We start from the raw sequence: 144,179 nt of genomic DNA on the forward strand, positions 1-144,179 counted from the left end.
TGCACAAGTGCACTGCCTTCGGACAATGTTGTTGATTGTTGATATTAGCAGGCACGGGTTACAGTATCAGCCAGTTGTAGTGTCTCATGATGACCCTGATTATCTTTGGCCACAGAGGATAATGCAAAAATGTTGCATTTGGCACTCACCTGCCCGTGAGTCAATTTCTACCTCTTTTTAACGCAATTGGCTGGTATCACGACGAGAAACTCACGACTGATGCTCCGCCAATAAAATCATTTTCCAACAAAAGCTGACATCGTAATCTGGAGACATACCTGTGTACTACCAAAGTACTGAAAACCTCCAGAGCCTAGCATCGTGTCTTACGTCGAAAGAGGCTTAAATATTACAACTACTACACTGCAGTTATTTGGATAGGTAATACAATTTACAATCATAAGCTAGTGAAACAGACGGGCAACGTATCTTTAATATGCATACAAGGCATACAAGAGTAATTACTGAACATAATAATTTCCGCGGAAAGTTTATTATGCAGAATAAGAGATTGCAGAAGACACTGAGAGGACATCAACTGTCTATTGGGACTTTTGGGACACGTGTCCAACTATGCGGTAATTCGGATATTTGCTTCATCAGCAACTCTGGCAGCATTTTTGCCATATTTGAGCATATTTTAGAAATCGGCGAACTTTCAATAAATCGTAGTGAGGTCACACTACCTTTTCTCGTCATTAGTTTCGCTAAATCTCATCATGGGTGACCGTACCTCATAGCAACCACAGCTAGTTTGCGGAACCAGTACCGCGAGCGAGAAATAACTCAAATATTTTGCAGCCATAGGGCTGGCTGGTCCACAGGCCTAAATGCTTAACAAAGTACTTGATCGGATGTCGTAAACACGTCTACGTAGACTCACTAAAAGTGAAAAATGTAGATCCGGTGGGATTAGCGTTGGTAATATTATCGTCCGTCCCTGCTTTCGCAACGTTGCCAATTTAGTGCTGGCGTGCGTGCTTTTACAGTGACGTATCTACTGTAGTATTAGAGGGTCGAAAACTCCTACTTTGGAAATCCAATGAACGGTGATTTAGCCCAAAAGGTTGTTACCATTCCATGGGAGTTCTGTATTAGACCAATCGCTCATAGGTTACTCTATCCAAATATACGTACTTGGTTAGGCTTAGGGAATAAAACGTGTTTTTGACTTGACAAATGAAGTGATTTTAGTGAGATATTTTGATCTTTACACCTTTATATTCCTTTCCGAGATTTTTCGTTTCATAAAATTGGAAAGAATGTTAGAAGAAGACAGTTCGGTAAGGACTAACCTAACCATAGCTACGCAGTTTCCTTTGCACAGTTAGTTCTACGCAGTGTTCACTCTCAATTACTTAAGGTTATTAGTTGATAAATTTTCCACTCCCGCAACAAGGACATGAAAATAGCTTGAAAGCATTCCCTGCAATCTGCAATCCACATCTTGATATCTCAGCTCCATGCGCCAAAAAAATACTGCCTGCAGTAAGATAAATGGTAGTAAAGTAAGCTTTTCGAGAAATAAGGTAGTTCGATTTAGTAGAGTCGAAGTTTCTTTAATATTTTCAAGTCCACATGGTCGGCAAGCCCTTCGCAACACGAAGAGGGAGCACGTGGCACGTAAGAGACACATTTAGCGGGCTATGATTCCCTCCAGTGGTTAGTTCTTGATAAGTTTTCGTGCCGCCTTAGCCCTCAGTGGTTCACAGCTCAACAACAGGCCACAGCAGTCCACCAGCCCTAACGCTGCCGCACACCGAACCCAGGGTTATTGTGCGGTTCGGCCACCAGTCAGAGATTGGCTGAAGTGGCATAAATAAAACAAAAAGCAAGAAAAAATATGCAAGATCTACGTGATTAGCTCGTGTTACAGCACGGTTGTTGTGGAGATTAATACGCACTGTGATGCACTGATGAGACTCATTGCCGCGTTTCTTTGTCGTGGACTCATTAGGCAGACTTCTTTGCCATTCCTCGCGGAGAATGGTGTCCACTTGTAGGTTCAGTTCGAGGCTGGAAGGAAGCTGGAAGTTGACTCATCTGCTGTACTGATGAAAGAATGTACTGTATGTAAACGAAATTGCTGAACTTCTTTTTCAGAAAACATTTTACTTCTAGCATAAAAAACAAAACACGTTATGTTTTGCATTTTCATGTTATTTCGCTGTACGGTTGTTCTCCACGATTTCAGGGAAACTGCCGGTTATTTCAAATTGTAAGCCCCATATCACAGCCTAATGATCAGGTGTTTACCTTTGGTCATATTTAATATGACATTGGTCATATTTAATATGACATTTCATATTGGTCATATTTAATATGACATTTCAAAGCTTAATACAGCACTGTCAGTTCTTCGAAGAATGTGCAGGGAATTAACGGTGAGAATTGCGATTGCTAAACTGATGGAACTGGAAATTGGCAGTCTGCTACTGCCGCCATATTTCCATATGCGTATCTCGACATCACTGGAAGGCGAATGCTAGGATAAAAAGCAGAGTGAAAAGAATTGGATCCTACAACAATCTGTTTTCCCGTCACAACCTCTACCGGTAGACCACCGCAGCACATGAGAGTTTGACTCCGCTTGCTCCGTTCTCGAGACACTTCTGTTCTCTCGGGCTATAATGGAAACCTTCCTCGTGAATCAGTGTATCCATTTGTCAATATTGGATCAAAGTTCCACCAGCAGTCATGGGATTAGAATGTGTATACAGATGGACACTAACAAGTGACTTCAATTTATATTGAAACACCCCACCCGTCACTTATCTGGTTTTGGCTAATTGAGTAACAGGTCAACAAAGAGTGCAAAATTGCCGCAATATCGGATAACGCAGAGAAAGTAATAAGGCCTTTTGACTCCTGATTGAACTGTGGTGGCAGTGTTGACATTAATTGATTCAGAATTGATCACTTTTAATTAAAACGGGGTGCACATTGATGTTATATTCACGTATTGAACACCAGATGCAAATGTTGAGCACAAAAATAATTAAGAAAGTGACTTGGGATTTCAAGTACTTGATTGAAAACAGATGCAGTCCATTAGCACAAATTTATTTTAACTCCCGACCTTCAATCATCACATTACATGACTCTCCTATCTGGCAGTGGTAATAAATTGCGTTTACATGGAGTAAAGCGCGATAAATCAAAATTAATTCCTATCGACTGACCAGTCGTAATGCGAAGTGCGAGAAGAATTCCCCAATACACGGCCCATGAAACCCTCGTGGAAACTTTGCCGACGTGGTCCAACAAATTAATCAGTGGCCTAATTCAAGCCGGAGCAGGTGGAATATCACCGAATTCAGCGTGACGGGGCGTCGTCGTTGTGAGGTCGTCTGCCGGCCTCGTGCTGCAAGGCTGCACTCATCTATTCATTCCTAGCTATCTTGCTCAGTACGTAGCTGAACCAAAACTTTCTTTCTCCAAGTTCAATCGTTCCATTTGCTAAGTCCTAAACTGCAGAGATGCTCACTCTTTCTTAGGCAAGTTGAGTAAAGAACGCCACGTCTGCGCTTTAGGCAAGCTGGGAATGGAAGACCTCTACGGAGACTTTTCCCAGTCCGCTCTCCGCCTCTGTTTCCCCTCCAGCAAAAGCACTTATGCCAATTGCAGCGCAAGTCGCGTTAATTATGCGTCGCTTTCCAGAGCAGACCAATGCCTGCTGTGGGAAGTGAACAAATTCCCACAAAATTTCCCTTCCTCTCAACTTCTGCTATTTAGCTCCTCCCAGGCCACCCATCAAGGTTAGCGTCTGCACAAAACACCAATTTTTCCGGAATTCTGATTCCCATGAGAGTATTTCAAATTCCTTGGTCCTACGTTCCCATCAGAGACCAGCGTATTTCATTCTGTCGCTCTTCACCTGATTTACTTCAGACTCTGCGGACCGTGAATTCAGCGTGAAGTTGCTGTAGTCAAGAACACACATATTTTGGCCTCTGTTGACTGCTCCACCATAGCTTTGTGAGGCTTTCTCGCATATTTCACTGAAAACAGGACAACGGACATTTATCAACAGGCATACAAGTCTTCTGTCCGCTCCCCGGTACACCAGCATGGGGTCAACCACCCACTCACTGTCACTCACCTTAAGGCGGCTGGAGGCCGGGCCCCGTTACCGCTTTCTCCGAGCTTGAGCCGCCCTAAGCTGCCTATAGTCGCTTCCCTTCGCCGCTCCCCAGCTGGCCACTGTCAACACTGAATACTTCCCTGCCATAAACTAGCCTCCAGTAAATCGACGCGTTTCCACAAAGTTTTCATGTTGTGTGACTTACTTTAAAACCATCACCTGACATTAATTATTCCAATACGTCCATACTATACCCTCTACAAGATGCATTGTGCCTTGTCAGTCATTTTTGTTCAGCCCTACCGTTCGCTCAACGTGAGTTAGGTGATCTTTAATGACTTCATGTAAGGGGCGCATTTCTTGCCATCCTACGATATGTTCAAAGAGGTATCGCTGAATATTAAATATGAAATGAATGTCGATGAGAGATAAACAGTGGAAATGGAAAGAAAGTGAGAGTGATTATGGAAACATTGAGGAAGGTGTACTTCAATGCCAAGTAGCTGAAGAGTTGAAGGTAAACAACTGCGAGCCAGTGGTAACAAACAGTAGTTACCCTGTAAGTAGGTTGTTTACATTTTCTTATTGGTAACGCCACGTAGCGCTCTGTATGAAAAATCACTGGCTGTGCTGTGCGCAGTCTGTGGCTAGTTTGCATTGTTGTCTGCCATTGTAGTGTCGGGCAGCGGCAGCTGGATGTTAACAGCGCGTAGCGTTGGGCAGTTGGAGGTGAGCCGCCAGCAGTGGTGGACGTGGGGAGAGAGATGGCGGAGTTTTGAAATTTGTAAGAATTGGTGTCATGAACTTATATATATATATTATGACTATTAAGGTAAATACATTGTTTGTTCTCTATTAAAATCTTTCATTCGCTAACTATGCCTATCAGTAGTTTGAATCTTTTATTTAGCTAGCAGTAGTGGTGCTCGCTGTATTGCAGTAGTTCGAGTAACGAAGATTTTTTGTGAGGTAAGTGATTTGTGAAAGGTATAGGTTAATGTTAGTCAGGGCCATTCTTTTGTAGGGATTATTGAAAGTCAGATTGCGTTGCGCTAAAAAATATTGTGTGTCAGTTTAAGCACAGTTATGTATAATTTTTCTAAGGGGACGTTTCATAACCCTAGACGATGTATCATTTCGGCTTTAATGATTTTCATGGAGAAAGTTTTCAGAATCACACTGACCACAATGAGAATAATATTGTTAAAGTAGGACTGAAGGTTGTTAATGTGCGAATTTTATTTTACAGTGACTATAAACACAAGTGTGATTCATGAGAATGATTGGATACATCATTATATATCAATATGCGACGAGTAATAATTAATCTCTATCAAATGTGAAGCGGGAACATGGCAGTGATGCTAGGAACACGGTACGTTCATCACTTTCCCTTGTTTACTTGTATATAAGTTCTTCACTCTCACATAATTACCGATTGTTTTTACTAACATTTTCGGTGGATAATAACTATTGAAAAAAAAAGAAGAGACTGGAATGTTAAGTAGGCAACGGCTGTGAAGGTAGGGATGGTTGTTATTGTGTTACCGGGCTGTTGAGATGTATGTGCCAAATAAGAGGCTTAAATATGAGAAGGACCCTCCATGGTTTAATAATAAAATTCGAAAAATGCTGAGGAAACAGAGATTGCTGTACACTCAGTTCAAAAAATAATGGTCAAATATTGACAGGCAAAAGTTAGTAGAAATTCGTGCGTCCATAAGAAGATCAACAAATTCCACCGTCATACCCCACCGGAAATCTTTCCGAAAAACCGAGAAAATTCAAGTTATACGCAAAATCACTAAGTGGGTCGAAGGCTTCTGTTTATTCACTCGTCGACCGGTTTGCGGTTGTAATAGAAGATAGAAAAAGGAAAGCTGAAATTTTAAATTTCACGTTTACTGTGGGAGCATCGTACGAACATACCATCGTTTGACTGTCGTACAGACTCCCGAATGGAAGACATAGAAATCGGCATCCGTGGTGTAGAAAAGCAACTGAAAGCGTTGAAAACAAATAAGCCCTCATGTCCAGGTGGAATCCGAACTCGGTTTTACAGAGAGCACTCTGCGGTTGGCTCCTTACTGTTCAAGCATTTGTTGCTTATCTCTCCCTCAGCGGAAAATCCAAGGCGTATGGAAAAGAACGCACTTGACTCTTTTTCCTAAGAAAGGTAAAAGAACTGACCCGCATAAATACACATCGATATCCTTAAAAACTGTTTACTGCATAAATCTTAAACACATGCTGAGCTCAAATATAGTAAATGTCCTTGAGATAGAGAATCTTCCGTCCACGAATCAGCACGGCGTTAGAAAGCATCGCTTGGGCGAAACTCAGTTTGCCCTTAACTAAGATGACAGCCCACAAACCATTAATGGAGAGCAACATATTCCTAAATTTACAGAAAGCGTTTCAGACAATGCCCCACTGTATATTATTTAGGTTCCTAGACATGTGAGTGGCTGGAATACTTTGAGCAATAGATCCCATGACGTTGTCCACGAAGACGAGTGTTCGTCGGATCACTGTTATTCTATGCGTACATAAATGATCTGACGAACAGAGCTAGCAGCAATCTGCTGCTGCTTGCCGGTGATGCTGTGGTGTACGGGCAGGTGTAGTCGTTGAGTGATTGTAGGAGTATACAAGATGACTTAGACAAGTTTTGTAGTTAGTGTGATGAATGACAGCTTGTTCTAGATGTTGATAGATGTAACTTAATGCGAATGAGCAGGAAAAACAATCTTGTAACATTTGAATACAGCATTAGTAGCGTGCAGCTTAACAGCGTCACACCGATTAACTATCCAGACGTAGCTTTCCAAAGTAATATGAAATGGAATCGGCACGTCAAGTTAGTAGTAAGGAAAGCGAATGCTCGATTTCATCTTAGTAGGAGATTTCTGTGAGCAGGCGCCCGTCTCACTCTTTAGTAAGCATTTCAGAGGCACGCTGCTAGATTTGTTACCGGAAGCTTCGATCAGCATGCAGATATTAGTGAGTTGTTTTGTGAACTCAAATGGGAATCCCTAAAGGGAAGGCGACGCTCTTTCCGCAAGATGATATTGCGGAAATGTAGCGAACCGGTATTTGAAGCCGACTACAGAAAGACTCTACTGCCGACGACGTACATTTCGCGTAAGGACCGTGAGGGTAAGATGCGAGGAATTAGGTCTCACTGTAACATCCACGAGATAAATTCTAACTACAGTGCGACGTGAGGAAATTATGCCTCTAACAGTTATAAAAATTATCTATTCCACATATGAAATAAAACAGTGAAAACGATGATAAATATAAATTATTTATTTAATATTTTATGATGTAATTGGACATATCGATGTGTATCATACAAAGAAATGATAATTGTAAAATCCTATTATGATCTGCGTTTGTCTTCTTTTGTTTTTAACTTTTGTTGGTTGGCTTTTGTAGGTTCAGGACGCAAGACGCTTATCAAACTGAGGTCTGTTAAGAAATTGTAATTATTTGTTAATTATTATTTGAGAATAGAGTTCATTATTATTACAAAATATAAGTGAATAATTATTTGTAACTTTAATTCCTCTCTCAATAAGCATTATCTGAGTTAATTATTTCTTTGCGCTGCACGGAGCGCAGTCATTGATGATAGAGATTTGTATCGCGTTTTTTGTCTGTGTTTTCCTTAGAAAAAAATCCAAATGTTTGCTTGATGAAGTCTAAATAGTGCACAATACGAAAGTAAAGTTTAATAAGCATTTCAAATACTTACCCTATCTGCTCTAACAATAGAAAGTCACTATCAATTGTCTGACGCCATCTTAACAATTATCTCAGCGGCAAATTCAAATTACTCTGCAGACATAAATGCCGAAGGTAATACAAATGTGTAAAAATAAATGTGCACCAGTAAGTCCCGAACTTATTTTAATGAAAACAATTAGAATCAGATTGGTGCTTTAAAAACAGTGTTCATAGCCCGATCCATATAACAAACTTTTCTAGCTGATGTATGGAGCCGAAAGTAATTAATCACGAGTTGCGAAGAATATTGTTTCAGGTAATATACGTCAGTGTTGTGCACGGCTGATATTCGGTGGTTTTAATGAACATTTTGCTGACGACATTTTTTGATGACTGTTTCTATCATAATCCGTAGTTGTATAGAATCTGTTGTATGAACTGTGATTTAGTGACACTTACACAACTACAGGCAACACTAACACGAAGTTAACGTGGAGTTCTTTAGCAACTTCACCAAATCTTTAGCCGGGAGAAAAATTATTTAGTAATTACTCAATGTAATAAAATAAGATTATCATTTTCATTTACAAATTAATAAAATACCAAGCCATTGAACAACACAGCGAACGCCACATCACACAGAGGCCTTTAGACTTATTTTCCCCTTTTCGCTCCTTTTGCGAGTGGGAAACTAAAGGAAACGACTAGTAATGACAGAATGTACCCTCCGCCATGCACCGAGCACCGTGTTTTGCGGAGTATGAACGTAGATGTAAATGTGCGAACTTGCATTGTCGTTGACAGTCAGTTTCCTGCGTCGTTCGGCAGACATGGAGCAGGGCTCGCCGGCACGCCTGCGGACGGAGCTGTGGCTGCAGCAGTGGCTGCTGAGGCTGGCGGGCCAGTGGACTCCGCGGGGCAGGCTGGGGGCGGGGCTGTACGCCGCCTACGCCGGCGCCGTCGTCGCCTCCCTGCTGTTCCTGGTGGCCAGCCAGCTGTCCGCCATGCTGCACTTCTGGGGCCACATCCTCAGCACCACCAACAACGCATGCGTCACCTCCAGCTACTCGATGGCCATCTTCAAGTTTTTCGCCTTCCGCGCGATGCGGCCCTCTGCCGAACGCCTCATTCACGACCTCGACAGATGCCTGCAAGTAAATTTCTCCGCACTTCTTGTCTGTGAAACTTTAGTGTGGATTTTAAAGGTTTCTGACATTCCTGTTTTCTACACGACTGGCCATTAAAATTGCTACACCATGAAGATGACGTGCTACAGTCGCGAAATTTGACCTACAGGAAGAAGATGCTGTGATATGCAAATGATTAGCTTTTCAGAGCATTCACACGAGGTAGCGGCACTTACAACTTGCTGACATGAGGAAAGTTTCCAACTGATTTCTCATGCACAAACAGCAATTGACCCGCTTTGCCTGGTGAAACGTTGTTCTGATGCCTCGTGTAAGGAGGGGGAATAATGCGTACGGTGACGTTTCCAACTTAGATAAAGGACGGATTGTAGCCCATCGCGATTGTGGTTTATCCCGACATTTATGCTCGCATTGGTCGTGATCCAATGACTGTTAGCGGAATATGGAATCGGTGGGTTCGGGAGGCTAATACGGAACGCCGTGCTGGATATCAACGGCCTCGTATCACTAGCAGTCGAGATGACAGGCATCTTACCCGCATGGCTATAACGGATCGTGCAGCCACGTCTCGATCCGTAAGTCAACAGGTGGGGACGTTTGCAAGACAACAACTATCTGCACGAGCAGTTCGACGACATTTGCAGCAGCATGGACTATCATCTCGGAGACCGTGGCTGCTGTTACCCTTGACGCTGCATCACAGACAGGAGCGCCTGCGATGGAGTACTCAATGACGAACCTGGGTGCACGAATGGCAAAACGTAATTTTTTCGGATGAATCCAGGTTCTGTTCACAGCATCATGATGGTCGCATTCGTGTTTGGCGACATCGCGGTGAACGCACTTTGGAAGCGTTCGTACGTCATCGCCATACTGGCGTATCAACCGCCGTGATGGTATGGTGTGCCATTGGTTACACGTCTCGGTCACCTCTTGTTCACATTGACGAAACTTTGAACAGTGGACGTTACATTTCAGATGTGTTACGACCCGTGGCGCTACCCTTCATTCGATCCCTGCGAAACCAAACATTACAGCAGGATAATGCACTACCGGCCAGCACTTACTCCAGATCTGTCACCAGCTGAAAACGTCTGGTCAATGCTGGCCGAGCAACTGTCTCCTGACAATGCGACAGTCATTACTCTTGATGAACTGTGGTATCGTGTTGAAGCTGCATGGGCAGCTGTACCTGTACATGCCATCCAAATTCTGTTTGACTCAATGCCCAGGCGTATCAAGGCCGATATTACAGCCAGAGGTAGTTGTTCTGGGTACTGATTTCTCAGGATCTATGCACCCAAACTGCGTGAAAATGTAATCAAATGCCAGTTCTAGTATAATATATTTGTCCAATGCATTTCCTCTTGGTGTAGCAATTTTAATGGTCATTAATGTACTTTGGACTTCATTCTCGAATTACATCTACATTTCTGGCGAATGTCATAGTCGTTTGTCAATAAGTAATACGTTCATCCTGTAATTGCAGCGGAGGTTTAAAGCAAAAATAATAGTGTGAGAACAGTCGTCAGATGAAATCAATGTTTTACTGCTTAACCATCGCAGGACGATACACAACTTTAAAGTCGTCAATGGCCTGTCTGCTATCACATGGTTTCATTTTTGCGCTGTTGCATTCTGCCGTTAAAGATGCATCGATTACGCATGCAGTCAACCTAATGAAAAATCAGTAAATAACTTGCAAGAGCAAACAAATAAATGAAAAATCAGTAAAAAAAGGACATAAGAAAGGACTGATCCCTGAGGTTAATGAAGCAGCTTAATCACAGGATTAAGAACATAAGTTACTTTGAATTGTGGCCTTACACTGGATAACATTTACAGGGTCGTCCATTGAAAGTGACCGGGCCACATATCTCACGAAATAAGCATCAAACGAAAAAAGTGCAAAGAACCAAACTCGTCTAGCTTGACTGAGGAAACCAAATGGCGCTACGGCTGGCCCGCTGAATGGCGCTGCCATACGTCAAACGGATATCAACTGCGTTTTTTTAAATAGGAACCCCAATTTTTATTACATATTAGTACATAAAGAAATATGAATGTTTTAGTTAGACCACTTTTTTCGCTTTTTGATAGATGGCGCTGTAATCGCTGTAATAATCACAAACGTCACATTCCGCCACTTCGCACGGTATTTGCTTCGTGGTACAATACCCGCGTTAAAATGGACCGTTTACCATTTGCGGAAAAGGTCGATATGGTATTGATGTATGGCTACTGTAACCAAAATGCCCAACGGGCATGTGCTATGTATGCTGCTCGGTATCCTGGATGACATAATCCAAGTGTCAGGGCCGTTTGTCGGATAGTTACGTTATTTGAGGAAACAGGAAGTGTCCAGTCACATGTGAAACGTCAACCACGACCTGCAACAAATGATGATGCCCAAGTAGGTGTTTTAGCTGCTGTCGCGGTTAATCCGCGCATCAGTAGAAGACCAATTGCGCGAGGAACCGGAATCTCAGAAACGTCGGTGTTGACAATGCTACATAAACATCGATTGCACCCGTACCATATTCCTACGTACCAGGAATTGCATGGCGACCACTCTGAACGTCGTGTATAGTTCTGCCACTTGGCACAAGAGAAATTACGGGACGATTACAGATTTTTTGCACGCCTTGAAGTTAGCAACGAAGCATCATTCACCAACAGCGGTAACGTAAACCGGCATAATATTCACTGTTGAGCAACAGAAAATCCACGATGGCTGTGACAAGTGGAACATCGCCAACCTTGGCGGGTTAATGTATGGTGCGGCATTATGGGAGGAAGGATAATTGGCCCCCATTTTATCGATGGCAATCTAAATGGTGCAATGTATGCTGATTTCCTACGTAATGTGCTACCGATGTTACAACAAGATGTTTCACTGCATGACAGAATGGCGACGTACTTCCAACATGATGGATATCCGGCACATAGCTCGCGTGCGGTTGAAGTGGCATTGAATAGCACATTTCATGACAGGTGGATTGGTCGCCGATGCACCATGCCATGGCCCGCACGTTTACCGGATCTGACGTCCCCGGATTTCTTTCTGTGGGGAAAGTTGAAGAATATTTGCTATCGTGATCCACCGGCAACGCCTGACAACATGCGTCAGCGTATTGTTAATGCATGTGGGAACATTACGGAAGGCGAACTACTCGCTGTTGAGAGGAATGTCGTTACACGTATTGCCAAATGCATTGAGGTTGACTGACATCATTTTGAGCATATATTACATTAATGTGGTATTTACAGGTAATCACGCTGTAACAGCATGCGTTTTCAGAAAGTCAACTTCACAAATGTACATATATCACATTGGAAGAACCGAAATAAAAGGTTCAAACGTACCTACGTTCTGTATTTTAATTTAAAAAGCCTACCCATTACCAGCTGTTCGTCTAAAATTGTGAGCCATATGTTTGTGACTATTACAGCGCCTCTATCACAATTCGAAGAAGTGGTCCAACTAAAACATTCATATTTCCTTACGTACTACACGAATATATAATTAAAATGGGTGTTCCTACTTAAAAAAAACGCAGTTGATATCAGTTTGACTTATAGCAGCGCCATGTAGAGGGCTAATCATAGCACCATCTGGTTTCCCCCTTCAAGCTAGACAAGTTTCGTTCTTTGTAATTTTTTTCCTTTGACGCTTATTTCGTGAAATATTTGGCCCGGTCACGATCAATGGACTGACCTGTATACACGATGAAACAAATAAGATATGAAATGACTGGGGGACCAGAGCTTTCGAAGGTTGATCTATGCTAAAGGCAGTATGCAATGCACCAAAACTAAATTCAACAAAATTCCTAATGTTCAACAACTTCATTCGAGTCTGTATGCATTGACCAATTCACCTTAGCAAACTTCAGTACTGAGAGCTACCCTAGCACTCACTGTTCAAATATTCAACACCTGTGGGTCGTTGGCAGTTCAATCTTGGCACGAACCTTACAAAAAAAATAGGAACATGAAAAGTATGTCTATTGCATGCATGTCCCCTCACGTTGATTGATATGGACCTGTATTGACTGACAATTTATATATACATATACATCACAAAAATCAAAACGACAAGCACTATTCAGATATGTACTTCTTCATGCAGCTTACCTCTTCACCACAAAGTTATTTGCACAATGTTTAACACAAAAACTGAGTCATAAAGTTTCTTGTGAAACGAACATAAACACAGTATAATAATGGTACAAATATTTCACGCCGAAGCTTAAAATGTGGCTACACTGAGTCACAGCGTCAGAGATTGCGCCCAATATTATTATTCCGCCGCCTCCACTGGCCCAGTTGTAGTTCAGAGGATGTCGAGAGCAGTCGTTCTGTTGGGCGAGAGAGTAGACGATCTGTGTGTTGATTGGAATGTTGTACTGATCGGTTGGTGTAATGTATAGATGGAAGAAGATGCAGTTGTCAGAATATATTTGAGAAAAGAGATGGGCTTTTGATTTATGATGCTGGTGTAATGGAATATTTTCGTCAATATATAATGGGGTAACCAAGCATTAGAGTTTTCTTTAATAACAATCCCTGTTACTCACAGGTACAGTCAACAAAGTATCTGGCTCGTGTTCATTTATTAGACTCGTTATTCTGGTTTCTACGTGCAATTATAGTATTTCCGGTTTTCCAATTAGTTCATTGCTTCGGACCGTCCCTTGGAATTCTTTCGATAATAAAAATAGTAGACAGTAGTATTGTTGTAATGATTTGTAGTTTAGTAATTGTAGTCGATATTGCATGTGTAGATTTTATAATTGAACATTTGTAGTTGTCTTGTCACTCTTCTAATGGTATTTATGTAGAATTTAATTTTTCATGTGTCATATACGGGTTTGACAATTTTGTGCAATTGTGAAGGTTTTAATTGTTCGTTAATAGTGTTTGTCGGGAACCATTTGGTGTGAATGGTATTGTTGGTGATAAAGTGTTATATTGCATGTAATTTTCGTATAGTGACGAGTTTTGTATGTTGTGTAAATGATTACGCGATCGATGAAAAAGGCAAGAATGATGGGTAGTCAGAATAACGAAATTGTTAACATGGCGAACTCACCAACACAGGAGAACAATATTGTGATAATGAAGTAGAAAATACTTTAAGAAGGGGGGATAATAGTCCGGAACCAGTTAAAATGTTTTCACAATCGGAAAATTTTCAGAATACGAGATTAACTATAGAAGATTCTGGAATAGTATCTCAACACAGATAGCTTTACGGCTGTGACGAAGGAAGTTAGTTTTACGGGAAATGTTAGGGATGAAAAGAATTTCGAACCAGTTAATATGGAGCAGTTGATGAGTGCAATATTAAACTTGGGATCACAAGTAGGAACAATTGAAACTGATATGGGAACAATGGAAACACGGCTGTTGAATATGGGATCACAGATGGGAACAATTGAAACACAGTTAAGATCTGAATTTAAAACAGAGATGGGAACAATGGCAACACGGTTAGACTCACGAATAGGGACATGTTTTGAAAACATGAAAGATGAATTAAAGAAAGAAATTAGAGAAGAAGTACAACCGATTTTGAAAGGTCACAATAATAGTTTAACTTCAGCAGAAAATAGACAAAAGGAATATGATAGAGAACAGGAAGAAAGAGATCGCGCGGGAGAACAAAAATTTTCAGACTTAAATTTACAACGTGCATGTGGACTTAATTAAAAAGAAAAGACTAATATTAATGAATAAATGCAATAGTTTTACTAGCTGTGTGACCGGTTACGAAGTCTCGTAACCAGTTGGCCCTGACTAGTATTAGCACGCAATCTGACTGCATATAATAAAAATAAAGAATGACAATGAATTTACATTAACACAATTGATTAATTAAGTCCCCTGCAACTATAAAAGCTACGAAACAGCAAAGCACAAGTGTAACTGTTCTGTATGTGGTAGTTGGACTCAATGTACATGTATCTGGCTCAGTTCTTTCTCAATATGCCAAAATATTTTAAACACCATTCACAATGAACTAATTGAAAAACCAGAAACACTATAATTGCCCATAGAAACCAGAATTACAAAGCTAATAAATGAACACGAGCCAGATGCTTTGTTGACTGTACCTGTGAGCAAGAGGGATTGTTATTAAAGAAAACTTTAATACGTTTTCACCTCATTATATATTGACAAAAATATTCCATTACACCAGCATCAAAAATCAAAAGCCCACCTCCTTTCTCAAATATATTCTGACAATTGCATCTTCTTCCATCCATACATTACACCAACCGAACAGTACAACACTTCTGTCAACACTCAGGTCATCTACTCTCTCGCCCAACAGAAAAACGACTGCTCTCGACATCCTCTGAACTACTACTGGGCCAGTGGAGGCGGCGGAATAATAATCTTTGGCGCAATCTCTGACGCTGTGACTCAGTGTAGTCACCTTTCAAGCTACTCTATTGTGTTACTACGGAGAATTCTGTTTTGGCACACAACTACTAACAGTAAAATTAGTCTGTTTAGCTTTAACATTAATATTTTACAGCCGATTTCAAGAAGTATCAAATGTATATGTTAAGTGAGTGTTGCTTTTGTTACTGAAGTCATCAAGAGTTTTACGCATAAATGTTAATAGCTTGTTTAATATTTGATTTAAAAACATTGGGATATTGAATTCGGAGAATCCATGGGATTTCAACGCTGTCATCAGATTTGCTGCAGCTTCTATGGAAGCTATTTTCATGTTTTTGGTGAATATTTGAAACAATAGTTTTATCACAGGATCCCGCCATACTGCCTAGCGTCCATAGGCATCCGATGAAACAGTTTACCCTTGCCGGAGCGAGAATTCCAGGCTGCTTCCTTCCAGTGGCTCGCTGGTCGTCAACCAACCTCCTCGCGCTCGTTGTAGCGACTTCGAGAACTTCCCAGCACTTACGTGCCTGCTTGTCCTAGATACCTTCCCATTCTTTTATGAATTTGTACATAACTGACGTACAGCTCCTAATGCTACTTCCCTCCTACACAGCAGTCCCTCAAGGCTACAGGGATAAGCGTGGGGTTAAGTGGGAGGGTGCTTTGTCAGCAGTAGCAGTTAAGGACTTTCCTGTGTACTGCTCCACTTTGAGAGCAGAATGCCACTCTTCTTCAGTTTCAACACGTTACTGATTATCGGAATAACTCTGTCACCATTGTTCAACATTGGTTTTTATTATGTTTCATTGAAGTGCAATAGACGACTGTAAGAAACGTTTTCTAAACTTCAGACAAGCTGATGGTGGCTGATGTTCATGAGGGAACTGCCCTGAGACAAGTTTTTGCGTCTCTGTATTAGAAGTCACTGTCCGCATGCTTAGCTGGGTGGTAACATGCTTTGCCCGCCCTGCACTGGACCCGGGTTCGATTCCTGGCCGGGTTGGAGATTTTCTCCACTCGTGGACTCTGTGTTGTTTTGTCCTCATCATCATTTCATCCTCTTAATCGGCTGCAAGTCGCCCGGTGTCGCGCCTACCGAAATAAGACTTGCATTTGGCGGCAGAACCTGAATGGGACCTCTCAGCCAACAATGCCATCCAATCATTTCATTTTAGCGGGCACTTCACGTATGCTTTCAACACGGCTGTGCTTGCTGGTGAATACTGTTTTTATTTAAGTGTTGGGTTCCAAGTAGCCCCTGTGATTAACCTGCGGCTATAATTCAGGGCAATATCGACCTTTTTTGGATAAAAAGATTTGTATCACTCGGAACTAGCATATTCAGCAGCAATGTAGCAGATTGACTAGTTATCTATTATCTGAGAATAGGAACCTCATCCAGATACAGACTCCTTCCGTTGCAGACAGTTACGATATGGAAACTTTGCTTTTATGTTGATAAAATCCGTTTTGAAGATTCGAAAGCGCTCTAAGGTAATACTGAGGTAAGCTGGGGCATTTATGTTTTCCAACTCTATTGCATGTTCCGTTATAATAGCGAAAGAGTATTAGAATTTGAGATTAGGGATGAGGAGCCCATTTTGGGAAATGTACGTGGCATGATGGAGACTGACACTTGTCATTCCTCTTACGACGACGGGAAAAAATCGCAGCACCAGGAAGGAGTTGTGCGTCATAAACGTAACTTGGTAGGGGTTTTTATACACTACTGGACATTAAAATTGCTATACCAAGAAGAAATGCAGATGATAAACAGGTATTCATTGGACAAATATATTACACTAGAAGTGACATGTGATTACATTTTCACGCAATGTGGGTGCATATATCCTGAGAAATTAGTACCCAGAACAACCACCGCTGGCCGTAATAACGGCCTTGATACGCCTGGGAATTGAGTCAAACAGAGCTTTGATGGCGTGTACAGTTATAGCTGCCCATGCAGCTTCAACACGATAACACAATTCATCAAGAGTAGTGACTGGCGTATTGTGACGAGCCAGTTGCTCGGCCACCATTGACCGGACGTTTTTAATTGGTGAGCGATCTGGAGACTGTGCTGGCCAGGTCAGCAGTCGAACATTTTCTGTGTCCAGAAAGGCCCGTACAGGAAAGGCAACATGCGGTCTTGCATTATCCTGCTGAAATGTAGGGTTTCGCAGGGATAGAATGAAGGGTAGAGCCACGGGTCGTAACACATCTGAAATGTGATGTCCACTATTCAAAGTGCCGTCAATGCGAACGAGAGGTGACCGAGACGTGTAACCAAAGGCATCCCATACCATAACGCCGGGTGATACGCCAGTATGGCGATGACGAATACACGGTTCCAATGTGCGTTCACAGTGATGTCGCAAAACACGGGTGCGACCATCATGATGCTGTAAACAGAACCTGGATTCATCTGAAAAAACGACGTTTTGCCATTCGTGCACCCAGGTTCGTCATTGAGTACCCCATCGCAGGCGCTCCTGTCTGTGATGCAGCGTCAAGGGTAACCGCAGCCATGGTCTCCGAGTTGACAGTCCATGCTGCTGCAAACGTCTTCAAAGTGTTCGTGCATATGGTTGTTGTCTTGCAATCGTTCCCATCTGTTGACTCAGGGATCGAGACGCGGCTGCACGATCCGTTACAGCCATGCGGATAAGATGCGTGTCATCTCGACTGCTAGTGATACGAGGCCGTTGGGATTCAGCACTGCGTTTCGTATTACCCTCCTGAACCCACCGATTCCATATTCTGACAACAGTCATTGGATCTCGACTAACGCGAGCAGCAATGTAGCGATACAATAAACCGCAATCGTGATAGGCTACAATCCGACCTTTATCAAAGTCGGAAACGTCATGGTACGCATTTCTGCTCCTGACACGAGGCATCACAACAACGTTTTAGCAGGCAACGCCGGTCAACTGCTGTTTGTGTATGAGAAATCGGTTGGAAACTTTCCTCATGTCAGTACGTTGTAGGTGTCGCCACCGGCGCCAACCTTGTGTGAATGCTCTGACAAGCTAATCTTGTGCATATAACAGCATCTTCTTCCTGTTGGTTAAATTTCGCGTCTGTAGCACGTCATCTTCATGGTGTAGCAATTTTAATGGCCAGTAGTGTACATCTATTAGATATTTATTGAAATTTTGCGCATACGAGTGGCGTTAGTGACGCCGCTATGAAGATACATATCATGTTTGCTATAAACACACGCTCGTGAGCGTTAGTTACCTTTGAGATTGCTCGTGGTGAGTTGGATGTTAGCCAAGAATGTCTTTCAGGTGACATAGACGTCATTATCACCACCTCACTAAGTCTGAACAAGGTTGTTTTGCGATGCTACAGAAAGTGGGAATGTTATGTAGAGTCACATGATGGCAACTTAGATTCACTTTTTCTAACTGCATGTCGCCACTAGTACCTGCATTGCACAGTAGCCAGACGACAGTTCATACCCTGTCACTAAGTTAGTTATTCTCTCTTCCAAGAGTGATAGTCCACCAAAGCATCAATAGATCATTCTATGGGAACAGTAGCAGGAAGATACATGCAGAACTGAAATGTGAGAGCAAGTCGTGGCTTTGAAAGGTGTCTGACTGCAAAAGTCTATTGCATGCAGTTCCCTTCACGCTAGTTGATGCGGACCTGTATTTACTGGCAATAACAACACATATGCAAGAGTTCGTATGATGTGTTAAATGTCGGCGAGTTATACAGTCGTTGTAGGTGTGTCGGACAATCCACACTGATATAAAAACAAATCGAGCAATCTCACTCACGGTCTGGTCGTGAGCACATGTCAACACTATGTCTGCTTTCTTCCATTCTGGCATGTCCGCACGTGATCGCATTTTACTGCAGCCAAGTTTGAACTCGTAGGTGCTTCTGGAATGCTGATGTTCAGTTTAGTTCCTATTTCAGATACCTATGCAGGGGCACCACGTGCAGGAATCAGCTTCACCCAAACAGATACGTCTAAATAAACGGTTCTTTTTAGAGCCTGTTCTGACAGTTATTTCAGTAAATACTGAAGGCATGTCACAACCTAAGCAACAGCTGCTTCAAGAACTGTGCCGTGAACAGATGTATGATGTACTGTGCATACGAGAAACTCACAGAGATACCCAGCAAAGGTGACCGAAAATGCCTGGTTTGCAGCTAGCTGCAGAAATACCTCATACTAAATATGGAAGTGTTATTTTCGTCAAGCCAGAAATCCAAGTCTTGAGTGCCTATTGTACACATGACAATACCATCGAGATCATCACCTTGGAACTCAGCAACTGTGTGATCACTTCAGTGTACAAGCCTACTTCCGCAAAATTCTCCTCTATTCCTCCTAAAAACTTTGATTCGCCGAAGATATCTGTGGTAATAGGCGATTCTAATAGCCACAGCCATGCCTGGGGATACACTCGAGAAAATTAAAATGGTGAAGCCATTATATCTTGGGCTGAAACTAGCTCCCTCTCCCTCATTTATGATAGCAAACTATCACCATCCTTTGACAGTGGAAGGTGGCAACGAGGCTACAACCCTGACCTCTTATTTGTGAATGAAAATGCATCGCAACAGTACCACAAATCAGTGTGTCATCCCACACCTAATACACAACATCGACCAATAATGTGCCGAATTCTTCCCATCATAATACCCCGAGAAATTGGTTTTAGACGAATTTGAAGAAGGCAGATTGGCGGAAACTTTCTAAAATGCTGGACAATAAAGTTCATACAATTAAGCCTGTGGCTGAAGAGTATGAACACCTTGTTGAGCTTGTTAAATTCTGCTCGCGAGCATGTATCCCAGGAGGCTGCAAGACAAACTACCAGCAGGGCATAGCTTCAGAACAGCTACATTGCTCGAGGAGTATTATACCCAATACAATGAAAACCCATTCAGTGAGGAAACCTCCCAAATAGCTAGATCTGGCCTCTCCTCAATCTCCGAGGCAAAGAGAACACAGTGAGAGAAACCGATGGAAGACTGTGATATAAGTACTCACGAGGCCTGGAGGCTTCTAAAACGCTTGAATATTGACTCTTCACAGGCGAATATGCATGCGAATGTCCAAGCTGACCAAATTGCGCATCAGCTCATACAAAATGGGAAACCACCTTATTCAACCAGGCCTGGTAAGAAGACACGTGAGAGACGACATCACCAGGAAACCAATACTCTGCTTCAACCATTTACCCAGACTGAGGTGGATTTCGCTCTGAGTAAGTGAAAAAATGGGAAAGCTGCAGGCATTGATGATATAAGAGTTGAGGAGATAAAGAACTTCGGGCCGATCAAGAAAGCATGGCTGTGAGACCTAATGAACAACTGTGTCCAATCCTGCAACATTCCTAAACTCTGGAGGAAAGCCAAAGTTATAGCTATCCGCAAGCCAGGCAAGGACCAAAATGAGCTTAAAAGCTACCGCCCTATATCTCTCCTACGTCATCTGTATAAACTTCTCCTATACCGACTAACGGATAAACTAGAGACAATATACATTCCAGAGCAGGCTGGATTCAGACAGGGAAAGAGCTGCACATGTGTTGAAACTAACATAGCACATCGAAGATGGTTTTGAAAGGAAAGAGATCACAGGGGCTGTATTTATAGATCTAACAGTAGCTTATGACACAGTTAATCATAGAAGACTTCTTATGAAGCTGAACAATGCCACTAGAGACTACCAGATAGCTTGTTTCATGAGGAAACTCCTTGAAAATAGAAGATTTTTTTGTTGAATTCCAGGACAAGAGAAGCAGATGGAGATCACAGAAAAACAGATTACCACAGGGAAGTGTGCTTACTCCAGCTTTGTTTAACATCTACCTGAAGGAATACAGAGCTTCATCTATGCAAATGAATGTTCATCACCACCCAACCCCACTACTTTGAAACTGTTGAAGAGAATCTTTTCAAAGTATTGGGAGAACTATCAGCTTACTACAGGGAAAACCAGTTGAGATCAAATCCCGGAAAAACACAGACTTGCGCTTTCCATCTTAAAAAAGGGCAGGCAGATAGAGCCCTCAAAATCACCTGGGAAGAAACATCACTAGAACACTGTACGTACTCCATATACCTAGGGGTCACACTTGACCGTGCAATAAGGCATAAGAGGCACGGCATAAATACCGAGCAAAAAGTGACAGCCAAGAAAAAATATCAGAAAGCTAAGAAACACAACGTGGGTAGCACACGCAAACACTGTGAGAACCTCTTCTTTGCATTGTGTTACTGTGCCGGACAATACGCAATCCCAGTGTGGTTCAATTCTTCCCTTGCCAAAACAGTTGATGTCGCTCTTAATGATACTTGTCGTATTATCACTGGGTGCCTGAAGCCTACTCCTCTGGATAAACTGTACAGCCTCGCGGGAATTGCACCCACCGACATCCGCAGAGAGGTAGCAGCAAAAAGGGAGAAGAAAAAATCAGAAACTTCTGAAGCTCACCCCCTACATGGCTATCAACCAAAAAGCCAAACTAAAATCGAGAAAGAGCTTCCACAGATCTACCGACGCTCTAGTTGGGGCACCACGATAATGCCAAATGACGAAGGCCTACCAGTACTGTGGGATGGATTACACCAAGCGAAAGACTACCACCTGGCTACATAGAGAATTGGAGTACATGAAGACCCCTCAGCAGACTGCGCTCTGGTGTCACGAAATGCAAGACCAATTTGACCAAATGGGGTTTCCTAGAGGAGCTGCCACTCTGTGAGTGTGGACTAATGCAGACGACCTTCCACCTGCTCCATTGTACACAAATCCAGCAACATGCACAACAGAATACCTGCTACATGCAACGCCAAATGCAATGGAGGACGCTAACTTTTGGGAGACAAAAGTGTAAATAATTTTCTTGTAAATAAACACTACTGGCCATTAAAATTGCTACACCACGAAATTGACGTGCCACAGAAGGGAAATTTAACCGACAGGAAGAAGATGCTGTGATATGCAAATGATTAGCTTTTCAGAGCATTCACACAAGGTTGGCGCCGGTGGCGACACCTACGACGTGTTGACATGAGGAAAGTTTCCAACCGATTTCTCATACCCAAACAGCAGTTGACCGGCGTCGCCTGGTGGAACGTTGTTGTGATGCCTTGTGTAAGGAGGAGAAATGTGTACCATCACGTTTCCGACTTTGATAAAGGTCGGATTGTAGTCTATCGCGATTGCGGTTTATCGTATCGCGACATTTCTGCTCGGGTTGATCGATATCCAATGACTGTTAGCAGAATACGGAATGGGTGGCTTCAGGAGGGTAATACGGAACGCCGTGCTGGATCTCAACGGCCTCGTATCAGTAGCAGTCGAGATGACAGGTATCTTATCCGCATGGCTGGAACGGATCGTACAGCCACGTCTCGATCCCTGAGTCGCCAGATGGGGACGTTTGCAAGACAACAAGCATCTGCACGAACAGTTCGACGACGTTTGCAGCAGCATGACTATCAGCTCGAAGACCATATCTGCGGTTACCCTTGACGCTGCATCACAGACAGGAGCGCCTGCGATGGTGTACTGAACGACGAACCTGGGTGCACGAATGGCAAAACGTAATTTTTTTTTTGATGAATCGACGATCTGTTCACAGCATCATGATGATCGCATCCGTGTTGGGCGACATCGCGGTGAACGCACATTGGAAGTGTGTATTCGTCATCGCCATACTGGCGTCACCTCTTGTTAGCATTGACGGCACTTTGAACAGTGGACGTTACATTTCAGTTGTGTTACGACCCGTGGCTGCAACCTTCATTCGATCCCAGCGAAACCCTACATTTCAGCAGGATAATGCACGACCGGATGTTTCAGGTCCTGTACGGGCCTTTTTGGATACAGAAAACGTTCGACTGCTTCCCTGGCCAGCACATTCTCCATATCTCCCGCCAATTTAAAACGTCTGGTCAATGGTGGAAGAGCAACTGGCTCGTCACAATACGCCAGTCACTACTCTTAATGAACTGTGTTATCGTGTTGAAGCTGCATGAGCACCTGTACCTGTACACGCCATCCAAGCTCTGTTTGACTCCATGCTCAGGCGTATCAAGGCCGTTATTACGGCCAGACACGATTGTTCTGGGTACTGATTTCTCAGGATCTATGCACCCAAATAGCGTGAAAATGGAATCACATGTCAGTTCTGATATAATATATTTGTCCAATGAATACCCGTTTATCATCTTCATTTCTTCTTGGTGCAGCAATTTCAATGGCCAGTAGTGTATATGCACGCGGCATGTAAATATTGTACATTATTTTATACATCGTAAAAGCTTCTGACACGTATAAATAACTGCAGCGATTCCATTTAACCGACTAAATTGTGGTTCGTACCCACTACTCCACTGCCATTACATTGGTCATTGGTGGAGCCTTAAGTGGTATCTTGTTTCCATTTCTACCCCATATGGAGCACTGAAAAGTGACCAGTGTGCACATTTATGTGGTTAGCTGGTTTTAATGCGATGAGCCCAGTATCTTCAGCATACAGAGGCAGTTTGAGAGCGGTGACGGCAGCGCGTGCCTCGGCAGGTGTACGGGCGCGAGTACGCCGCTCAGAAGGCGGCCGTGTTCGGCGCGTGCGCGCAAAAGGGCCGGCTGGTGGCGCGGCTGCAGGCGTCGCTGGGCGTGTCCGTCTACCTCAGCTGGGTGGTGTTGCCTGCCCTGCGCGCGCAGGCCTGCCACTCTGCCGAGTGCCGCGTCCACAGCGGCTTCCCCGCGTTGGTCTGGTACCCCTTCTCCTTCACAGAGCCGCCCGTCTACCAGGTGACGCTACAAACAGCTACGTCTAGTCACTTATTTCTATTGCACCAATCGTAATTAGAGGTGAAGGGCTAACGCCTTTAACTTTGGTAGGAAATGTCTGAATACACGCACTGTCACTGCCAATCCAGTCGCCTAGTGACAATGATTTTGAGCATGTGTATATAAGTCACTGAAATAAGTTGTCTGTTGAACAGTTTGTTGTTGTAGTAGTATTCAGTCCTGAGACTGGTTTGATGCAGCTCTAGATGCTACTCAATCCTGTGCAAGCTTCTTCATCTCCGAGTACCTACTGCACCCTACATCCTTCTGAATCTGCTTAGTATTTTCATTGTCCCAGGAAGGGGAAACTTTATTGACACATTCCTGGGGTCAGATACATCACATGATCACACTGACAGAACCACAGGCACATAGACACAGGCAATAGAGCATGCACAATGTCGGCACTAGTGCAGTGTATATCCACCTTTCGCAGCAATGCAGGCTGCTATTCTCCCATGGAGACGATCGTAGAGATGCTGGATATATTCCTGTGGAACGGCTTGCCATGCCATTTCCACCTGGCGCCTCAGTTGGACCAGCGTTCGTGCTGGACGTGCAGACCGCGTGAGACGACGCTTCATCCAGTCCCAAACATGCTCAATGGGGGACAGATCCGGAGATCTTGCTGGCCAGGGTAGTTGACTTACACCTTCTAGAGCACGTTGGGTGGCACGGGATACATGCGGACGTGCATTGTCTTGTTGGAACAGCAAGTTCCCTTGCCGGTCTAGGAATGGTAGAACGATGGGTTCGATGACGGTTTGGATGTACCGTGCACTATTCAGTGTCCCCTCGACGATCACCAGAGGTGTACGGCCAGTGTAGGAGATCGCTCACCACACCATGATGCCGGGTTTTGGCCCTGTGTGCCTTGGTCGTATGCAGTCCTGATTGTGGCGCTCACCTGCACGGCGCCAAACACGCATACGACCATCATTGGCACCAAGGCAGAAGCGACTCTCATCGCTGAAGACGACACGTCTCCATTCGTCCCTCCATTCATGCCTGTCGCGACACCACTGGAGGCGGGCTGCACGATGTTGGGGCGTGAGCGGAAGACGGCCTAACGGTGTGCGGGACCGTAGCCCAGCTTCATGGAGACGGTTGCGAATGGTCCTCGCCGATACCCCAGGAGCAACAGTGTCCCTAATTTGCTGGGAAGTGGCGGTGCGGTCCCCTACGGCACTGCGTAGGATCCTACGGTCTTGGCGTGCATTCGTGCGTCGCTGCGGTCCGGTCCCAGGTCGACGGGCACGTGCACCTTCCGCCGACCACTGGCGACAACATCGATGTACTGTGGAGACCTCAAGCCCCACGTGTTGAGAAATTCGGCGGTACGTCCACCCGGCCTACCGCATGCCCACTATACGCCCTCGCTCAAAGTCCGTCAACTGCACATACGGTTCGCGTCCACGCTGCCGCGGCATGCTACCAGTGTTAAAGACTACGATGGAGCTCCGTATGCCACGGCAAACTGGCTGACACTGATGGCGGCGGTGCATAAATGCTGCGCAGCTAGCACCATTTGACGGCCAACACCGCGGTTCCTGGTGTGTCCGCTGTGCCGTGCGTGTGATCATTGCTTGTACAGCCCTCTCGCAGTGTCCGGAGCAAGTATGGTGGGTCTGACACACCGGTGTCAATGTGTTCTTTTTTCCATTTCCAGGAGTGTATCTTAGAAGAAAGATTAAGGAAAGGCAAACCGACGTTTCTAGCATTTGTAGACTTACAAAAAGCTTATGACAATGTTGACTGAAATACTCTCTTTCAAATTCTGAAGGTGGCAGGGGTAAAATACAGCGAGTGAAAGGCTATTTACAATTTTTACAGAAAGCAGATGGCAGTTGTAAGTGTCGAGGGACATGAAAGGGAAGCAGTGGTTGGGAAGGGAGTGTAGCTTCTACCCGATGCTATTCAATCTGTATATTGAGCAAGCAGTAAAGGAAACGAAAGAAAAGTTTGGAGTAGGTATTAAAATCCATAGAGGAGAAATAAAAACGTTGAGGTTCGCCGATGACACTGTAATTCTGTCAGAGACAGCAAAGGACTTGGAAGAGCAGTTGAACGGAATGGACAGTGTCTTGAAAGGAGGGTATAAGATGAACATCAACAAAATCAAAACGAGGATAATGGAAAGTAGTCGAATTAAGCCGGATCATGCTGCGGGAATTAGATTAGGAAATGAGACACTTAAAGTAGTAAAGGAGTTTTGCTATTTGGGGAGCAAAATAACTGCTGATGGTCGAAGTAGAGAGGATATAAAATGTAGACTGGCAATGGCAAGGAAATCGTTTTTGAAGAAGAGAAATTTGTTAACATCGAGTATAGATTTAAGTGTCAGGAAGTCGTTTCTGAAAGTATTTGTATGGAGTTTAGCCATGTATGGAAGTGAAACATGGACAATAAATAGTTTGGACAAGAAGAGAATAGAAGCTTTCGAAATGTGGTGCTACAGAAGAATGCTGAAGATTAGATGGTTAGATCACATAAATAATGAGGAGGTATTGAATATAATTGGGGAGGAGTTTGTGGCACAACTTGGCTAGAAGAAGGGATCTGTTGGTAGGACATGTTCTGAGGCAGCAATGGATCAAAAAAATGGTTGAAATGGCCCTGAGCACTATGGGACTAAAATCAGAAGTCACCAGTCCCCTACAACTTAGAACTACTTAAACCTAACTAACCTAAGGACATCAAGGGATCACCAGTTTAATATTGGAGTGCAGCGTGTAGGGAAAAAATCGTAGAGGGAGACAAAGAGATGAATACACTAAGCAGATTCAGAAGGATGTAGTCTGCAGTTCGTAGTGGGAGATGAAGAAGCTTGCACAGGATAGAGTAGCATGGAGAGCTGCATCAAACCAGTCGCAGGACTGAAGACCACAACAACAACAAAGGTCGTGAGTGTTAGTTACATTCGAGATTGGACGCGATGAGTTGATGTTAGTCAAGAATGCCTTCAAGGCGATAAAGACGCATTGTCAACACCTCACTCAGTCTGAATAGAATGAACATCCAGAGTCTCGTAGCCGCGTTACATTAACACCCATGTAATGCGACTACGGGACTCTGGATGTTTATTCAATGATACTGCAGAAAAACTTGGCAGGAATGCGCCCACTGTACATGACTGCTGGCAACTGTCGTCCCGAAAATGTACTGTCGCAGGAAGACCGGTCTCCGGAAAGACCATCATGTATGGCGTACGGCTCTTGTGCATCCTACTGGATCACAAGCAGTAATTTGAGCAACAGTTGGGACCACAGTGATACAACCAACTGTTTCAAATAAAAGCTGGTTCTGCCTCGTTGTCAGTGATGACAGTGCGTTGCTAACGAAGAGGCCAGCTGAGGACCTGCAACCCGCCTGTCTCCATGCTATACACACTGGACCTAAACCTGGAGTTATCGTCTGGGGACCAATTTCATAGGACAGCAGGAGACTCTCTTAGTTATCCCACGCATCATGACTGCAAATTTGAAACTCAATCTGGTGATTCGACCTGTTGTGGTAAAATGCCGTGTGGCTAGGTCCTCCCGTCGGGTTGACCTTTCCCATGGTGCAAGTCTTTCGAGTTGATGCCACTTCGGCGTAGATGGGAATGAAATGATGATGCTAAGAACGACACAGCACCCAGTCCTTGAGCGGAGAAAATCTCCAACCCAGCCGGGAACGGAACCCGGGCCGTGAGGTGTGTCATTCCTTCGCGCTGACCACTCAGCTACCAGGAGCGGACACCTGTTGTGGTGCCGTTCATGAACAGCATTCCCGGGTGTGTTTTCCAACGGGATAACGGTCATCCAGATTCCGCTGTTGTAAACCAATACGATCTACAGAGTGTCAACATGTTGACTTGGCTTGCTCGATCACCAGATCTGCACATGTGGTATATCATAGCACGACAACTTCAGCGTCAGGTTCAAGTAGCGTTAACCATACATTGACCGACTAAGGTAAGGAACTCCATCCCACAAACTGGCATCCGACACCTTTACAAACATAATGCATGTTCGTTTGCATGCTTGCATTCAATATTCCGCAACATTCCGGTGGCTACACCCATTAGTGGTCCAGGATTTAACATTCACAATGGCTTATGACGAGTTTACGTTAATCTGTGATCATACAATGTTAATCACTTACATGTGTTACCTACACAGTTGTAATCCCGAAATTTCATTACTGTACATTATTTATTTTTTCGTGTTGCCATTTCTTCTGTCAGTGTATTTTACATAACAATGACTATGTTAAGCATCAATACCTCATAGCCGCACGGGATTAGCCGAGCGGTCTAACGCACTGCAGTCATGGTATGTGCAGCTGGTCCCGGCGGAGGTTCGAGTCCTCCCTCGGGCATGGGAGTGTGTGTTTATCCTTAGGATGATTTAGGTTAAGTAGTGTGTAAACTTAGGGACTGATGACCTTATCAGTTAAGTCCCATAGGATTTCACACATATTGAAAATACCTCATTTGTGCTGATTTATACGTAATAGGTATTCGTAAGGGCCTACAAGATGGGTATACTAACTACTGTTACCATCCAGAATGAGATTTTCACTCTGCAGCGGAGTGTGCGCTTCCTTGCAGATTAAAACTGTGTGCACGACCGAGACTCGAACTCGGGACCTTTGCCTGCCAGAAGTAAAGCTGTGAGTACCGGATGCGAGTCGTGTTTCGGTAGCTCAGTTGGTAGAGCACTTGCCCGCGGAAGGCAATGGTCCCGAGTTCGAGTCTCGGTCGGGCACACACTTTTAATCTGCCAGGAAGTTTTATATTAGCGCACACTCCGCTGCAGAGTGAAAATCTCATTCTGGAAACATCCCCCAGGCTGTGGCTAAGCCATGTCTCCGCAATATCCTTTCTTTCAGGAGTGCTAGTTCTGCAAGGTTCGCAGAAGAGCTTCTGTAAAGTTTGGAAGGTGGGAGACGGATACTGGCAGAAGTAAAGCTGTGAGTACCGTACGTGAGTCGTGCTTCGGTAGCTCAGTTGGTAGAGCACTTGCCCGCGGAAGGCAATGGTCCCGATTTCGAGTCTCGGTCGTGCACACAGTTTTAATCTGCCGGGAAGTTACTGTTACTATATTTGTGACTGGGACAGTCGCACTAAGGATTAACATTACAAACAGAAAGACTGGTCACGATGAAAAGTTCTCTTGTCTTGCGAGAAAGATGTCTCCCATCACCCACTTGCAAATTCTAGTAAAGTCCTGTTAGCACAGCAACATGCGAAGTTGATGAAGTTATTTGCAAAACCAGTGAATAAAACACGAATGAGCTTTTGAATACTTCTGTGGAAAATTCCCTTCCTTTAGTACTGAGGTGATGCAGCAGGAAGTACGCTACTGGCCATTAAAATTGCTACACCAAAAAGAAACACAGATCATAAACTGGTATTCATTGGACAAATATATTTTACTAGAACTGACATGTGATTAGATTTTCACGCAATTTGGGTGCATGGAACCTGAGAAAATAGTACCCAGAGTAACCACCTCTGGCCGTAATAAAGGCCTTGATACGCCAGGGCATTGAGTCAAACAGAGCTTGGATGGCGTGTACAGGTTCAGCTGCCCATGCAGCTTCAACACGAGATTTTAAGTTTTCCCAGCGTATTTCCAATTTGATCAGTTCTCGGATATCCGACCGAGTAGCGTCGTAATTTCTCCACAATATATCGGCAGACGACACGCTGCCATCTTCAGGTGGTTCCTGACGAAAGCTGTGCTGTTCCTCTCTGCGCCCTATATATACTAACCGTTACCCCCTCCACCGTTCCTCTCCTGGTGTGTTTGGTGCGGCCGGCGCGACGGCTACTGGTGGTGGTGCGGGAAGCGGCGACTGGGTCTGAACCGGGGTCTGCAGTTTCCCTCCTTCCGCCGTCGGGGGCGGTCCTAGATCTCTGGGACCGCCACTTCCTCTCCAGGCTGAGTGCAGGGTTCCTAGCCTGACTAAGTTGAAGATCGCTGTCTTTATTAATTTGATCGTCCTGTAGTCGGATTTCGATGGCCTCTTTAGTATCGCAGTCCGAGAAGTAGGAGGACTGACAGAGTATTTTTATTTTTTCGTAGTCCATAGTATGGCCAGTCTTTATACAGTGGCCAGCCACGGCAGATTTAGTGGCCTGGCGTAATTAAGCAAGGCGTTTGTGTTCGCGGCACCTCTCTTCTACAGTGCAGACTGTCTCCAAAATGTATGATTTTCCGCACTGACAGGGAATTTGATAAAAGCCTGGTTTACGAAGGCCTAGGTCATCTTTCACTGAACTCAGAAGAGTCACCATTTTTGCAGGGGTCGGAATACACATTTCACATTGTTTCCCCAGGATTCTGCCGATTTTTCTTGAGGTGTTTCCGACAAACGGAATGCACACCAACGACTTGTGTTCTTCTGTTTCTTCTTCTTATTCTCGTGGCGCAGTCTGTCTGAGTGCGTGTCTTATTTGCTTCTGGTTGTACCCATTTTCCGAAATGTTGTCTCGAGGTGCTGCAGCTCTGCTGGAAGGCCTCTTCTGATCGCAGATCGATTGTGCCCTGTGAATAAGTGTGCGCAAAACGCCTTCACGCTGGGAGCTGTGGTGGCAACTGAAGGCATTTAGGTACAAATCGGTGTGTGTAGATTTTCTGTATACACTGTGTCCCAGCTTGCCGTCAGATTTCCGTTTCACCAGGACAACAAGAAACGGTAGGGAACCACCTCCATCGTGAACTGTATGTTGGGGTGCAACGAGTTGAGGTGTTCGAGAAATTCATTTAAGCTGTCCCGTCCATGTGGCCAAAAAACGAACGTGTCATCCACGTAGCGAGAGAAACAAGTTGGTTTTTGTATGGCTTGTTCTAGTGCCTTCTCTTCGAAATTCTTCATAAAAAAAAATTGGCTACAACCGGTGAAGCGGGCATCCCATAGCGACGCAGTCTGTCTGTTCATAATTTCCGTCGAACAGTAAGTATGTTGAGGTGAGAACGAACTCTAAGAGCCTTGTTACGTTGTTGTCAAATTTCTTGCTTATCAGATTGACGGAGACTTTCAGTGGTGCCCTAGTGAAGAGGGACACTACGTCGAAGCACACTAACAAATCGCTATCTTGGAGCCGAATTTCTTGTATATGTTGCACGAAGTGGACGGAATTACGGATGTGGTGTTCGCATTTTGGAACAAATGGACTAAGGAGACCCGTCAGGTGTTGAGCCAGTTCATAGGTTAAATGGCGTACTGTGACCAGTTGCTCGGCCAACATTGGCCAGACGTTTTCAACTGGTGAGAGATCTGGAGAATGTGCAGGCCACGGCAGCAGTCGAACATTTTCTGTATCCAGAAAGGCCCGTATAGGACTAGCAACATGCGGTCGTGCATTATCCTGCTGAAATGTAGGGTTTCGCAGGGATCGAATGAAGGGTAGAGCCACGGGTCGTAACACATTTGAAATGTGACGTCCACTGTTCAAAGTGCCGTCAATGTGAACAAGAGGTGGCCGAGACGTGCAACCTATGGCACCCCATACCATCACGCCGGGTGATAGGCCAGTATGGCGATGACGAATACGCGCTTCCAACGTGCGATCACCGCGATGTCGCCATACACGGATGCGACCATCATGATGCTGTTAACAGAACCTGGATTCATCCGAAAAATGACGTTTTGCCATTCGTGTACTCAGGTTCGTAGTTGAGTACACCATCGCAGACGATCCTGTCTGTGATGCAGCGTCAAGCGTAATCGCAGCGGAGGTCTCCGACTGATAGTCTATGCTGCTGCAAACGTCGTCGAACTGTTCGTGCAGATGGTTGTTATCTTGCAAACGTCCCCATCTGTTGACTCAGGGATCGAGACGTTCCTGCAGGACCCGTTACAGACGTGAGGATAAGATGCCTGTCATCTCGACTGCTCTGATACGATGCCGTTGGGATCCAGCACGGCGTTCCGTATTACCCTCCTGAAGCCACCGATTCCATATTCTGCTAACAGTCGTTGGATCTCGACCAACGCGAGCAGCAATGTCGCGATACGATAAACCGCAATCGCGATAGGCCACAATTCGACCTTTATCAAAGTCGGAAACGTGATGGTACGCATTTCTACTCCTTACACGAGGCATCACAAAAACGTTTCACCAGACAACGCCGGTCAACTGCTGTTTGTGTATGAGAAATCTGTTGGAAACTTTCCTCGTGTCAGCACGTTGTCGGTGTCGCCACCGGTGCCAACCTTGTTTGAATGCTCTGAAAAGCTAATCATTTGCAAATCGCAGCATCTTCTTCTTTGTGTTTCTAGCAAGTCATCTTCGTGGTGTATCAGTTTTAATGGCCAGTAGTGTATTTACTGGCCGATAAATACGCAAGATCCTTGCAGATCAGTAATTCGAATGAATTCTCAGCTCTGATGAGCTAAAAGTGTGGCAATGCTATAAAAAAAATTACTTCATTGTTCATGCGCTGAAAGTGCATTGAACTTAGGTAAGACCTTATACGTGCGAATGAGAAACTGAAATGCAACGAGTCACTGAAAATTCACTTCACGTATTCACATATCGACGTTTTCAATTAATATTGTGGGGCGTTTAATAATGAACATTGTGAGAGCATTCGCCAAAAGATCTCTGTAATGAAACATTCATGTCGAAGAAGATTCAATGCTTCACTGCTTACAGATTTCTGCCGGACTTTGCTGAAAGACTCTCATCTTCCCCCTAATAGTGGATGTTAAATTTAGCAAAATGTAACGTAGTTTTTCATGTACATAGTCTAAAGCAATGTCATTTATCATTCCATATTGTTTGTGAATGGGTTATACTTTACGATTTTGCATTGTGGATATATTTCTGCGATATAGCATACGAAAAATGAAAAAAAAATCTAGTGCGTATCTGACAAAAATAATGTGCTATATAGATTCAGCATCTCTGTAATCGTAAAGCTCCCTTAATGTATTATAGTCACTCTTGTACCTAAAAATCTACATTTATATCTACATGGTTACTCTGGAATTCACACTTAAGTGCCTGGCAGTGGGTTCATCGAACCATTTTCATACTACTTCCCTACCATTCCACTCTCGAATGGCGCGTGGGAAAAAGGAACACCTAAATCTTTCCGTTCGAGCTCTGATTTCTCTTATTTTATGATGATGATCAATCTTTCCTACGTAGCTAGGTGTCAACAAAATATTTTCGCATTCGGAAGAGGACGTTGGTGATTGAAATTTCGTAAATAGAACTCACCGCAAAGAAAACTGCCTTTCTTTCAGTGACTGCCACCCCAACTCACGCATCATATCAGTGACACTCTCACCCCTATTGCGCTATAACACCAAACGGGCTGCCCTTCTTTGCACCCTCTCGATGTCCTCCGTTAATCCCACCTGGTAAGGATCCCACACCGCGCAGCAATATTCCAGCAGAGGACGGACAAGTGTAATGTAGGCTGTCTCTTTAGCCACGTACACCATATTTGCTATTATTACATAGAATTAAACACAAAATCACTGTCATATTTCTGGTAAGTAACTGAGTGTTGGACAGTGACACGCTTGATAGATTGTTCCACATTATAACATGTGGCACAAAAACGTGCTGTAAGAGTTATGTGTGGTGTGACCTCAAGAACATCCTGCAGAAGCCTGTTTAAGGAACTAGGGATACTAACTACTGCTTCCCAATTTATTTATTCTTTAATTAAATTTGTCATTAAAAATATATCACTTTTTCAAATCAACTGCTCAATTCATGGAATCAATACTAGAAATAAGAATAATCTTCGCAAGGATTCAGTCACTTAGTCATGTACAAAAAGGTGTGCATTATTCAGGAACACACATTTTCAATAACTTGCCAGCAGCCATAAAAAGCTTAACAACCAATGAAATTGAGTTTAAGAGAAGCCTAAAGGATTTACTGGTGGCCAACTCCTTCTACTCCATTGATGAATTTCTCAGTAGAACCAACTTATTTGTGTGTGTGTGTGTGTGTGTGTGTGTGTGTGTAAGTACAATCTAACTTCTGCACCAGTTCAGTGCAGTAATGTGTTCATTGTAAGCAAGTATTGTAGTAATTATATTACACGTTTATTACCTTATAACTAAATAAATAAACTTTTTTATTTTAAATTCAGTGCATTAGTATTTGTAAAATGATTCTTTCATATAGTGTTCATCAAAAAATGACGATCATTCCAGTTGGGCCCTGTGGAATGGTGCATTAGCTTATTTGTTTGAGTTGTAAGTATTTGTCATGCATTCTTGTTTTTCTGACCTGTTCTACATCCTGGAGGACCTCCTCACTACGGATCAATTGAAACGAAAGTAAATCTGATCTAATCAAATCTGCGAAGAACATAAACCTTCCGAGCATGACCTTATCTAAATTTTTATTGCCGTTATCAACTTCAGTACAATCGAATCCACATAAACCAACTATTTTGGTCTTTTCTTTAAATGTTAAAATTTGTTGTCTCGTGATATGAAGCGCAGTTTAATGACTAGCTTTCTTTTCCAGTTGACGTAGAGGCCTTTTCTGCCATGTCTGTCCTTAAGCCAACGAAATGTATTATATGCAGATGATCTACGCTGTCATCTCCATGGGCCTCTTCTACGGCTGCATCATCTTCACGTCCCAAGACGGCTTCTTCTGGTCGCTTATCATCTATGTAGGCGCACACTTGCGCTTCCTGAACTTCATGGTGACCAACATGTCGAGCGGCGAGAGCGACACGAAGTCTCCTGGAGGGTCTCCACAACTGGAGGAGAAGATGAGGCGACGCCTAAAGGAGTGCATCTGCTACCACAACGACATAGACAGGTGGGACCCATCGTACAGGAAAGTTAGGGTAGGGCCGGCCGTTGTGGCCGAGCGGTTCTAGGCGCTACAGGGGAACCGCGCGACCGCTACGGTCGCAGGTTCAAATCCTGCCTCGGGCATGAATGTGTGTGATGTCCTTAGGTTGGTTAGGGTTAGGTAGTTCTAAGTTCTAAGGGACTGATGACCTCAGAAGTTAAGTCCCATAGTTCTCAGAGCCATTTGAACCATTTGAAGGTAGGGTAGCATCGGAGAAGCAGTCTTCTCACGAATTATTCTCAATGTTAAAGTGGAACATTCTTCATACTAAATAATGCTATGATGCTTCAGTGAATAGATGAATAAATTTTCATGTCACAAGAATATACATCCACTAATTTTTTAAATATTTTTTTTCCATTCTTTGCATTTTGGCCGTTTAAATTTTTGTAATTTTTTAGTCAGCGTAATTTTAATGTGTAAACACATCATTTTTGTAGAAAAATTTTAACTGGATCGTAAATAGTCCTACATCTGAATTTGTCCAGCAGCTCATCTAGTTTGTGAAACAATATGTCAACTTACTGAAAACTGTGTGCACTCTGGAAACTCGCATTCACCTTTCTGCCTTAAGTCTTCAAGTTTTCATAAAATTGTAGTAATTACCTTCACCTACTTTAGTTTTGTTCTCATTGAACTCAAGCATTATTTTCAGATACGCTACAGATTTATACACTAGATATAGGAACACATTACTACTAAAAAAACCTGGCTATCTAAATTTCTTAATATTATTGTGTGATAGTTTCCTCTCCTCGGAAAAAACTTAATACACTACTTGACATTAAACTTGATACACCACGAAGATGACGTGCTACAGACGCGAAATTTAACCGACAGGAAGAAGATGCTGTGATATGCAAATGATTAGTTTTGCAGAGCGTTAACACCAGGTGCTACAATGTGCTGACATGCGGAAAGTTTCCAACCGATTTCTCATACACAAACAGCAGTTGACCGGCGTTTCCTGGTGAAACTTTGTTGTTATGCCGCGCGTAAGAAATGCGTACCATCACGTTTCCGACTTTGATAAAGGTCGGATTATAGCCTATCGCGATTGCGGTTTATCGTATCGCGAGACTGCTGCTCGCATTGTTCAAGATCTAATGACTGTTAGCAGAATGTGGAATAGGCGAGTACAGGAGGGTAATACGGAACGCCGTGCTGGATCCCAACGACCTCGTATCACTAGCAGTCGAGATGACAGGCATCTTATCCGCATGGCTGTAACGGATCGTGAAGACACGTCTCGATCTCTGAGTCAACAGATGGGGACGTTTGCAAGACAACAACCATCTGCACTAACAGTTCGAAGACGTTTGCAGCAGCATGGACTATCAGCTCGGAGACCGTGGCTGCGGTTACCCTTGACGCTGCATCACAGACAGGAGCGCCTGCGATGATGTACTCAACGACGAACCTGGGTGCACGAAGGGCAAAACGTGATTTCTTCGGATGAATCCAGGTTGTGTTTACAGCATCGCCGTGTTAGGCGACATCACGGTGAACGCACGTTGGAAGCGTGTATTCGTCATCGCCATATTGGTGTATCACCCGGCGTGATGGTATGATGTGCCATTGGTTACACGTCTCGGTCACCTCTTGTTCGCATTGACGGCACTTTGAACTGTGGCATCGTGTTGAAGCTACATGGGCAGCTGTACCTGTACACGTCATCCAAGCTGTGTTTGACTCAATGCCCAGGCTTATCAAGGCCAGTGGTGTTTGTTCGAGGTACTGATTTCTCGGGCTCTGTGAACTCAATTGCGTAGATAGACAAGATAGACAGTGTTGCAGGCAACTGTATCGAGAATATAATCAGTTATAACCCAAGGTAGGCCTACAATAAAAATGTGGAATTATTTACTTGCAGACAAAGCACAACGCTCACAATTTTAGTTCGTGCACCGAAAAACTGAAGAGGAACACATAACTATTTTTCGACTCCCAAGCGACCTGCTTTTTTGATACAGAATGGTGTGAGTCGTCTTGTTCTTCCGTAGCTGACACTACAATGGCGCGACAGTTCTTGCCACTACGGCTGTGGTTTAGGAACAACTCTAGCTAGATACTATCCGCTGGTCGACTCTGCCCTACCTTTTTCCTCTGATATTACAGCTCAGTTCTGCATTCGCAGCTGTATCACCTGTGACGATGATTCACTGTGCTTATGTTTCAGGTGTGTTCAGCGACTGAGTTCCCTGCTCGGTCCCGTAATGTTGGGACAGTTCCTCACAGATATCGTCACCATCAGTGCCAGTGCCTTTGTAGCTACAATGCTGGTAAGCATCCCGCTGTCCTGTAAGTTTGTCGTCAACACGCTGCAGAGTGTGTTGTAAGTTAGTGGCCTACAACGAGACCGCAGGAGTTGCATTTATCACCAGGAAATGTCGATTAATATCGGCTTCAGCGGCTACGACTCGGTTAGCGTTCGACAACTTTTACTATGATAACGAGAGAACTCATGCAGGACACCTACATAGACCCTAAGCGGGAGCTCACTAGGGGGGAACAGTGAAACCATTTTGGCAAAGAGGATTTAGTATTTAGTCTTTCTGTTACCCTCCGTTTCGGTGACATTATGGTCATGCAGATCCGGATCCATTTACTGTTTTAACGTGAAGGACAAAACCAATTACGATTTCTTGTCAGATTGGTAGAAAATTTACTTTCGTGGTTTCGTCTCGATTACCCAATATAAGATAACAAGAGGAGTATCTACAAATGAAATCCTATAATCGAACTGTAATCCTGTGACCAGACTTTTTCTGCCTGGGATGTTATCTCGTTATATAATGAAAATCTGTAAATAAAATTGTTAAATTATTAGTAGCTGGCTCCGGTCTCGTGGGATCTGAAATAAAGTTAATTGTCCTAACCCTACGCAAGCCTCGTAATTGAGCTAAACGAAAAATGTTAAAGATTTTTCTAAGATGGTGCCTAACAATGAAAATTCTTTGTTACGGCCCATATCTACTTAAGACAGTCTAGGTATCAGACGATCAATTAATTGACAACATACCCAAATTCTTTTGAGAAAATAGCCATTATATTTTAGGGTTTTAAGTACAACTTACATTATCACCTGGTACAGCAAGATTAGCTTTACACAAGAACGTCCTCTTAGGTCCGAATCCAAGCAGATAAGATAAGCGAATGACAAAGGAAAGATAGTTCATGCATAGAAGCGCAAGAGTCCGTGGAATAACATGTGCGTTGAAGCTTTATCTCTTCTTCTTTAGCGTACTTGTCGATTATTTATAAAATTTATCGTAATATTTAGTTTACAATTTCAACCAGGAGAAACAGTACAAAACCACGGCTGGTCTTTCCCATCCCTCACTTTCTCACATGTCTAAGGCCTGTTGCACAATAATCTTGAGATCTTTGTTCGGGGACGCGAAACCTGCTTTTAGTCAGCTATATCTTCCTACCGCTCTTTTCAGTGCAATTTACAGCCGTATTCAGAGATGTTGTAATGGCCGTATAATAACTGATTCGCATTTCTGTGCTAACCGAGTCCAACACTTCGTGCCTGTGTTGACAAGGACATCTAATATGTTATTGTCATTAATAGCTTCTCCGGCTAATTACTGAAGGTAAGTCTTGGATAAAGCACTTAAAATAATTTCACGCAATTCCCTGTCCATACTGCCCACCAAATCACTCGAGTCTCACACTCTACAGTGGATAAGTTAAAATCTCCAGGTAAAATAATGTGTCCAAGATATTTTCGCGCAACCTTCACGAAGCTTTATTTAAAGTGTTCCGCCTTACGGCTCCTGAGCTAGGCGATCTGTAAATGCATTCAGTTACCATATTTGAACAACCTTCAACAATTACATTAACTAAAATTATGTCGCATTTGGAATATGTGCCAACCTTACTTGACATTATTTACCTATATATACACGCACAGTACACTAATTCAAGTATACATGCCGACATCACACGCAGGAGATGGACGGAGAGAGCATACAAGGACATTGAACGGGTAATTTGTTATGTAACGTGGGATGATAATCTCATAATTGGAAAGCTGGGGTAGCGGAAGAAAAGAAGTGCGGTGGTCTCAGTAGTAGGTATGAGATACAAGAAAACTTATAGAGTTGTACAATAAACTTCTTCTGGTAATAGCGAATATACTTCGAAATATCACAAATGGAGGAGGTGTCCTTGGAAAATCGTGTGTCAGGGAAGGTACGTATAGGGTTATGTCTTGGGGGAAAAAAATTTGGAAATTTGTGGTAAGGTCTTATGGGACGAAACTGGTAAGGTCCCTAAGCCTACACACTGCTTAATCTAACGTAAACTAACCTACTCTATAGACAACACACACACCCATGCCCGAGGGAGGATTCAAACCTCTGACGTAGGGAGCCGCACGAACCGTGACAAGACTCCCGAGACCGAGCGGCTACCCCGCGCGGCCTATGTCTTGGTGAGGCGATTCCATAATCAAATATTTTAGCAATGATGAAGTGTAGGCTGAATTCTTAGATGAACGTCAGGACGAAGTGTGATACTGCAATACTGAAGAACTGAGATGTGCTACTGAGTACCACTGTAAGTAGTTCAGTTGAGGAGTACGGAAGGTGCTGAAAATGAAAGCCGCAGAAGTTGAACAGACAAATATAGAAATAAGGAAGTTAATTTTGAAGAATCATTTATAAACGAAAATATACTTCAAATGATCGATTAATGAAGGGAGTAGAAAAATATTCAGGAAAAAACAGGATTGTAATTTCATTGATAAAACAATATAAGTCATGTAGGAATGAAATAAATAGGAAGTACAGGAAACCTAAGGCAAAACGGGTACGAGAAAAATTAGAAAAAATCGAAAAAGGGATGGTCGTCGGGAGGACAGTTCCGGCATAAACAAACATCAGCAAACGTTTTGCATCACCACTTGATTTTGAACTGTATTGAAACAAAATGTTCGTGTAACGACAAAATCGTCTGTGTCCCAAGGTGAGTTTTTAACAGTACTCCCGAGTAGCGTCATTGGGTGGTAGAACGTGCCATTGCTCGGATTCAGGCTTCAGTCCGTCGCGGCATGAGATCGATTGCATCATCAAGCCAGCCATGATCCAGACTTTTACACTCTTTAATGGTGATCCTGCGACAGTCACGTAGAATACTTGGTCGTTGTCGACACCCAAACAAACCTCGTTCCCGTCGATCCCATTTATGTTTGACTGACTTCATGTGCGGAGGACAGGCAGTTCATTCCATTCTGGTCGTCCTAGTATGCTGAAGGAAAGAGTTTCGGAGAACAAAATGTTGTCATCATTCATCCAGATGAAACTGTCACCGAAATGTTGGCAATACGGCCCCGCTATTCGTTGCATAATCTCGTCCCTATATCGTAAAGCAACGAGACTTCCTTTCAACAGCCACGAAAGGTAGCCGCACGTAATGCCACGCTAGAAGATCATCCACCACCACCTCCTTGTACATGTGGGACACAGTTTTGGAGGCGTTGGATATTACCGGGTTGTCTTCAAACACGTTGTCTGCGATTATCAGGGTACTAACACATCCAAATTTCGTCCGTGAAAAAAGCCCAATACTGGGGCATGATTTCTTGCCCATCTCCAAGGAGTCTACAGTGTTGTGGTGCATGACGTGGTACTCACCAGTGTCGTTGGGAAAGCGGATTCGAGTCGTGCAGTCGTCTCCTAGCTTTTCGTGTGGTATATGATGTCTTGTAGCCTCTTCGAACGTCGAATTCATTCAGCCCATCACTCAGACTCAAAAGTTGCAGATATCGGTGACAATGAGCTCCTGCTGAACGTGGAGAGCCTGTGCGTCTTACGTCCTCAACGCCACCCATCAATTGGCACCGATTCCATGCCCAAATCACATCACGTCGAATCCTGTGCACACGTCTTGCAACTTCTCTGATTGACAAGACTTCTGCGCGCATCGAGATGATGCACAATCGATCACTAGTCGTCATTATCCTTCGTGGCATGATGGATCTTTACTCTAGTGTGCCACAGACGTCTCTAATGCGTCCGTAGTGGTGCTACACTTTAGCTGAAATGTTGCAGTGAATTCGAGTGAAGCGTTCTACCCATCGTTAGCGCTCATGGTAAATCTTTTTATCTTTACAAGCCTTCCGATCGGTACAGGAACACTCACAATAGCACTACGCCATCTCGGCGTATCTAGGGGATGAGAAACGTTTGTTGATGTGAGTTCAGAAGTCAAAAGTACCTTCGGTGAAATTAAAAGCTTTGTGTCAACATTAAGAGTGATGAAAGAACTCCACTGTTAAAATTAGAGCAGAGGGCGAATAGTTGCGAAGAATATACTGAAGGTCTCTACGAGAAGGAGAAACTGTCGGCTGACGTAATAAAAGAAGAAACTGAAATCGATTTAAATGAGATAGTGGAACCATTATTTCAGTCAAAGTTTGACAGATCGTTGGAAGGCGTGCGATTGAATAAGGTGGAAAGCATAGATAATATCTTATTATTGGGGGAAAAGGAAGCTAAACGACTATTGAAGTTGATGTGTAGAATCTGTAGGATTGCCGGCATACCAAGAGACTTCCGGAAAAATACCATTCAAACAATCCCGGAGATGGCAAAGCCAGATAAGCGAAAGAACTAAAGTAGAATCAGTCCAATAGCTCATGCACCCTAGGTGCTGATATGAATAATATACGCAAGATCTGTTAGACGATGATCAGTTGGACTATAGGAAAGGCTAAGGCTACAGAGAGGCAGTTGCGACACAACGGAAGTTATACAGAAAAATCAAGATCTGTTCATGGGTTTGTCGGTCTAGAAAAAGGTGCAAGATGTTCTACAGTCTCAGAAAAATAGGTATAAGGCATAGGGAAACACATGTAATATGTGTAAGAACGAATGTGCAACCGAAAGAATGGTACACAAAGAGCGAACTGTTCGAATTAAAAACAAAGTATGGCAGAGAGCAGTCTTTCTCCCCTAATCTTCAGTCTGTATAGCTAAGAAGCAATGATGGTTGTTTTTATGTCTTGGTCTCGCGGGGTGGCAAAGGACAGCAAATAAATAAGTCAATGCACCAGATACAAAAAACGAAACTTTTATTGGTAACATGGAAAATAAACAGTTCACGATTCTGATGTGAAGCCTGACACACTTCTGGTAGAAATAAAGTTTCTCACGATAGTCCACATACACGTCTTGATCGGCGTTGGGTCGATGTCCGGTTAGTGAGCTGTGCGCTGATATGGTCGGTGTCCTGGTCGGTGATGTTGCCGGTGTTCTTGAGCCTTGCTGAGTCGACGTCCGGTCAGGGGTCGTTACCGATTGATGGGCTCCAGGCAGCAGCCGGCATCACGCCCGGATAGATAGTGTGTTTAGCTGTCACCGCGCTGTGCCTTATGTAATCTGGCGGATGGATTTTGGTGCGGATCACGCGACGCGCGATTGAATGTAGTCCCACGACCTGCAGAACCGCGGTCGGCTACTGGTGGGCGATGATTGCGCCCCTCGCGGAGTCCACTGCAGTCCCGTCTGTTCACAGAGGAAAGTTCAGTTTGCTGTTGTCCTTGGAGAACACGGTGGGAAATTTACTGTTGTGGTCTGGTACGTACACAGCGCGGTATGTACGACCAGAGTCCGTGTGTCCTGGCTTCGGTAGAGGACGCCTAGGAATGAGACAACCCGCCAGCCCCAGCCGCGGCATGTGGCCAGGCGAGTTGTCAAATACTACAGTTGTCAATGATTGGTTCAGGAGTGGGATTAAAATTAAGGGTGAAAGAAAACCATGGATAAGTTTCGCTTATGGCATTGATAGCCTCAGAGAAAGCGACGGTAAATTACTGGATGAAATGAACAGCCCACTGGTAACATAATACGTATTGTGAGTAAATCTAAGTAAGACGAAAGTAATGAGGAGTAGCAGAAACGATATTAGTGAGAAACTTATCATAAAAATTGGGGATCACCATATGGACGAAGTGAAGGAATTTTGCTCACTTGGAAGCATCACTAATTGGACTTCAATTTGAGCCGGCTGGTGTGGCCGAGCGCTTCTAGGCGCTACAATCTGGAACCGCGCAATCATTACGGTCGCAGGTTCGAATCCTGCCTCGAGCACGGATGTGTGTGCTGTCCTTAGGTTAGTTAGGTTTAAGTAGTTCTAGAGGACTGATGACCTCAGACGTTTAGTCCCACAGTGCTCAGAGCCATTTAAACTTCAGTTTGAGGAACAAGTTTCTGACAAATACGTCAGAAGCATTCCAGTCTGCGGAAGTGAAGTATGGTCTGTCGGTGGGGAAGAGCATCGAAGGGTTAAAACGCGATGCCTTAGAAGGATGGTGAAAATGGTTAGATTCAGAAGAAATGAGGAGGTTGAGGAAAGAAATATGTGGAGGAAACTGGTAAGAAGAAAAGACAGAACATAGGTTAAGATATCGTGTCGACCGCGGCCCACTGGACTCACGTGGCGACCTCACGTGCGCCGACGCTCAAGAGCCGGCACGGTAGCTTAGCGTGTTCGGTCAGAGGCTATAACTGCCCTTTGTAATAAAAAGAAACTGAGTTAATCAATTAACAACGAACTTAAACGGATGTCTTACGACGTCCGCCCCTGGCAGATGCAAAAAAAAAGACGGACAAGTCATCTTGTGTCTCAGTGCGCGACCGACCAAGCGATCGATCCAACCGGCAATGACTATTGTCTGAGCAAACTTGAGATGACTGGCGGCCTAACGCGCAGACTCAGATGCAGGAACTAGGCCCCGACCGGGCGACCACTCGTTGAGTTCGCTAACCGGCGGAGTGGAAAGACTCTCATTTTGCCGGCTTTAGAGGTTGATCCGAACGACAGACATACTAGCACTCCGAACGACAGACAGACTCTAACTGCCTAACAAATTCGGACGAGAGACAGATTAGCAAGCTGGGGACGAGAGACTGACCGACTGGCGAGCTCGTAGCACCCCTTAAATGCACGTGAACAGGCAACCTTTCCCCTTTCCCAACAAGGGAGACACCAAAGCTGCGACTGCCACAGCGGCGCCACCGCCAGAAATGGAGGGCGACTGCTTCACACTACGTGCTGCGCTCTTCAAAACAGCAATTTTTACCACGACTCAATTATATTATAATAAAATTTTCTTTCTCCGAATTTTCATGCTACTTTCAGTTAAAGGTACTGATATTCTTCCATGCCCTTATAGGGCCTTCGAGGAATACAACGCACATGTGCACCCTACGTGTTCTTGCCTACCCTAGTAGTTGTTTCCTGACTTGACCTGACCTCTTGAGACGCGTCCTTCAGTTCTCTACCCGCTAGGGGAGGTGAAGAAATTTGCATTCACGATATTTCCTCTGAGCCTCTGGTTTAAGCCTTTCACTCGGCTCCATTCCAGAGGAGCGTGATCGCTACAAAACGTTAATTCCCTTTCCACCCAGCACTCGAGGCCAACTGTCTTCACAAAAGCAGCCAGCCGCCTGTAGGAACCGACGATGGCCTCTCAGTACACGCAGCAGGTGCCGCTCTCAAGGCATGAATCTTTATTTGTAGCCAGGTGGGCTCCCATTGTGCTAAGCTGCCGGAGGAAGAACCTCTTACACATCTCGGACGAGTCCTTCTGGCAAGCAGAGCCGGTTGTTCTCGCTATTTCCCTAAGGCATACCATCACCCGACTTAAACGTTGGAGCTCCCCATGACCGGAAAAACAGTCCACTGCGTTTGCCTTGAGCATTCAGGAAGGTCGGTCGCAGCGCCGACAGACGAACAGACGAGGCGTCCCGTGCTGACTCAGATGTTCTGTCAGCAATGGAAAACACCTTAAACCGGTCCCTATGGTGTAAGTGAGCAGTCGTGTGGTTTGCATCCCACAGTCACCATCCACCAAGACGCATGCGATCCCGTCGCTTTTCGCTGTTCATGGTTCATGAAACCCTGTCAGTGTTCGCTAATCTCTGTCATAACGAGAGAGCCGTAAGGTACTGTGACACAAGAGACCCCATGCGAAGCTGTAGGAATCACATGGTAAGGATTTGTCTCAAGTGCCCCATTGTCAACACTACCTGTGGCAGTGGCCGGCTATGCGGCTGGTCCCAGTGGAGGTTCGAGTACTCCCTCGGTCATGTGTGTGTGTGTGTGTGTGTGTGTGTGTGTGTGTGTGTGTGTGTGTGTGTGTCAATAGGATAATTTAGGTTAAGTAGTGTGTAAGCTTAGGGACTGATGACCATAGCAGTTAAGTCCCATCAGATTTCACACTCATTTAACACAGCAGCGGCCGGAAGCCTGTCGAGTGTAGCTAGTTCAGCTCCCAACGGTCTCGAGACAATTGACAGCTCCCCATTCATCCGTACACAAGCGGGCACAGACCCTATTCACTTTTGGTCATAGTTCGTCTGCAAAGTAAGGAATGTAGCACTAACCCAAGCAGCCGTCAGATACAATCTGATTACTCCTTCGATACTGCTTCTGGTTATCAACAGACCACAAAGAAACTTCATGCGATACAAAAGCTCGAAAAATACGGAAACGTTTTGTATAAGTCAATCGACTCCATTCAACATAGTTCATAATCAGCTATTTTTCGTTTATTCACAGAGGCATGTGACAGTAAAGTAACGGGAACTGTTGCTGTCGCTAGTGCGTAGACTCAGCTTCAACAATTGCGGATTTACTGACTGTTCAAATATACTGTGTGCGCAATAGTTGCAAAATTCAAACTAAGTCAGATGACAGTATCGCTTATGGCGGCGTAAAACTACACTAGAAAGCTAACACGAGGCAACTGCACAAACAAATACCTAAACAGGAAAGTTGACTGACACTAGGCAACGCAATTAAATACACCGAATTCTTCACAAAGCACGTCACAACACATATTAAACAAAATCTGTGGCTGGGGTTCTATTTTGTTGCAAAAAATCTGTGTTTATGCTTTGTTACGCGGGTACTAACAAGGCTAGTGGTTCCACACAATATACGCCGTATACACGAGTGGTGCACGTACCTTACCTCACAAGCACCAGTTATCGAGAACGCAATGAGTTTCTCAAAGGCAGTTAATTAGCAGAAGTTGCACAAGATCTAGAATTTTATAGGTCCCACAAAAGCTGAAGAATTAATTTTTTTTTTATTTTAGTCACCAGTCATTATTACAGTAACTGCCACTTACCTCCTCAATTATTTGTTGGCCGGCTGGTGTGGCCGAGCGGTTCTAGGCGCTTCAGTGTGGAACCTCGCGACCGCTACGGTGGCAAGTTCGAATCCTGCCTCGGGCATGGATGTGTGTCATGTCCTTAGGTTAGTTAGGTTTGACTAGTTCTAAGTGCTAGGGGACTGATGACCTCAGATGTTATGTTCCATAGTGCTCAGAGCCATTTGAAGCAATTATTTGTTGGATGTATTCCAAGCTCTGTCTTCCCCTACAACTTTTACCCTCTACAGCTTCCTCCAGTACCATAGAAATAATCCGCGATCACATAACACATGTTGTATCAACCTGTTTCTTCATCTTGTCAAGACTTCCATAGTTCCTTTCTTCACGGATCTGTGGAGAATCTCCTTATAGATGATCTTATCATTCCAAATAATTTTTAACATTCTTCTATTGCACCAAGTGCTCTCCTTTATCGGTTTTCCCACAGTCCGTCATTCCCAACCATAAACTGCTGTACTCCAAACGTACATCCTCAGAAATTATGCCTTTGTTCGATACTAGTAGCCTTCTTTTGATGTCATCGACTTACCTGCTCTACTCCGCTTTTTATGTCCTCCTTGCTTAGCCGGACATGTGTTATTTTGTTTTCAAGATAGCAGCGTTCCTTAACTTAAACTTCTTCATAGTCACGCTTCGCTGTCTTAAGTTCACCGTTAATAATTTTTCTGCTACTCTTCATTACTTTTAATTTCAGTCCAACAATTTTTCTAAATCGACTTATATTATGAACGCCATATTTTGTACGTTTATTTTCTCGAAAGCTAGAAGTGATTATCTAACTGCTCCTCAATGTTTTCCTTTTCTTCTGTATATTATTATTGTCAACATGTTGGATGCATGGACAGTTTAACTGATTCTCCGGCAGCTCTCGTACTTATCTACTCTCTCAATCTTAGGAATCGCATGGAAAATACTTCTCCGAAAGTTTAATGTTATGTCACCAATCTCACAGATTCGACACACAAGCTTATGTAGTTGTTTGGTTGTCATTTCCCCCAATGATTTTGTGAATTCCAAAGAAATATTGTTCATCCCTTCCAACTTGAATAATAACTTGATTTAGACTTTCTTAGACAATTTTTGAAATTCCGAAGGATTTTTACCTAATCCTTCTGCCTTATTTGATCACAGGTCTTCCAAAGCTATGTTAATCTCTCGCTCTAACACTGCACCCTCCCCCCCCCCCCCCCTCCCACACCAACCCACCATACCTTTTTTATCACATTGTCAGGCTAGTCTTCCTCCTAGTACTGGCCTTCAGTATGTTCTTTCTATCCATTCCCTCTCTACTTTGTGTTTGAGCAATTCTCATGGAAATCTTAATGATGATGCCCGTGGTTTTAATTTCACCGTACATTGTTTTAAGTTTTCTGTTCATTGAATCAGTCTTTCCGAAGACCATTTCTTTTCCGATTTCTTCACAATTTTCCTGCGGTTATTTCACCTTGGCTTCCCCATTTATTTCATTTGTAAGTTAATTACATTCCCGGCTTCCACTTCATGAACATTCTTGTACTGTCTTCGTTCTTCAATCAGCTGATGCATTTCTTCTGTTACCCAAGATTTCTTACTAGTTATCTTCTTCGTGTCTATGATACAGTAAAAGCCTTCAACACTGAATGTGTTTAATATTACCTAAATAGTAAACAAACCTTTTCGTCTCTATGGAACTACTGAATCCGACATCTTTGACACTTTCTTTTACGTATTCTAGTCCTGGCCCACCCCCACTATTGTTCCGTAATCATGCTACCTTCAGACCTAGTTAACTGTTCCTGAATGTCGTAGCACATTTTTCATAAACTTATTCCCTTCTCTTGTAAAAGTCTTACATATCAATTTTAATTAATGAGAATTATCACAACTGTATTGATTGCCATTTATTATGTCACTAGTAATTTTTTTCGTTAGTACTTCAACATGTTTGCCGGAGTTTGCCAGTATATTGATATCGGAGCTCTAGTTGTTTTGTATGAGAGGAAAACTTTGGAAATGACTGTCTTATACATGTTATTAGATGTATTTCATTTCTCACCAATCTTTTTAATATTTCTTCATTTGATATTTTATCTTTGCACTTAATTTCTAGTCTTGTTTGATGTTACCATTTTCCAGATGCTAGCAGTGGTTTTTTTTTTTTAAACTCCGGCCTATTCTCGTTTTATTTTCATGCAATACAGATCTCCATACATTACCTTTCAGAAAGTTCTCCATCAATTTCACAACATTATCGGATGGAACCAAAGCTTTCTTGTGGATGAAAGTTTCCATCGCCTGTGCCAATCTATTTAGTTCGTACACTGAAGAGCCAAAGAAATTGGTACACCAGCCTAATATCGTGTAGGGCCCCCGGGAGCACACAGAAGTGCCGCAAAACGACGTGGCACGGACTTGACTAATGTCTGAAGTAGTTCTGGACAGAACTGATACCGTGAATCCTGCAGGACTGTCCATAAATCCGTAAGAGTACGAGAGGGTGGAGATCTCTTCTGAATAGCACGTTGGAAGGCATCCCAAATATGATCAATAATGTTCAGTTCTCTGGGGTTTTGTGGTAAGCGGAAGTGTTTAAACTCAGAAGAGTGTTTCGGGAGCCACTCTGTACCAATCCTGGACGTGTGGGGTGTCGCATTGTCCTGCTAGAATTGCCAAGTTCGTCGGAATGCACGATGGACATGAATGGACGCAGGTAACCAGACAGGATGCTTACAGACGTGTCATCAGTCAGAGTCGTATCTAGACGCCAACTGTACACGCCCCAAATCATTACAGAGCCTCCACCAGCTTGAACAGTCCCCTGTTGACATTCAGGGTCCATGGTTTCATGAGGTTGTCTCCATACCCGTACATGTCCATCCGCTAGATACAATTTGAAACGAGAGCCGTACGACCAGGCAACACGTTTTCAGTCAGCAGCAGTCGAATTTCGGTGTTGACGGGCTCAGGCGAGGCTTAAAACTTTGCGCCGTGCAGTCATCAAGGGTAAAAGATTGGGCCTTCGCCTCCGAAAGCCCAAGTTGATGGCCCAGTATTGAAATCTGCAGCAATTTGCGGAAGGGTTGCACTTCTGTCACACAGAACGACTCTTTTCAGTCGTCTTTGGTCCCGTCCTTGCCGGATCTTTTTACGGCAGAAGCGATGTCGGAGATCTGATGTTTTACTGCGTTCCTGATGTTCACGGTACACTCGTGAAATGGCCGTGCGGGAAAATCCCCACTTCACAGCTACTCGGGGATGGTATGTGCCATCGGTTGTGCGCCAATTATAACACCACGTTCAAATGCACTTAAATCTTGATAACGTGCTATTGCAGCTGTGGTAACCGATCTAACAACTGCGCTAGACACTTGTTGCCTTATATAGGCGTTGGTGACCGCAGGGCCGTATTCTGATTGTTTACATATCTCTGTATTTGAATACGCATGGCATTACCAGTTTCATTGGCTCTTCAGTGTATTCCTCACTGATGTTCAGTCAGGACACTGCTTTTCAACATAAAGTTTGATTCAGTACATTTTCACAAAACTGTTCAAAACTGTTTTCGAGTATCTAGTAACAGCTGATTCCCAACACGTTATGACGCAATCACCCACTAAACAACGTTTATGGGTTACTGATAATGGCTAGGCAGTGGAAAGAGGCATAGTCACTAAACAATTATGTTAGCATTGAGTGAAATAAATGTATATAGCTACGAAGTCCTTCACGATGGAGTTCTTGGTTAACCTGCCGCGTCATGCATAGATAAAATCATGAGTTTTAGGCTTAGTTCCGGCAATGTCGATGGAGGCCGTCGCTGAAGGCTTGAGATTTTATCCAACTTTGACAAGTTATCTAACAACTTTTAATTCATAAACATGATTGTATACAAATATACTTTATCTTCCAAACAACTCGATTACTTATGATGGACGATAGATGGTTAACAAGTATATTATCTTCCGTTTATTTAATTTTGTTCTTTTTACAGAAAGCGGACTCGGGGTGGCTGTTGAAGTACGGCTCATATCTGTCTGGCACGATCGAGCACATGTTCCTGTTCTGTTGGTTCGGGAACGACATCTTGACGGAGGTAGGTCCCATCTCTTACCGAACAGTATTCCATCCAGTATGATTAATGTTGCGGCAGGGTGCCCCCCCCCCTCCCTCCCCCCTACGGATCGCCGACGATTCACTGACGTTTCCGGCTTATCAAAGACGATTTCATTTCCAGTTGTGATCTGACCTCGTGCTACCGAGACTTACTTCGCATAATGTCTAGCCACAAAGTTGATGGGTATCTATGGGGATCACAGACAAGATATTAGTTTTTGCTTTACACCCATCCCTAAATTAGCAAAATTCCTAAAATCTTGGAGCAGCGATACATAGCAAAAGTCTGATAACAGGGATTGTTTAGAATAGTGTCGGAAGTTCCATGCGACTTTTCGCGGATGATGCTGTAATAAACAGAGAAGTTGCAGCATTAGAAAATTGCAGCGAAATGCAGGAAGATCTGCAGCGCATAGGCACTTGGTGCAGGAAGTGGCAACTGCCCTTAACATAGACAAATGTAATGTATTGCGAATACATAGAAAGAAGGATCCTTTATTGTATGATTACATGATAGCGGAACAAACACTGGTAACAGTTACATCTGTAAAATATCTGGGAGTATGCGTACGCAACGATTTGAAGTGGAATGATCATATAAAATTAATTGTTGGTAAGGCGGGTGCCAGGTTGAGATTCATTGGGAGAGTCCTTAGAAAATGTAGTCCATCAACAAAGGCGGTGGCTTACAAAACACTGGTTTGACCTATACTTGAGTATTGCTCATCAGTGTGGGATCCATACCAGGTCGGGTTGACAGACGAGATAGAGAAGATCCAAAGAAGAGCGGCGCGTTTAGGCACAGGGTTATTTGGTAAGCGTGATAGCATTACGGAGATGTTTAGCAAACTCAAGTGACATACTCTGCAAAAGAGTTTTTTTGCATCGCGGTGTAGTTTGCTGTCCAGGTTTCGAGAGTGTGCGTTTCTGGATGAGTTATCGAATATACGGTCGCAGGTTCGAATTCTGCCTCGGGCATGGATGTCCTTAGGTTAGTTAGGTTTAAGTAGTTCTTAGTTGTAGAGGACTGATGACCTTAGTAGTTAAGTCCCAAGTGCTCAGAGCCATTTGAACCACTTGAGATCACGAATGTAAAGTTAGAGAGATTCGAGCGCGCACGGAGACTTTCCGGCAGTCGTTCATCCCGCGAACCATATGCGACTGGAAGGGGAAAGGGAGGTAATGACAGTGGCACGTAAAGTGCCCTCCGCCACACACCGTTGGGTGGCTGGCGGAGTATAAATGTAGATGTAGATAGGCTGGTCAGGAGCAACTAGTTCGTTTATCTAGGATGACAAAATTTCGAAACACAAACCTGTTATTAAGGGCAAGTACATAGTTTTGCAAGTGTGTGAAATTCACTTCAACTCGCAGATTGTGATGTTACAGTTCGTCCGTTTCACCACAAGCATCTCATTCGCGACTTCACAGTCTGGCGAATAACTTTCAAATGCAGGAAACAGCTTAACTGCTTTCATAGTGACTGTCAATGTTTTAACGAGCGTAAAATCTTATTAAGTTGTCATTGAAAGATCTTAGGACGTATTGATTTTGGGAACTCATGCCACTGCAATTAATTTAGCACCAGGATCTTCCTGAGGTAGGGACATTTAGGAGAGGTTTCCACTCAGCCTCATAAGGCGATACGTGGAGAGTGTAAGCAAAGGTATTTAACTTGTAGGAAGAGGGACACTACGGCAGTAGAAACCCACAGATAGACGACGAATCCGGATCATGAGATTATTATTTATCTGCGCTAGCAGAGAGCGTGATGTCAGTCGTATTGTCCTGCTCGTACTCCCATCGTGTTGCGCTACACAAAAGACAATACGCACCGATCGTGCCAAAGACATTCGGTCGCTCTAGAACCAAGGTCCTCACAGAGTACGGAGCACTCCGGGATGTGGCGACTAGTCTGCGTCGACGGGTGTGGGAGCATCAGCTACCGGTGGCGTAGGTGCGCGTGACTGGCTGGGCCGTGTGTGCTACCTGCACAACGCCCGACCGGATCGTTTCTCGTGGAGCGTGCGGGAGCGCACATGAGCGATCACGTCGTGATCGGAACTTGCGCGAGGCGTGAACGGACCATTTCTCGCAGAAAAAGAATTAGCGCGGCAGATGCCGTATACGTGGTGGGAGCCAGGTGTTGCGGTGGTCATCAGGTGCGGCCATACTGTGACGTCAGAGGGTCTGTCGGCTCGTGCGGAGACGTGGCAGTGTCGCATTGCTCTCGTGAAGGCTGAAGCGTTGAGTGGCCTGTGTCGGTGTTGTAGGGGCCGGGGTGGATGTCGCCGTCATCCAGCGACAGTGGAGGAGATCCATCTTCCAGTACCCATGCCGGTTTGAGGCAGTAAAGCGAGACGGTGGTAGGGATCTCTTTAGTCAAAATGTCACAGGTAAGAATTCCACGTTTGAACGGCTTGTTGTGTTCTGACAAACGAAGTTGCAAACTTAGGACGTATCGTGTCATGACGCAACATCATCTGTTCGCAGTGTCTGAGATCTCTATGAAAAAATAACTTCAGCACGATGTGTGAAGACATGAAGTAATCCATGTGTAGTGGATTCGATTTTTGATGCAGGGAATGCAAGAGTTTCTCCATACACCACTGCTGCGAGCGAATTCTGAAGGTCCTCGTTACATGCAGTTCGTGTGCCTAGTATGACCCAAGGAAGAGTCTCAGTCCATGAAAACCTATGGCTCATGAGCGCCACTTTCATTTTTCTATGCCACCCATCCACCAGGCCATTGTTTTTTGGGTGGTAAGCAGTGCTCCACTTATGGTCAAAATGGTTCAAATGGCTCTGAGCACTATGGGACATAACATATGAGGTCATCAGTCCCCTAGACCTTAGAACTACTTAAACCTAACTAACCTAAGGACATCCCACACATCCATGTCCGAGGCAGGATTCGAACCTGCGACCGTAGCAGTCGCTCGGTTCCGGACTGAAGCGCCTAGAACCGCTCGGCCACCACGTCCAGCACTTATGGTCGGTCTCCCACAGACTGCAAAGAGTGTTGAAAACGGCAGCTCGAACTGTATGTCCGGGTTGGTCATAACACATTCAGATATACCAAAGTGAGCATTCATAGTTCTATAAAGTCCATGCGATGCTGTCTACAGTTTATTTTGTGGAGGGGGCCGCCTCCAGCCAGTGAGTAGTTCTATACGTGGTAGAGACAATCGTAACAAAATCCTCCGGACTCAGGCAGTGGCCTGACGATCTCAATGTGGACGTGTTTGAAACGTGCTGTTGGGATGGCAAAGTTGCTCTGTTTTGCTTTGATGGCAGGGTAAACAGCATTGTACCCATTGGCGACAGGCAAGTTTTACATTAGGCCACAGGAAACGGTCTGTAATCAGTCGTGTAGGATGGCTGAGGTTGTGAAGTTTGCGAAATACTTCGCATAACATGTAGAGGGGGCCAGTGGACTTGGTTTCCCCAGAGTTACGTCACAAAGTAATGTGGTAGTTGTCGAATACAAAATGCGTCGCTCAGTCTGAAGGTTCTCATGTCCATCAGTGTGTATTTAAGTTATGGTTGAATCATTTTTTATTCTTGTTCCATGCATTCTCACTCTCATTGTAAGGAGACTGCAGAACGTCATAAGAAATAATCGGCGGTAATATTATCGGTTCCATACACACGTTTGGTATCGGTTGTGTATTGGCCTATAAGATCCAAGTGACATAAACGGCAGGTACTGGTGTCCGTGAACGGCTTGCGATCTCACTGATCATGCATGCGTCATGCATGATTTGTAAATATTGTTACATCGCTACCTTCGATGTCTTAACTGAAACAACGAACAGCGGAGTACACCGCAATCAGTTCGTGGACGAATGCTGACCATTTCAGTTGCGTGATCCAGAGTTCCTGGGGGAAAAATCGAAGTAGTTGTGTTACATCATTGGTAGTCTCCTGAAGAACTGCTCAAGTTGTGGTGTCACTCGAGGTAAGTGTTTCTTGAAAGGTATAGTTTATTGTTAGTCACGGCCATTATTGTGTGTCAGTTCAGTGATGATCAGAATAAGTAAAGAGAGAAATGTCTGAGTACGTTCAGTTGTGCTTAGCTGTTTGAAAATCAAATAATGTAAGACGTTTACCAGCACAGTAATTCATAAAATTTTCTAACGGTATGTTTCAAATTTATTCCGGTGATTGGATCTACCAGGTCGGTAACTAGGAAGGTCCATGGACGCTGGATTATGCCTGACAGGTGTACATGTGACCCTGCCTTATACAATAACGTTGGAGTCGTTGGCAGTCGGAAACATGACGGCGGCCGCAGGCTCGAAAGTCAGAGCGGAGGAGCGTGAAAGCGAGCTAACGTGGGTCTGTGTCAGTTAGTAGATATTGCTATGATGATTTCTCCGTGACGGCGAGGCGTCCGTGAGCAACAGCTGAGAAGGGCGTGCGAATATTAGAAATTCTGGTGAGTTGAAGGCGGCTTGGAGAGACGTCACAGGGCTGAGCGCCTATTGCGACCAGCTCATGGAGTTTGGGTATCCGCGAGGATCCTGATATATGCATTTAGCGTTGCCAAATTGAGTATTGTACCAGGAGGGAGCAAGACGTGGAGCAGGTGCTGGTTGCGTGACGCTGTAGCTATGTGTAGTTTCGGGTGCTGGTGTAGAATGCTGGGGCGCCGGCCGGAAATGTTGCACTCTGCCGTGATCGTGGCCCATTGTGTCTGGTCTGTTGCGTTGGTGAGGCGCAGGTGGTGGGGTCTACTGCGCGTGTCGTTGAGTCGAATCTTGGGACGCTGTTACTTTTTGCCTAAGTCTAATGGCAGTGAATTTCCTATCAGCTGTAGCCAAGCACCATTCGATCGTCTCTTTCTCATTCGCGATCATTGCGAACGGTGGGTCTGTCGGCAGCTTGACTAACCGCATGACCCACAGCATGGCGTCTGATATTTGAGCCGAATCGGCTGAGGTACGGCAGTGGCGTCAGAGATGTAACCGTGTAGTACCCCAAATTTGATCTCTTACATGACTTCTTGAAGATGCGGCTCCTGCGTGCAGAATTGTCTCTGTAACATCACTGTCTTGTCCGTCTCGTATCTATTCTCCACCCAAGAACATATGGTGATATCGGAAAGTAACTCAGTGTGGCCCACCAGGTGTCGGATAAGATGCATATACTTCGACAGGTCATCGAAAATGCCGGTTGTCTGAAAAATGTACTCCATGACCGTGAACCACAAGGACGGATTCTTGGCGTCGAAATGTGGTAATTTCAGATGAGTGCCGTCCGAACATGTCGATTTGCCTGTGGGCGCACTATGTCCGTGAAGTGGCTGCGAATTGTTGCATGGAGAATTGCGATTGTTGAATTACTTTGTGTGGTGCGGGAGATGCGGGTAACGTGAACGTGGGAATCAGAAGATGATTATAGTCGAGAGGGCACTGGGAGCATTCTGTGAAATTCACAGGATTTAAGTCAACTAACGTGTTCGTCGTATGCCGCCATTGTTAATGCAACGTCAGACAACTGATGATTTCTTATAAATTACAAACAACGGTCAACTTAAACAGGGTGGCACTAAGAGGTCATTAGCACACAAGCAATCATCATTCTTCAACCGACAGCAGGAACACGCATACAAGATAGAAAAAGACTTCATTCATTAGTAACAGTAACAAATATCTACTGTTAGTGGCACTGTAGGCAATGTCGCTTGTTGAAGTTTCAACTGTTCACTGATTTTTGGGATATAATTGGTGGAGTTTTTTTATTTTATTTTATTTATTTATTAAATTAAGCAGAAGTCTCCATGGTCATGGAACGAGTCAATACATGAAATTATAACACGCTTGTAGAAACAGATAAAATGAAATACTCAGTTGTAGATTGTAGAAACAGATAAAATGAAATACAAGAAACATATTCAGATGACAAGTCGTTAGTTTAAATAAAGAAAATCAAGAATGTAACACTGGAATTTGCTTAATTTTTTAGCTCTTCCAGGAGCTCCTCGACAGAATAGAAGGAGTGAGCCATGAGGAAACTCTTCAGTTTAGATTAAAAGTGTTTGGGCTACTGCTAAGATTTTTGAGTTCTTATGGTAGCTTATTGAAAATGGATGCAGCAGAATACTGCACTCCTTTCTGCACAAGAGTCAAGGAAGTGCATTCCACATGCAGATTTGATTTTTGTCTAGTATTAACTGAGTGAAAGCTGCTAACTCTTGGGAAGGAGCTAATATTGCTAACAACAAACGACATTAAAGAAAATATATACTGTGAGGGCAATGTTAAAATTCCCAGACTATTGAATAGGGGTCGACAAGAGGTTTCCGAACATACACCACACATAGCTCAAACAGCCCGTTTTTGAGCCAAAAATACACTTTTTGAATCAGAATAATTACCCCAAAAAATAATACCATATGATATAAGCGTATGAAAATATGCGAAGTAGACTACTTTTTGTGTTGAAATGTCACTTATTTCAGATAGTGTTCTAATGGTAAATAAAGCGACATTTAGTTTCTGAAAAAGATCCTGAACATGGGCTTTCGACAACAGCTTACTATCTATCCGAACGCCTAGGAACTTGAACTGTTCCGTCTCGCTTATAATATGCCCATTCTGTCTGATTAAAAAATCAGTTCTTGTTGAATTGTAAGTTAGAAACTGTAAAAACTGAGTCTTACTGTGATTTAGCATCAAATTATTTTCCCCAAGCCACGAACTTATTTCATGAGCTACATTATTTGATAATGTTTCAATATTACACACAAGATCCTTCAATGAGTTTATTCATGTACACAGTGACAGAAAATACACTTTCTGCACATGCTATTTGAGAGATACTGGATACAGTGCAGAGTAGCATATACTCTCTAAGACAAAAAAGGTACTCCACAACGGAATTATCCGTCTGGGACCAAATCGGTAGATGTGATGTACGCGTACAAACAAACAAATGGCTACAATTTCAGAAAACTGGATGATTTATCAAGAGGAGCTTCACAAACCGAGCAAGTCAACAACGTGGTTGTCCACCTAAGACCTTCCTGCAAGCAGTTATTCGGTTTGGTATTGATTGAGAGGGTTGTTAGCTATCCTCTTGAGGGATATCATGACAAGTGATGTACAAATGGGGTCTTCCATCGACAAAATCCCGAGCTGTCACGAGGGCCCTGCCGGTAGTACTCCAAAGATCCGGCGAGCCTGCTGGCCCAGGCCAGGTGTGGTAAGCACGACGACAGGCAGTAGAAAGTATCGCCTTGTGCGGGCGGTCATTTCAGCCTGGCATTGCTTGTTGTGCTGGGCAACAAGAAGGGACGTAGAATATAGTCGATGTACAGAACTGGTGTAAGGGTGCCACAGATGACAACAAAAGGGATCGTGCTATGAAAACAAACGGCACCCGAAATCATCACTCCTGGTTGCCGGAGCACATGGCGGTCGAGAGTCAGGTTAGTATCCCACCGCTGAAAATTTAACTATTTGTTTGTACGGGAATTACCGATTACCGTCTTATTCGGATAATTCCTTCGTGGTATGCATATTTTTCTGTCAACTCAAAAAGTATGTTACTTTCACAGTAGGCAGCTTTTGGCAACAGTCAGGAGCAGGTATTACAAAAGTACACTCCTGGAAATTGAAATAAGAACACCGTGAATTCATTGTCCCAGGAAGGGGAAACTTTATTGACACATTCCTGGGGTCAGATACATCACATGATCACACTGACAGAACCACAGGCACATAGACACAGGCAACAGAGCATGCACAATGTCGGCATTAGTACAGTGTATATCCACCTTTCGCAGCAATGCAGGCTGCTATTCTCCCATGGAGACGATCGTAGAGATGCTGGATGTAATCCTGTGGAACGGATTGCCATGCCATTTCCACCTGGCGCCTCAGTTGGACCAGCGTTCGTGCTGGACGTGCAGACCGCGTGAGACGACGCTACATCCAGTCCCAAACATGCTCAATGGGGGACAGATCCGGAGATCTTGCTGGCCAGGGTAGTTGACTTACACCTTCTAGAGCACGTTGGGTGGCACGGGATACTTGCGGACGTGCATTCTCCTGTTGGAACAGCAAGTTCCCTTGCCGGTCTAGGAATGGTAGAACGATGGGTTCGATGACGGTTTGGATGTACCGTGCACTATTCAGTGTCCCCTCGACGATCACCAGAGGTGTACGGCCAGTGTAGGAGATCGCTCCCCACACCATGATGCCGGGTGTTGGCCCTGTGTGCCTCGGTCGTATGCAGTCCTGATTGTGGCGCTCACCTGCACGGCGCCAAACACACATACGACCATCATTGGCACCAAGGCAGAAGCGACTCTCATCGCTGAAGACGACACGTCTCCATTCGTCCCTCCATTCACGCCTGGCGCGACACCACTGGAGGCGGGCTGCACGATGTTGGGGCGTGAGCGGAAGACGGCCTAACGGTGTGCGGGACCGTAGCCCAGCTTCATGCAGACGGTTGCGAATGGTCCTCGCCGATACCCCAGGAGCAACAGTGTCCCTAATTTGCTGGGAAGTGGCGGTGCGGTCCCCTACGGCACTGTGTAGGATCCTACGGTCTTGGCGTGCATCCGTGCGTCTCTGCGGTCCGGTCCCAGGTCGACGGGCACGTGCACCTTCCGCCGACCACTGGCGACAACATCGATGTACTGTGGAGACGTCACGCCCCACGTGTTGAGCAATTCGGCGGTACGTCCACCCGGCGTCCCGCATGCCCACTATACGCCCTCGCTCAAAATCCGTCAATTGCACATACGGTTCACGTCCACGCTGTCGCGGCATGCTACCAGTGTTAAAGACTGCGATGGAGCTCCGTATGCCACGGCAAACTGGCTGACACTGACGGCGGCGGTGCACAAATGCTGCGCAGCTAGCACCATTCGACGGCCAACACCGCGATTCCTGGTGTGTCCTCTGTGCCGTGCGTGTGATCATTGCTTGTACAGCCCTCTCGCAGTGTCCGGAGCAAGTATGGTGGGTCTGACACACCGGTGTCAATGTGTTCTTTTTTCCATTTCCAGGAGTGTATTATAAGATGCCTATTACCAAAACGATTATAGCTAATTATTATATTCTTAAAGGAAATGGTTCTAAGTGAGGATTTAGTTAACAATAAACGTTTTCTAAAAGTCATTTCAAGAGAGCGGTGCGGCAGCAATCATCTTGAGACATTGCTGTTGGAAATCTTGTTATGTTTTTTCTGTTGTTGTCTTAAGTCGGCTCTAAATATCATTCGGTTGTCATTAAAATCCTGCTCTCACGTTACTGCAATCACAATTAAGATCTAAAATTTTCTTCTAGCGACATCCTACCTTCGTGGGCTTTTACAAGTCCGATACTTGCGTAGCTTTCCTTACAACTTGGTGATATTACTCTATTGTTAGTGGGTGCTCGCTACCCTACTAAGCTGCTCAAACTGACTGTGGTCAATTATAATATACAATTGTATGTGTGACGTCTGTTCCTTTGAACATGTCCATGTCCGATCACAGGATCGACTTGCGTAACTAGAAGGAAATTTTCATGACGCAGCTGGTTTGAGCTTTGAAACAATTCAACACTTGTATGAATGCAGAGTCTCGCGGCGATAATATTGAATAAAATGTTCTCGGGTTTCCAATCGCGTCAATTGCTTTAAACTACACAAGCTTTCGGCCAGACACCCCTTCGCCATTTTCAAGTCGTATGACTACCAGTGAGCTGTTTTTGCGCCCTTATATCCGCTAGTTGCCGACGGTGACATCACTGGTGCCCGTGACATTGCCATTTGTGGGCAGGTTTTGAGTCGGCTTTCAATGTGCACTCTTCAACCACGCGATCTCTGGATCCGACGCAGCGCTGATCTGCAAACCACCTTCTCTATTCAGGGTGTTCGAGGTAATTTTTATTTAAATAGCTTCCTTTATTAAACTGTCCCAGAAGCCGTTAGTGCGAGCCACGACAGAGGTATCGTCAAATTACTTCCTGCTGACAAGGGCAATGCCATCGTAATAATGGAGTTCGAGGACTATGATACGAAGATCTGTGCGCTACTGAACGAAGATACTTATCGGAAGCTCCCACGCGACCCGATATCAAGAATAGTAAGAAAAACATCGTAACTTCTTAAGCTATCTTCAGTGGAAGACAGTGTAGTTAAGAATCTTCTCCCTCAAGCGCCTAGACCGTCTACTACTTATGGTTTATCGAAGATACACAAGGACGGGACGCTATTTCGCCTTATTGTGTCCAAAATAGGTTCTCCAATATACAAGCTGGCGAAGTACTTGGCCAAGCTCCTCGCTCCACATGTGGGACACTGCGAACATGATATTAAAAACTCAGCAGCATCAACCGACTACGCCTTAGTGAGGATGATATAATGGTCAGTTTTGATGTAATGACAATGTTTACGAATGTTCCTATCAAAGATGCTTTGTACCTAATTTTCCAGTACTTTTTAAGTGGTGGTGTCGAGCTATTTAGGCACACTCTTACGTCCTCCTAATTCGTGTACAACGGCCAGTATTACGATCAGACAGACGGCGTAGCAATGGGTAGCCCGTCGGTTCCAGCTGTTGCAAACCTCTTCATGGAGAATTTTGAGGATATTGCCATAGATACTGCGCCATTGAAGCCGAAATGTTTCTTTCGATACGTTGACGAACGTGTCGATCGTCATTTGTCCACACGGACTCGAGAAACTAGACGAGTTGATGGAACACCTTAGTGGCATCAACAGTAATATCCAGTTCACCATGGAGGTGGAAAAAGATAATACATTGCACTTCGTCGACGTCCTTGTCCACCATAAACGAAATGGATGCCTTGGCTACAGCGTCTACAGAAAACCCACCAGCCAACATCATCCAGCACAGAAGCACAAAGAATTACAAACATTGGTGCATCGTGCAAGAGTAATATCAGACAACGATAACCTGCCCCGTGAACTGAGCCACCTACGCAAGGTTTTCAGGAATAATGGCTACAGCGCCCATCAAGTGAAAGAAGAGTTTTCTGGAAAATATCAGAATAAGACCAGCGACGAACAGCAGGAAAAGGAACTTGCTTTGCTGCCATTCTGTGGGCTCTGTATTGAGCAAGATAAGCCGCCGTTGAAAAGACAAAAGATCAAATCAATCTTCAGGCTTCCAACGAAAATCCGTCAATTACTGAGACCAGTTAAAAACGCAGTAGGTTCCAGAACACCTGGACTCTACGAAACACCTTGTGAGTGTGGCCAGAAGTACATCGGACAAACAGTGCGCACTATGGAACAACGCAAGAAAGAACATGAGAGGTATTATCGCCTACGCTATCCAGAGAAATCTGCGGTAGCCGAGCATGCGTTAGGAAACGGTCACCACATAAAATTTGACGATACTTCTGTCGTGGCTTGCACTAACGGCTTCTGGGACAGCGATCGCACGGTTGAAGAGGGCACATTGAACGCCGACTCAAAACATGCCCATATATGGCAATGTCACGGGCACCAGTGACGTCACAGCCGGCAGCTAGCGTATATAAGGGCGCACCAACAGCCCACTGGCACTCATACCACTTGACAATGACCAAGGGGTGCTTGGCCGAAAACTCGTGTAGTTTTAAGCAATTGACGCTGGTGGAAACCCGAGAACGTTTTATTCAATTCAACACTTGCACTTGAAAATTTATAACTGGACCAGGACTCGAACCCAGATTCTCTCCTTGCAAACGGTCGACTTGATCGCCTCAGCCACCCGTATATGCTTCTTAACAAACTCTGAATTCCATGTCCTGGTCACCACAGATGTTGTGAGCTCTTCCACTTTCCCCCTTGCTCACAGCTACACTGTATTCCCGCAATGGTATGCATTTGCATTGAAATAGCCGTATGTCGGTGGTGGCATGTCTATAGAAATACATGTGTGGTGTCTGTTCTTTAGGACCTGTCGGAAAGAAGAAGCACCACACCTAAATATAAACAACTATTGTTAATTCGTAAATTTTTAACAAAAATGTTTCGATTTGAGGTTTCAGCTCTAATTAAATTTTTTCTACAGGTCACTTTAAGGCAGCTGCGCCTGCAGCAATCATCTTCAGGCATTGCAGTTGGGCATTGTGTAGTCTTTTTCTAGCATTCGCCTTACAATGGCTCCGAATATCATTCGCTCATCATTTAAATTATCCTCTCCCGGTAGTGCTACCAAAATTAACACGTGACACTTTGTGCTGGTGACATCCCACCTACGGGGGCATTTTTTTCGTCTGAGGCTTGGATAGCTCTCCTTACAACTCTGCTGGTGCTGCTCGACTGTGGGTGGGCGATCGCTGCCATACATGTCGGCGCAAACTGTGGCCGTTTATAATATATTCCTTTGGTCGTCTTGCAAATTGCAACATTTTGTATAAAGTGATCCCTTAAGGGGGCTAGGACGTCAAACGGACCGACTTGGAGCAGGAGAGGCACAACAGGAAAATTTTCACTGTGTATACCTTTACCAAAAATTCATAAAACTTTGTCAACATGACCAGGAAGTATGCAGAATTCACACTCATAGCAATGGAAGTTCGAAAACATAACGAAGTAATTTTTTTTACATGTGAAATTACATCATTTTTTTCACTTTATAATGGCAGTTGCTATAGGTACACTTTTCTTCATAAATAAGAGAGATTCTTCGATGAATTCTGCACAGCATACAAACCATACTTAAAGGTAGAATGAGATTTTCACTCTAGCGGAGTGTGCGCTGATCTGAAACTTCCTGGCGGAATAAAACTGTGTGCTGACCGATACTCGGACTCGGGACCTTTGCCTTTCGCGGGCAAGTGCTCTACTGACTGAGCTACCCAAGCGCGACTCACGCCCCGTCCTCACAGCTTCACTTGTGCCAGCACCTCGTCTTCTACTTTCCAAGCTTTACAGAAGCTCTCCTGCGAACCTGAAGAACTAGCACTCCTGAAAGAAAGGATATTGCGGAGACATTGCTTAGCCACAGACTGGGGGATGTTTTCAGAATGAGATTTTCACTCTGCAGTGGAGTGTGCACTGATATGAAACTTCCTGGCAAATTAAAACTGTGTGCCGGACCGAGACTCGAACTCGGGACCTTTGCTCAGACGGTAGAGCACTTGTCCGCGAAAGGCAAAGGTCCCAAGTCCGAGTCTCGGTCCGGCACACAGTTTTAATCTGCCAGGAAGTTTCATACTTAAAGGTGTATGAAACTCTAGAATTTTCGAAATCTATTAAAACTGTGGTAAAAATTGTGGTTGTTAACTATAAAATTTGTGTTTTTCGTAAACATGAAGTTTAAAATATAAGAGTTCATTAGTTTTTTCATAAATTAAATAAATTCTAGAGTTTCATACTCCTGTGAGTATGGTGCAAAATTCATCGAAGTATCCCTCTAACTTATGAAGAAAAGTGTACGTATAGCAACAAATGAAGCCAGTAGTAAGTGAAAAAAATGATGAAATTTCACACGTAAATAAATTTGTTTTGTTATGTTTTCCAACTTCCACTGGAATGAGTGGTGATGCTGACAAAATTTTAGGAATTTGTTTGTAAAAGTATAGACACTGGAAATTAAATTGTCCTATGATGCTTCTTCTGCTCCAAGTCGGACCGTTTGACGTCCTACCCCCCCCTTAAAGTTAGACATTTATTGTATACTAATAGCAACAAAGTAGGGTACGTATGTGAAAGAAAAATACTGATTACCTGAAATGGGAGGCAGTAGAGTTACAGTAGTAACCTCCTCTCGCTGTTGTGCCGAGAGAGTTGGCTGGGGTGGCCGAGCGGTTCTGGGCACTACAGTCCGGAACCGCGCGGCTGCTACAGTCGCAGGTTCGAATCCTGCCTAGGGCATGGATGTGTGCCATGTCCTTAGTTTAGTTAGGTTTAAGTAGTTCTAACTTTTAGAGGACTGGTGACGTCAGATGTTAAGTCCCATAGTGCTCAGAGCCATCTGAACCATTCTGTGTCGGCAGAGCGAGCGGCTGCAGCTGTCGGCGTACAGCAGCGCCTGGGCGGACGCCTCGCCTCGCTTCCGGAAGGAGCTGCGGATCTTCCTGTGCCGCAGCCAGCGGCCGCTCATCCTCACCGCCAGCAAGTTCTGCGCCATCTCCAGGCAGACATTCCTGCGGGTCAGTCGACTTTTGTACTTTGCTAACGTTCCTTACAATGTCTGTACCACCGTACCGATTCTGTGCTGCATCAATTAGTACGACGGTACAATTGTATCATGTTGCGTTGTCGTAGAGGACGACGATGGTTAAAATCAACACCAGGCCAGCCAGATTTACTTTCACTGTGGGTTCCGTAAATCAAGTAAAACAAATGCCGGAATGGTTTCTTTTGCACGAACGCGGCCAATTCCTTTCTCCATATTTCCACTTTCCAATAGCATGCTGTGTTTGTAACGTCTTTCTCGTCGATACGCTGATAATTTCTGATCTTATACCTTTCCTCCATCCACAATTCTATTTTCTCTTACCGTTCTTTCCATAAATAGATATAACTGACGAAATAACATTAATAATTGTCCTGCATTACCTTGAATTATCATTCACACATGTACATCTGTTTTCATGGGCTAAACACTACGTGATTGCAGTGGCTATTCAACTCGTGTATAAAACTTAAGGATGAAAATACACTACTTGCCATTAAAATTGCTACACCAAGAAAAAATTCAGATGATAAACGGGTATTCATTAGACGAATATATTATACTAGAAGTGACATGTGATTACATTTTCAAGCAATTTGGGTGCATGCATCCGGAGAAAACAGTACCCAGAACAACCACCTCTGGCCGTAATAACGGGCTTTAAACGCTTGAGCATTGAGTCAAACAGAGCTTGGATGGCGTGCACATGTACAGCTGCCCGTGTAGCTTCAACACGATACCACAGTTCATCAAGGGTAGTGACTGGCGTATTGTCACGAGCCAGTAGCTCTGCCACCATTGACCAGACGTTTTCAGTTGGTGACAGATCTGGAGACTGTGTTTGCTAGGGCAGCAGTCAAACATTTTCTGTATCCAGAAAGGCCCGCACAGGACCTGCAACATGCGGTTGCGCATTATCCCGCTGAAATGTAGGGTTTCGAAGGGAATCAAGGGTAGCGCCACAGGTCGTAACACATCTGAAATGTAACGTCCACTGTTCAAACTGCCGTCAATGCGAAGGAGAGGTGACCGAGACGTGTAACCACTGGCACCCCATACTATCACACAGAGTGATTCGCCAGTATGGCGATGACGAATTCACGCTTCCTATGTGCGTTCGCCGCGATGTCGCCAAACACGGATGCGACTATCATGATGCTGTAAACAGAACTTGGAGTCATCCGAAAAAATTACGTTTTGCCGTTCGTGCACCCAAGTTCGGTAGTCCATGCTGCTGCATACCTCATCGAATGGTTCGTGCAGATGGTTCTTGTGTTGCAACCGTCCCCACCTGTTGACTCAGGGATCGAGACGTAGCTGCACGATCCGTTACAGCCATGCGGATAAGATGCCTGTCATCTCGACTGCTAGTGATACGAGGCCGTTGGGATCCAGCACGGCGTTCCGTAATACCCTCCTGGACCCACCGATTCCATATTCTGCCAACAGTCATTGGATCTCGACCAAAGCGGGCAGCAGTGTCCTGATAAGATAAACCGCAATGGCGATAGGCCACAATCCGACCTTTATCAAAGTCGGAAACGTGATGGTACGCATTTCTCCTCCTTACACGAGGTATCACAACAATTTTTCACCAGTCGACGTCGATCAACTGCTGTTTGTGTATGAGAAATCGGTTGGAAACTTTCCTCATGTCAGCGCGTTGTATTTCTCGCCACCGGCGCCAGCCTTGTGTGAATTCTCTGAAAAGCTAATCATTTGAATATCTCAGCATCTTATTCCTGTCGGTTAAATTTCGCGCCTGTAGCACGTCATCTTCATGGTGTAGCAATTTTAATGACCAGTAGTGTAACTTTTTCATGATGTCTCACTGTCAAGAAACATAGTGCGATGAAACTTACACCAACGATTACAATTTAATAAACAAGCAATAACGAAATACGCAATTGAACGAGCAGAAATGACACTTTTGTCAAAGACAATAACTGTTCTGAACTCACTGCGATTTATGATGGTCCTCTGAACGTTACAAAAGGTGGGACGTGTTTCCTAGCAGGATCTATGATCAAAGCGTACTCTAATGTGCGTCCATGCTGCCCGCAAGATTGACAGTGGGCTATCGTGGCAGGATGTTCCATTCCTCCATCCAGTTCAAATGACAACTGCTGGATGGTCTTTCGTGAATTAACGATCTTATCTCAAGGTCGCTGATGATTTCTGGTGTCATATTACACAGGCTAACACTTGCACTATATCTATATTCAAGGTCACCTCACACTCCCGTCCTCTGGGGAAATAATCAAGGTCATACACACCTGCACTATCCACACACCTTGGCAAGTGCTGTTCAAGATCATGATGTAACTTGATATTGGTCATATGACATAATACTAGCTGGAAATGTCTAGTGTTGTGGGACTACATTAAAAAGCTGGGAAATCCTTAAATGTCTAGTGTTGTGGGACTACATTAAAAAGCTGGGAAATCCTTTCCTTCACCCGACGCCTCCCACCCCCCTCCTGGACCGATAAGATTTGTGATCCCATTCTCCCTCATCATCTTTTACAAGAAGTTCAGTTGTATAGGCCTCTTGATTTGAGGCCTGTCCTTCATGGGGAAGGATTAGGATTTGCTGCAAACAATAATAATGTAGTGGTACGGTATGGAAATAGTAACAATGGTGTAACACATTAACTAATTGTTCCTTATAAACAATTTTCTTTTTTGCAATAAAATTTTTATGCAGTAATTAGTTGCTGTTCGTCAACAAACTTATTCCTTTATTTACAAAGCTACTTCTTTCTGTAACATACAAACACAGTGTGTTGTTCCACAAATCTGTCTTTCATGTACAACAATTTACCACTTTGGCGAGGTTTTGCAATTTGTTTTACACATATTCATTGGTTTTATTTATGAAGTTATTATTTTTACTGGTGACTTACGACTATCTGCGACATTACACTGAATCCAGATGGACTTAAATACTTCGTTTCCCACTTATTTCTATTTAGAATATTTACGTTTTCTTTCTACATACAGCATTTAGGTGAACTCATCGTCTAGAGATAGGGTCTTTGACTAGTAATCAAACTATCCTCGGTCCCGTGTTCAAACACGCGACTGCTTAAGTTTCGATTAATAATCGGGATTGGCGACTGAAGACGTCCGGTATAAGAAGTCACCCTTATTCTGCCGACGGCGTTGCCTAAATGGGCGGAGGAGCGGACGAAGGTGCAGGTCACTCTCTTGCCCTTGGGGTGGGAAACTACCCCTAAAGGTGAAAAACCAGCAATGATCAACGGCATGAGGATACTGGAATGGAAACCACTGCATTAAAGATAAGTAACGTGTATTCACACAACATGTGGTGTGTGATTCCCAAATAGGCGCCCATTCGGATCTCCTTAGGGGACTGCCAATGGGAAGGGGAACATGAGATAAAGATTGAATAACCAACGCAAGGATAAAGTTCTACCAGTCGGGGGTGTAAAGTCAGAAGCTTGAACCTGTTAGGGAAACTAGAAAATCTGAAAAAGGAAATGCAAAGACACAATCTAGATACAGTAGGGGTCAGTGAAGTGAAATGGAAAAAATACAAGGATTTCTGGTAGGGTGAGCTAATATCGACAGAAAACGGCGCGAACCGCGACAAGACGCCTTAGGCGGCACGACCATCGAGCGAAACAGGAACTATCAGCATCAGGCGAAAACAAATTGCACACACACAAATATATACAAAATTTAAGGACAAATTTGGTGTGCTGTTTATTACACAATGTAAGCAGTATATGCATACATAGTGCGCAATCAGGCATGCATACTAACAAACACACAACTATGACAAACGCTTCATCCAATTATTCTGTACATACTACCTCATACGTCTACTATTTTCAAACAAATGTACAGCCACACACTCAATCACTCAATGAATAGTGTGCATATGGGAAGGTGCAGAGCTCATCTCCACAGATGAACCATTTATCGTCATGACACGAGAGCCGTTTTTCGTCAGCGGTGCAGGAAGTACCTCATGGCCTCACGACTACAAGTTACCTGGCACACCATATGCGGAGCGGCGCCAGTGCCCTTGAGCAGGCATCTATTCTAACCCTCAATGCTGAGCACCTTCGAGGCCGCACGATTCTCACTCTTAGCTGCCCTCAGGGTGGCGCCCGCATCTGGTACGATATGAGTACATTGTCGAGTTGAGTCCCACAAACTCCACAATATGTGAACCATTTTCCTCGTCGTTCATTTGGCCGATAACCTTCTTGTTTCGTGTGTTATTCCAAAAACATCGCATATCAAGACGTGTCAGGTCAGTCGTGATCATAGCTATTAACTTCGTATTGATCACACCCTTTCACCTAATAGGTGAAAATATCTGTGTCGATGGAAAGCTACTTTGGATCGAAGAAATTTTGTTTCACAAACTCGTTCTGGAAATGGTACATGTGGCGTCTGGAGAGGTCTAAAACACACACACCGATATAGACAGGTTTTGTGAACTGCACTTAAACCTTGGGCATCTCCACAGTGACAAATCCTTCACTTAAGATGGTGAACTGTATAAAACTCAGCATGGCGATGTAATCTCTTGCGCCATAACGTCCATCACACAGGTAAACTAAATAAACTTTGAGATATTCTCCAACATTTTACAAAGCTTCAGCAGGAGCACTATGATTTCCTTATTACATGTTCTAGCAGGTGAAATCAAGGAATATTGCTTTTGAAAATTTCTAAGATACTTACTGAAAGACATCGTAGTTTCAATGGTGTAGACTATTACTTTTTTCCTACACACTTTACACCATTACTATGTGATATTTCACAGAGATTTAACCTGCAGACTCGAATGTTTGAAACTGACATGTTTCTTGTTATGTATTACTCCTGCTACAAACATAATGTGAATGCATAGTGCCACGGTGATGTGACTCCTATTAAACTGCATGGTCTTCGTTGTAAAAAGGGAAATAATAAGTGATTCTATTCTAAACATTGTGTTTAAAAATTGTATTAAAATGTGTGTAGGTCACAGTGGCCTAGGGAATATCTGGTAATGTATGGGATGTTATTAACTAAGCCAGAGTAGATACATCTTTTCAAGAACTTGTGTTTCATGTTATGGTGAGATAGATGAGTCTCGCTCCATCTGTTTGTTACTGTGATATGCTCCCCGAGGAAGGCTGGTTATCAGGGCCGAATAAGCAGCAAGCCTGTGGCTATTATTGTATGTCTGTATCGGACACTTGTGCACAAGTGTTAACACAATGGCACTGGCAGCAGTACCAGAGGTGGCGGCGCAACAGAGATGCTGGTGAAAGCACCAGTAGCGCTGGCGGAGGTAGTGGTGGCGGCAGCAAAGGTGGCGGTAGTGGTGGCACTTGAGCACACTGACGTTTGATACGAAGCTATATACGTACTTTTACAGGTAAATTACAGAGGATGTGGGGTGTATGTGAAATAACAATTTTGTAAGATACACATTGTGATTTGTTTATTTTTTATGTAAAAATTTCATTTTGTACTGGCAGCACAAAAGTCTGTACACAGCTGTCATCTGTATGCCTTAAAATCACCTTGTACCCTCTATGGTCCAATAGGCAGCGTTCACTGCATAGGAATTCCTTCAGTGAACTAAGTATCTACGGAGTTGACAGTTTCTGCACTTACACACCTGGCACAAATGGAATGAAGGTGTTGATACACCACTTCACCTGGTACATATACTACTTTTGCTCAAACAGTCAACACACTCATAGGCAACTACTTTTCACTTAGGGATGCTAATCGCACAACCTTCTGTGCCAATCCTTGTAGTACAATACTGAATGTTTTAACTACATGGTTGTGTCCTATTATGTTAATTCCAGCACTGCCTGATTAGATGCTCTACTATTGACACCTTATGGCCATAAATATGAACGTCTATTGTAGTATGTGATAGATCACATTTTTCTGCCATCTGCCATCTTTTTCTTTATATACCCCATAATATTGCACAAATAGTCCCCCTTTTGTCATGAATATTGCCCTCTGGTACCAATGTATTATGTGTTTTCTACTTCAACCAACACAACAAAGTCGTTAGCTGATGATACATCCCCATTTACACATTTAGACCGACTTGCTGTCCCATTATAAGTGCTGGTGATTCGTACTGCTTTTGAGGAACTTGCCTGCATGTTGGTGGACTGTGATAGTGGCTGCTACTGAGTATACAGCCGTGATACAGTATAATTGAACACCAGCTCCAATAAATAAGGAAGACCATCCATGGGACTCTGCTTCTGTGTGAGTGTGGCTAATAGTGTGTAGTAGTTCTTTAACTACGACAACAGAGGCGCGTTTGCTTCCTGGAACAATAACAAACCATACTTTTAATGGAGTATATATTTATTAATAACAGTATTAAAATTAATTATAATGATATTAGACATTTGCGTTCATATCTAACAGTTGTATTGTTCTTATAACTGGGGGAGCTTGCTGTTTCTTCTTGGTTCTTCATCCTTTTACTATGAAGATCAGACCTCAAATGAGGAGGCTCAGGTGGCTGGATTAATAATATAATAAAGAGGAGATTCGTTTGCATTTGGCACAGCCTTCGCATTGGTGGCTGACCTTGAATATAAGTCACCCAGTAGTGTAACATGCCACCGAAAGCTAACCTGGCGCCAGAAGAGACCCTTAGATAAGTTTGTTATCTTCTGCTAGTAGTATTGATAAACGACTGTCGAGGTATTATGGCGTGGAGATATTTCCATAGCAACTGCCATCCTCCAACAAATATTTCTTTATATCTAATTGAGAAGCAAAATACTAACTTTCATAAATTTAGCTTTAAATTTTTTTCAATATAACGAAATATTTTCTTATAAATTTTCATCCCCTACTGCACTTCCCTAGCGGCTGACTTTCCAGAAATATTGAAACACGTATGATTTATTTCTATTTCTAAGCTAGAAGTCAAATACCAACTGTCGGAGACGTAGCCTTAAAAGTCCTTTTGTAGTGCTTTAGGAACTATTCATTTTCAAACGAACTTTCACCCACTATTTTACCATCTTGTGTTAGAATTTCCAAATATGCTGAAATATGTGTTTTTTTATTTTCTGACTGAGAAACGAAATACCAATTTCTGTAGTTCTAGCTTCAAAATTCTCTTAAGAATAGCATACTTCCAAAAAGCCTTTCATCCCCTATTTCATTCCCTTAGGAATGGAATTTCTGACAATCCCTTCTTAAACGACGCCTACAGTATAAGATCCACACACTTTCCAAATTTCAAGTTTCTATCCTTAGTGGTTTGGGGTGAGCGGTGATGAGTCAGTGAATCGGTCTGAGCCATTTGAGGGGTTGAATTTTCAAAACAATGAAATACTTTTTTTTCATCTCTAACCAAGAAGCCAACACCAATTTCCAAAAAGTTAGCTTTAAAAATACTTTGGCAATGAAATATTTCTATAAAACGTTACATACCCAATTCACACCCATAGGGCTTGCATTTCCAGAAACAATGACATGTGTATGTTTTATTATTTCTAACAGGGAAACCAAATACAAGTTTTTAATAGATTTATCCTCAAAAATGCTTGCACAATGAAATATTTTCATCTCCTGGTGCACCTCATATTGGGTTGAACTTACAAAAAAAATTGAAACACGTATTTCTTTATTTGTAACCGAGAAGTCAAACACCATTGTTTATAGATGTACATTTATAAATACTTTAGCAATTCTTCAATAAAGAATATTTTCAAACAAAATCTTTCAAGCACTATTTCACACCCACAGTGTTAAATTTCCAAAGACGATGAAACATGTATTTCTTTATTGCTGACCTAGAAACCAAATACCAATTTTCGTAGGTGTAGCTTCAAAATTGCCTTAATAGCGAATTGTTTTTGAAAACGTGATCCCCTAATTCAAACTGAAGAGTTGAAAGTTTGAAAAATCCCTTCTTGAACGACGCCTACAGTATAAAATCCACACCTTCCCCAAAATTCAAGTTTCTATCGTTAGCGGTTTTGGCTGGGCAGCAAAGAGTCAGTCAGTCAGGACATTGTCTTTTATATGTAGAGAATGTTCCATTGTCTCTTACATTAGAGAATTGTAGAAAGGCATATATATTTACAAATCCACATGCAACACAACCTGTCTACTTGAATTAAATAATCTGTTCACTAAACATTTTTGTCATCTATATAACGTGTTTCATAAGACAACCACTTTAATTAAAAGTTATTTTCATTAGCAGTATGAGGTTACATATAATTACAAGCGCTGGATCTATTGTACTGCGTTGGCAGCGGTGTTTGTGCTAGAAATACAATTAATATTTCGGGTAATTTTTTGTATCAGCCGTAGATGACATATGGCTGTTTACTCTCCGTCTTATTACCCATGTTCACTGAAAGATACGTCATGTCTTCTACCCAACGACTGATAGCTCTTTCACATGACTTAAAGGACAGTTTAATCTGCCACAATCATTACCATGTTAACAATTACGTACCTTTAGTATCGCCGATGTTACTTCTTCTTTCTTCTTGCATGTGATTAACCAAATGATTTCTTTTGCAGCTGATGAACGCCTCCTATTCGTACTTCGCGCTGCTGAATCAGCTGAGCTCCGAATAACTGAGGTCGTGGTGCCTCAATTACATCAATCTTTTTTGGAAATGTAATGGAATATCGTCAGGTTATGATTATCAGATAATTGTCTGCCTCAAAACTTTATCTGGGTTTAGGGGTTCTGCCACTGTTTGCCCGTCACAACCACAGAAGAAATACGCGCCATGAAGGATACAATGCTATTAAAACACTGATATGAGATTGTTTAAATAATCTGCACTAATTATTAAATTGATCATATTGTTTTACATTAGGTCAAATCACGTGCCTTACACTTCGCCGGGTTATACGTTTAGCGACAAAATTATATATGTCATGTTTGTGCCGTCATAAATGACAACGCTACCCCACGGCATTAATTTACAACTACCATAATAGTTTACTGATAATTCCAGCAGAAGATTTCGCTCTTAGAACTGAATACCATAATTGAGTATGTGATAAATTCTACCACAGACTTTCACCCAATGGACTTCATAGAATTCGGTTTAGAGATAAGTAATGCAACGGCTAATAACTTACGTATCTTTATAATATATGAGACAATATATGAGTAAATTACTTTGACTGTGTAGCTTATAACTACTTAGGTTGTTACTTTTACAATAGTACAAACAATAAAGGAAGACAACAAGTAATGAGAAAAGCAGCACACATTCAGCCTATGTAACCCTTTATTGTCCACTACCTTCAAAGCTTTTAATGCAATGTGACACTTCTTCCGCTTCAGATAAAGACGTGTCATTTGATTCCCCTATGTTTGTGTACTATGGAATGTCAAAGGAACGTCACTCACAGAAAAACTGTGGAGACATTCATCCTGTAAGACATCGTTTGATTCTGCTTTATTTAACCCAAACATGGTTCAGCACTTTCTGTATTAACTTCAGTGGATTTAATTTATTTTCTTTCTCACGTGATGCTATGAGATATGTGTGATAGTAGTTTTATATCATCCAAGGATTCTACAATTATTATGGCTTATTTTGTGCTCTACCTTCGAATTCCTTTTTTCACGAATTTAAAAACCTTTTTTTGCTATTGCCAGTCTTAATTGTTACATTTTCCTCTGGTATATTTTATAAAAATACAATTTTTCAGTAAAATTTCGGGTGACGTGTTGGATGTCTGTATCTTGCTGCTGCGTTATTTATGCGAAGCTTTGTGCCATCTTCAGAATACACCTTAAGATTACCAGAAGTTTCTTTGCCGAAATTCCGCGACAGTAAGTTAGAAACATACATAGTCCGTCCAAAATTTGGTGGAACAATCTGCACGCTGGGAAAGATTTAAACTTCGCGAACTTGAGTTTACCTGAAAAATACAGCATGGTCCATTGATCGTGACCGGGCCACATATCTCACGAAATAAGCATCAAACGAAAAAACTACAAAGAACGAAACTTATCTAGCTTGAAGGGGGAAACCAGATGGCGCTATGGTTGGGCCGCTAGATGGCGCTGCCACAGGTCAAACGGATATCAACTTTGTTTTTTAAAATAGGAACCCCAATTTTTATTACATATTCGTGCAGTACGTAAAGAAATATGAATGTTTTAGTTGGACCACGTTTTTCGTTCGTTATAGGTTTTTCGTTTGACGCTTATTTCGTGAGATATTCGGCCCGCTCACGATCAATGGACCACCCTGTATATCAGATGCGTGTGTAACAGCTAAAAGCAGTAACAGTAAAAAATTTAATGTTTTAATTTCTCAGAATCAAAGTGATGAAATCTACAGCATTAATAAAGTAAATCTTGACGAGTAGCAGAGTGTATGGTAGATACAAAGCAACCATGATACATAACTGAGAGCATTATGTGAAAAAGGTAGATAAAACACGCTGAAGGTACCACAGAAAGCGCTGCAGCTTGTTTGAGTTAAAGTAATTAAATGGTGTCTTGCATAAGGCATCATTTCTCTCAAATCTCTCTTAGCACGCATGGAAAGCAAGAAGCGCCGCAAAATCCAGAAGATTACGTAATTGCAGGGTATGTTCCCATTCACTGCATGATCGCCTGACAAGGCTCCCCTCCAGCACGTCTGTACTATGGTTGGTCGGCACTCTGTTCTGTGGATACCAGTATCAAGTGTGTGAAAGGACAGTAAGCCTCACAGAGCTTTCAGGCTCTGAGGCACGTGCCGTTTTCCAAACAGGCATTTTCTTAAAGTCGAAATTTTATGTTCACTTTTGTAATTGTATTTTATATGTGCTTTGCATACGACCAGTCTATAGTTTAAAATTCTCTGCACCATTCTTAGATCTGTAATGTGCCTCCCAGGTTTGCTTTGAAAGTGACGCATTCACTTAGCAGCTTCAGTCCGTTTTGCAAAAGATAAACTAGCGACAGAATTTGCAAACCACTGTAGCCTATGAAGCTATAATTACCGAAACTATCAGTTTCTGCTTTGTTGATAAATTTTACAAGCACTCTTAGTAGAACAAAGAAATATAGCCCTAGATTAACTTTTTTTCTTTTTTTTTTATCATCAGCATCAGCCTTCTGACAGGTTCGACGCGGCCCGCCACGAATTCCTTTCCTATGCCAACCTCTTTATATCAGAGCAGCACTTGCAATCCACGCCCTCAACCGTTTACTGCACATATTCTCATCTCCGTCTCCCTCTACAGTTTTTGCCCTCTGCAGCTCCCTCTGGTACCATGGAAGTCTTCGCTTATGCCCTAACAAATATCCTATCATCATGACCCATCTCCTGGTCAGTGTTTTACATATATTCCTTTTCTCTCCGTTTCTGCGAGGATCTTCTTCATTCCTTGCTCTATTAGTCAACCTAATTTTCAACATTCTCCTCTAGGAGCTTCAGTTCTCTTTTGCTCGGGTTTTCCCACAGTCCATGTCTCACTACCATACAATGCTGTACCGCAAACGTACATACCCATAAATTTTATCCTCAGATTAAGGCCTAGTAGATTTCTGTTGGTCAGGAATACCCCTTTTGCCAGTGCTACTCTGTTTTTGATGTCCACCTTGCTCCGTCCGTCATTGGTTACGTTGCCGCCTACGTATCAGAATTCCTTAACTTCATCTACTTCGTAATCATCAATCCTGATGTAAATCTTTTCGCTGTTCTTATTCCTGCTGTTTCTCATTACATTCGTCTTCCTTCGATTTACTTTCAGTCCATATTATGTACTCATTAGACAGTTCATTCTATTCAATAGATCATGTAATTATTCTTCACTTTCACTCAGGATAGCACTGTCGTATAGCTGGTACCCATTCACCTTGAATTTTAATCCCACTCCTCTATCTTTCTGTTATTTCCGTCATTGGTTCCTCGATGTACAGATTGAATAGTAGGGGCGAAAGACTACATTCTTGTCTTACACTCTTTTAGGTTAGTTAGGTTTAAGTAGTTTTCAGTTCTTGGGGATTGATGACCTCAGAAGGTAAGTCCCATAGTGCTCAGAGCCATTTGAACCATCTTGGCTCTTATACGCAGTGTATATTACCCGGTCTCTCCCTGTAGCTTACCCCTATTTTACTCAGAATTTTGAACGTTTTACACCAGTTTACATTGTAGAATGCTTCTTTCAGGTCGACAAATCCTATGAACCGTCTCTTCATTTTTCTTTTGTCTTGCTTCCATTATCTACCGCAACGACAGAATTGCCTATATGGTGCCTTTGCGTGTCATAACACCAAACTGATCGACATCTACTACATCGTCAGTTTTCTTTTCCATTCTGTATATAACTCTTGTCAGAAACTTGGATGCATGAGCTGTTAAGCTGATTGAGCGATAAGTCTCACGCTTGTCAGATCTTACGCTTCAATATTGTGTGGATGATATTTTTACAAAAGTCTGATGGTATGTTGTCAGACTCATATTTTTTGCACTCCAACGTAAATAACAGCTTTGTTGCCACTTCCAGTCATTTCAGAAATTCTGATGGAATGTTATCTATCCCTTCTGCCTTATTTGTTCTTAAGATATCTCGTAATCTCCGGTTCTAATACTGGATCCCCTATCTCCTCTAAGTCAACTCCTATTTCTTCTTCTATCACATCAGACAAATCTTCCCCTCATAGAGTCTTTCAATATACTCTTTCCACTTACCCTCTCGGGATGGTTCCTTTGAAGGGGCACGGCCGACTTCCTTCCCCGTCCTTCCCTAATCCGATGAGACCGATGACCTCGCAGTTTGATCTCTTCCCCCAAACAACCCAACCCAACTTATCCGCTCTCTCCTCTACGTTTAATTGTGGCTGGCCTTTGTGGCCGAACGGTTCTGGTGCTTCAGTCTGGAAGCGCGCGACCGCTATGGTCGCAGGTTCGAATCCTGCCTCGGGCATGGATGTGTGTGATGTCCTTAGGTTAGTTAGATTTAAGTAGTTCTAAGTTCTAGGGGACTGATGACCTCAGAAGTCCCATAATGCCCAGGGCCATTTGAACCATTTAAAAGTGCACTTACCGTCGCACTCTTTGTGTTACCAGCCTTGCTTTCTTGTAACCCAAGGTTGCTCTCACTTTCCTATACGCTGAGTCAGTCCTTCCGACAATCATTTCTTTTTCGAGTTCTCCGTTTCCTGGAGCCATTTCATCTTAGCTTACGTGTACTTCCCATTTATTTCATTCCTCATGACTTGTATTTCTGCATCCCTGAATGTTCTTGAATATTTTTGTTTCTTCTTTCGACGATCAACTGAAGCATTCTCCTGTTACCCACGGTTTCTTCGCAGTCACTTTCTTTGTACCCATGTTTTTCTTTCCAACTTCTGTGATTGCCTTTCATTTTTTTAGAGATGTCTATTCCTCTTCAACTGCACTGCCTACTGACGTATTCCGAACTGCTGTGTCTATAGCCTTAGAGAACTTCAAGCGCAACTCGTCATTCCTTAGTACTTCCGCATCCCATTTCTTTGCGTACTGATTCTTCCTGACTGACTCTTAAATTTTAGCCTGTTCTCCATTGTGATCTGAGTATACATCGGCTTCTGGTTGCGCCTTAAAATCTAGTACCTGAGTTCGGGATCTCTGTCTGACCATGATATAATCTAACTGAAACTTTCCCGTATCACCAAGCCTTTGTCAAGTACACCTGCTCCTCTGTGATTCTTGAGCAGAGTATACGCCGTTACTAGCTGAAATTTGTTACAGAATTCAATTAGTCTTTCTCCTCTTTCATTCGTTGTGCCAAACCCATATTCTCCTGTAACCGTTCCTTCTACTCCTTCCCCTACAACTGCATTCCAGTCCCCAATGACTTAAGTTTTCCTCTTCCTTTACTGATGTATTACTCTTTCAATACCCTCGTATACTTTCTCTCTCTCTCTTCATCTTCAGCTTCCGGCGTCGGCATGTATACCTGAACAACCCTTGTCGATGCTGGTTTGCTGTCTATTCTGATAAGAACAACCCTATCACTGAACTGCTCGCAGTAAAACAGTCTCTGCGCTACCTTCCTATTCATAACTTATGCTACTCCCTTAATACCATTTTCTGCTGCTGTTGATATTACCCAATGCTCATCTGACCAAAAATCCCAGTCTTATTTCCATTTCACCTCCCTGACCCCTACCGCATCTAGATTGATCCTTTGCATTTCCCTTGTCAGATTTTCTAGCTCCCTAACACGTTCAGTATTCTGACATTCCACGTCATGACTCGTAGAACGTTATCCTTCGGTTGGTTATTCAGCCTTTTTATCATGGGCGCCTCCCCCTTGGCAGTCTGCTCCCGGAGATTCGAATGGGGCACTATTCCGGAGTCTTTTGCCAATGGAGGGCTCTTCGTGACACTTTTGCAATTACAGGCCACATATCCTGTGGATACAGGTTACGTGTCTTTACTGCAGTGGTTTCCATTGCCTTCTTCATCCTCATCCCGCAAGTCTTCTGCCGCCAACGCTCATTATTAATCAAAATTTTAGCAGTGGCGTGTTTCGAACCCGGGACCGAGGACGCTACCCATAGACTGACGGTAGTTATAACTAATATAAAGAAGTTTAACGTAACAGATAGAGAATAATGTATATATGAGGCAAATATGTTACAGCTAGACAACACAGAAAGCGGTGGGGGTTGGGGGGGGGGTGGTATTGATAGTAACATGCTGTAGCAAAACACATTCGAATTCAAACAAACTACTTCATTTAAACAAGGAGAAAATTTCACAAGAGTAAAATATACAAGACGAGAGCAGCTCATACCTCTAACACCCATGCGTATAACTTACCAAAGAACGCTAGTGGCACAGTTTGCTAAACATCAATACAACAATTTAATGGTACCAATTTTAAGTAACACTTTCAATTTACTATTAAAATTTGAGAAAATCAACTGTGGACTGAAGTGAACGGTGAGGCAGCTATTCCCAAGAACACTTACTGTTGCTATTTTAGAAAAAGCAACTGCTGGCAGGATTTAGAAAACGATACAATGAGTTAACGGCAACTACACAACAGACATGAAGAAAGCAAATATTGTCATAATTTAATAATCATTGCTAAGGAGCAAAGTAGAAACTGCCCATCATATGTTATAACTCACAGAAACCAACTGGTGGGAGAATTTAGTAAAAAAGATCTACTGAGTTAACGGCGTCTGCCCGCCAGATTTACTGTTGCAACTTGTAGATTGCTGGTCCCCTTCCGGCAACACTGAGACACAGCTGAACACTGAATTTATTTTGCGACCCACACATACAAAGAACGGACCACCTTGAGATTACGGCCGGCCGCAGCGGCCGAGCGGTTCTAGGTGCTTCAGTCTGGAACGCGCGTCCGCTGCGGTCGCAGGTTCGAATGCTGCCTAGGGCATGGATGTGTGTGATGTCCTAAGGTTAGTTAGGTTTAAGTACACTACTGACCATTAAAATTGCTACACCACGAAGATGACGAGCTGCACACACGAAATTTAACCGACAGGAAGAAGCTGCTGTGATATACAAACGATTAGCTTTTCAGACCGTTCACACAAGGTTGGCGACGGTGGTGACACCTACAACGCGCTGACATGAGCAAAGTTTCCAACCGATTTCTCACACACAAACAGCAGTTGACGGGTGTTGCCTGGTGAAACGTTGTTGTGATGCCTCGTGTAAGGAGGAGAAATGCGTACCATCACGTTTCTGAGCTTGATAAAGGTAAGATTGTAGCCTATCGCGATTCCGGTTTATGGTATCGTGACATTGCTGTTCGCGTTGGTCGAGATCCAGTAGCAGAACATGGAATCGATAGGTTCAGGAGGGTAATACGGAACGCCGTGCTGGATCCAAACGGCTTCGTATAACTAGCAGTCGAGATGACAGGCATCTTATCCGCATGAGTATAACGGATCATGCAGCCACGTCTCGATCCCTGAGTCAACAGATGGGGACATTTGCAAGACAACAACCATCTGCACGAACAGTTCGACGACGTTTGCAGCAGCATGGACTATCATCTCCGAGACCATGGTTGCGGTTACCCGTGACGCAACATCACAGACAGGACAGCCACCGATGGTGTACTCAACGACGAAACTGGGTGCACCAATGGCAAAACGTCATTTTTTCGGCTGAATGCAGGTTCTGTTTACAGCATCACGATGGTCGCATCTGTGTTTGGCGACATTGGAAGCGTGTATTCGGCATCGCCGTACTGGCGTATCACCCGGTGTAATGGTATGGGGTGCCATTGGTTACACGTCTCGGTCACCTCTTGTTCGCATTGACGGTACTTTGAACATTGGACGTCACATTTCAGATGTGTTACGACCCGCGGCTCTATCCTTCATTCGATCCCTGCGAAACCCTACATTTCAGCAGGATAATGCACGACAGCATGTTGCAGGTCCTGTAGGGCCTTTCTGGATACAGAAAATGTTCGACTGCTACCCTTGCAAGCACATTCTCCAGATCTATCACCAACTGGAAACGCCTGGTCAATGGTGGCCGAGCAACTGGATCGTCACAATACACCAGTCGCTACTATTGATGAACTGTGGTATCGTGTTGAAGCTGCATGGGCAGTTGTACCTGTACACGCCATCTAAGCTCTGTTTGACTCAAAGCTCAGGCGTATCAATCTTAAAACCTTTTAAATGAAACAAACTTTACGAACATTATACGTTTTTAGCCATCGTGCGTACATCTTTCTTTCCCAACATAGTTGCCCCTTGTTAAAACCGTCGTTGTAGCATGTTTCACGTTTTTTACTTTGTTTCGGAAACAGATGAAAATCTGATGAAGTCAAATCGGAGATGTATGATCGATGACAGAGAACCAAAGGTGACTGATTGTTCCAGATGTCGCAGCGCTCGTTTGTTGTCTGGCATTTTCATGCTGAAGAGAGTTCCCAATCTGTGGACGAATTCATACTTTTAGTCCTCTGAAGGTTTCGCGATACCTTTCAGAGTTTATAGCTATGCCTTCAGGACTGAATTCCAAATGCACCGTACCTTGAACGTCCCAGAACACTGTGACCATCGCCTTGCGTGCAGATGGCACGGTCTTGAACTTTTTTGATGTTGGTGTCTTTTGTCGCGGAATTGCACAGGTGTCCTCGTATTTTGGTGGTCATAATCGTGACGCAGCTTTTCTCTTCTGTCACAGTATTGTTACGGAACATTTACCCTCACGCTCAAAACGCAGAAGAAATTTCTGACATGTTTCACGTGAGCTGAGAGTATCCGAGGCGCCCGTGGTGCACATAGCTTCTGTACCGCAATTCAGCAATGGTCGCCTGCAGACGCTCTCGTGATATGCCGCACATACCTGAGAGCTATGTGTGTGTGTGTGTGTTATCTGACGATTTTCTCTGATGAGCTGACTAACCAGCTTCCGCTAAGTCTCGTCGGTTGCCGTAATAGAACGACCACTCAGAACCGTGCTACGCACGTTGAGGTTAGCACCATTGTTTCCTTTGAATCTAGCGCGAACAACTCATCATCGCACATTACTGATGTCGATACAGTCACCACCGTACAGAGATTTTTTGGTTTTATGGACAGCAGATAAGAGCGCAATAGTCATTGGAGGATGTTATCCAGCAAACGTACAAAATGCACTAACATGTTTACACTCTTCAGCCAATGGAATCTGACAACAGGACTGATTCAAATCAAGAACCGTAAACCAATTAGCGCCAGAAAACCAAGTAAAAGAATTATGCAGATCGGGTAGGGGTACCGATTCAAGGACAACGTTAGCGTTTAAATGGCGGTAGTCAATCACAGGTTTGAAATCCCGCCCCTGATCTTTAGGTACAAGAAATATTGGGGAAGCACAAGCAGATGTAGAAAGCCTAATCACTCCTTGTTGGAGCATCTGAGATATTTAACCTTGAGCATCTTCACCTTAGGAGGTGAGAGGCGGTATGGAGACTGCGTAACTGGAATATTCTCGGAAGACGGATACAATAATCAAGAACTCAGTAACACCTATGTTATCACTAAGGAGTTAGGGAAAGCTGTGCAACAAATCGCATAACTGAGAAGCCTGATCGGGCAAGAGATGGGCTAGATCAAACTCGTTAGTTACGGCCTCAGTGGCCAACGCCCCAACAGTTCGGTGCACAACAAGTTTAGGGCACCCGCCAAGGCCAAACTTCTCTCGAGGAGCGAATTTAAAGAAAAAGGTGTGTCTGGAATAATCCAAGACATCGCCGACCCATATACTCCCCCGGACCCAACCGTACAGAGGCAACCCGACATCTCTGCACCGACGAAGGGACCGACCGAAGTTTCGTGAGACGTCCAAATTCCAAAAACCACTCGAAGCTCAATAATGAAAAGGAACTACCAGAATCCAAAAGATCCGAGAACAAACACACGGCGAGAGGGGTAATGAGGGAGCGACCAGCCGACTCCACCAGTGTCTGAAATCCCGAACCCGACTTTGCGGCCCAACCCGGCGCCATCTACTGGCTCTTGGTGCAAGAGGCTGAACACAAGAGCGCAACAAATGAGTGGTACAGCCGCACTTGAAACCACGCCGAAGTTCCCCTTTTGATAACTTCAGCAGTTGTAGATACTCTGGCATGAGTGCTGACGTCCCGCCCATAAACCTCGTGACGTACATGGTTCTCAAGTGGTAACGCAGATGCTGCTACAACCACGTCATGGAGCTCTTCTCAGGTTGAAGGCTGCTTACGGAAGACAAAATGCGACTTATCCGCCGCACGGATACCCCTAAGAACGATGGAGACCAATTTTTGTACAGGTAAATCAATCAGCAAATTCAAACAGGCTGTCTGAACTCTATCGACATACTGATGTAACTGCTCCTCTCCCCACTGCACTTCCCAAATGTAACGACACTCAAGCTGTTTACGAGCCCCGGTGGCCAACCTTCGCCAATTTACGAGTTCTCTTAATTGCCACAAGGAAAACTCTTCCGCCTTGGCTCGCGAGAGGAGGTTCTGCAACTCGCCTCTAGCTAGCGGGTACAACAACGACAAAATTACTTGGTGCGGAACCCGAAAAGCGGCTGCATGTTGTTCTAAGCGAACCCAGTTACCACAATAATTCCTCTACCTGATCAAGTCGCTCCACGACCATGTCAGTAATATCTAGAAAGAAACAAGCCAGAGGATTAGGCAACTTAGCAAACACAGCATCTAACTTGACAGAGGCTGTCACAGTACCACCCCCGTGCTGGCTGTCACTCTCTCCATGACAGCGCAAGTCTCTATCTTCAACCTTCCTCCCATCGAACTTCAAACAAGTAAGCTTAAACTGTAATGCGCTTACCAAAATTCCCAACTCAACGGTTAATTTTTTGTGATGATCTTCAAAATCTAACGTGCTTAAAGCCCCTATCCAGTTAGTTAAATGCATTAACTTTGCCCGCACACTATCCAGCTGACTGTCACTAGTTTGGCCGGCGGCGGTGGTCTCGCGGTTCTAGGCGCGCTGTCCGGAACCGTGCGACTGCTACGGTCGCAGGTTCGAATCCTGCCTCGGGCATGGATGTGTGTGATGTCCTTAGGTTAGTTAGGTTTAAGTAGTTCTAAGTTCTAGGGGACCAATTACCACAGCAGTTGAGTCCCATAGTGCTCAGAGCCATTTGAACCATTTTTGTCACTAGGTTGGGTTCCCTCCAAAAGAGAAATAGTATCCTCAAGGCCTCTAATAGCCTGAAACAAGAACTCAGTTGCCACTCCTGTCTCACCCACCACCGCCTGTATGACGTCAACCGTCTGAAGAACGGCAGGCTGCAAACGGGTTACCAATTCCGAAACACTGCCCTCAATCGATTGGCGTCTTATTGCCAACTCGTTAACAAGGTGGTCTTTTCTGAGCAGGCCGATCCCCGGACACTTTCTAACCGCCATTACGGTAAGCATCTGAAACAAGTAGCAACCAAAACAATATGGTGCCACAGAACAAAAACAAAACAAGAGTGAAACTGGCAGCATCCAGAATGGCAGGCAGAAGCGCAACCACGATCTGCTACCAGTGAAACCCCCAGTTTAACCCGCAGGACAGGACAGGTAGTTTAAATTGAGGAAAGGGGCCAAAATGAGGCGCTGTCAGTTACACTCGAACATACAACTTTATTATTTGATCAAACATTACAAGAGCCCAATTTTTTTTTTAACTCACAGCTTTAATATTTGGGACTTAATGACTGGCTGAAAGCCACTTTCATTTAAAAACGGCTGAAGGCCAATAACTTAAAACGCAAACATAATCAGAAATTTTAAAGGCAAGCCTTATCTTACAACAGTTCTTATTTAGGCTGAAGGCCCACAGAATCTGAGATTTTCAGAGCAAACAATTTGAGTCCAAAATCGGCTGAAAGCCCAACACTTAAGGCTAAAACACACTCATTTTTTTTAAAGAAACAGTTCATAATTAGGCAAAATTCAACCAAAACAAAAATTAAAAAGGCAACGCCTTACCTTAAAACAGTTCTTCAGTTAGGCTGAAGGCCCAAAGAACGAGACACCTCAAAAGCAAAAGAGTTAAATTCAAATCGGCTGAAGACCTACCACTTAAAACTCCATAACATTAACTTTTTCTAATACCGACGGGCTTACGTGAAACAGTTGTTTGAATCAGGCTGAGGGCCTAAGGAATCGTACACCTTAAGGTAAAGACAACCTTAATTTAAAAACAAGTTGGCTAGAAGCCATACAAGTACAAACAACAAGAACAAATGAAAAAAATGCAGTACACTCAAGGGGGCTCAGGTGTTTGAGGGGCGGCCTGGAATTCAAACACCAACGCTCGCTTAGGTGAGGCAGGCAATCAGGCCAACCATTCACGATCGGACGACAACCTAACCGACCGACAGTCAACGGACCCACCGACAAGATAACTTCCACTTCTCCTGACCAAGGGACAACAGGGAGTTCAGCGGAACAACGTAATAGATATTGGCGCCCACAACCAATCTTACCTGGAGCTATCACCGTGCTGGACAGCAACAACACGATGAGGAAACTACACTGCCTGAAATTTACGTCAACGGCCAGAGCAGGTAACCGGAACGTTAACGGTCACAAGGCAGAAGATTCCGCTGGTGCACTTTAATTAAAATAACCAAACACAGTGAAACTCCATCGCAGGGTGGCTACAATTTTCCAACTTGAAAACCACGTTGTTGCTCTCGGGAATATCCCAACAATGGACAACGAACTCCAAACGACACAGTGTGAACAGTTTTGTCTTGCTGGTAGGTTAAATCAAAACTCAACTTTCGCGTCCAGGGTCGGTGAGCCACGGACCTCGTAGCAATGGGAACAATCCCACACACTCCGACCCCACGTAGAGACTGCGAGCATCCCCGGCCAAACTACGTCCAACAGAGAATTGCTCGCTGCTCCACGCCAACCGACCGACTGGTCGCACACCCGCCCAGGCGGAAACTATAAGCGGCAGGTCAAAGACAGTCCAGGGTGCGAATATCGATACACACCGCTGCTGCCACCCGCGGAAGGATAGGATAACAGCATAATTGCGATAACCGCGGGAGACTTAACACAGAATCGCAAGGAAGGTTTAATCCAGCGCATAGCAGGAGCCAACCACGGCTCAATTACTATTAGTAATTCCACTGTTACAGTCATACATCCTGGATCTTCAGTGTACAAATATGTAGAAATTCGATTGCTGCATTTGATTTGTATACTGTACATTATTATCGTGTTGTATCTTTGAAAATCTGTAACTACATTAGTTGTACTGTATTCTTCATTAGTACATAAATGGAGGATGTCGACTGGATGTTGTTGTTGTTGGGTGGTCATAAAGCGATAGGAAGCCTGACGTAACTGACAGTATCTGCTTCAAATAAATTCATAATAATATTAGCTGCCATCATTGCTCGCGCAATTTTAAGCATGTTACCACAATTTTAGACACTTTTTGGTAATTTTCTCTGGCAGTACAAGATATGTGAGATTCACTGCTTGAGACACATCTACATCTGGAAGATTTATTACATGAAATTCACTGATATACATTCGCAGATTCTACAGTTAGTTTCTCTATGATGAAAAAAGATACAATCCTCAAGAATTCTGCTCTTACTACCAGACGATGTGATATTTCAGAAATGTCTTCACTGACTCGTGGGAGCCACCCAGCAGTTATATCTATCTGGCTGTCAACAAGTAGCTGTCCTAAACCTATGGTTTTAATGTTTAACGATTGTCAAAGAAGCAGCAATTACAGTCTTGCTACAAAGTGTTGTTGAAGGATTAGCTACTCTAAAATACATAAACATATGTGTAGCACTCCTGTCATTCTGTAATAATAAGAGCATATGGAAGTTGACTGCTGTAGCAGTATGCCTTCCAGATTATCATGGCTGTGTGCTATGCTCTGTCTGCGTATAGTTTTAATTATATGGACTTGTAATCTAGGATAAATTTGTTAACATGTGTGTGTGTGTGTGTGTGTGTGTATGCGTATTCTGTAGTTTTTAATGGACAATTTTAAGCAATAGCAAGAGCCAGTACTGCACATAGCAATACTCTACCAGAAGCGGGACTGACAGGCATATTGCAAACTATCTATGGGTGGTAATCCTAGTTATAAATACGATTTCATTGCTCTGCTAGAAATAGGTAATTTTTCAGAAGCAAATATTACTTCAAAATCATGATTGGGTATATACACAACAGAAGATAATAGGATTTTGTTAATAGAAAATTTTTGTGAAGTACTACACACATCATTACTCTTCTAAAAAGTAGGACTGGCAGGCATGTTATACACTACCTCTTGGAGATAATCTTTGTTTTGAATCTGATTCAGTCGCTCTGTTGTACTGGCCATTCTTCATAAGCAAATTGCATTCAAATCGGTATGATGTGTATACTGTAACTTTGACATCAATGACAGAAAGCAGTATTAGAGACACCATTACTCTCCTTGAGAAGGAAGCTGATTATCTGTGTTAGACATCTGACTTCATTGCTCTTATGGAGTAATAGCTCATTTCCAAATAGATATGTCATGTGTCTGTCATAGTTTTAACGATAATAGTGGGAGTCAGTGCCACTAACAACATTTTTCTACTTAAAAAACAGAGAAACTGACACATGCACATAACAGAACTGGTAGGATACTATGCTCCATAGTGGCAGCTGACATGTGTCTTGTAGATGATATTTATTAACATTGACTCCAACAAACACTACAGAGGTATTATATTAACGTTAAAAAGCAAGAGCTTGTTACAGTGATATGCAATGCATAGAAATACTATATTCATATGGATAATGCCTAAATGAATTGAGCAGACTGATACCATACCATAGTAGATATTTCCAAATGTAACATCCATATACTACACTGCTTTCACTTTTCAGGTTGTCTACGGATGGGAATTCTCTGTTTACCTTTAGTTTTTATAGCCTTAAAGTAAGAGGAATTGCTTGTTAGTAAAAATGACATGGTTATTGTATTAAAGCTTGGGAACATTTTCTTCTTAATCCAGGACATTCTTCTCCATAGTACAGACAAATACATATGTAATATTTGTTTGCCATTGAGGACAGTTCAGTTAAGCTGCAGGCAAAACTACAAATGTTCGATTTACATGATGAGTGTTGTAGAACCACTGGAGGATAACTATATACTGGGTGAGTCCTGATGTTTTATATGCAGAAGTGTAGTACACATTGTAACTGAACTGGTCAGCACATTTTTTTCCACATATTGTAGGATAAGATACAGATAAATTTACAATATGACTCATTTGTATACATATTGTAATATATGCATTAAGAGTAATTTTTGCAACTTAACTAAAATGATTTTCTATATTTATGAACAGCAAAATTAGTATAAGTAACTATTTTTATTTTTGTAATTTAATTCGAAATTGTAGTCACACTTGAAAATTTCAGTGTCATACTGGATGTTTTTCTGAGTAATAAAATGATAATATTTGTGTAATAACGAATTAATACTGCATAAAATTCTTTGAACATAAAATATAGGTATTTTGTAAGATGACTAAGACTGTTTGTATCATCTTTGTTCTTCTTGGTTTTTACATCTATTATGACCGAAGTGACTAGTGGTGCATAGAAGCTGGGAGTTGATTATTGTCTGTAGTAAAATAGAGACTGAATTGTGAAGTACTGAAATTTATAAATGTGAAATGAAGAAAATACAAATAATAATGGATGGAAGAAACAGAATCCTACAGTGTTGAGAAGTAACAAAGCTAATCATATCATCTAGATGTAAAAAAAAAGAAAAAGAAAAAAAAACTATTTTCAGCAACCTATGTTTTCAACGAGGTTCATTATCAATAAGGAGTTACAAGAACCAGTTGAGTGAAATGTTCTGCTATTGTTCGCACTTCTTTCTCACCCATAATGACAACAGTACACTGGAGCCAGAACACCGAAAAAAATGAACTTGCTTTTAAATATATCACTTTAAATGGTTTTCACATTAATAGTGTAGCATAAAGGATGAATAGGGTTTGAGAGATGAATAGAGGTTGAGGGTGTGGTTGCAACTAGTGTGGATAACTTCTTTGCTGATGGAATAAATACGAACAATAAATGATACGTATGTCTAAGTGTATGTTAGTTGACAATTGAACTATATTAGATAGTCTAAAACTGACAAGGTGAGACCGTGGCTGTGTACGATTAATGTAGGTTAATTCTTACAAAGAAGAAAACAGCAACCAGCCACTATTAATACTGCTATTTATTTAGGTAAATAGCGCAGTTACCGGTTTCGAACTGCCAAGTTCATCATCAGACGGCTGTTCACATGATTTTCAAGATACACTTTACGTTATCGTCCGTTTTCGATTTTTTATTATTCCACTCTGGCAACAACACACCAAAAATACACAGTGGAATAATACAAATCGAAAACGGTCGATAATGTAAAGTGTATCTTGAAAATCATGTGAACAACCGTCTGATGATGAACTTGGCAGTTCGAAACCGGTAACGGCGCTATTTACCTAAATAAATAGCTGTATAAATAGTAGGTGGTTGCTGTTTCCTTCTTTGTAAGAATTAACCTACATTATGTTAGATAGAACATGAATGGACAGTAACAATAAGCATATCTGTATAGGTGCAACATGTTACTCCCTCGGACATACGCATAGTGATATGAGTGCAATGAGAAAATCCTAGAATCAAGAGATAACATGTAGTTTTACCAACAAACACTCTTTAGTGTCGTTGCTAAGATTTTTAAAACATGTTGAATAATTATATTTAATGAGCATTCATTTTGGTGGAGTGGTAAACCACGTGGAAATCGACTATGAGGTTTCTACACTATTTGCGGCTCAGCAACAAACTTACTGGGGTCACATCCTTTTTAAGTTGCCCGCTGAACTAAGATTGTGTAAGATCATGATACTAAGCATCTATATTTTCAGTTAAGAACCATGAACTATGGCGGAGAACAGCTCCATATTACCCGAAGTTTTTGCCACTGGTACAAACAATATTTTTCAGCAATTCTACGCTAAATCCATTCCGTGGATAGCAAGATATATGATAAATTATAAACTAGCATAAACTACTTTTGGAAAACCGTGGATTACGTGAGGGCGTGATTTCTAACACCCATCGAAACAGTTAGTCAATTAGTTAATAATTCCTGTGTGCGAGAACAGTTGTCTAAAACGGTACAGATAGATTCACGTTTTGCAGTGTTTCGGTTTACTGCACAAAGATGAAGTACATCTGTCAAGCTACGATATGTAACTTTAATATCACTAAATTCCCCTAGATGGTGGGCACTACATTTTAGGAGCTGTGCACAACAGTGAGATGGCAGTATTTTGAGGAGATACATTATTGTCTCTGACGCACATCTGGCAAACCCACTGAAACGAAGAATTACAGCCATTCTTTCCACACAAACGGAATCGCATGGCTTTTAATGTTCTCTTCGCCACACATTGTAAGGTGACATGTAGGTGTTATGAATCTGACTTTCTCATCTCACTACAATCGCCGTATAGAAATTAGGATCCTCTCATAATGTGGTTTTATTTCGAAAGGTTTTTAAGTTAGCAGGCAAAGTATTATAAAAATTAAAGGTTTTCTTCGTCGTTGCTATAGAGAGCTAAACTTCTGTCCCCATTTATATTTTCGCCATTGCAAAACCGTTGTCTTAGAGATGGACACCAAATTTCCGCTTTATTGCCGTTAGCAGTTCTGTTTATGTAATTGTTTTCGCAATCGGTCAACTGGGTGAAGCGTACTTGATGTAGATTGTCTGTTGATAATATTGTGAAACATATAATTGAAAATACTTAAAGACAACGCTTGCTTTGTATCCAGATGTGTTAAAAAGATATGGCGTTGTATCGAACAGACTTAGGTAATTACCTGTTAAGGAAATTACTTCGAGATTACTGCAACAGACCTTAAATTCAAAATCGAAGTCACTGACGCTCAAATAGCATGTGAGGGAAATGGAAAATGCGCTAAATGAAACTTCCTGGCAGATCCAAACTGTGTGCCCGACCGAGACTCGAACTCGGGACTTTTGCCTTTCCCGGGCAAGTGCTCTACCATATGTGCTACCGAAGCACGACTCACGCCCTGTCCTCACAGCTTTCCTTCTGCCAATATCTCATCTCCTACCTTCCAAACTTTTCAAAAGCTCTCCTGCAAACCTTCACTCATAAGCTAGTTTTTTCTCTATACAAGTTCTTCAATAAACACATACAAAACACACACCGACATGCCCACTCATGCACTCCCTCTTCTGTGCACAAACACACAGTCACGCATACATTTACATAGATTAACATTCACGTTTACAATCACACACAAAATTATTTTCATCAACATATTTGCATATGCACTCTTAAACATGCAAACACACAAACATACTTTCACATACATGTAATTTGCACAAACACAATTCCAAATTCACATGTACAAACGCACTACATTGGTATGGGTTGGTAGTGCAGCATATTGTGCTCGTCAGGTTAGAAGCGTTATGTGAATTTTAGCCATTTTATCTTCAGATTCCATCTAGCTTGTTTCACTCAGTAGTTTGCGAGGTATGTACGAGTAGCTTAAAGCCAGGAAAACGTACTTCTCCTGTGGTAAAATTTAAATGTAGTAAATACGACATGTTCGTTTGCAAAACTAAATACAGCGGCAATCAAACAGTAAATGACTGATAAATTGGCAATGAGTATATCCCCTCTTTTTGTCAACCTTTCCTTGCAAAACTTTCTAAATTTCTGTTGTGCGAGATATAAAGTATTTATTAGTTGTAGGTCCCGCTTTCGCTTATGAAGAGTGCATAATATTTATGCCTTGAAATAACTTTTTACATCATCTTAGTTGTACGTAAGAACCACACTCAATCCATAAGAAGTAAAAGAATTATCTGAATTGCTTGAAACGTGAAGTGTGCTTTTCATTTAAAAATAATATAAATTTTGAATGCTATAACGGTTTTTTGTCCACTGTAGTGGCGTCAGAATATTTTTATACGGAATAACCTTATAAACAAAAATATAAATGAGTAAAACGTACAGTCGTAAAAGTAACAAAGACTATTTGTGTTAAACGTCCCAACGACAACGAGGTCAGAATTCGCCTAAAGCGGTGTAAGGGAATCAGCAGAAAACTTAAATAAAGATGGTAGGGGCGAGATATGAACCCTGCTCCTCCTGGAAGACGATCCAATTTCTGACCAGTGTATCAACTGGTTCGGTCTTGTTTTCCAGCACTTTAAGAATACATGCGGATAGTTAAATAGAAGACTGTAAGACTTAAGGAAACGAATCAAGAGACTTATGACAGGCAAAAGAAGTTAAGATTTCTCTAGAGGACACCCAATATAGTGTTGTTTTAGAAACTTATGAAGTTCTAAAACTGGTTCTAGTATGATGATTTCTGATGTTAATTTTAAGCTTAAAGGAAAACAGATTTCTATAATAAACTACGAGTGAAAATTCTCTAAGAAGGAGCTGTGCAGCATAAACGAAAGATGGTAGGCATGTTTCTCCATCTGAGAAATGATATCTGTTCAAAATGTCGCGCCAGTAGTGTAAGAGTGGCGCCAGTAACGCCACTGTGAGGATGCACATCAGGTTCACTTTTAGCAAACGCTGTAACGGCCCTGAGCGTTAGTTACCTTTGAGACTGGACGTCATAAATTGATGTTAGTCAAGAACACCTGTCCTGTAAGACAACACCATAGAAATACCTTACTGAGTTAGGAAGAGGTCGTGTAATAGTGCAACGAGAAGCTGGATGTTCCTTATGCGATACTGCAGAAAGATTTGGGAGGGATGTAGTTACTGTACATGATTGCTTGTAGGTGTGGTCACCAGAATGTACGGTCGCAAGAAATGTGGGCACCGGGTGGCAGCATGGGACTTCCATCAGGGAATGCCATCGTGTTCGAGGTATGCCTCTGGCTCATCGTACTGCATTTCTAGCAGCAATCTGAGCAGCAGTTGCCACCACAGTTACACAACGAACTGTCACACATCGGTTACTTCGAGGACAGCTCCAAGTCACCAAAAACCACCGCCATTTGCTGCTTCAGTGGTTTTTAAGTGAGAACTCATTGAAATAATGGGTACTTGTCTGTTGTGTACTCTCAAGGAATGTGGCTCATCCTCGGTGCCGGTGATTGTTCTGTGTTGGTTAAAAGGAGGACTGTTGAGGGCCTGCAACAAATCTGTCTGCACCTGGAGCTACTGTCTGGGATGCTATTTCATATGACAACAAGAGCACTGTTCGACGCACCATGACTAATTTGGACGTCAAACTCGTGATCAGATCAGTTGTGCTCCGATTCATGAACAGCAATCCAAGGGGGTGTTTTCCAACAGGGTAACGTTCGTCCATATACCGCTGATGCATCCCAACAACCTTGAGAGTCGACGTGTTGCCTTGGTCATCTGAATCACCAGATCTGTATCTAATCGAGCATTTAGGGAACATCATCGGTCGACAACTAAAATGTCATCCACAACGAGCGTTAACCGTCCGTTTATTGGCCGACCACGTGAAACAGTGATGGAATTCCGTCCCACAAACTGACATCCGGCATTTGTACAGCACAATGCAATCAAGTTTGCCTGCCTGAATTCAACATTTTTTATGGTTATAGTACTTATTAATGGATTGGAATTTCACGTATGCAGAAGCTCATCTCACGCGTACATTAATTTGCGTTCTCGCAATGTTAATCACTTAAGTCGGCTGCATCTTTTTCCGTCAGTGTACGTAAATTATGCAAATGTTTTCTCTGGAACTGTTTTGTCACTTGGTAAAATCCCCATTCTGCTACTTCACTTCACCCCACCACCTGCCGAATCTCCTAAAAATCACTGCAGTTCAAAGCCTCATTTTAACACCTTAGCTCGGGCGCCACAGTAAGTGTGTAAGTAGGCTGTTTAGGTTTTTATATTGATAACGCCACGTAGCGCTCTGTATGAAAATCACTGACTCTGCTGTGTGCAGTCAGTGGCTGGTTGGCATTGTTGCAATATTCGCTATTGTAGTGTTGGGCAGTTGGATGTGAACAGCGCTTAGCGTTGTGCAGTTGGATGTGAGCCGCCAGCAGTGGTGGATGTGGGGAGAGAGATGGCAGAGTTTTGAGAGCGGACGATCTGGACGTGTAGGATGTCATGAACTGATATATATATATATATATATATATATATATATATATATATATATATATAACTTTTGAACACTATTAAGATAAATACATTGTTTGTTCTCTACCAAAATCTTTTATTTGCTAACTATGCCTATCAGTAGTTGGTGCCTTCAGTATTTAGAATCTTTTATTTAGCTGGCAGTATTGGCGCTCGCTGTATTGCAATAGTTCGAATAACGAAGATTTTTGTGATGTATACGTTATTCATGAAAGGCATAGGTTATTGTTAGTCAGCGTCATTCTTTTGTAGGGATTATTGAAAGTCAGATTGCGTTGCGCAAAATATATTGTGTGTCAGTTTAGTGTTGATCAGAATAAGAAAAGAGAGAAATGTATGAGCACGTTCAGTTTTGCTCAGCTGTTTGAAAATCAAATAACGTAGAGGTTTATCGGCACAGTCATTTATAATTTTCCAAAGGGGACGTTTCAAGTGCTGAAGGTGTCAAATCCGGCGGTCCGCATGAAGGGCTCCCTAAACTTCCGGAAGGCACCGCCCTTTGGCGCCACCATGAAGACGCAGCGGCCGCCAAATCAAATTCTTTGCTCCACCGCGCCCTCATATAGCGATGTATAGCGGCCAACTTTAAGAATTCCTTCCGCTACCGGTTGAATCCAAAACGAGCGGTGCGGACCCACAGTTTCCAATCTGAGCGCATTCCTCTGTGACGCCAAGCCGTCTGCCAATACCGGCACGCAGCTAGAGGCGACTGCTATTTATGGAGAAAGAAAGGTCGCCAGGATGGCGGCGGCAAGAGGCGACCGGTCAGATACCGAGCAAGCGATTTATATCTGACGTCACAAATTTAGAGCCGCGCCACTGATGGACAAAGCTTGCTGTGATCCCGCTGTTGTCGCTGTTGTCTATTTCAGGTCACTGATTCACTGCAGTCAAAGGAAAAGTCTCATCCCGAGATGAGACTGAACGCTTTGCGCCATTTCTTCTTTAGTGTATCTCTTCTATGAGGTGTTCCAACTGGAAGCTATCCTTAGTGTTCTACTCTGAGAATCTTGCTTCAGCGTCCTCTTGTAATGTTTCCATCATTCCAATTCTCTTCCTACCTCGTCCTCTCATTCCTTCCCCTTTTCCCTCTACATTTCTTTGTTGAAGACAATTCCTACTCACAAGGGGAGGCCACGACGTTTGGAACACGGATTTACTGTAAACTTCGTACACTCGCAGTAATCCGTGAGGACAGCAAAATGTGTAAGCAGTAGCGCGTACTTCTCAAGCGTTACTGAGAAAACCGCAAGATAATTTTGGTCGTAGAATATAATCTGTGCGTGGCCATTTTAACCATGAAGCGACTGCAGCCGAGTGGTGACGGCACGGTAGCTCAGCGTGTTCGTTCAGAGCATTAGCTTCTCTTTGTAATAAAAAAAATTGAGCGAACAGATGAACGAACAAACTGAACGGGTGTCATCGGTCGTCTGCCCTGAACAAATTCAGCGAACAACGTAAAACAATTTTTTTTAAGACGATATTAAAGTACACTCGATACTGCGTAACCAATAACGATTTTGAAGGAAATACAGCGTTATGCATGGTTTGCTTCCAAACTATCATCTGAAAGGTAGGTTTTTGAAAATATTAACAATGTTTGTTTTTCCACAGAAAACGTTAAAAGACCTTGCGTATGCGGAAACATAGTATTTATTCAATGGAGCTGGTGCCGTTTAACTTTATGCTTTCCATGTTTTTGGGAAAAATACCATCATGCAACTTGTAATGTCGAAAGCGACTATTAATTGTACATCTTTAAAAAGCCGTCTGTGCCGGTCAAAATTTGGAGGTAACAAGTCGTTTGGGGCTCCTTCCAGGTATAAGGGATTTCTCAGTTCACGGACAAGCATACATTTTTAGTATGCCTTTATGCATTTGGTCGTTCACTAGTCGATAGTTATGAATATTACATTATTTGTGATAGCAAAAATCAGTAGACTGCCAAATAATATTGCAAATTTAATAAAATTTCATCCGATTACACGTACTTTCCCCATTATATCAGTTGTAATATAAATAATAAAGAAAATGACTGTGTTGAAAATAAAAAAAACTGCTGAACGCAACTCGATTCAGTGATCGAGCGTCTTGAACGCCAACCACTTTTTTAAAAAAAATTGTTCTATATTGTTCATTGAATTTGTTCAGGGCGGACGTCCAACGACAACCACTCAGTTTGTCGACGATCCGTTCGCTCAGTTGTTTTTTTTTAATTTTTATTATTATAAAGGGTAGCTAAACCTCTGACCGAACACGCTTTTCTTATGTAATCTCATTTTGTTCTTTATAGGTCGTTGTAATTGTTCGTGGTGGACGTCCCCTGACGCCCGTTGAAATTCATTATTGACCCAGTCACTTAGATTTTTTTACTGCATAGGGCAGCTAACCCTCTGACCGAGCACGCTGAACTACCGTGCCGGCAACTCAGCTACGGTGCCTGCACCACTTAGCTGCAGACGCTTCATGGTTAAAATGTCCACGCGCATATATATATATATATTCGACGACCGAAATTAACCTGCGATTTTCTCAATAACGCTTGCGCTACTGCTTACACATTTTGTTGTCCTCATGGAGTACTACGATTGTACCAAGTTTGCAGTAAATCCGCGTTCCAAACGTCGTGGTCTCCTGTTGTGAGTATATATGGCGGCCAATTTTTTTCCTGTTTCTCATTACTTCCAATAATTTTGTTTATTGTCCTACTTCCTTGCCGGCCGATGGTGGCCGAGCAGTTCTAGGCGCTTCAGTCGGGAACTGCGTGACCGCTATGGTCGCAGATTCGAATCCTGCCTCGGGCATGGATGTGTGTGATGTCCTTAGGTTAGTTAGGTTTAAGTAGTTCTAAGTTCTAGGGGACTGATGACCTGAGATGTTAAGTCCCATAGTGTTCGGAGCCAGCCTACTTTCTTCATTGCGTTCGTAACCCTCTCAGTCCACTTCACTTTCAGCATTCTTCTCCACAGACATAATTCAAAACTTCGTAAATAACGTCCTTCACTCTTTTTAACTGTCCATAATTCACTGCTATATAACATACAGCAAATGGTTTCCTCAGTGTTTTCCCGTTCGGATATATGTTATGACTTCTTCTACTTCCCAAATGCTTTATATGTTACCGATACTTTACAGCAAAATTCCTTCCATTCTAGCTTGTGTAGAAATGCGTGAAACTGTGAAACAAAGGATGTAAATATCTGACTTCCGGTGACATTGGCTGTGTTTGCCTTGAAAATCGAAATATGGTAGTTGCAATGATTATGTTCGTGGCAAATGTGCAACTTGGATTTGACTCGAACGACTACATTCTTGATAAATGTGAATTTACGATATTGATCATCTAATGTAAATAAATTCAGCTCTTATCACTTTGACACTTTTAGTGGTTTCACGTATGTCTCCATATTCATCACCTAACTTGCCTTTTGGGATGAACAGTGGATTCAAACATTAATTGTCGGGACATGAAACTGGATGTATAATCAACTGAGGGTGGGAATAGGTGCAAACACGGTAGTGATTGAATAAACCACCTCAAATTGTGACTAGTAGGGGATTTTGTTTAACAGTAAACCTAAATGGAAATCTCACTGAGCTCACGAACAGTCATTATGAAAAAATACACTAATAATGCAGAGTTAAGCAGAAATATCTAATTTTTAACACGAATGCTATGTCAGAACCTTCAGATCTGGAGAGTTCTAAATCGACATTGCGAAAAGACTTGTAAGAGAATTTTTGATGTGGAAGCTTGTATGTCTGTTTGACCAGTACCTAAAGTCACTAGATATTTTCTCGATAAATTGATCTCCATTAATAACGCCAGCTTCATCTAAGTCCCCAGACAGTTCACCTTGAAAACCGCAAATACCGATCGGATATCAATACCGGTGATACCCATTGTAAACTCACACACTTTTTCACCTGATCGAAAACTCCTGAAACCACTCCACATCTGTGCATGGGACATGTAGTTTTTGCAGTATTTCCGCATTAGGAAAAAAGTCGGCCAGTCCCTACGGATTCCAAGTGTTTGTCTTGCGAAACTAATTCATTATTGAAGTTGATTATCGAGTTCTGTGTTCAAATGGACGCTAATACGTAACGTTGTATTTGAGTACCGTGGGTGGTGCACCTTCAGTGGTTACATTTCTCCAGGTCCACCACGAGCGACAGAGAAATTCGTATAAACAAATTAATTATGCAAATACAGAAATAACTATGGGAAGTTTTGACATTCTATCGGAGTGCTGATAATTTATCAAATTGTGCTTTTTATTCTATAACAAATGCAGCACTAACTCAATGAGGTTCTTAAGATATCGTTCTGGTTGCTTGCAATTGAAATGAATATGTGGTGTAAAGTATACCAGCACTTCAACCAATTAGAACCTACGGCTATCGTTGCATTAAGTAATAGCAACAAGGGCCGTGGCATACGTCAAATGAGGTGGCTTTGAACAGAAATTGTAATTTATATGTAAAATTAGCCCCTTGCAACGGGAAAAATAAAATTTTTGACTCATGGTCACATCTTACACACAAATTCTTCGGCGTATTTCCTAGGAAAGACAATATTGAAATGTCGTCTAACGGATGGCACAACGTTTTGCTGCGTTGAATTACAGCATGTATTATCCTTACACCCAACATCCTAACCTCGCACCCTGAATGCAAATTTTGCATTAAGGTTAATTGATCGCGATCGTCACTTCTGGCACTTAATGAGCTCACTGACGTGGACCGTAGGAAACCATTAATAACCATTGTCGTCCTGACGGACGAAGAATTCCCGTCAAAGCTGTCCTACTTGAAACGGGGATAACCAACAGGCGCATGTCTGACTCCGAATTCTGGACCAGCACAAATAGTTTCACTTTCTTTCAAGCTATAGCATGCGCACAGCAAATAACAGGCGAAAAAAACAATGATTTTTAACTTTCCCCATGCGTTGTCAGTTATAGTAACTGGTGCCTATTTCGACTTCCAGTGACGTACAAACTTTACATCACATCATTTTATACTGTCCGCCCCCGGTAGCTGAGTGGTTAAGTCGGCCTTTGGCTGTGGAGCGGTGCGGTACGTCCCGGCCGCTCCGTGTCGCGTTTCCGGGTGTGTTGTTGTTTACCGCGCCGGCGCGCTAGTGTTACGTATTGCCGTCACGTTCCTGACATACGATGGCTCTTTCGTATCGGAAAGCCACGATCAAGCTGCAGTTCGACACTACGTACTCTAGACCCAAGGCCCACGAAGTAGAGCGTTTTTTACGCGATGTGGTACATGTTGATCCTAACGAGCTGATCGGTATCCACTTATCTATTGTCTCCAGCGTCGTATATCTTAAGTTCACTGACGACGAAGCATGTGACAAACTTCTCAGACGCTCGACGGCAGGTTATCGGTTCTGCCACTCAGACGGAAACGTGGGTGTGGTGACGCTTGAACGTGCTGGATTGGGAATCCAAAATGTGCGCGTGTTTGAGCTCCCTTTTGAAGTTCCAGCGGATTTGGTCACCCTTGCTCTTCGACCCTATGGAACAGTTCTCGGCCACACGGCCGAAAAATGGAAGACCTTCGAGACCTACCCTGTCCTTAACGGGGTGCGACAAGTCCGTATTGACCTGCATCGCCATATTCCTTCGTATCTCACGATCGCTGGTTGCAGGGCAATAATTATTTACGACGGTCAGCCGAGAACCTGCTCCGGTTGTGGCAGACGGGACACATGCGTACCGAATGCCTGCAACGCCGTCTCGTGCAGACACCCTCGACCGACCAGATTCGTCCGTCGACACCGACCTCTCTGCCGATTACGTATGTTGCGGCGGCGAGACGGCAGACGCCAGCTGTATATGACGACCCCACTGTATTGGTACGAGCTTTGGAGGACCCTGCAGTAGCTTCCACGGAGCCCCAAGCGTCTTTCAGTGTTGATGCTACTGATGTCCTTTCGTCGGACCCCGGCGCACCGTCACAACGGCTCGCCGACGGTGCGATGGAAGTTGAAGCACAGGATGCAGCGTCCTCCCCTTGCCCTACGTCGGAAACAGAGGCGCGGCAGCGTAAGCAGAAATCACCCAAGCGTCATAAGAAGCGGCGCAAGACAACCGACGACGTAGAACAGCCCGAGGCGACACCGCTGGATGACGAGGTGCCTCAACCGCTCCACCGCGCCGACACAGGCGACCCTACCGTCTCACACGGTTCGACGTCTTCTCCCACTACCGCTGGGTCTGGACCACATGGGGATGCGGGAGATCACCGCAGCTCCGACACCGGGGATGCACCCTTGCCTCCGTCTGCCTCTCGAGATCCAGTGGTGTCAACGTCCCTGGGCGACTGGGCGCAGGAGATGGAGTTGCAGGATGCGTTTCAGAACCAAGACGATACACCGATGCCGATGGCAGCGTCTACGCGGCCGGCGACAGACGCCTAGGACGGCATGAGCACCTCTCGTCGCTGTCTAGCACTTCGCAAGACCGGCGCTCCACGTCACGACTACTGCCCTCCTGTCATACCAGGGTCACCTCCCGAGACTTGATGGACCAGGCATACCGCCTCGCCACGATCAACGTCAATGGCATTACATCTGATGTCAAGACCCGTATGCTGAAGGATACGTTACGCGCTGCGGATCTGGACGTTGTTTTCCTTCAAGAAGTCCGATCAGGACTCTGTCTCGATGCCTACGGATATGACGCCTACACTATGCCTGCAGTTGTGGGCGGCGGAGGTACGGCGATTCTACTGCGGGAAGGGATAATGGCCACTGATGTCTCCTATTTACCGTCGGCCCGGGGGGTCGCACTCACGATTGGTACAGTACGTCTGGTGAACTTATATGCTCCTTCAGGCACCGGCAAAAGGAGAGAACGGCGCACCTTTTTTGCCGAAGATATAGCCCCGCTCTTCCAGGGCAATACCGACCACTTGGTAGTAGGCGGCGATTTTAATTGTGTGCTCCGCCCATCCGACCAGGAGCCACACTATACCACCTGCCCGGCACTCCAGGCACTTGTACAGGACTTGGCCTTGTTGGACACCTGGATCATCCAACACGGCGACCGTCGAGCACACACCTACTTTACTAGTCACTCCGCGAGCCGTTTGGATCGAGTCTACGTCACCCGCGGCCTACGATCGGCCGTTGTCGACGCTGAGATGTGGCCGGCAGCGTTCACGGATCACCTCGCATATGTGTGTACTCTCACCCTTCTCCGCCAGCGCGTCCGCCGAAGTAGGGGTCCGTGGCGCCTCAATGTGGCCCTTCTTGATGAGATAAATTGCAGACGCGCAGTCGAGTCCACATGGAGCAATTGCCACCGGCGTTTACCCGCCTACCGTTCTGTACTTCAATGGTGGTTACGGTGTGCAAAACCCGCACTGTGCCGAACATTAGTCAGCTATGGACGCGACCGAGCGCGCTGGTATACTGCGACTACTGATTTTTACTATACTGCGCTCCGCGAACTGGCTGTACAACCGCCGTCGCCAGAGCGACAATCAGCAGTACAACGCGTCAAGGCACAATTGCTTCGTATCAACGCCGTACATCTTGCGGGTGTGCGGGTGCGAGCGAGGACGACTGATGATGTTCGTGGTGAACGACCTTCCCTCCACCATATCATTCAAGAACGCCGAAGACGCAAGAGGCAGCTCATTACCGAGGTTGAGACGGAGGACGGGCGACGCGTTGACGCACAAATGGATATCGTCCGAGCGTTCACACAGTCATATAAACTTCTTTACGAGAGGGAGTCCCACATGAATGTAGGGGTCAGGGAAGTCCTATCTGACCTACCAGTCTCTCGGAACCTACAAGATGATGCTACGCTCTTGTCGGCGGTGACTTTGGAAGAACTGCGTGAGGCTCTGTTGCGTGGCTCTCCCAACAAAACGCCTGGCCCTGACGGCCTCCCTCTTGAATTTTACAAGCGGTTCTTTGATCTCATGGGCCCAATGTGGGTCAGGATGTACAGTGAACTCCTGGACGCCGATTTTCAGGTACCATCTGACTTTACTGAGGGTCTCTTGATCCCTGTGCCCAAACCCGGCGGAGGCCGTCGCCCTCTTGATTTTCGCCCGTTGACAATGCTAAACACTGACTATAAGCTGTTGACACGCATGCTCCGTGAGAGGCTCAAACCTACGGTAATGGCGGCCATTCACACTGATCAAACCTGCCTCGGGGGAGACACTAATGTGTTTACGACTTTAAGCACCTATAGAGACGTGGTGGCGCTCATGCAAACTTGCCGCCTCCAAGGCGCTCTTGTTGCGCTGGACTTCGACCATGCTTTCGACCGCGTTAACCATGGTTTCCTGCGTACTGTTATGGAACACATCGGTGTCCCGCGTCTGACGACGTCTGTTGTGCTTCGATTGATCCATGGGGCTGTCACGAGGATTATGATCAACGGCTGTCGGTCCGCCCCCGTCCGTGTCAACAGGTCCGTCCGGCAGGGTTGTCCTCTTTCTGCCATGCTCTTCGCCGTTGCCCTCGAACCAGCTCTTCACGGACTACGGCGACGCTTAGAAGGACTTACCCTCCGTTCCGTAACCTTTCGATGTGGTGCATACGCCGACGATGTGATGTTCTTAGCACGGTCTGGTGACGAAATACACACGGCGTTTTCCTGGCTCCACCAGTATGGGGCGGTGGCAGGCAGTGTGCTCAACCTTCGGAAATCACGCTACATGGAGGTAGGACGAGGAATGCCTGCAGGTCTGGCCGTACCTCTGACAAAGGTCCCGATGCTCAAGTGTTTAGGGATATCACTCCATCGACAAATACAACGCACGGCGGCCTTTACGTATCGTATGGTCTTACGACGACTCCGTTTAGAGGCTCGTCTCAATAAATTCAGATCATTGAACATTTTGCAACGCGCCCAATACGTTAATGTGTACATGGCTTCTCACCTTAACCATTACGCCCATGTATTGCCGATAACGGACACGATGGCTTCCAGGATACAGGCAGTGTTTGGACACGTGGTGAACGATGGTGCTGTTTTCAAGATCCGTTTTGTTACGCTTACTTTGCCCTTCGACAAAGGCGGTGTTGGACTCACTCACGTCAAGCACAGAGCGCTGGCACTGTATCTCCGTTCCATGAGGCGACTCTGGCTTTCACCAACAGCCAGTCTCCCCGGCCTACTGATTGAAGAAGTGGCCCCACGTACGCTGTACCCACCGGTACCAGTTGGACATTTATCGCCCTCGCTGTCACACATTAGAACGTTTTTCGTAGAGCATAGCTATGTGTTGCGGGTTATATCGGAGACACGGAATCCGACAGCGAAGACTTATTATAGTGCTCTCCAGCACTGGACTCCGGATAACGACATTGTACGGCGCCACCCTACTGTCGACTGGCCACGAGTATGGCGAGCCATCCAGGCGCCGTTCCTGTCTACTTTCGTGCGATCGACGTGGTATGTGGTCGTTAACGAGAAACTTCCAACCCGACAACGGCTGCATGCCATTCACCTAATTGACGACCCTGTGTGCCCCCGTTGCACGACGTTAGACACGGACGAACATAGACTGAACTGTGGCCCCGCGCGTGAGTGCTGGAAACTGATCCGCCAGATCCTGGCTTTCCTGCTCCGCCGCCCCTACGTTTCGATTTTACCCCAAGAACTCTTTCATCCCGACGCTGTCTATTTCCCTATGACCCGGATGAATGCGGTTAATTGGGTACGAGGAATGGCGATACACTACACATACCGCGATGGAGACAAAGACGTCCTCGATTTATGGTACTATATGATCGACGAGTTTCTGGTCTTAACGAACAGACAGGATTACCGGAACCTTTTGGCGAACTATTTGGGTTCGTCATTCATGGACCCACCACCCAGCTGGGGTGTGCCGGGTGTGAGAAGACATTAACTTGTAGATGTGATCTTTCCACGATTCCCCTATGGTAACAGAAACAGTCTCTGACTGTGTGCAGCGGCCCCGGGCGCTCCAACGTTTGGTGGCTGGTGATGTCCAATGCAATGACGACCGCCCGTTCCTGGCCGCCCGCCTAGCAATGTGACCGCGGCGAGCAAGATGGCCCTTTTTAGTTCACTTTATTGGCAACTTTTTGCGCATGGCTGCCTTGTTTTTTTTTTTTTAAATGCATTCTCAAAAAAAAAAAATGTAGTTAGTAGTTTGTGAAATAAGCACTGTAGGCTGTGATTATATTTTTGTTGAGCTTAATAATTAGTGTGTGTAGAAACACCATTTTCTTTAAGTATTCATTGACATATTTCTGTACATGTTATTTGCATAAGTGCCTTAGTACAACTTCAGTTTTGTGGCTTTGTCATCGCATTTCCATGAAAGTAACCAAAAAGATGGGAGGTTATTTTATGCACAGACTGATTTTTTCTTTTCTTTTTTTGTAATATTTAAAAAAAAGGAAAAAAAGAAAAAAAAGAAGAAAAAAACAACAAAAAAAAACAAAAAAAGTGGTCAGCGCGACAGACTGTCAATCCAAAGGGCCCGGGTTCGATGCCCGGCTGGGTCGGAGATTTTCTTCGGTCACAGACTGGGTATTGTGTTCTCCTAATCATCATCATTTCATCCCCATCGACGTGCAAGTCGCCGAAGTGGCGTCAAATCGAAAGACTTGCACCAGGTCTACCCGACGGGAGGCCCTCGTCACACGACATTTCATTTCATTTTATACTGAAACATACTACTCCTAGGTACTGGTGAAAAATGTTTGGATAGTTATCGTCTCTCCTTGTGTAGTTAAGAATGATGAACTCTACATGCTCGCCTACGAGTGAGCACAGAACTTTTCGCAGCCTTATAGCTTCAGACAGGTGCACACTCGCTACTGCTTAAGTTTAGAAACAACTGCGATAGGCTCCGAGTATGAATCCCGACAAGGCTAAACAATTTTGTTTCATTTCGGTTTCAGTCATCTCGTTACTGGCGAAACATTTTGATATCCGACATTTTACGATGCTTAATTAACAATTGATCAGCTTCTGGATTCAAATCCTCGCCCAACACGAAAGTTTACGCTACGTCATTTCAGGTTAAACATGTACATACTTTATTACTTGTGATCCAAAATTATTTAAGACTACGTCATCTCCAATAACTTACTTCCTGATATATGCATTAAAGAAGTGTTAATTTGCATAGGGACTTCTTGCCGAACAGAGGAATATTATCTGATTATCTCTTGTAATAACGACTGTAGCAGAAAGAGATTACAAGATTTGCTAGAAAGTTACGTTATATGGGTTGCACAGAAATCAGGTAGAACTCAATTCGGATGTCTCGGATACTTTTGACTATGAAAGAAACGTACATTCCTAAACAAAGCGACATTCTGCAGTTTTTGAAAATAGGGTTAAGGCAACAGGTCTCCATTACAACACAATTGTGTTGACATACGTAAATTCTTCCTGCTGAAAATTTCATTCATTTCAATAAATTGTGAATTGGAGCGTTGTAGCCAAGTATACAAAATGGAAGCGACAGAATTTACGATATAGTTAACATTCAATACTAGCTTTTTCATCGATTCAAGTGAAAAATTCCAATTTTAACGGTTTGATAATCTTCTATTACCAATATCTTGAAGAATAACGATCGTGGTAAATCAGTTACATTTTACGTCTTATCGATAAAAAGCAGTGGCTACGACAAAGCTATTATCGTCTTTTATCGTCGGTCCGGGACAACACTATCAACAATGAAAAATCGCGCCATACGTCACGAGCAGTTGCCTGGCATCATTGCGATACTTATTCGCGACGAGTGAGTGCTTTCTGAGTTGCTACTTGTGCTGTATTAAGTGTCGAGCGCTATTTAACTAACATCTTCAGAGATACTTGCTTTCTAAGGCTGTGTGGACTTTAACGAGTTCATATAAGAAGAGAGAAAGCCAGTATCAGACGGGATTCTGTAGAGGAACAAGTAAGTGATCAGTCACCATCTTTTCTCAGAGTTCGCGTGTGCACACGATGATGTTCACATGTGGGGACGCATTATACGCTACTGCAGCAGAACTCTTTGACGGTAGTTATTCAATCAAAAGTATAAACCTTAATCATCTTTTTAGAGGGTCACATGTTTCAATTCATTTCACTGATTAAACCAACTACTTCTTCTGAGCAAAGCTGAAGCTGCAACAGTACTTTTACAACCCGTCTGATTGCACGATTATAATATTATCTACATGCAGATGGACCTTTTTTTTTTTCTTTTTTACTGTGAAGTGTAGATGGCGATCGTCGAGTTGTTGTAAAACTGACTCAGGTGTAGGTACATAGCCTAAAAACATAGACCATTCCTGCCCATACGCTCTCATTGGTCAGCGACGTGTTACGTTACTTGGTACCCAGCTTTGGTGCAATCGCGCACTCGCTAATGAGATTCTCACGGCTCTTTTCATTCGATTTTGAGCATCTCATTGATGGGGTTGAAGGTGGTTCGCCGGCCGGAGTGGCCGTGCGGTTCTCTGCGCTACAGTCTGGAGCCGAGCGACCATTACGGTCGCAGGTTCGAATCCTGCCTCGGGCATGGATGTGTGTGATGTCCTTAGGTTAGTTAGGTTTAATTAGTTCTAAGTTCTACGCGACTGGTGACCTCAGAAGTTAGGTCGCATAGATCTCAGAGCCATTTGAACCATTTTGAAGATGGTTCGAAATAATTAGTATTTAATTTATTGGAAAGCAAATGTAAAGCGATAAAGTCGTTGATGCCAACATTTCTCAATATCCATAGATAATTATAGTTGCTCATCACTAATACGTCAAGGTTAAGGACGTGACTATACCGAATATTTTACAGTTTTAGTGCTACTTTGGTTCAGAAGGGTTTATAGAATGTTATGATAGAAGTCACGAAACTTACCTTATGATGACGACCCTGAAAATTTAACTCAATATTGCCGAAGACGAAGCACTTGAGGAAACATTTCTTATCGCAGAAGTCTGCTGCATTGTAGCCTATTTGGCCCTTGTATTAAAAAATCTAATGAGAATGAAAGTTCTCCTTATTGCGTACAAATCAACGATTTTCTTTCGGTTTCGGGAAACCTTCATTGTGCTAGTTCTGCTAATGTTTCCATCACGCGTTTCGTACGTGAAATATTTGCTCCATGAAAAGACGCAAAAATAGTTTCGAAACAAGATACTTCAGCAAATCACTGAGGTCATGAAGAAGTAAGACCACCTTTCGAAAATAAACGTTTCCATTCTTGTTTTGCTGTTAATTTTACATCGGCATCCTGCTGTTGTAATTTCTAATCAACAGTCGATGTTTTTTGAACTTGAATGCGATATATCCTATCAAATATTTTAACGCGTCGTGACTGACGTCTTCACTGGAGCTCCTGGAACACAATGATCACAATCTCCAAGCAGTGACTGGCGTCTTCACTGGAGCTCACTGGAACACAATGATCACAATCTCCAAGCAAATTTTCTTCACCTGAAATATCGTGATGTGAAGTCTCTGCTTCTTTGTTTCATAACACACTACAAATATAATTCTCAAATTCGCCCGCTATTTTAACTGCAGAAATTTGGTCTTTGTCCTCTGCAATGTAAGCACAAAGGGACAAAGGTATATTTGTCGCACTGCCAGTCAGTATTGATAGTTGTTTTCTACTTCTCTCTTCAACGGGTGTGGGTTTACAATAAAATGCACCAAGACTACAAAATCTAGAAAAGAAATTTTCCAGACAACCTAAATTTAGTCTGGCAGTCAGGAGAAAAGTGGCTCGGCATTTTTCACATGTGTGAAAAGTCCGAAACGTGAATTTATTGATGTGGCAAATCCTTTTGGAAACTCGCGTATCCTAGCATATTCGAGCAAATTTCCAAAAACCTACATCTACATCCACGTGTACATCTACGTGATTTCTCTGCTATCCACAATAAAGTGCCTGGCAGAGGGTGCAATGAACCACCTTCAAGCTGTTTCTCTACCGTTCCACTCTCGAACGGCATGTGGGAAAAAAGAGCACTTAAATTTTTCTGTGCGAGCCCTGATTTCTCTTATTTTATCTTGATGATCATTTCTCCTTATGTAGGTGGGTGCCAACAGAATGTTTTTGCAATCGGAGGAGAAGAGTAGTGATTGAAAGTTCATGAGAAGATGCCGTCGCAACGAAAAACGCCTTTGTTTTAATGATCGCCACTCCAATTTACATATCATGTCTGTGACACTATCTCCCCTATTTCGAGATAATACAAAACGAGATGCCCTTCTTTGTACTTTTGATGTCATCCGTCAGCCCCACCTGATGCGGACCCCACACCGCACTGCAATACTCCAGAACAGGGCGGACGAGCGTGGTGTAAGCAGTTTCTTTAGTAGACCTGTTTAACATTCTAAGCGTTCTGCCAATGAATCGCAGTCTTTGGTTTACTCTACCCACAATCTTAACTATGTGATCGTTCCAATTTAGGTTATTTGTAACTGTACTTATTTGAATTTACAGCCTTCAGATTTGTGTAACTTATCGCGTAATCGAAGTTTAGCTGATTTCTTTTGGTACTCATGTGAATAACTTCACACTTTTCCTTATTCAGGGTCAATTTCCACTTTTCACACCATACAGATATCTTATGTAAATCATTTTGCAAGGCGTTTTGATCATCTGATGACTTTACAGGACGGTAAATGACAACATCATCTGCAAACAATCTAAGACGGCAACTCAGATTTTCTCCTATGTCGTTAATATATATCAGGAACAATAGAGGGCCTATAACACTTACTTGGGGAACGCCGGATATTACTTCTCTTTTACTCGATGACTTTCCGTCTATTACTACAAAGTATGACCTTTCTGATAGGAAATCACGAATCCAGGCGCACAACTGAGGCGATAGTCCGTAGGCACGCTGATAGGAAATCACGAATCCAGGCGCACAACTGAGGCGATAGTCCGTAGGCACGCAGTTTGGTTAGAAGACGCTTGTGAGGAACGGTGTCGAAAGCCTTCTGCAAATCTAAAAATATGGAATCAATTTGACATCCCCTGTCGATAGCACTTATTACTTCATGACTATAAAGAGCTAGTTGTGTTTAACAATAACGATATTTTCTGGAACCGTCCTGACTATGCATCAATAAATCATTTTCTTCGAGGTACTTCATAATTTAGAGTGTAGTATATGTTCGAAAAGCCTACTGCAAATCGACGTTAGTGATATAGGCCTGTAATTCAATGGATTACTCCTACTTCCCTTTTTGGGCATTGGTGTGACTTGAGAAATTTTCCAGTCTTTAGGTACGGATCTTTCTGTGAGCGAGTGGTTGTATATAATTGCTAAATATGGAGCTGTTTTATCAGCTTACTCTGATACCTGACTGGTATACAATCTGGACCGGAGGCCTTGCCTTTATTAAGTGATTTAAGGTGCTTCGCTACTCCGAAGATATCTACTTCTACGTTTCTCATCTTGGCAGTTGTTCTTGACTGGAATTCAGGAATATTTACTTCGTCTTCTATGGTGAAGGAGTTTCGGAAAACCGGGTCTAATAACTCTTCTTCTTACGGAAATTTAAAAATATTAAAAAATATTAAAAAAGGTAGGAAGATTTTTCTGTTTAGCAAAAGTGACAAAAAGCAGATTACAGAGTACCTGACGGCTCAACACAAAAGTTTTGTCTCAAGTGCAGATAGTGTTGAGGATCAGTGGACAAAGTTCAAAACCATGGTACAATATGCGTTAGATGAGTATGTGCCAAGCAAGATCGTAAGAGATGGAAAAGAGCCACCGTGGTACAACAACCGAGTTAGAAAACTGCTGCGGAAGCAAAGGGAACTTCACAGCAAACATAAACATAGCCAAAGCCTTGCAGACAAACAAAAATTACGCGAAGCGAAATGTAGTGTGAGGAGGGCTATGCGAGAGGCTTTCAATGAATTCGAAAGTAACGTTCTATGTACTGACTTGGCAGAAAATCCTAAGAAATTTTGGTCCTATGTCAAAGCGGTAGGTGGATCAAAACAAAATGTCCAGACACTCTGTGACCAAAATGGTACTGAAACAGAGGATGACAGACTAAAGGCCGAATTACTAAATGTCTTCTTCCAAAGCTGTTTCACAGAGGAAGACTGCACTGTGCTTCCTTCTCTAGATTGTCGCACAGTTGACAAAATGGTAGATATCGAAGTAGACGACAGAGGGATAGAGAAACAATTAAAATCGCTCAAAAGAGGAAAGGCCGCTGGTCCTGATGGGATACCAGTTCGATTTTACACAGAGTACGCGAAGGAACTTGCCCCCCTTCTTGCAGCGGTGTACCGTAGGTCTCTAGAAGAGCGAAGCGTTCCAAAGGATTGGAAAAGGGCACAGGTCATCCCCGTTTTCAAGAAGGGACGTCGAACAGATGTGCAGAACTATAGACCTATATCTCTAACGTCGATCAGTTGTAGAATTTTGGAACACGTATTATGTTCGAGTATAGTGTCTTTTCTGGAGACTAGAAATCTACTCTGTAGGAATCAGCATGGGTTTCGAAAAAGACGATCGTGTGAAACCCAGCTCGCGCTATTCGTCCACGAGACTCAGAGGGCCTTAGACACGGGTTCACAGGTAGATGCCGTGTTTCTTGACTTCCGCAAGGCGTTTGACACAGTTCCCCATAGTCGTTTAATGAACAAAGTAAGAGCATACGGACTATCAGATCAATTGTGTGATTGGATTGAGGAGTTCCTAGATAACAGAACGCAGAACGTCATTCTCAATGGAGAGAAGTCTTCCGAAGTAAGAGTGATTTCAGGTGTGCCGCAGGGGAGTGTCATAGGACCGTTGCTATTCACAATATACATAAATGACCTGGTGGATGACATCGGAAGTTCACTGAGGCTTTTTGCAGATGATGCTGTGGTGTATCGAGAGGTTGCAACAATGGAAAATTGTACTGAAATGCAGGAGGATCTGCAGCGAATTGACGCATGGTGCACGGAATGGCAATTGAATCTCAATGTAGCGAAGTGTAATGTGATGCGAATACATAGAAAGATAGGTCCCTTATCATTTAGCTACAAAATAGCAGGTCAGCAACTGGAAGCAGTTCATTCCATAAATTATCTGGGAGTACGCATTAGGAGTGATTTAAAATGGAATGATCATATAAAGTTGATCGTCGGTAAAGCAGATGCCAGACTGAGATTCATTGGAAGAATCCTAAGGAAATGCAATCCGACAACAAAGGAAGTAGGTTACAGTACGCTTGTTCGCCCAATGCTTGAATACTGCTCAGCAGTGTGGGATCCGCACCAGGTAGGGTTGATAGAAGAGATAGAGAAGATCCAACGGAGAGCAGCGCGCTTCGTTACAGGATCATTTAGTAATTGCGAAAGCGTTACGGAGATGATAGATAAACTCCAGTGGAAGACTCTGCAGGAGAGACGCTCAGTAGCTCGGTACGGGCTTTTGTTGAAGTTTCGAGAACATACCTTCACCGAAGAGTCAAGCAGTATATTGCTCCCTCCTACGTATATCTCGCGAAGAGACCATGAGGATAAAATCAGAGAGATTAGAGCCCACACAGAAGCATACCGACAATCCTTCTTTCCACGTACAATACGAGACTGGAATAGAAGGGAGAACCGATAGAGGTACTCAGGGTACCCTCCGCCACACACCGTCAGGTGGCTTGCGGAGTACGGATGTAGATGTAGATGTAGAATTTTCTTGATTTCTGAGGTTGAAATCATAACCAATTCGAAGAGGTGCATTCTGATTTTGCGTGTACCCCGAGTTCAACAAATTGCTAACGTCGTTTATCAGTTAGATGAAGCTTATTTCACCATCTTTATGGAGGATGTATGCTACAGCTTGGGCAGTGACATTCGAAAATAGCCGTGCAGCCAGTTTGGACTTGCACGTCCACTGACATTCATTTGAACTTCCGATATGTGATAGGTGTTCGGAACATCACTTGCCTGGCGGTGCGCGAGATCTTCTGTTACAGTCGCTGTAAATACGGTACCTTTAGGCAAGTTGATTCCATCGTCAAAAAAGTGATTTCGTAGTAATTCTAGAAAATGAGGTTACGACATAAAGAGTCATAGTTTCGTTGTATTGCTCACAGGGTTAGAAAAAAAACGCCTTAATTATGAGTACACCAAGTTGTTTTCACACTTTTCAATTTTTAGTTCCCATATCGCACGTAACTGGTACAACACGAACCCCAACTCCTTCAAGTTATGTAATGGTTGTCTGCAATAAACTACTTGTCAATGACACATCAAAATAGTAATATAGCGCCTTTTTGTCCTTTGAAAGTAAAATTCAGATCACGGCTAACTGAACGTTCTTGTGTGGTTCAGTAATGACATGGTCAGATGAATCATAGCTCACACGACTGTAAATATTCCCTGCATCAAAGCTTAGTACAGCCGTGTTCGCTAATGTTATAAACATTTCTGACCGAGCCTTAATTAAAAGAAGTATATCTATCCTTTAAATGCCTAATTGACACATAAGCTTCTTGGCCCATTTTTGAAGTGTTGATTAACAGGGCAAAAGATAGTTCTTTCATACTAAGAAAGCATATGCTTTTGAAGAAGAAGCTCTCAAGTTAGTGCAGATGCAGTGTCCTCCGAACTCCATGTTATTTGCTTTCTTTTCTTTTTGTTTATTTTCCAAGAGGCACCGAATCTACTCGTGTGTGAAACACTGAGATAGTACGGTCTTAACCTCCTTAGTTACTCTTCCCGTATTCGTAGATACATACATACACTACTGACCATAAAAATTACTACACCACGAAGATGAAGTGCTACAGACGAGAAATTTAGCCGACAGGAGAAGTTGCTGTTATATGCAAATGATTAGCTTTTCAGAGCATTCACACAACGCTGACGCCAGTAGCGACACCTACAACGTGCTTACATGAGGAAAGTTTCCAACAGATTTCTCATACATAAACAGCAATTGACCGGCGTTGTCTGGTGAAACGTTTTAGTGATGCCTCGTGTAAGGAGGAGAAACGCGTACCATCACGTTTCCGACTTTTATAAAGTTCGGATTGTAGCCTATCGCGATTCCGGTTTATCGTATCGCGACATTGCTACTCGCGTTGGTCGAGATCCAATGACTGTTAGCAGAATGTAGAATCGATGCGTTCAGGAGGGTAATACGGAACGCCGTGCTGGATCCCAACAGCCCCCTGTCACTAGCAGTCGAGATGACAGGCATATTATCCGCATGGCTGTAACGGATCGTGCAGCCACGTCTCGATCCCTGAGTCAACAGATGGGGACGTTTGCAAGACAATAACCATCTGCACGAACAGTTCGACGACGTTTGCAGCAGCATGGACGGTCAGCTTGGAGACCATGGCTGCGGTTGCCTTTGACGCTGCATCACAGATAGGAGCGCCTGCGATTATGTACTCAACGACGCACCTGGGTGCACGAATGGAAAAATATCGTTTTTTCGTATGAATCCAAGTTCTGTTTACAGCATCATGATGGTCGCATCCGTGTTTGGCGACATCGCGGTGAACGCACGTTGGAAGCGTGTAATCGTCATCGCCATACTGGCGTATCACCCGGCATGATGGTATGGGGTGCGTGTGCGATTGGTTCCACGTCTCGGTCACCTCTTGTTTGCATTGACGGCACTTTGAACAGTGGACGTTACATTTCAGATGTGCTACGAATCGTGGCTCTACCCTTCATTCGATCCCTGCGAAACCCTACATTTCAGCATTATCTAGTAAAACTGCATGTTGCAGGTCCTGTACGGGCCTTTCTGGATACCGGAAATGTTCGACTGCTGCCCTGGCCAGCACATTCTCCAGATCTCTGACCAAATGAAAACGTCTGGTCAATGGTGGCCGAGCAACTGGCTCGTCACAATAAGCCAGTCACTACTCTTAATGAACTGTGGTAACGTGTTGAAGCTGCATGGGCAGCTGTAAATGTACACGCCATCCAAGCTCTGTTTGACTCAATACCCAGGCGTATCAAGGCCGTTATTACAGCCAGAGGTGGTTGTTCTGGGTACTGATTTCTTAGGATCTATGCACCCAAATTGCGTCAAAATGTAATCATATGTCAGTTCTAGAATAATATATTTGTCCAATGAATACCCGTTTGTCATCTACATTTCTTCTTGGTGTAGCAATTTTAATGGCCAGTAGTGTACATACATTAATGTTTGTTCCATAAATCATGAATACGACATTTCATAATGATGTGGAACGTGTCATTTAACATAAGTTTTCTTTACACAAAATAATTAAATACTTTGTTTAGGGGTAACAATTTTCTTAACTTCCTTCATAACTAAAATTTTGCTCCGTTCAAGAGAACTGGCTAGTGCTTCCTACAACCTACGTAAGGCAATTGACTGTTGGTGTCACAGTATTCTCCTATACAAATTAAGTTCCATGGAACTGATGGTGTAGTCAACCAATCGGTAATGTCGTACAGTACCAAAATAATGCAGAAAGTTTACTTAGTAATTCATGTATGAGGTTGCCCAAGGCCCAATCATAGGTGTACCTATTGTTCCTCAACTATGTAAACGATCTTTACAATAGCTAATTGTTTCTCCATGCTTAGTTTCTTGTTCTTCGCATATAACGATCGGCTCAGAGGAAATTTCTGTGGTAATTGACTAGTTCAGTTTTTCTTTCTTGGAAGACAAAACCTGCAATGTTTTGAGAGGCTTCTCCCACACTGCCCTGATGCTACTACGAAGTTCTCTTTCGACATTTCAGTGGCTTTGTTAAGCTGAATTACGATCCAATGTTCCTCTGGAGATGCAATGGCGACAACAGCCGTTATGAGATACGTTGAAGATATTCGCAGTTGCGAATATGGACAACCATCAGCTGTAGACTGAAATGATGAAAATGAAGCCTTTAGTCGCCGCAGTGTCTGTACCTTTGGACAAGTGTACATGTCCAAAGGAGCTCTGCATCGCAGAATAAATCAGTCACTGCAATATTGTATTTATCCGTCGACACGGAGCAAGCGTCTTTCGAGTAAAACTAAAAGTTGTAGATGCCTGGTTGACGACGTATGGAAATTTAGGTCTGGCCGTGAGTCTTGTTCGGATGAAAAAATGGTAAGAGGACCGCTCTCGATGAAATCCTGGTTCGAGTCACGGCGCGACACGAATTTCCATTGTCGTCATTCCATTCTACAGCTGATGGTTCTCCATATTCGCAACCGCGAATACACTTAATGTACGTAGTCTTTCTGTTACGTCGTCTTCCGTGTGGGCAGAACCTGTAGCACCAGGTTAAATTCCATACCATTTAGGAATTTTCTGGGATGTAAGTGCATTTGACTTCAGCAACTTTGTTGCAGGTGCACCCAACAATTAAGCATGTCAGTTTATAATACTATAGACGAAAATGTTCTGATTAAATCCTTATATTTTTACTATTCACCTTGTCCTCACGTTCACAGCGCGACAACCATTAACATTGCAGTTCCAAGTCTTTCGAAAACCGATGGTAAATAACTCAACAGCAGCAGAGCATGACGTGATTTTGCTCATATCACTCGGAAAATACCCTGAACAACCCACAGGTATAGAAAAGATATCACTTCGTACCGAAACAGGCCACAGGTCGCGAACTACATTCGAGTCTACAACTACATTTACATTTATACTCCGCAAGCCACACAGCGGTGTGTGGCGGAGGGCACGTTACGTGCCACTGTCAGTACCTCCCTTTCCTGTTCCACTCGCGTATGGTTCGCGGGAAGAACGTCTGCCGGAAAGCCTCCGTGCGCGCTCGAATCTCTCTGATTTAATATTCGTGATCTCCTCGGGAGGTATAAGTAGGGGGAAGCAATATATTCGATACCTCATCCAGAAACGCACCCTCTAGAAACCTGGACAGCAAGCTACACTGTGATGCAGAGCGCCTCTCTTACAGAGTCTGCCACTTGAGTTTGCTAAGCATCTCCGTAACGCTATCACGCTTACCAAATAACCCTGTGACGAAACGCGCCGCTCTGCTTTGGATCTTCTCTATCTCGTCTGTGAACCCGACGTGGTACGGATCCCACACTGATGAGCAAAACTCAAGGATAGGTCGAACGAGTGTTTTGTAGGCCACCTCCTTTGTTAATTGACTACATTTTCTAAGGACTCTCCCAATTAATCTCAACCTGGCACACGCCTTACCAACAATTAATTTTATATATCATTTCACTTCAAATCGTTCCGTATGCATACTCCCAGATATTTTACAGAAGTAACTGCTACCAGTGTTTGTTCTGCTGTCATATAATCATACGATAAGGGATCCTTCATTCTATGTATTCGCAATACATTACATTTGTCTATGTTAAGGGTCAGTTACCGATCCCTGTACCAAGTGCCTAACCGCTGCAAATCTTTCTGCATTTCGCTGCAATTTTCTAATGCTGCAACTTCCCTGTATACTACAGCGTCATCCGCGAAAAGCCGCATGGAACTTCCGAAACTATCTACTAGGTCATATATATAGCGAAAAGCAATGGTCCCACAACACACCCCTGTGGCACGCCAGAGGTTACTTTAACGTCTGTAGACGTCTCTCCATTGAGAACAACACGCTGTGTTCTGTTTGCTAAAAACTCTTCAATCCAGCCACACAGCTGGTCTGATATTCCGTAGGCTCTTACTTTGTTTATCAGGCGACAGTGCAAAACTGTATCGAACGCCTTCCGGAAGTCAAGGAAGATGGCATCTACCTGGGAGCCTGTATCTAGTATTTTCTGGGTCTCAGGAACAAATAATGCGAGTTGGGTCTCACACGATCGCTGCTTCCGGAATCCATGTTGATTCCTACAGAGTAGATTCTGGGTTTCCAGAATGACATGATACGCGAGCACAACACATGTTCTAAAATTCTACAACAGAGCGATGTCAGAGATACAGGCCTATAGTTTTACGCATCTGTTCGACGACCCTTCTTGAAAACTGGAACTACCTGTGCTCTTTTCCAATCATTTGGAACCTTCCGTTCCTCTAGATACTTGCGGTACACGGCTGTAAGCCAGATAGCAGCACTATAGCTGTCCAATGACGTCACGCTTCGGCAGGCATTGCGACCGGCAAAAGAGCGAGAAACCACAATACGCCCCCATGGCGTACGATTACGTTCTATATATAATGCCTATTATCACTCATTTTATACAAATGTAGTTTTCTTTTGTTTGTTAGTGAGACTTGAATGACTTGCGTTACTGGTATCTGCTTCTTTAACTTTAATTTAACAAAGCGTTCTTCTGTGCTATGTGACTACAAGAAGCAAAAATTTCAATATCTTGTGCCACAGGCATTCGACAGTGTATTGGCTTCCAATGAATCTGTAAATCTGTAGCAATGTGTTTGCTGTAATGTGTTTGATAGTCAAGACTGAGAAAAAATGTAATAGAATTACCGTGAAGCTCAAGCGGTGTGCAAAGCATTAACTCAAAACTACATCTCTGTCTTCCGCCGCCGACGATGTTGCCAGCTGAGCTGTCCAAGAAGTCTCCTGGCTAAACTAAATACTTCAGTTTCAGTCTCCCTAGCTCCAGCATTTTGTCACGGAAAGTAGATTTTATTTTCATTTCCGTCCATTTTCCCATGAACACATTTAATCACCGTCGTCGACAAAACGCAAGTTTCTGTGTACGAATAATTGTACAGTATTCACAGCTTTAATATGCATGGATGTAACGGAAACCGTCGCTTTCTTTTGTAGACTTGTACCACTTACTGAATGGGCAAATGTTTACTTGCACGTAACAGAGTGCTGTAATGTCAAGTCGCCAGAAAGTCTACCAGCGTTTTCTCTGTTGGCCATTGCCTCGCGACAGAATCATCCTTTTGCCCATGGACTTCAACGAAGAGATTTCCTTTATATGTGCAGCGAAAGTGATCATCCGTTGTCCTGCTACCTAGTATATTGGTATATTGTGAGCTGGGGAGTAATAGACAATATGGAGGTAGCGAAGCATTTTTTCTCACTCTCGACTATCAAACTGGGCGTACTTTTTTGAAACTAGTAAGTTATTTATTTAGTTAGTTTCGTGTTCCATGGATCATTTGGAGCTATAAATCACAGTGATTGGAAAACACCATTCAAAAGCCAAGATCCTACAACATATATTATAGTTTCAACCGTCTTTGCTATCATCTTCCGGTCTTACAAACCCTATTGCTGTAAAACATGATCTGTTTACTTATGCTGGTCCAACCTTTGGAACAACATGCTGCGTGTTTTTAAATATTTTAGTGATAACGAAAATTTGTAATGTGCTGAGTTTCATCCACTTGACATCTACATGAGTTTCAGCGTAACATGAACATATTTTACTACAAAGAGATGTTTAAGACCTGAAGATGATAGCAAAGACTGTTGAAACCGGTTGACTTGAATAAAAAAATTATTTGCGATCTTGGCTTTTGAATAGTTTTTAACAAAACAGATCACCCTTCATTACTCTCATAATGAAAAAATTAATTATAATTATGTTAAACATGTCACTTCATATTCACATTGGAAATTAATTTCTACATACATTTCTAAGTTTATTTTAAGTAAAAAAGATGTACAGATGGGAGTCAGTACTTACTGCCAAACGCGTTTTACACATTATAGTAACAGAAATTCCTCAACAAAATAGAAATAATTTTTAAGGAGAAAGTTTCAATTTTTTTTTTTTCAAATTTGTCTTTGCTTTATATCTCTGGGTAAGTGGTCAAAAATTATTGTTGCGGCATTGGGCATCCCATTTTGTACTGAACACCGCTTTAACGTCGAGTAACGAATGTCATTTTTCCTACTGGTATTTTAATTATGTACATCATTGTACCTTGGAAAATGTAGTGGATTATTTACAACAGACTTCATGAGGGAATAAATATACTGTGAAACAGTAGTTAGAATGCCTAACTCCTTAAACAGATGTCTATGACATGATCTTGGATGAACACCACATACTATTCTTACGAGATGTTTTTAAGAAACGAAGACGTTGTTTCTTAAAGAACAGACATCCCAGAACATTATTTTCTATGACGTTACTGAATCAAAATATGCAAAACATGTCATCTTACTTATTTGTCTTTCACCAAGCTTTTCAGTGATCCTAAGTGCAAATATGACTCAACAAAGTTGTTTTAGGATTTCCAAGATGTGCTCTTTGCAGCTTAAATTCTCTTCGGTATGGACATCAAATAATTTCTAAGTCTACATCCAATTTATTATTTCCTCATCGTGTGTTACACCTATAACAGGTGTAGTAGCCTTAAACGTGCAGAACTGAATACGTTGTGTCTTTTTAAAATTGAGTATAAGACAATTCGCAGAAAATCAGTCAATGAACCTCTTAATAACTTTGTTTAAAATTTCCTCTTTCTCTTTATGCATGCTTGCATTCATTACATTATTAGTGTCATCTGCAAAAACAACTGTATCTGCTTGTTGTATATTGAATGGTAGATAACCCCATACATAATTACTCCACAGTCACAATTATGTCCACAGACTATATTGGTTGAATTACTAAGTAAAACTTTCTGCATTCTTTTGTGCACTATACGACATTATAAAATGGTTGACTATACCATCAGCCCCATGGGACTTAATTTATATACAAGAATACTGTGATTCACACATTCAAATGCCTTACATAGGTTGTAGGAAGCAACAGCCAGTTCTGTTTTATTACTTTAAGCCCCTAAAATCTGGTGAATGAACATGTGACAGGTAAACTCGGTAGAGCAACTCTTCCGGAAACCGAACTGTGCTTTGATAAGGATATTTTTGTTGCAAAGGCTGTATGCTGTTGCTGAAAAATGGCGTCAGCACGGAAAGAGTTCAGTAGCTATTGACAGCTCTCTTATCACCTTCCTAAGAGAGGTTTAACAACGGCATATTTCAGATTCTCTGAAAAAAATGACTTGGGTTAGTGATGCATTACATATTTTAGATAAGGTCTGGATTAGCAGCACTCTATTGGAATAGCCATCAAAACCAGCTGAGGTTTTTTTTGAGAGGATGTATAATCATCATAACTTCAGAGAGAGAAGTTGGTGATAGAATTTAGTATTACTTATTCAGCTTGCCGCCGTGATTTTTCTCTTCAAATCATTGACAATTTGGTTTCCACAATATTTAAGAAATGATTATTAAATACATTTGCCACCTATGACTCATCGGTTTTAGCGTTTCCATATAGTTCAATACTGATGTTATTCGTTTAGGTGGATGGTTGTCCTCTCTCACGTTTCCCTACATTTCATATAGCCTTAATGCCGTTGTTGACATTACTGATTTCTCACATTATCTGCGTTTTTCTTTATGTTTTTGTAAACTTTTCCAGTAATTTTGAGTTGTTTTGGTAGTGTGCAACTACTGCAGGATCTCTACGTGTTACTGCTACGAGATACATTTTGCTTTTGCTTGATACATTAACCCCTCTAGTGGTCCAATTATTTTTTGTAAGACTGTTTAAAGTGCTTTATGAACAGCTATGTCGAAAGCTAATTTCAAACAATAATATGACTTTATCATGGAATAGATTAAACCTTATATTACAATTTTGTTCATTATAAAATTTATCCCAGATCCTCTCTTATAAACTGTTCTTAAGAACATTTGCTCTGGAGTCATTAATTATTCTGATTTCCACTAAGGAGTATCTGTACTGTTAGGTGGTGTGTTATTTACCATAACTAACTGCACATCATGATCAGAGGGAGGATTTGTTCCTGGTTGAATATTTATTTTCGGTCATTGAGCTTAACAAAAAAATAATGAATTAGTGTTCTATTGTTTTAATCCACCCATGTTGGATAGTTAATTATTGAGTCTAAATTGTAGGATCCAAATAGGGTTAACAGATCATTTTGCTATCATAATGTCTTACAAAATCTCATTGTCACTACAATGAGGAATCCAGATTCCTCATAACCAGTTCAAAATTTTCCAGTGTGGATCTGTATCTAGTTGTAGTTAAAAGTTAACTACTTTTCAGTTTTGAACTTGTGTTCTGTTTCAGTATATGTAATAACTCCTGTTTTACTCTATCAGTTCTGCATTGGTATGTTGCTACAATGTTAATTTCTTGCATTTAACTTACATAGCCCTGTGGTAATGTGGTTCTGCTATAGGCACGACCCGTCTACCTTTCCAGAGCTCTTAGAAAAAGCATTCCACTTGTTACTCAAACCTATAACATTTTGATGAAGTAAGGTAATCTTACTTTTATGTGCATTTATCGGCCTCTTCTGTTACTCTGACGTTTTTTCAAAACAGGGAGCCTGAGTGCTGGTTCTAATCTAAATAAGGTGACTCTCTGACATCAGTAACAGCAATGATCTTACTTTGCTTGATGGCGACCATCCAGTTTATTATCAGCAGGAATCTCACTCAGCCTATCCTTCCTTCTCCTCTTCATGTGTTCACCACTTCTAGTATATCTGCATCTCCCAGCTATAGCAACATGCACTACACTAACATGAGATTTCATTTCAGTCAACAGCACTGCTGTCCTCTGTATTATCACAGGGCTGGTTATGACGCCTCATGACCTCCACAAAATCACATTTGTGTGAGTACTTGATGCTCCTATTTTATCCAGGTCACTCCTAATACTCTAATTATTGCTCTTTGCCAGACTGTCCCCTGCACCTCATATTACGATAACCTGTTCCTCTAAGCCAAAACAATTGCACAAATTCCATATGTCCCCTGTCACCTGTCTTCACAATACTTGTGACCTGGTACCCTGCCCCTAATTTTCTACCATTTGGACTACACCCGTTCTACGGCTACTACCTAGCAATAAGACTCTTTCCAGCCTACTCTCTGTTGTTATTGACCTACACTGAGTTTCTTTGCTACAAATCTGTTGCACTCTACTGTGACCTATGGCTGATTGAGGCTCTCCCCCTATAGCTTCTGGCAAGAAATAAAATTTATTTGATACTGTTGGCTGAAATGTAGATGAAGTTGAAGAGCTGTTTTGCTTTCAACCATTACCTGTTACCTTTACCCGTCTCCCAAGATTTTTCCCACTTTAAGCTGCCACGTTTAACCTGAGTTTCCTCGACTTGCGGCAAGGGCGGTGGGGTTTAGAGTCCACCTGAATAGGTCAGCAACGCGAAGAGCAGGGGCTGTGAGGCTCGGACTGGGCAGTTTTTTAGTTTGGTCGGACTCCGGAAAATACAAAAAGAGCTTCAGTCTCAAAGGGTACATGACGAACATAGGAAGAATTTAGGTACAGGAACCATCGGAATAGGAGTTGTGAATTGTCGTAGCTTTATTAGGAAATTACCAAAGCTCCATCCGAAGTCACTAAAATCGACAGTAACCATATGTGTCTCGATTCACCACACACTAAATCTGTACTACAACTTGTATGGCTCCATCACATGTCAACTCCAAACTTCTGCTAACTGCCGGCTATGATTAGCGACACACACAATTCTCCTACGAAATTACGCTTAGCACCTCTCGTGCAGCTCTACTGAACAACTCCCTTGCCTCCATGCAAAATTCAGTACGGAGCCGTCAAGCTAGACGAGCCCGCAGCGTAAAGTCGACTTTTGACAATCCATTAATTATTAGAATCAGCCGTCGGAGATCTTGTGTAGTGGCCAGTTACTCCGCAGTGTCGTATCATCTCTGGAGTCTGCTCTATGCAATGGCCGAGTTCTGCTACATCTTGCGTTCTCACATTGGACAAAATACAAGAATATGTACATACATTTCTAAGTTTATTTTAAATGAAAAAGATGTACAGATGGGAGTTAGTACTTACTGCCACCCGCGTTTTACACATTACATAACAGAAATTCACTTACTGCCAACCGCGTTTTACACATTACATAACAGAAATTCCTCTACAAAATAGAAATAATTGTTAAGGGGAAAGTTTCTCTCTTTTTTCATATTTGACTTTGCTTTATATAATTGGGTAAGTGGTCAAAAATTTTTTTTGCCGCTTTGGGCATCCCATTTTGTGCTGAACACCGCTTTAACGTCGAGTAACGAATGTCATTTTTCCTACTGGTATTGTAATTATGTACATCATTGTTCCTTGGAAACTGTAGTGGATTATTTATAACAGACCTCACGAGGGAATAAAAATACTGTGAGGCAGTACTCAGAGTGCCTAACTCCTTAAACAGATGTCTTTGAGATGATCTTGGGTGAACACCACATATTATTATTACAAGATGATTTTAAGAAAAGAAGACTTTGTTTCTTAAAGAAGAGTCATCCCAAAACAGTATTTCCTACGTGCACAACATGTCAACTTACAAATGTCTCTCATCAAGTTCTTCAGTGATCCTAAGTGTAAATGTGACTGAACAAAGTTGTTTTAGGATTTCCAAGATGTTCTTTTTGCACCTTAAATTCTCATCGGTATGGACATAAAAGAATTTCTAAGATTACACCCAATTTATTATTTCCTCTTCATGTGTTACACGAACAACAGGTATAGTAACCCTAAACGTGCAGAACTGAATACGTAGCGTCTTTTTAAAATTGAGTATAAGACAACACACAGAAAATCTGTCAATGAACCTTTTAACAACTTTGTTGCCAATTTCCTCCTTTTCTTAATGCATGCTTGGATTTATTAAAATATTAGTGTCATCTGCAAAAAGAACTACTTCTGCTTGTTGTATATTGAATGGTAGATCGTTTGTATGGATGCGGAACAATAGTGGACCTATGATTCGGCCTTGGGCAACCCCATACATGATTACTCTTAAGTCACAATTACGTCCGCAGACCATATTGGTTAAATAACTAAGTATAACTTTCTGCATTCTTTTCGTACTATAGGACACTATAGAAAGGTTGACTATACCATCAGTCCCATGGAACTTAATTTGTATAGGAGAATACTGTGACTCACACAATCAAATGCCTTACATAGGTTGTAGGAAACACCAGCCAGTACTGTTTTATTACTTAAGGCCCTGAAAATCTGGTGAATGAAAATGTGACAGGTAAACTCGGTAGAGCAACTTTTCCGAAAACCAAACTGTGATTTGATAAGGACATTTTTGTTGCGAAGGCTGTATGCTGTTGCTGAAAAATAACGTCAGCACGGAAACAAGTAGCTATTGACAGCTCTCTTATCACCTTCCTAAGAGAGGTTTAACAACGGCATATTTCAGTTTCTCTGAAAAAAATGACTTGGGTTAGTGATGCATTAGATATTTCAGATAAGATCTGGATTATTAAGTTAGAGGAAATTTGTAGCACTCTTTTGGAATAGCCATCAAAAGCAGATGAGGTTTTATTTTGAGAGAACGTCTAATTATCATAATTTAGGAAGGAGAAGTTGGTGATACAATTTAGTGTTACTTATTAAGTTGCCCCTCTGATTTTTCTCTTCAAATCATTGACAGTTTTGTTTCCGCAATATTTAAGAAACGATAATTAAATACATTTGCTACCTATGACTCATTGTTTTTAGCCTTTCCATATAGTTCAATAGTGATGTTATCCTTTCCTGTGGATGGTTGTCCTGTCTCACGTTTCCCTACATTTCAAACATCCTTGATGCTCTTGTTGACATTACTGATTTCTCACATTATCTGCCTTTTTCTTTATGTTTTCATAAGGATTCCCAGTAATTTAGAGTTGTTTTGGTAGTGTGCAACAATTGCAGGATCTGTACTTGTTACTGCCAAGAGATACATTTTCCTTTTGCTTTTAGAAGATGCATTAACCCCTCTAGTGGTCCAATTTTCTTATAATAGCTTTTTAATGCCGTTCTGATCGGCTATGTGGAAAGCTAATTTCAAACAATAATATGACTTTATCATGGAATAGATTAAACTTGATATAACAATTTGGTTCATTATAAAATTCATCTCAGGTCCTCTCTTATAAACTGTTCTTAAGAAAATTTATACTGGAGTCAATAATGATTCTGATTTCCACTGAGGAGTATCCATATTGAAAGGTGATATGTTACTTGTTCTAACTAACTGCAGCCGTACGGAGTGGCCGAGCGGTTCTAGGTGCTTCAGCCTGGAACCGTGCGACCGATACGGTCGCAGGTTCGAATCCTGCCTTGGGCATGGATGTGTCTCCTTAGGCTAGTTAGGTTCAAGTAGTTCTAAGTTCTAGGGGACTGATGACCTCAGATGTTAAGTCCCATTGTGCTCACAAACATTTGAACTAACTGCACTCTCATGATCAGAGAGAGGATTTTTTCCTGGTTGAACATTTATTTTTCTACATTGAGCTTCACAAAAAAAGAATAAACATAAAAAACAAATAATTAGTGTACTATTGTTTTATCTACCCATGTTGGATAGTTAATTATCGAGACTGAGTCGTAGGATCCAAATAGGGTTAGCAGATCATTTTCCTATTAGAATGTCTTAGAAAAGCTCATTGTCACCACAAACAATTAAATGCTTGCTGCTGTCTGATATACCACAATGAGGACATCCAGATTCCTCATAACGGGTTCAAAATTATCCAGTGGGAATCTGTATCTAGTTGTAGTTAAAAGTGAACTACTTTTCAGTTTTGAACTCGTGTTCTGTTTCAGTATATGTCATAACTCCTGTTTTCCTCTATCAGTTCTTTATTGGTAAGTTGCTACAATGTAATTTTTTTGCATTTAACTTACATAGCGCCGTGGTTATGGGGTTCTGCTACAGGCAAAACACGTCTACCTTTCTAGAGTTCTTAGAAAAAGCTTCCAACTTGTTACTCAATCGTATAATATTTTGATGAAGTAAGGTAATCTTACTTTTATGTGCATTTTGTCGGCCTCTTCTGTTATTCTGATTTTTTTTCAGATGAGGGAGCCTGAATGCTGGTTGTAACCTAAATAAGGTGCCTCTCGGACATCAGTGACAGCTGTGATCTAACTTTGTTTGATGTCGACCATCCAGTTTCTTTTTGCAAGAATCTCACTCAGCCTGTCCTTCCTTCTCCTCTTCATGTGTTCACCATTTCTAGTATATCACCATCTCCCAACTATAGCAACATACACTGCACTAACATGAGATTTCATTTCAGTCAACAGCACTGCTGTCCTCTGTATTATCACAGGGCTGGTTATGACGCCGCATGACCTCCACAAAATCACATTTGTGTGAGTACTTGATGCTCCTATTTTATCCAGGTCACTCCTAATACTCTAATTATTGCTCTTTGCCAGACTGTCCCCTGCACCTCATATTACGATAACCTGTTCCTCTAAGCCAAAACCTTTGCACAAATTCCATATGTCCCCTGTCAGCTTCTTCACAATACTTGTGACCTGGTACCCTGCCCCTAATTTTCTACCATTTGGACTACACCCGTTCTACGGCTACTACCTAGCAATAAGACTCTTTCCAGCCTACTCTCTGTTGTTATTGACCTACATTGAGTTTCTTTGCTACAAATCTGTTGTACTCTACTGTGACCTATGGCTGATTGAGGCTCTTCCCCTATAGCTTCTGGTAACAAATAAAATTTGATTCTGTTGGCTGAAATGTAGATGAAGTTGAAGAGCTGTTTTGATTTCGACCATTACCTGTTACCTTCACCCAGATCCCAAGATTTTCCCCCTTTAACCTGCTACATTTAACCTGAGATTTCTCGACTTTTGGCAAAGACGGTGGGGTTTCGAGTTCCCCTGAATATGTCAGGAGACCACTACGTATACGCACGACGCAGCAACGCTGTGTGGCGCGGACTGGAAAGTCTTTTAGGTTCTTCGCTCTCCAGAAAAAACAAAAAGGGCTTCAGTCTCAAAGAGTACAGGGCGAACATAGGAAGAATTTAGATACAGAAACCATCGGAATAGCTGTTGTGAATTCTCGTAAGTTTGTTAGGAAAGTACCAAAGCTCCATCCGAAGTCACCAAAATCGACAGTAATCATCTGTGTCTCGACTCACCACACACTAAATCTGCATCGTAACTTGTTTGGCTCCATCACATGTCAACTCCAAAATTCTGCTAACTCCCCACTATGACTGGCAATACACACAATTCTCCTACGAAAATACGCTAAGTGCCTCTCGTGCAGCTCTACTGAACAACTCCCTTGCCTCCATGCAAAATTCAGTACGGAACCATCAAGCTAGAGGAACGCGTAGCGTAACTTCGACTTTTGACAATCCATTAATTATTAGAATCAGCCTTCGGAGATCTTTTGTAGTGGCCAGCTACTCCGCAGTGTCGTATCATCTCTGGAGTCAGCTCTATCAAATGTCCGAGTTCAGCTACGTCTTGCGTTCTCACATTGGACAATGTTCAAGAATTTTGATTTACAACACTTTCACTTACATACAATTAACAACTTACATATATGATAACAATCATACCGCAATGGTTTTCTGCAGGCGAGTAACGATGAATCTCTCAAACGTGCTCGACACAGCACAACAGGTGCAGATGAATGTTGAACATGGACCACATAATCTATATTTATTTATTATGTATTCAGCCTGACCGGATTAGGTCTTTAAGGCCCTGAGATTAGGTCCTTCAAATCCTCGCTTACAGCTGACTAAGAACAACATACATAAAAAATTACATAACAATGACAATGATATTAATTTTCATTTTTAAAAAATAATTGGAAATGCTAATAACAGTAACAGTTAAGCTAATAATGAAGATAAAATAATGGAGGAATTAGGAATGATATTAACTTTACCCAACAAATTCAATAACAGTAATTTTCATTATTTGCAAAAAATAATAATTCGAATAATAATAATAATAGTAATAGTAACACTAATATTAATTCTAAAATAGTGATGGCATTAGGAACGGTATTTGTTATTGACCACTTTTCAAACCTTGTTTGATATTGGAGAAAGTGGAAGTTATAATGAAAGAGGAGACGATTGAAATGAAAGTGTCACTGGATGCTAGAAAAGAAGAGAATTTCAATTGAGAACCCTATAGGAAAGGGGAGAGAAGAGTGGCGGGGGAGGGAGAGTTAATGAGAGTGATCTGCAAGAAAAGAGAACCATTTCGACAAAAGATGGGTCATTAGCTGCCTTTTGAAGTTTGAGAGGATTTGATTGCTTTCATATTTTGAGGAAGATTGTCCCAAAGTCGGGTTCCTGATACAGAAAATGATTCAAAGAACAGACAGTGTTCTGTACTGGTACAGAGAGGATTTTACTATGCTGGAAATGAGTGTTTCTATTGCGTTCTTCAGACAGCTCTGTAAGGGTTGAAGATAAATACAAAGTAGCCCATTGATTGACAAGACGATGCAGCAAACGCAGCCTGTAGCTGTGATAATTATTCATAGGCAGGAGTGATATGGTCGAAATTTCGTACATCACAAATGTGTCATACAAAACCGGTCATCGACAGTTCCAGCGGAGGTGAGCTCTCATACAAATGTCCTTGCATAATAACATCACCATAAACAGGAATGGGTAGTGTTAGTTTCCTCTACGAGTTTGTCTCTTAAGCTAGAGAGGAAACACATTTTTATTTGAAGGCTCCACAGGAGAAAGGGGGTAAGCCAGTTCTTAATTTTTCACGAAAGAAGATTTTAACACGAATCCTTCTGTACCAAACGCAATTTTTAGCCAATCCTCTTGAACCTTATGCTTAGTGTAGCCTTACGTATAGTCCTTACATAACTCTACAAGGTTTCTGTGTAAACGTACTACAACAGCCTCTTTTCCGCAAAATATCTTTAACTGTTGTAGGTCTGCATACTTGTCACAAGTAACGTGGTGTGCACCTAGAACAAAACACTTGTCACAAGTAATAGGGTGTGCACCTTGAACAAAACCACTTTCTTTTGGGTTCTTTAAAAGTAAATGTAATTGTAGCTGTTTACAAAATTTAAAACAAAATTGTTTTAAGTAAGTAATACAATAAAAATGATGATAAAAATTGAATGACACGAAAAGCACTCACCCTTATGTGCAATGTCAGGTAGAAAGATTTCTCTTTGAGGCTGAGGTTCTTGTGTTGGAACTGTAAGTGGCTTGTTGATGACACGGCGATTCCAGTGGCCATGGAACACACTTCTGTATTCCACGAATCGGGGATGCTTTTTTGCAGCCACTAATTATTTTATTGGCCTGGAAGGAAACGGGCATTTCTTGAAATCTACTTCGACAGCATGAAACAGTAAGGGTTTTGCTCTTGCGTTTTCCATTTTCTCTATCGAGTCTTTGGGTATGTCAACCCATGTTTTTTGGTTGATACTGGCCATGTTACGATCCCATTAAAGATACGAGCGGCCACGGATTGGAAAAGTCGTTTTCACAAGCTCAAGTCTCTTGACGTGATGAACGATGTAATGCAGCCACCGCAAGAGTCTGAAAATACATCTAGTTTCCTAACAGAGGGATCAAGAACTGTCGTCACAAAATAAAACAAAAAGGAAGAGACCTCGTTAGACCCTTTGTAGGCTACTGTTTCAACATACACGAAGAAATATGATTCATCAGTCGACAACATATGAATATTAAACATGCACAACGTTAACTGTCTCTTGTAGTGTACATCGTTAGTTGTGATGTTAGGAATAGGTAAGTTCTGGAAAACCACAGCAATACTTTCACATTCTTTTGATGCCCTGCTGTTTGCTTTAGAACTTCTTTTACGATTATAAAACATGTCTGATTTTAATAAGTCAAATTTTTTTACCCTTGACAGTTGACTGACTTTTTTCTCTGCATTCGCCCTTTTTGAGCTATTTTCCGGGTACGATTTCTAAGCATGTTCGGCAGCTCGAATTTCGGCAGCAATCCTATCACAATAACTACAAGTGTCCATTCTAGGGGACTCGGAACGGACGCAAAATTCTATATTGAAAACCAATCTATATTTTTCATACGACACAGATTGAGTAGGGTATGATTTCTTAAATAGCTCATACATCCTACTGATGTTTAGATGTGGTGGAAGATACACTTTGTGTAATGACGTCATTCACCTTCAAATGAACCAATGTGTTGGCGAGCTGCGTCAAGTGCCTCCGATGTCACACGATGTTTCCGATTAGAGTGATGGCGTCGACCATCCTTAGGATTCACGCCTTTTTTGCAGATAACGGTGTATTACTTTTAATTTTTTTAAATATTTCATGAAAAGGTGTAAAGGCTTTAGAACAAACACTTCCAGAATGAGATTTTCACTCTGCAGCGGAGTGTGTGCTGATATGAAACTTCCTGGCAGATTAAAACTGTGTGCCGTACCGAGACTCGAGTTCGAGTCTCGGTCGGGCACACAGTTTTAATCTGCCAGGAAGTTTCAAACACTTACTTCATTGACAGAATTCTCCGTCTTCACTCTAACACGATATGAACAACTGTTGTCACGAAGTTTAGCTTCAATTTCTGGTTGCCTAGGTCTCCTTTGTGAGATACTATTTACATTAATTAGGCCTGCCAAGTAAGCACTCTGCTCATTCACAGTCATTTTGTTATAATTAGATACAAAATACCCATGTTCTGCGCCAGTGGTACTCTGAAAACATATCAATCTGGAAAATTTACAATCTGGCCCTAATTCATGAATGGATGATGCAAGTTATTTTCTCACGTCAGAAAGTAGACCTGTTCTTTCTTCCTTTTCTTCTTTGAATGTGACAGTTGGCTGAAGGAGATACTTTCCTCATCTTCGTATTTCATGTTCACTTCAACAGATCAGTTAAAACGTAAAACAAACTAAACAATTCACACTGCACACAAAACACTAACTTAACCCTCCTTAACCCCCCCAACAGGACATTCTCATCACCTGGTAATCTTAGACAATGGAACGTAAACAAAGCTGCGATTAGTGCTACCAAATGACTAACCGCCTTTTTTCCTAGTTTCTCATTGACTTACCTCGTTTTTCCCGTGGCCAATATATTTTTAAAACGCAGTAACTTTTAGACAATCCCCTTTCTTTCCATGAAATAGAAACTGATAAATGCAGCTTGTTGAAAGCTTTCTGAAACTGTAGTAACCTAAAATTTCATTCTTTGACTTACCCCCTTTTTCCCGTAGACCCTTCATTTATCTAATGAATCAAGTGATGCCGACGCCGTCTTACAGACTGCGGTTGTGTGTTCAGTCCAGTCTAAGGGATGGTCCAGAATAATCCCTAAATTCTCTGCGGAAGAAGAAAGGTCGATTTGGTGCTTTTTAGGGTTAGGGATGAAAGAGAATCTCTGAGCTGCGGAGTAATAAGTCTTTTGTGAGCGACTAAGACTGCTTGAGTCTTAGGTGCGTTAAGTTCCAAAACTATGTTCTGCATCCATTCTAATCTACATCTACATCCATACTCCTCAAGCCATCTGACGGTGTGTGGCGGAGGGTACCCTGAGTACCTCTATCGGTTCTCCCTTCTATTCCAGTCTCGTATTTTTCCTGGAAAGAAGGATTGTCGGTATGCTTCTGTGTGGGCTCTAATCTCTCTGACTTTATCCTCATGGTCTCTTCGCGAGATATAGGTAGGAGGGAGCAATATATTGCTTGACTCTTCGGTGCAGGTATGTTCTCGAAACTCTAACAAAATCCCGTACCGAGCTACTGAGCGTCTCTCCTGCAGAGTCTTCCACTGGAGTATATCTATCATCTCCGTAACGCTTTCGCGATTACTAAATGATCCTGTAACGAAGTGCGCTGCTCTCCGTTGGACCTTCTCTATCTCTTCTATCAACCCTATCTGGTACGGATCCCACACCGTTGAGCAGTATTCAACCAGTGGGCGAACAAGCGTACTGTAACGTACTTCCTTTGTTGTCGGATTGCATTTCCTTAGGATTCTTCCAATAAGTCTCAGTCTGGCATCTGCTTTATCGACTATCAACTTTATATGATCATTCCATTTTAAATCACTCCTAATGCGTACTCCCAGATAATTTATGGAATGAACTGCTTCCAGTTGCTGACCTGCTATTTTGTAGCTAAATGATAGGGGATCTATCTTTCTATGTATTCGCAGCACATTACACTTGTCTACATTGAGATTCAATTGCCATTCCCTGCACCATGCGTCAATTCGCTGCAGATCCTCCTGCATTTCAGTACAATTCTTCATTGTTGCAACCTCTCGATACACCACAACATCATCTGCAAAAAGCCTCAGTGAACTTCCGATGCCATCCACCAGGTCATTTATGTATATTGTAAATACCAACGGTCCTATGACACTCCCCTGCGGCACACCTGAAATCACTCTTACTTCGGAAGACTTCTCTCCATTGAGAATGACATGCTGCGTTCTGTTATCTAGGAACTCCTCAATCCAATCACACAATTGGTCTGATAGTCCGTATGCTCTTTGTTCATTAAACGACGGTGAGGAACTGTGTCTAATAAAGCAAGTAAATCAACTTTCACTTTCTGCATGGCTGCGCGCGGTTTTGTTATGCTTGCATTTAGATACAACTCAAGGTTATCAGCGTATAAATGATATCTTCAATGGGAAAACTCGTCGACTCATCATTAGCACAAAATAAGAAAAGTAATGGGACTAATACTAATTTTTGTTGGACCCCTTATAACTACATTATTCAGATCATTACACACTGCTGGCAGTATGTAAGGTATGAGAGGACCATTGTACAGAATAAGACATTGCTACGATTCAGTTTGCAAATGAAATAATCGATGTTATTTGGAACTAGGCGGATAACGGGGTGCTGCTCTCGTTCGGTCTGAGTCACACGTATCGCAAACATTTCGAAAACGTTCTCAAACTTGTTGCACATGAGGTAACGCTAGACGTAGGCAGATGGAGTACACAGTTTCCATTGCAAGGAGGAGTGAGAGGGAGACGTGGCTAGAGGAAGGACATCCCGCCACCCTCTACATCTAACATTGACATTTATTCAGTTACCATTCTTCTGACTTGTTTGACGTGACCCGCCACCATCTCCTCTTCTGTACCAACCACAATTATTTTATGGATGTATTGCAATCTCTCTCTTCCTCTACAGTGTTTGCCTTCTACAGCTGCCTGTAGTACCATGGAAATCATTCCCCGATGTCTTAACAGACGTTTCATCATCCTGCCTCTTCTCCTTGTCATTTTCTTCCACATATTCCTTTCCTCTCCAATTCTGCACACAATCTTCTCCTTTCTTATCTTGTCAGTCCATCTAATTTTCAACATTCGTCTGTAGCACCACATCTCAAATTCTTCGATTCTCTTCTGTTAAGTTTTCCCAGCTTTCTATATTTCACTACCATACAATGTTGTACTCCAGACGTACATCCTCAGAAGTTTCTTCCCCAAATTAAGGCATATGATTGATACTAATAGAATTCTCTTGGCCAGAAAAGCTCTTTTTGCTAGTGCCAGTCTGCTTTTGTGCACTCCTTTCTCCGTCCATCACGAGGTAAAAGAATTCCTTGACTTCATCTACTTTGTGACCATCATTCCTGATATTAAGTTTCTCTGTGTTCTCATTTCTGCTAGTCGTCATTACTTTCGTCTTTCTTCGGTTTTATTTCAGTGAACATTCTGTTCTCGTTAGTTGTTCATTCCGTGTAGGAGATCATATAATTCTTTTTCACTTTCACTGATATTATCTCATCTTGAGTTTTTATTCCACCTTTGACCCTTTCTTGTACTTACATCATTGCTTCTTCGATGTATAGACTGAACACTATAGGCGAATGACTTCATCCCTGTCTTACATCCTTTTTAATCCGAGGACATCGTTCTTGATCGTCCACTATTATTATTCCCTGTTGGCTGTTCTACATATTTTCTATTGCCAGTCTCTCTCTATAGCTTACATCTGTTTTTCTCAGAATCTTGCACCACTGTACATATGCGAACGGTTTTTCCAGGTCGACAAATCATATGAATGTGCCTGAATTTTTCTTTAGTCTTCCTCCCATTATCAATCAATGTAATATAATTGAAATCTTTCAGTATCACCCGGTCTTTTAAAAGTATACCTCCTCCTCTTATGATTCTCGAACAAAATATTTCGTATTACCAGTTGAAATTTGTTAGTCTTTCTCCTCTCTCATTCCTTGTCCCAAGCCCAGATTATCCTGTATACTCTTCTGCTACTCCTTTCCTTAGAACTGCATTCCAATCCCCTGTCCCTATTAAATTTTCATCACCCTTTAAGTACTGCATTACCCTTTCAGTATCATCATATATGTCATCTGTTCATCTTCAACTAGGGACATCGGCATGTATAAATAAACTACCGTTGTTGTTGTTGTTGGCTTCCTGTCGATTCTGATAACAACATTATCCCTGAACTGCTCACAGTAACACACTGTTTGCCCTACCTTCCTATTCATAATGAAACTTACCCCTGTTTCACCATTTTCTGCTGCTGTTGATATAAACCTGTACTCATGTGATAAGGAATCCTTGTCTTCTTTCCATTTCACCTCACTGACTCCTGCAATATCTAGCTTGAGCCTTTGAAAATCCCTTTTCAGATTTTGTAGCTTACCTATCGCTTTCAAGCTTCTGACATGCCACGCCCAACTCCGAGAGCGTTATCCTTTCGTTGGCTGTTCAGTCTTTTTCTCATGGTCACCTCCCTCTCGGCAGTCTCCCCCCCCCCCCCCCCCCCCAGAGATCCGAATGGGGGACTATTCCGGAATCTTTTGCTGTGGAGGGGTCATCATGACACTTTTTCAATTACTGGCCACATGTCCTGTCAATACACGCTACGTGTCGTTAATTCAGTGTTTTCATTGAATTCTGCATCCTCATGTTGTTGATCATTGCTGATTCTTCCACCTTTTGGTGCAGGTTTCCACCCCAAGGACAAGAGAGTGTCCTGAACTTTTCCCCCCTCCTCCATCCTTTTTGACAAGGACGTTGGCAGAGTGAGCTGGCAGAAGTCTTCGGCCGCCAATGCTGATTATTAATCAAAATTTAAGCGATGGCGGCTTTCGAACCCGGGACTGAGGGTCATAGACGCTACCCATAGACCACATGTGCATCCCAACAGCACCGTCTTCAGACTAATTTGCCATCTCGGTAAAAACACGGGATTAATCAGAGACAAAAGTGCAAGAGCATGTAATTTGAATTCTTTAGCAAGGAATGAATTTAAACAACCTTGATTGCGAGTTCAAATGCTGCCGCTGGCATTAAAGACGTTCTCGAGCTTTCGTGGAACATCAGCCGAGTCACAAAGCACTTGACAACGGTAAGGAAAACTGGGATGAACACCACACCTAGTGTCGGAATCGACAACGACGTAGCAGTGAATGGGCCATATCTATTTTAAACCCAACACTAAATTACAAGACGCAAGTGTCCCAACCACTTTGCCACATTGCTCTCTGTTCCTTCTCGTTCGTAACACAAGAAATCCGCCACAAGTGGTTCTGATTCATTAATGAGACGGGGATGGTACGTTTGCAACTGGTGCCTCAGTTCTCTTTGGGAGTCGTTTGCGGGCAGACTGACGGTAGTGTGTTGTTGTTAGCTGACAAGTCTAACTGAACTGGATATTTCCTGTTTCGAAATGAACAAAAACCAATGGAGTACGTGTTGTGGCTATTCTACAGGCTCTTAGGTTCGTTCAACCGGCTGGCCCGAGGAAATCTGAGTGCTTCGAGATGGAGTCACTAACTCAGAGATACGTCACACACATCTACGATTTAATATAAATTTACTAATTCATAATAAGCCCTTACTTGAGTTATTGAAACGTGACTAATCAGAAGTAGTCGAGGGGGAGATATTTCATAAGTATGACAGTATGCGGAAAATCCACCGGTAACATTCATTTCACAAGACTTTCTACAAATGTGACTTCATTTTGATGTCTCGCGCAATTTCGGCAACAGTAGAACTGCTGTCAACTTTTGTTAGCATTCGATACTAGCCTCTCACAAGACTTCAGCACGTGTGTTGGAAGTTTAAAAAGTACCCCGTTCTTCACACGAGTTATTATAATTATTGTTGCAATTAAACGTCATACAATGGTTTATCGAAGGTTATACAAGAGTTCTCCATCAGGAGTAATATGTTTTCGTTAATATTTTACAAATGAGACAAACTTTTATTATAACTTGCAGTATTCCATTTCAAGGAACGGTCCATTCAAGATTTATCACAAAAATGTCACCATTATCATTAAATGGCAGTTAATAATGCATCAACGATATAAGCCTTCAAGGCATAGTATGATAACCAAAGAAGAAGACTAATATCACATGATAAATTGCAAGATTGATGGATGGATGTGGAGTCGAAGGATGTATGTAGGTGCACATCACGCTACAGATAAATATATGTAGTTTTTTTTCATTTTAGCGTTGTTAACACGTTTTGCGACTTTTAATAGAAGTATGTTTTGCAATAGTCGACTATATTTACATTTCCGTCTGATTAGAGAACGGAAGATGAAGTAAATATTTGGCGACTTCCGAGTGCATGTTTAGGCAGGAAACGAAGAAAACAACCAAAATTGCTGGGAGTGAATCGAGGAGGAATTACATTTATAATGTTCCTTGTCACAAAGACGACAGCTGTTCCTGCAGTTGTCGATTATGTGCATGGTGTTAAAACGTCATCATATTTGCAGAGCTTTTTGTAACGTGAGTTACCCAAAATTAACCAAAGTCAATGAGTAATGTTTCTAATTAGCTCGTAATCATTCATCAGAAGAAATCGTCCGAGTTCAAGCTACTAATCACTTTTAGCAAAATTCAAAACCAAAATTTTTGTATTTTTTGGTAATGAATGCATGGACGTGGAATTGAAAATCCTAACAATATTTCAGTTTCAGTACCACGTTCAAGTAGAAACCCGGTATTATAGTTTGGCTCTGTATGGGGTCGAACATGCCTAATGCCACACAGCACTCAATTTAATTTTTTAAATATTTTATAAAGTCCAATCTTCGGCAGTCGCGATTATTTGCTTTTTACCGCCTGCCACCTTCTCGCTCGGCCATGGATTATCCGCGGATCGTGGGCAGCTGCCGGTCCTAAGACCGACAGCATTGCTTACTGATACAAACTATTATTTCTGCAACGTGTATTTCACATTGGCTAAACATAGAATTTCCCGCATTTTTTTACCTTGGCTGCTCTCAGCTGTCCCTTTACCACCCATCATAGTCAAACGAGCAGGTCGCAGGGCTGGCTTAAAAAGTACACTACGTCTTTTTGGTGGTTGACTTTTCTCGCACATACCATGTACGATGTGAAATTTGACAGTTATTTGTTTGCCACTCGTGACAAGTATGACATATTTTTTGAGATGTCACTGTTTCATTGACTCTGTTGCAAACGACACTATCGTGCGAATCTTAATTTTATGTTGACGCACCATTGTTTTGAGCCTATTTCACTTCCTTAGACGACAGTATAAACTGTCGAAATCGGCAAAGAGAACCAAAAATGGTTTCCCTGTCCATCTGACAAGTAATCTTTTTATCTTTGTAGTAAATTACAACAATGGCGCCAATCGATCCGTTACAGTGTGTCCATGGCCAATGAGCCATCATTTAAATTGAACAATACCTACTTTCTGAAGAATATGGTATGTGGATGGTTTCTAAGCTCCTCTGTCTTTCACGTTAAATTTATCGTTCACACAAAATTTCTAAACGAACGATAGAACCAAACTAACTTTATGTTTTCCCATTTGTACTTGGCTAGTAAGCGCTGTTGCTTTGGTCTGAGCTCAAAGCATAGCCTTTGTAAGATAATATTTAATGTTGACCAAAATCTTACATTGCCAGAAATTCTTTAATTTTCAGAGCTTTCGGTAGCATATTGATGAGACGTGAAAGTTCTCGTAAAACGCAGTCCCAGCACTCATCTCAAACTCTAGAGTTTGCCTCGCAGTCCGCATCTACGCCGTAGCCATCGTGTTATCCTAATGTATGAATCGAGGACAACACTTCATGTATGTATACATTTCTTTTATCTTCGCAGATGTTCCGCAGAGCCCTCGCCTTTTTCTGTCTCCCTTGTGGGCGGGAGACCGACACCGAAGATCTTCGTGTCGTAGCGGTCTGCGATGATGACGCAGAACCTGAACTATTGTACCCACAGGTGAGCAGCATCGAGGTGTGTGAAGAATGTAACACTGAGGCTTAGGGGAACCCAGATTATACATAATTACAATGGGCCTTATTTATCACAATACATTATAGATTACAACGAGGACCTCTGTATTTTCCAAAGTATTCACAGATACTTGTAGCTATAAGCAAGCCATTACTTAGTGATAACTCTATGTTTATCTTATCTACCGGGCTGCAACTCAGTTTCATAGGGTTACTGTCTGACCGCGGCTGGTGGGTCAGTAGGCCTGAGTGCAACGAGGACGACCTCGGTTCAGTTTGCGATAATGCCAGTGAATTTTCTTTGATGGGAGGACTGGAACGGGTCACTCAGTCTCCTGAGGCCAGTCGGGGAGCTATTTGACTGAGGAGTTGCGACTACGAGACATGAAAACAGACAGTGACGTGGACAACGGTGTGCCGGTTCCACGCCTCTCCATACCGCATTCAATGACGCCATTGGTAGAGGATGACACGGCGGTCTGTCGGTATCGATGGCATGTGGACGGAGTTTACGTTTTTAATTTATTCCCACTGTGTCAGCACGGAGGGGTTTCCAGTGTGACGGACGTTCCCCTCGCAGCAGCTAAACCCTGGGGAACCTCCGTTTGCTTTATGACCGACCCGTACAATTTTTTTTCTTTTATAGAGTCACTTCTCGCCTCTGGCGACTATATTACTCTCCCAGTCGCAATTTTACTATTCCTTTGCAAACTGCCACATTTGTCAGATTTCATTTTACCTCCAGATGGACCTAGCTGTTTAGGGACTTAATTGCCAACTTAGCAGACATCTTTAACTCGAAGGAGACCATTCATTGTCTGTGTTAATTTTCTCTCAGTTCTGGTGCAACTGTGGTAGTAATTACAACCACACTTCCTGAAACATGTTCAGTATCTGTTGCTGGAGAAATCGATAAATCTTCAAGGAGCGCGTTAAATAGCTAAACAAAATTACCATTTATTTTTATTATCACATAGCTTTGTAGACAGAATACATAGCAAGCACGTGTAGAAAACTAGGCAATGGACTCGTCTTCGTGAGAACGAGGGTTCATCTTGCTTCATGGGAAAATAACTGCATCTGCCTTTGCGTGATTAATGTCTTCTGCACAACAGCATGTCTTGTAATGTGGCCTCCTGTGTGTTCAAGCCACCGAAAACCCTGTCCGAACCACACTTTCCGAACTGATTCGTGTTTCGGTTTCATTGCTAAGCAACGATACATAAATGGACGTAATTGAACCTAGCCGGAGAGCGAAGTCAGTACTGAGAATGTAGTTAATATTAGCGGGTCAACACACTTGGCATTTAAGCCGTCGTGTTGGGCTCGCTTGTCTTTAGCTACATTAAATATTCAACTTGCGGATTCTCTCGCCCATACTATCATACAAAACCGTCAGCATGTCGTATTAACCTGATATATACCTTATACAGAAAGTCACTTGAAACACTACTCACTCTGACAATTTCAATTATAACTTTGTTTAAGGCATAAAGTAAAATATTCTCTCTACTTTACCTCTCGACAGTCACGAAAGTTCCTCAAACATAGTTCAGACAAAGCCTAAGACCTTTATGGTACCCACCGAGAAAATTATATGACCCTCTAGTTATATAATGATAAAAATCACAGATATAAGGTTAAAATCTTGTATTGGAAAAGACGAATGTCTTGGATTATGGTTAAAGATTGGGAAAGACATAACGTAAAAACAATAAATGGAAATATGACAACGAAAACAAAACTCCGACAGGATACCAACGTGGTGTGGATGCGGTTCCGTTTGGGCCCCGGTCAAGAGGAAGGCATTCCTCCGATGTCAGAAGAGCCGCAGAAGATGCTGACGTCAGCTGGTGCTGCAGACGTCTGTGCTGAGAAACTTCCTTGGCTACAGGACACGCAGCAAGACGAGCGCACCGTGGGAAAGGTAAGACAGCATTATGATTACCAGGAAGGGCAAGAATGATGAAGTACACGAAAAGATAGAACAGTCAGATTCCAATTATGAATTTGTTCACGTTGGAGAGCAAGCTGTTCGTCTATCTCGTATTTATTGTGAGTGCTTCTCGCTTGGATCACGACCACGTTATTCGACAAGAACGTTGCTACCTCACGTTAACAGAGTAACTTTGGAAAGGGATCCACGGAAATACAATTCAAAGTCACTGTCACTCCCATCTTGTTGAGGCAACATTTTCATGTAAAACAGTGATGAGACAATTATGGAAGTTTCTTTTAGGACAGTGTACAAATATAATAGAGTTATTTGGCACCAGTTGTTTATTACTGAATGTGTATGGTCTTGTACTGAAAAGGAGCTGGGACCAAAGGTATACAATTTCTAAATCTAAAACATATTACTTTAACGTGAGATGAAATGTAAAACAGAAACATAACAAACGTTTATGTTTCAAAGTTCACATCAGCGAAAATAAAATGTGCAACTGAAAATAAGCCACCGTTTTGTAGCTCAACCCTGTGTATTGTAATTAGCTAGGAATGTCCTCGGTATGCTGTCCAGAAGATAGTTGTAAGAGACATAGCTGCTCATCCTGTGCCAGCCTTCAACAGTGGTAGTCCAAACGTCATACAGTGTTTGAAGAAAGTACCTCCAAACGAGTCGCTAGACGTTGCAACACGTCACAAACGGGAAGTGCGCAAGGGGTAAGTCCCTGCAATCGCGCCATTCATCTGTGTGCTCAGTGGCTCAGATTGACAGAGCGTCTGCCACGTAAGCTGGAGATCCCGCGTTCGAGTCCTAGTCGGCGCACTTATTTTCCTTTGCCCCGTCGAAGCATATCAACAGCACCTGAGGCTTTCAATTATCATTTATTCTAGATAAGCTGCACGGTCATCAGTGGTATCTGTTCTTTCGAGCACAGTGACTATATTCATATATAACGTCACAAACGTGTTCAGCTGTGCTGACTCAACAGTCAACTGACTGCTTTGTTGAGGAGTGCCACGAACTCCTCTCCTGCTATAACCTCTTCATGAAGGAGCAGGATATGCACCTTACATCCTCAACGATTTGCAGAATGTGTCCCAACTTCTGTGTTCCCCAACAGTTTTTACCCTCTGTAGCTCCCTTTAGTACCACGTAGGTTATTGCCTGCTGTCTTACAGCATGCCCTGTCGTCCTGTCCCTTCCTTTCACTATTTTAGTTATGCTCCTTTCTTCGCGTATTCTGCGTGCCACCGTATCTCTTATCAGTCCACCTAATTCTTAACAGTCTTCTGTAGCACCGCATATAAAATGCTCCAGTTGTCTTCCGATCCGGTTTTCCTACCATCCATGATTCACTACCTCCACACGCACGTTCTAACAAATTTCTTTCTCACACTAAGACCAATGTTTGATACCAGTATATTTATCTTGGCCACAAATGACCTCTCTGGCTGTGTTACTTTGCTTTCTGTGTCCTCTTTGATTCTTCCATCATGGGTTGTTTTCCTTCCAAAGTAGCAGAATTCCTGGCATTCAATTACGCCGTCATCCCTAATTTTGACGTGAAGTTTCTCGGTATTCCCATTTCTGCCACTTCTCAATACTTTTCTCATTTTTCAGCTCTCTCTCGTTCCATGTTCCGTGCTTATTGGACTATTCATTTCATGCAACGGGTCTTTTTCTTTAGTTTCACTGAAGACAGCAATTTTATCGTTGATTTCATTTCACAGTGAATTTTTTATCCTAATTTTGAATCCGTCTTTAATTTCCGTCACTGCTTCGGCAATATACTGTTTGAACGGTAGGGGTGAAACACTAAGACCTTTCTCACACCGTTTTTAACCAAGAACTTGGTCCTTGGCCTTCCAGTTTGGGTTTATGGTTAATCCTATTTTTCTCATAATTTCGAATTTCTTGCATCATTTCACATTGTCGAACGCTTCTTCTAGGTTTACATATCCTACGAGTGGTTCTAGATTTTTATTCAGTCTTGTTTCCATTGTAAGTCACAACGCCAGAATTGCTTTTCCTTGATTCTATATATTATTCTTGTCAGCTGCTTGGATGCACAACCTCTTAAGCAGACTATGCAGTAGCTCATGCTAGGATTTACCCTTGCTGTCATCGGAATTTTATGGATGATATTTTCCCAGATGTCGCGTTCATGTCAGTTGCTTAGCCCGTCAGACTGCACACCTAATCCCTCATGAAGTTTATAGTTAATAGGACAGAGTAATTCATTCAGTGCAGGATTCCGTCAATGCATATATTTCAACTCACACAGTGCTTCTTTAAGAGTTGTAGAGAATTGTAAGCATTGTCCTTGAGGAATTAATTTCAGTAGGTTTAGAGCAGAAAAAAGAAGGCCAACAACTTCACATTGACATGTCTCGTTTGAAGCCCTCTTTGTGGAACACTGCTTTTATTGCATACACAAATTCCTTGTAGTGGTTAAGAATGTTGCACTGTAATGTATTAATTAATAAAAGTGTCACCTTAAACTTACGTACTTTTTACTCAATTTACATTTTCTGTATTTATTGTTGTTTTGGTCTTCAGACTGAAGGCTGGTATGATGCACCTCTCCATGTTACTCTATCCTGTGCCATCTTCTTCATCTCTGAGTAACTACTGCATCCCACATCCTCTGAATCTGCTTACCGTATTCGTCTCTTGGTTTCCCCCTACGATTTATCCCCCCCCCCCCCACACACACACACTCCCCACCACTACTAAACTGGTGATCTCATGATGTCTTAGAATGTGTCATACCAACCGATCACTTCTTCTAGTCAGATTATGCCATAAATTTCTTTTCTTCCCAATTCAATTCAGTATCTCCTCTTTAGTTACGTGACCAACCCATCTAATCTTGAGCATTCTTCTGTGGCACCGCATTTCAGAAGCTTCAAGCGAATTTACAAGTATCTCATTCTATGACCAAGTAGTCTTCGCTCACAGTGTCCCAAGGAACGAAATGAATTAGAATTAAAGCAGACAAAAGCGATAAAGTCGATTGCTTGCAAGGGTCTAAAAGAGATAAATAGCCGAGCTATATTAGATTCCTTTTTTGGAAACAGCACTGATTTGAAACAGACCTTGCGCTTTTCGCGTAAGATGTCTTGTAAACAGCACAAGTAGAGAACAAGCAATTTCAGTCATTTCTACTGAAATGCGTTTACCAGTAGCACAATAGGCACGACACGGTAATACATTTGACTGAGGACAAGGATTAACAAAACTGAAAGCAGCGTCGAGTTCCTAACAAGAAAGCGTGATAGGCTATGCTCATTGTGATAACTGATTACTCAGACAGAGTCAGCAGCACATGACCATCAACGATTCCGACGTACAAAGCGGAGTAGCCCAGTGGTTAAAACACTGGACTTACATTCGGGAGGATGACGGTTCAAATCCGTGTCTCACCATCTTGACTTACGTTTCCCGTGATTTCTCTAAATCGCTTAAGGAAATGCAGAGGGCCGCGAGGGATTAGCCGAGCGGTCTCAGGTGCTGCAGTCATGGACTGTGCGGCTGGTCCCGGCGGAGGTTCGAGTCCTCCCTCGGGCATGGGTGTGTGTTTGTCCTTAGGATAGTATAGGTTAAGTAGTGTGTAAGCTTAGGAACTGATAACCTTAGCAGTTAAATCCCATAAGATTTCACACACATTTGAACATTTTTTGAAATGCAGAGGTGGTTCCTTCGAAAGGACTTGTGCGCCTTCCTTCTACATCCTTCTATAATGAGAGCTTGTGCTCGGCCTCTAATGACCTCGTAGTCGACGGGACGTAAAACACTAATAACCTGCTCGACCTCCTCCTATGATTCCGTTCTGAACGGTGAAACAATATCTTGCGCGAAAATACAGAAATATTTCACAACTATTTCATACGGGGAACTAAATGGCCATTATCCCTAAGTGCAGTACAATGCACGAGAATCCACACAACTTTCGGAAACTGTAATACAGCTGTCAACATCTGGAGACGTCCAAAATGTCTAATCAACTGATAGTAATAACACCAGATCTGCGCACTGTATTCGAAATTCAAACTTACGCTCTTAAAGAATCACTCACTGCTTATCTGAAGTAGATTTTC

At 42.8% G+C, this 144,179-nt stretch overlaps 2 protein-coding genes across 2 annotated transcripts in view; both read left to right on the forward strand.

Annotated features, from left to right (window-relative positions):
• The first annotated feature begins 8,646 nt into the window (after nucleotides 1–8,646).
• LOC126267866 (odorant receptor Or2-like) lies at nucleotides 8,647–73,081 on the forward strand. The gene is made up of 7 exons (XM_049973175.1): nucleotides 8,647–8,970; nucleotides 23,942–24,175; nucleotides 34,768–35,009; nucleotides 37,225–37,327; nucleotides 50,207–50,308; nucleotides 64,284–64,439; nucleotides 73,025–73,081. Exons 1-7 carry the CDS (start codon nucleotides 8,647–8,649, stop codon nucleotides 73,079–73,081), a joined length of 1,218 nt encoding a protein of 405 aa, XP_049829132.1.
• A 63,516-nt stretch (nucleotides 73,082–136,597) lies between these two features.
• LOC126266888 (uncharacterized) overlaps nucleotides 136,598–144,179 on the forward strand; it is a 9,172-nt gene continuing 1,590 nt past the window's right edge. The window contains exons 1-3 of the mRNA XM_049971556.1: nucleotides 136,598–136,650; nucleotides 137,998–138,117; nucleotides 139,885–140,058. Coding sequence (XP_049827513.1) covers nucleotides 136,603–136,650; nucleotides 137,998–138,117; nucleotides 139,885–140,058 — 342 coding nt within the window. The 5' untranslated portion in view covers nucleotides 136,598–136,602. The remainder of the gene's footprint in view (nucleotides 136,651–137,997; nucleotides 138,118–139,884; nucleotides 140,059–144,179) is intronic.

Source organism: Schistocerca gregaria, chromosome 4 (assembly GCF_023897955.1).
Source record: "Schistocerca gregaria isolate iqSchGreg1 chromosome 4, iqSchGreg1.2, whole genome shotgun sequence".
In the NCBI taxonomy this organism is placed as follows: Eukaryota; Metazoa; Arthropoda; class Insecta; order Orthoptera; family Acrididae; genus Schistocerca; species Schistocerca gregaria.

Bases quoted from the DNA above. Each gene is read 5' to 3' on its own strand.
- LOC126267866 (XM_049973175.1), top strand. From the start codon at position 8,647: ATGGAGCAGGGCTCGCCGGCACGCCTGCGGACGGAGCTGTGGCTGCAG. The intron at 8,971-23,941 runs GTAAATTTCTCC...GTGCCTCGGCAG, and splicing joins ACCTCGACAGATGCCTGCAA to GTGTACGGGCGCGAGTACGC. The intron at 35,010-37,224 runs GTGGGACCCATC...CTTATGTTTCAG, and splicing joins TACCACAACGACATAGACAG to GTGTGTTCAGCGACTGAGTT.